Source organism: Microplitis demolitor, chromosome 2 (assembly GCF_026212275.2).
Source record: "Microplitis demolitor isolate Queensland-Clemson2020A chromosome 2, iyMicDemo2.1a, whole genome shotgun sequence".
Classification (NCBI taxonomy): domain Eukaryota; kingdom Metazoa; phylum Arthropoda; class Insecta; order Hymenoptera; family Braconidae; genus Microplitis; species Microplitis demolitor.
Genome location: NC_068546.1, coordinates 8162900 through 8267049, shown reverse-complemented (window position 1 = coordinate 8267049; position 104150 = coordinate 8162900). Strand labels below are relative to the sequence as shown.

The 104150-nt window shown below is 30.4% G+C and overlaps 2 protein-coding genes across 4 annotated transcripts in view; both read right to left on the bottom strand.

The window, feature by feature from the left end:
• The window catches only part of LOC103572272 (myophilin), a 15612-nt gene extending 7619 nt beyond the window's left edge, over positions 1-7993 (bottom strand). Inside the window, exons 1-2 of the mRNA XM_008550796.3 lie at positions 7746-7993; positions 2702-2838 (exon numbers count right to left, since the gene is read on the bottom strand). Of these exons, the coding sequence (XP_008549018.1) occupies positions 2702-2838; positions 7746-7799 (191 nt within the window). The 5' untranslated portion in view covers positions 7800-7993. The remainder of the gene's footprint in view (positions 1-2701; positions 2839-7745) is intronic.
• Positions 7994-39526: 31533 nt separating this feature from the next.
• On the bottom strand, positions 39527-103893 carry LOC103572273 (pleckstrin homology-like domain family B member 2). 3 transcript variants are annotated; one of them, XM_008550798.3, is made up of 12 exons: positions 103480-103842; positions 78624-78755; positions 77617-77790; positions 75233-76463; positions 70320-71118; positions 68155-68525; positions 67927-68077; positions 65020-65411; positions 49077-49206; positions 42737-42901; positions 40937-41194; positions 39527-39776 (listed from the first exon to the last, which is right to left on the bottom strand). In XM_008550798.3, exons 2-12 carry the CDS (start codon positions 78751-78753, stop codon positions 39588-39590), a joined length of 3990 nt encoding a protein of 1329 aa, XP_008549020.1. In that variant the 5' UTR covers positions 78754-78755; positions 103480-103842; the 3' UTR covers positions 39527-39587. The 3 variants fall into 3 exon arrangements, 1 of the variants encoding a protein (XP_008549020.1); XR_549082.2 differs by lacking the exons at positions 39527-39776; positions 40937-41194 and adding an exon at positions 48793-48937 and having other exon boundaries at positions 42812-42901; positions 103480-103893; XR_008403353.1 differs by lacking the exons at positions 39527-39776; positions 40937-41194; positions 42737-42901 and adding exons at positions 48489-48697; positions 48793-48937 and having other exon boundaries at positions 103480-103893.
• Positions 103894-104150: the final 257 nt, after the last annotated feature.

The following is a 104150-nucleotide window of genomic DNA, read 5'->3' as shown; positions in this document are numbered from 1 at the left end:
GACAAAAAAATTTCTTATTTTATTTTTTTTCGTGCGCTATAAAATCCGTATGTAAGTTATTGTGATATGTGTAATTGTGGTTATACAGTTATGTATAAAATAGTTTAAAAAGTATATAGGCTCTACATTAGGGTGATTCATTTCCGCAAAAAAAAATTTTTTTTTAAGTGCTCAAGCAAACTCTCAATCTTCATAAAAAAAAAAATTCTCACCAAATATGAGCTGTTAATTCCAACGCTAAATACTTTCCATTTGATTTCAAAGATTTCCCATTTAAAATACACGTAAATTAAATTCATTTTTTTTTTTTCAACTTTCTAATACTCAGCTGCGTTTCATGATATCAACGCGGTTTTGGTCGCAAATTGTAGGGCATTTGGTTTTCTTCAAAAGTGCCCATAGTTACTTAGCTGTTATTCCAGCTGTTTCACTTGTGTCCGTTGCGGAACTCATTTTTCCTATGAAATTGACCTTTATTGGCTTGCAGTACGTAAACCAATGAATGTACACTAAAAATGCTAGTGGGAATTTTGTAGGAAATTTTATTCCCTTCAAAAAAAGTCCTATGAGTCAAGTCGCTAAAGTCCATTGTTTCCGAGTTATAATTATTTTAATAATTTGAAAAATAAACTATAAATAAAAAATAAATAAATAAATTATATATAAAAAATAAAATATAAAAAAAAAAAATTTCAATTGATATTTTATTTTTCAAATTATTAAAATGACTATAACTCAGAAACTATAGACTTCAGCGACTTGACTCATAGGACTTTTTTTGAAGGGAATAAAATTTCCTACAAAATTCCCACTAGCATTTTTAGTGTACTTTCATTGGTTTCCGTCCTGCAAGCCAATAAAGGTCAATTTCATAGGAGAAATGAGTTCCGCAACGGACACAAGTGAAACAGCTGGAATAACAGCTAAATAATTATGGGCACTTTTGAAGAAAACTAAATGCCCTACAATTTGCGACCAAAACCGCGTTGATATCATGAAACGCAGCTGAGTATTAGAAAGTTAAAAAAAAATGAATTTAATTTACGTGTATTTTAAATGGGAAATCTTTGAAATCAAATGGAAAGTATTTAGCATTGGAATTAACAGCTCATATTTGATGAGCATTTTTTTTTTATGTAGATTGAAAGTTTGCTTGAGCACTTGAAAAAAAAATTTTTTTGCGGAAATAAATCACCCTACTCTATATATGGCCATGTATGGTCATATATAACTCATTTTTTCTATATGATTAACTACCCTGCTTAAAAAATCCGATATATTCTTATAGCTGTATGTATAAGGCCCTATACTTAATTATAGCATTTCTCATAGAACTCATTCATTCTCATAAAATTTCTAGGGAGATTTATGAGAATCTATTGGATTCTATGAGATTTTCTAAATAGGGGTACTATGCTTACACTGTAAAAAATTTGCGGGTAAACACGGAATGAATACGGAGTGAACGTGGAGTGAATGATTTTCTATTTCTTTAATCCCCCGGAGTGAATTTCATAGTGAAGTTAGGTTTTTTATGTTTAGATATTTATATTGACTACGGAATAATTACGAGCTTCCTTTACATATATTCATAAGAAATGACTGTTTAAAACTGTAATCTGTTAATAATGAAAAATTTTGCTTGTATAAAGTTAAAGAAATTGATTTTTCATTTTTGCTCATCATTATATTTTCACTCAGCCACGAACTGTCATATAACTTACATCAATGATACCACGAAAGAAAATTTTTTATTGTACCAAAATATAAACTATTCCCATAAAAATTATGTCACTCTAACGACTAAATAATTGAATGTTTGCACTATGTCTTATAAAAAATTATAACTTAGTGAGTTACTAAAACATTTTATAAATTGAAAACATAATTTTTCTCAAAATTTTGAAATATATTTTTAAGTTCTACAACTTAAAAATTTTTTGTGTCCTATTTCGAGTTGAATGAAATTTTTTTTAAGTACCATAATTTTATTTAATAAAAAATACTATGGCCGAAAACAAGCCGATTCAACTGTCAGCCAAATTTCGGCCTGTTTTCGGCCAAAGATTATTATTTGCGATAATTTTATCGAAAAAAAAAATATGATCTGGCCGAAAACAGGCCAACTCATTTGTCGGCCAAATATCGGCCAGTTTTCGGCCAAAGATTATTATTTGCGATAATTTTATCGAAAAAAAAATATGATCTGGCCGAAAACAGGCCAATTCATTTGTCGGCCTTAATTTAATAAAATTAAAAATTTTTTGGCGTGTTTTCGGCCAACTTTCGGCCTCTTTCAATAAAATTTTACAGTTTCAGCGTGATTTCGGCCAAATTAAGTTGTTTCGGTCTATTTTTGGCTCAATATTTTCACCTGGGTTTCTTATAAATTTTTAGTAAAAACTTAAAAATAAGCTAATCGGTTTATTTAAGTAAAAAATTAATACCGTTGTTATTATAATTTTTAAGAAACTTTATTTTCATGAATGTTAACTAATAAGCAATTGGAAGGAATTTAACAAGTATTAATATTCTATATCTGTTGTGATTATTTTTTTCTGAAAGTTGAACAAAAATATGAATCGCAAGTCAATTTTCTATACTAAGTCAATCACGTTACATTAAATTAATTTAAAATCGTTTTTAAAATCATGAGTTCTGAAGTAAAATTTATAGATATACCTAGATCTATTATTTATACCTGCATAAAACTGTTCCATCCTTGAGGATTTCATAGAAATTATCCATGTCACCGTTTGTGTTAATGTCTTCACCCGTAATGGTTTTTATCCATTCGAGACATTCTTGAGCTAATTCTTCACTGTATTTGCTGTTAATCTAATAAAAAAAAATCCTTAATTAGTTATTAATATTCTATAATAATTTTGATAATTTTTTTTCTATTAAAAATTTTATACGTAATGGTATAAATATGTGAATATGTGAAATACTCAAGATATAAATAGTAAAATTTCGTTCATACACATATTTGCACATCTTAAGCGAAAGTGTAAATTTACTCGCTAAATAATTTGTAAACTTTTTTTGAGAATTCTAAAATAGGATAAATTGTATACTATGCCACCAGTACAATCCAGGGCAAAAAATTAAAAAATTGAAACTCTTGGTTTGAGTAGTAGTTTCTCAGACCAATCACACGAAAAATCTAAAACCAAGATTTCTAGACTCTCAAGCCAATAAACTTTTTTTTTCTGAAAATAATTTTTGATACTTGTAGATCTACGTCAGGGCGGCTACAAACTGGGAATGTCCGGAATTATAAGGGAATTCTATGCAACCAGGAAATATCATGAAAATATCAGGAAATTTGAAAAAGTATCCGTGAATTAAATTGCGGCAGTTAAAAATTCTAAATTTTCTAAATAATACAATAGTCACAAAAATCAAGAGGTATTGAAAAAATTTCAAATTTTTAAGTGATTTTCAATAGGATGTAACTCGAAGGAAAATGGTTGCGCAACAAAAACAAAGAAGGAAAATTGTAACTTCAAGTGTCTAGTTTTCTGATCTGGTCTTGAAATTTTTTTATTATGTACGGTCCCGGTGTAATCCTAAGAAAACCACCAGAAAAAATTTCCCAAATTTTTGCTTATCTTAAAATCGGTCTACAGGCTTTAATAAATTTTTTTCAATAATTATGATTGATCTTTTTAGTTTTTTAATATTCCTTAATTTTTGTGGCTATCGTATTTTGAAATTATTGTAATCATAAAATTTCTTATTATAAATATTTTAACTTACATATTTTTAACATCGAATAATCAAAAGTAGGCCATGTTGATTTATTTTATTGACTTTTTTTCGCTTTCTTGCATGATTTAATCATCAAATTTAATTATTGACATTGAAAGTATAATTAAAACTTTGAATATTTTAATGATACGAATAAAATTTCTGAATCAGGAAAAAATGTGAAAAACTTTACTAGAATACCGTAGAATATCAGGGAATTTTGAAATCATTTCTTTGTGGCTACACTGTACGTTGATCTACGTCGATTAACATTGATCTTCATAAGTCTATGTGGATTTGTATAGATCTACGTAGTTTCAAAATTTGGATCGATGTAGATCTAATCCATTTTTTCAAGGGCAAGGAGAATAATGTCTTGACGTTTTAGCTCACTCGGCTACTTACAATATTTAATATTTAAGAAAATAAGTTAAAATTCCAATTATCAACACTTGATTGGCATTGTTTTAAAAATAAACAATTATTATCATTGTTATCTGAATTGATTTTACTATCAGTATTTTCAATATCTTTAAATGGACTCTGACTAGTAGAATTAATCTTAAAATAAATATTTTGATAAAAAAAAATAATTAAGTACTTGAAATTTAACATTGGTACTTGGCTGTATATTTTTACAGTTAAAAACAATTAATATATAATATTAATAACATAATTAATTACTGCCTAGTTTGTTATTTACTCATAAAACTAGTGACCTGTTTCGTAAAATGGTATGTTTGTTGAGAATTTTACAAGTCAAGGACACACCATGGCAAGTCATGAGTCTCACTATAGTTCGAGAACGATTGGCAGCGAAGACGGCCTTCATTTTTTTCTCCTCATAAGGCTAGTTTACGAATATATGAGGTGTATTTATTTTGAATTGCGAACTGGTATTGCCGTATCTTTAAATGAATTTTCACCACTCCCAAAAGTTGACTATACTCAATTTAGTTCAATTAAGAATTTTTTAAACAATGCACTTTATATAATTGAAGCTTTTTCATAAATACGAAAGAAATATCAAGCGCTATATACGATCTTGAATAAAGACAACCTTTCAAGGTCACCATTTTATGAATCGACTATATGGTATAATATGTTTTTATTTAATAATTCAATATTTTTGAATATTTATTGAGTTATACAAAAATTAATAATTAAAATAAGATTATTGTTTTTAATTTATTCTGACATAAAAAAAAACAACTCTTTTGCAATAAAAATTATATATATTTATAAGAACATTCATATATATACATATATATATATAAGAATGTTATTAATAATACAGAAGTCTAATTTTTATTGAAAAGTCAGTTAAATTTAATTAACTTAGTATAAAAATCTTATGAAACATGCTGAAGAAATTATGTGTGACTCACAAAAAAACTTTTCATAGTGTCTGTACTTTACAGTAAATTTCCATCACTCCTTATTCGTGTTTCTTCCTCTGTTAAATATTTATATACATAAGAATGTTTTTATATATATTATATATAATATAATTACATGCTTATTTAAGTCTATTTGTTCTAACTTTAAAAATTATTGTGTTAGAAATATAATCAATAAAAAATTTAATGAAAATGATTAACTAAATCAAAAAAATTTAGACTTATGACAATGTTTTCTATAAAAATATTTGAGGTAAATATCCAAAAATAAGAGTTATTGCTGTTATTTTTAAAATTACATAATCAATTTGTTTATTGTCATATTTTTGACTCTTTTTATCGAATATTATTAACATTATTCGTATAACTGAGCATTTATTAAAAGAATTAGTCTAATGTTTGTTAAAAGTAGAACTAAGTTAATGTAGGAAGATTATCTCTATTTGTATGACAAGATGATACTATATATAATAATATCACGTATTGATATATTTTTCGAGCTATTATCACGCCTGCTTTAGATATCAGGCATCAATTATGCTTACAGTTTTAATTCGTCCAATAAAAATAAATGAGTACATTATATATACGTACTTTTATGTACACAGCTACTAAAATGGTTCAAATAAATGAAATAAAATTTGCATGATTTCAGGTGACTCATCAAAAACAAAAAAAAAAAGAAACTGTTTATTATTAATAAATTTTATATGTATACATTATGTATTTAATTGCAATAAATTGTTTTTACAGCAAATATTTTACATCAGTTTATAAATATAAGTTTCGATAAACATATCCGTATATAGCATATCAAGAAATGTTGCGGTGTCTGCTACCAATGGTTTCTTGAGTTCTTCAGTTATCAACTGAAATTCCAGTGAAACCTGCATAAGTGAGACTCGAAGGGACCAAAATTTTTTTCTCAGTTATAGGGGGACAGTCAGACAGGCAAAATCAGCATGATAAATAAAAGTGAAATACATATAATTAATGTACATAGAATTAAATAATAATACTTTATTTACTGACATCAAAATTAGCTTAAAAATTCCGTTATGTTAGTTTGTTTGAAATAACTTTTTGTCAATAGTTTTTCTACAGCGAATAATTTGTCAAATATTGCTTGATCACCGATAGGTGAATGTTTAAAATATTAATGTAAAGCTTATAAACACGTAACGAGTACCTAATACACATTGATGTACGCATACGAAAGAAATTTTGTCTTTATATTAAAATAAATAGCTTTAACTATAAAAGTAAATAATGAATAGGTTCAAAAAAAAATTATTAGTTAGAGAGGTTCCGCAGTATCACTTAACAAAGTTTTTCGTTGTGAAGGTGCCGGGACCTGACAAAAAGTCTCAATTATAGAGGTTTCTCACTTATCCGGGCCCCACTTATGCAGGTTTCACTGAACTTGAATTCTAGTAACTACTTTTGTCAGGACATAATCACATTGAAACTTAAGTGAAGGATTCTCAAGTTATGAATTTGTTGACACAATAAGACAGTATACAATTTAATGTATTTAAACAGCATTTTACGCTACTAATCTATTTGATGTTATATTAATTCCAGTTTTAAAAAAATTAAAGAAATTGTCTCTTATTATTTTAAACGAAAAAAACATTTCACGTTTCTTAATGATAAGCAGCCCAGAAAGGTGATAAAGTAATATTGTTTTTCTTAGAATCAGTGAGACATTCCTGCGGCATGTAGTAAATCTGACCCAGATTAATACATATTGCTGATAAAATTATAGTATTAAATTAAGAATTTTTTGTTACTTTGGAATTGATTTGAAGTAATTACTCAGATGATATTCCGTTAAAGTTAATTGTACATATAATAGTTTTCAAAATTTCGTAACATCCAATATAATGTCTTAAAAACTTTCACAGAAAGTTGAGTTATATGAAACCATTGTTCTTTAGTAATTTATACTAAACTATTCATTATAATAACTTTTGAATAACAGTTTCATGCATGATAATTCAAAAACAATGTCATTTCTTTTTTTTTTTACACAAATAGTATTATATTATATTCACGATCATTATACTAAGCATTAAAAATCTAAAAAAATTTATATTCGTTTTAATTTCTTAAGAAAGTTTGAAAAATCTGTGACGAAACATATTACATTTATTCATCACCAAAAACGCTTTCTTCTTAGAGGCAGACTAGCAATTTTTTAATTAATTCTGATAGAAATATTTCACATATAGCCGTAGTTATTTTTTTTTTCTATAATTAATCAAATTTTATGTAATTAAAGACTACAAATTTCGAACATTAAAAAAAAAAAAAAAAAAATAAAGAAATAAAACAAAGTAGAAATGCTTTAGTTGTTGTATTCATGATTATGAATAAAAGAGTAAGATAAAACTTCCTGGAGATTTCAGGTCAGGGTAAAAATAAGTGATAAGACAATATATGCTCATTTATATAAGTCCGAAAATAATTATCCTATTAATTAAAAGAATTATTCGAAATAGAATAAATTTCTTAACAGAGTATTAAGTCATTCGATGATTCAAAATTTCTTGAGATCCCCGAGAAAAAAACATATTTAAATTATCTCACCTTTTTTTGCGCTTCTGCTGCAAATCCAGATTTAGTTGCTCTATTGCACGCCATATCTTCTATTTTTTTCTAATAATTTATTTTTATAAGTTGAAATTTATTATAATATTTTAATAAATCTGTTTACAAACACCAAGATTCCACAAGCACATTGAATGTTCTCCACTCTCTGATAGTCGCAGTTAAACTGAATAGCAGCTAAGAGAGCCACTGTCAAGCGGGTGAATTCTCCGCCCAACAACATCGATGTTGAAGCTGGGGTATTGAATTTTCGTGAGTAAGACACGTGGCCTCGGATATCCAGCCAAACTTGGAGATGATGTCATTCATCAGAAATTACCGTCTTCTTTCTTAAGAGGGGGCTCTCGTAGTCCTTCAACGCTTAGTCAGGGATGCGACTATTAAAAGTGTTCTTTTTAGTTTTATATTTTTTCGTTAGTGTCCTCTCACTTTACAATTAGGTCATACATATTGGAATAAAATACCAGTGATAAGTGATTCATAGTCAATGCCTTACCATGTTTTTTTAATGATCACCATTAATAGACAGCAACTATAATCTTTGCTCTGTTTCTAAAAGAATTAATTTTTTCAGCAATCCGTTAAAAACTTAATTTTTGAAACTGATTTTCAAGATAAATATCGTGAAACTATGCAATTTTAACTCATTTTTAATGTTGATCCTATAGTTTGACAATTCCATATTTCATGTCTGTGTATATAAAAGTTCATCGAAAGAAATCTTTTTAATTAATTGGTTTTAGAAATATTTACAGGTCACTTGGGCTTATCAAGACGTATATATCTGAATTTTAAAACTCGATGGGTTTGAATATCAGCATATCGTTTTAATGTCATTTATAAAATAAAATTATCAAATATATTCAATTAAGGGGGACCACTAATGTGAAATTTTTAAAAAATGATTTTTTTTGCATATTTCGATAGTCCATACCTTCAAAAATAACATACTAAAATTTCAAGAGCATGTCTCAAATAGTTTTTCTTGAGTCACAGTCATCTGAAGAGCACTTGTCGGTTCTCAAGAATACATTTTTCAAAATTGCTGTAGTTATAACTCGAAGACGGCTGCTTGCGGCTGCTTTTGAATTGCGGCTGCTTTTATATATGTTTCTATGTATCATGAATTTCAAGTTTTTCGATCGAATCGAAAATGTAATTTTGGCAGGCCAAAAATCATCTAATTTTCGTGAAAAATTTGAAATTTTTTTAAAAAACTCCGCCGTTTTGATAAATTTCAATTTTTTTTTTAGCCTGAAGGTCGTGGTATGGAAAATACCTTCTAGTTTAATAAAGCTTTTGTTTTTTTTTTATTTTGTGCACTGTGAAGGTCGCTATCACTGCAGCAGTGTAGGGACTTTTTTTTGGAGCGTTGGGAGATTGTGAATAACTCGCCGAATTTTGAATTTTCCGGTCCAAAAATTTTATCTTGTATTCATTATGTATCCTTAAAACATTAAAATATCCCATACAGTAGTTTTCTTTAAAAAAATTCCCAAAAAAATTTTTTTTTAGGCGGTCACCCTGGTGGTCCCCCTTAAACATAAATTTTTATTTATCCTTCCGAATGTCACCAAACTTATTCAAATCGGTTATTTCGATCGGAATGAATAAAAAGTACTACAAACAAATTGTGATTGTAATAAAATATCCTAACTAAAAGATATTTTTAAATTACAGTCTATTATAAAAAACTGTTTGATCTTTACCATAGAGAATTAATAACTTAATAATATACTGTAATGCGAACTGTTTAAAAATATTTTATAAACATCCTACATACTTTCAGAAATATAATAGGTTTGTTGTATAACAAGGAGTCATAAAAAAAGCAAATACTAGTAAAAAGAATTAAGTAAGACATAGATACTTAAACATAACGATTAATGGCATATATAATAAACGTATGAAAACAATAACAGCAATTTCAGAGCAGTAGACATAAAATTGTAATTTAAATCTAATTACATTAATCTATCACTGTATTTAATACAGTATGATAAAATATATGGTCAATTGTCTATAATACAGTATAATTTAAAATTTATATGTCTATCCAGTCTCTTCCAATCTAATTCCGTTTCCAAACTCTGAAGATAATGTCGACCGTAGAAAATGTACTGTAAATGACAAAGTCAATTTCTAACAAAATTCTTGTAATGATTATTAGATGATAAAATGAATAATAATATTCCAACCCGACTAGAATTTATCCTGATTCAAAAAAAAGTTATTTGCCATCGGGTCAACCTGACGAGTTCTTTATAAAGACCTCATCAGGATATCCTTATCTAAAAAAAAAGTTATCCGATCCCTTTATATATTTTATTTAAAGGCTAAAAATTAAACAAAGTACAAATGAATATTATATAAAAACCACGTCAATCATTGCAGTATAGATTTTTTACTTCTTTATCAGTTATTCTTTGACATTATAATGAATATAATATTTACACTTACAAGATCACATATGTATGTCAGCGCAATGGATACTCTCTTAAAATGAACCAGTGAAGTCCAATGATTCCACCAGTGGACTAAGATGATCGCTTGGCTCACTGGTTGAACCGGTGGGTTTTACTGGCTCAACCAGTGATATACCGGTGTACTATATAAATATAAAGAAAATAGGTTAGGTTAATTTTCTTTTTTTATAAACGTTTATTTAAAAATGAAGTGAACTAAAAGAGTCTTAATAACAATTATATTGATTTATAAATTATTTAGTAACAAAATAAATAATATTTATTAGGAATTATAAAAATTTAATTTGTTTCCATTTTCAATGGGCTTTTTATACTCTTTAATTTTATGTTTAAAAAAGAGACAGCACTACGGACTGTGGCTATTTCATATATAAATGTGGTGATCAATAAAATTATAAAAATTATCTAAGCTGATTGGATAATTTAAATTAAGTATATAAAATAACTTATTTTGTAAAATGAGCGAATAAATCAGTTGGACCTGGTTTAGGAAAGGTGAATTAAACAATTAAAAATTACTCAGATTTTATCAAAAAATAAATTATAGATTTATTTACACTTAAAAATTATGAGAACTTATATTTAAGCGAATGCGACTAGAAATTAATACGCGATAGCGAATGCAAACTCAGATATTTAATTCACGTATAAATTGACACGTTGTCAGTAGCGGTTAAGTCAACGGAAAATTAATTCACAATTAATTACTAGCGAAAGAACAATTTATATATTCTCAATAAATAGCAGCCTTGATATACTGACTAAATATTGAGGATAATTCAGCGTAGCGGTTTAGTTTAATATCACAAAAGTTATTAATTACTTAAGCGGTTCAAGCACGAGGTTGCAAGCAGCAAAGACACGTTGTAGAATAATAAATAGATGGTAGCGTCGTTGAGTCTTCGAGGAGCTTGGTGTCGACGTGGCAGCCTTGCTGCATATAACAAATTTTTCCATTGGCTTAAAAGCGCACTAACGGGAAGTAATTGATAGCGAAGCCTCTCATTGGCTGGCCAATATATAACGAATTACGTGATTGGCCAGCTTGTAGCGGGTTCTCAGGACGTCTTGACACGGTCCTGAATTAGAAATCGTATGTGCCGGGCCCAAATAGCGAGTGACCCGGGATTATTCTGACCTTCAGTCAGTAGCGAGCTCGGCAACTCCCGAACCGAGCGGAAATGCACGAAGCTTGATTCAAACTAGTCAAGCTCATGACTGAACATTCTCCTCAGCGCTGGGGACGGTGTCGACTGGATTGTCCTCTGGAGAGTGAACTGGTAGTACACACAGCTTAGCGATTGGTCGTACAAGTTCCGTGGTAGCGGTCTTCAGCGTGACTACTCGAGTCAGGCCATCTCTGCCTGGATGTAATGCGAGTACTCGAGCAAGCGGCCATTTCGATGGTGGAAATCTTTCATCAGTCAACAAGTCTAAGGAACCCACTTTGATGTTGTTTTGCGGATTATGCCACTTCGAAATAGATTGATGACGTTGCAGGTACTCTGATGACCATCTACTCCAAAATCTCTGGAACATTTGTTGTAGTTGTTGCCAGCGTGACAACGTAGCTGAATTATTTTCTAGTAGCGAGGGCCCAGGTACAGCGATTAGCGGTTCACCGATGAGAAAATGTCCAGGAGTTAGAGCGGTTAAATCTGCAGGATCTTCAGATAGCGGAGCGATCGGTCTTGAATTTAACACAGCCTCAATCTGTGTTAAGACTGTAGCGAGTTGGTCGTAAGTCAATAGCGATTCACCAATAGATCGTATGAGATGGAACTTGATTGACTTTACGGCTGCTTCCCACTTGCCACCAAAGTGAGGAGCGCTTGGTGGGTTGAACTTCCAGTCTGTGCCATCTGTAGCGAGTAAATACTGAAGTTCTTTTAGCTGTCTCGATCCTGCTGCGAATTCTTTCTTTAGCGTGGCGTCTGCTCCTACAAAATTTGTACCACAGTCCGAGTATAGGATACTGCAGGCGCCTCTTCGACTAATGAATCTTCTAAATGCTGCGACGAAAGCGTCAGTAGAGTAATCGGTGACAATTTCAATATGTATAGCGGACGTAGCGAGACATATGAACACAGCGATCCATCCTTTATAGGTTTTGGCACCTCGACCTTGGAAAGTCTTCAGTGTTACTGGCCCAGCGTAGTCTATTCCAGTGTGTAAGAATGCTTTAGATGGTCTTACACGAGATGATGGCAATTGTCCCATTAATTGTTGTGCACGAACACCTCTATGTCTCGTGCACACGACGCAGCGAAGAATGTGTGATCTGACTGGAACTCGACCACCTTCTATCCAGACAGATCTCCGTAGATCAGCGAGAGTCAATTGAGCTCCCCCATGGAATGTTCTTCGATGCGAATGATCTATCAATAGCGTACTTAAGCGTGATGACCTTGGTAAAATGGCTGGATTTTTCTGTTCATCATCCAGCAGCGAATTCTTCAAGCGACCGCCGACTCTGAGTACTCCGTTGTAGTCGACGTAGAGAATCAATTTAGCGAGGTGATGATTTCGATGTAGAGAATCACCATCTTTCAATAGCTTTAGCTCTTGCGAATAGTACTGACTTTGAGTATACTTGATCAGCAAAGTCTTAGCGAGTTCCAGGTCAACTGTAGAGAGTGGTGTGGCCAGTGTGGACTATGGCACTTTTTTAAATTTAGCGATGGCACGAAGACAGATTCCAAGAGTGCGAAGTAAAGGTGACAACTTAGAGAATTTTTCTAGTAGCATGCATAGAGAGTGTGAATCTGCCTTAAAGATGGTAAAAACCAGACCTGGACGTTCTTCAAGATGTGATACCGTCTGCGTAGGGATATCAAAGGATGGCCAGTTATCTTTTGATTGACTGAGCCACTTTGGTTCCGTCCACCATAGCGAATGCTGTTCTAGTTTGGCTGCTGTTAAACCTCTTGAAGCGCAGTCAGCTGGGTTAAGTTTCCCAGGAACAAAATCCCAGTTGACACTTGGTAGCGATTCTTGAATCTTGGTAACTCTGTTGCGAATATAAACTTTCCATCTAGATGGGTTGTTTCGTATCCACGTTAAGGATACAGCGGAGTCTGTCCACATGAAAACTGGAACGTTTTCAAGTTTCAAAACCTTCTTTACGTAGAGTACCAGTTGAGCGAGTAAGACAGCGGCATTGAGCTCCATTCTTGGTATAGTTATGAGCTTCAGCGGTGCAACTTGCGTTTTGGCACACACTAGCAAAATATTGGAGCTTCCAGTAGCGTCAGTAATTTTTAGATAAACGACAGCAGCCATAGCGAGTTGTGAAGCGTCAGAGAATCCATGTAATTCGATTGATACACCATTTTTTACATGATTCCAGCGAGGTATCTGAATCTTCGAGATCTGATGTAGTTCATCTCGAAACAAATTCCATTCTTGAAGAAGCGACGGTGATAGCGTGGCATCCCAGTCAAAGTTCTGCAGCCAGAGTTTCTGCATGAACATCTTGGCTCTCACGATGATCGGTGCCAAAAACCCCAGTGGGTCAAACAAGCGAGCAATTTCAGATAAAATTGTGCGTTTAGTAGATGGTGATGCTTCTGGAAGCGAATAGCCGAACTGGAATTTATCCTGTGTTGAATTCCAGGTTAGCCCGAGCACTTTTACTGTAGTATCCCCAAGCTCTCTTGGTGTATCTTCTTGGGCTTCAACTGGAGCGACTTGAGAGAGTAATTCAGTTGAATTACTTGCCCACTTGGCCAGCGGAAAACATCCTGTGGCACACATATTTTTTGTGTCGAGAGCAACTTGGATTGCCTCAGCGAGTTCATCTGCACCTCCATAGATGTCATCAACGTAGCGTGTGTTAGTTAGCGGTTCGACAGCCTTCGGAAATTTATTTCCTTCGTCTTCAGCGAGTTGTAAAAGTGCTCTTCCAGCGAGATATGGAGCCGATGTTGTTCCATAAGTAACAGTAGCGAGTGCAAATACTATTGGGATGTCATCTTCGTCAAACCAGAGTATGCACTGTAGATAATGCTCTTCCTTGTCAACTGCGATCTGACGAAACACTTTTGTTACGTCAGTAGCGAATAGATAGCGATGGCAGCGGATGCGAATAAGTACATCACTGATGTCAACTTGAATCTTTGGGCCCACATGAAGTATCTCGTTGACAGATACGCTAGATGTTGTTTTCCAGGACCCATTGAATACCACCCTGAGCTTGGTGGTAGTGCTCTGCTCTTTCAGAACCCCATGATGAGGTAACAGGTAGCTGTTCGGTGGTAGATCCTTAATTTCATACGTTTCATGTGTCCCAAGTCTTCATACTCCTTCAGGAAGTCGAAGTACAACTTCTTGTAGACTGGATCAGCTTCCAATCGTTTGCGAAGACGTAGTAAAGCGTATTGTGCAGCTCTGAGCGAATCACCCAGTTGACTTGGCGAAGATTTAAGCGGCAAGCGAACGACATATCGACCATCAGACTGTCTGCAGTGTGTATTGACAAAGTGTTGTTCACACTCTTCTTCTTCTTCAGTATAGCATGTAGCGAATTCTGTCTGTGGCTCTTCTTGGTACCAAAACTTGCTTAACAAGTCTTGTAGTTGATCATCAACAGCGACATGATGACCATAAGCAGTCAATTTTGATGTAGCGGTGTCCACAGATCCATATATGATCCAGCCAAGCGATGTTGACTGAGCGATTGGGTCATTGTCACTCCCCTTTCGTATTTTAGCGTTGATTATATGTGCAGCTGGTGCTGCACCCAGAATGATGTCAATAGGTCGTGATGTCAAGAAGTCTGGATCAGCGAGTTGTAGCCCAGTTATATGCGGCCATTTCTTCTTCTTGGTTAGCGTAAATGACGGTAAGCTTACCGTCAATAGAGCAAGCACATGAGCTTGGACAGTAATAGAAGTGTTGTTGTGTAGCGAATGCAGCGTCATCTTGCATGACCCAAGCGAATGCCCAGCTGACACATTTCCAATCCCACGTAATGGTACAGCTGCTTTACTGAGTTGAATATCCAACTTCTTGATTAGCGAATGCGTCACAAAGGATAACTCCGATCCTTGATCAATAAGTACATGGGCCGTACATGTACTTCCTGTTAGCGAATTCAACTTAACAATAGCGGTAGCGAGTAAAACATTGAGCGAATGAGCTGAAAGCAGACTAAGTTAGCGAATTCAAAAAGGTATCAAAATTGGAACTATTCGGTACCTTGGTCAGCTACAGGAGCGTCCTGTACTGGTTTAGCGGCAGCACCTTGGATAGTCTTGCTGCATATAACGAATTTTCCCATTGGCTTAAAAGCGCGCTAATGGGAAGTAATTGATAGCGAAGCCTCTCATTGGCTGGCCAATATATAACGAATTACGTGATTGGCCAGCTTGTAGCGGGTTCTCAGGACGTCTTGGCACGGTCCTGAATTAGAAATTGTATGTGCCGGGTCCAAATAGCGAGTGACCCAGGACTATTCTGACCTTCAGTCAGTAGCGAGCTCGGCAACTCCCGAACCGAGCGGAAATGCACGAAGCTTGATTCAAACTAGTCAAGCTCGTGACTGAACATATGTAAAATTGAGAAGACATTGACGGGATCCAAAGTTATGTATTTTTATACTCTGTAAAAATTGTGTCTTATAATTATTATCGTTATAAAAAAGTTAGTTGAAATATTACATAAAGATAATAAATAAATATTACTTATTTATTGACACAATAAAACAGTTAAATATGCTCATGTACAGAATGCTTCTATACCCACACGCTTGCATATTTTTAGTTTACTGGTTGAAACCAGTGAGCGTGACATTCACTGATTCAACCAGTGAAATTCACTGGTTCATTTTAAAAGAGTAGCATCAAGGACTTTGAATCGGAAGGACGCAGGTTCGAGCCCAGCAGTCATCGGGATTTTTTCATCAATAAAAACATGTTTACTTTCTCTGAGTAACCCTCCTAACACAATAGATTACATTCCCGATCTAATTAAAATTTTCTTATTTTTTAACTTCCCGCTAAGAAAATTGTAAATTTTCAAAAATTCGAAAAGTTATTGTTTTCACCCAGAGTTTCGAAAATCAAGTTTTCATCAGATGTCAACGTTTTGAGGTCTTAGAAAGCTATTCTGACTATTTTCAGAAGGATGTCTGAATGTATGTATGTATGTATATGTGTATGTGCGTGCACGCGTGCGTGTGTGTATGTATGTATATATGTATTGTGACGTTACATTGCCGAAGAAATGGAGTTGAAGGTAGAGTAGGTGTGAGTCTGTGTGTTAGAAAGACATAGAGTTGGTATGTGATTCGAGTTGAGTGTGATAGATAGTGAGTTGAGAGTATGAAGCATGTGTGCGGTGAGTTAAGTGTGTTAAGAGTACGACAACGTGTACGATACGTTGTCTGTTTTGGAGTGTCTGTGTGTTTGACTGTGGATTTAACGGCGGATGTCTAGCTATGTCGCGAATAGCGGCCAAGATAACGTGTCTCCCGACCAGTGATGACGACTAGCCCTAGAGTTAGCCCTGGGGGTTCACGTGGTGATCGCGGAGGAGCGTTTGAGATGTCGCCGCCCCATCACGTTGGTACCCGGAGTTACTAGGGGTGTGTTTACGTTTATTTGGGGATGGCAGGCCTCGTTTGTGATGCTCGAGGAAGCCAAGGTTTGTTAACTTCAGATATCACGGGGAGCGACATTGCGGAAAGGCCTGTGAGTCCACGGCTTGTATGTTTGTTTGATGGACCGTGGGTACTCGACTGCGGGCCGTTCGGGCCCTCCGCGTCACTCTCGCCATTGTTACGGTGTTTTATTTACAGTATAACCTTATTATAAGTTACTCGGTTATAAGTTACTTCCCCTCTATTTGTTTTCGCTCGTCTTGAAATACTATCCCCAGTCCAGTTCTACTAACGCAGTTTTTCGGTTGTCGTGAAGCGATTGCTTCTGCAGTCCTTTTATAGGCTAATAAAGTATATGCGTAGATAAATGACAAACGTCAACTAATTTATAAAAGGACTGCAGGCACAAACACGAACACGACGCATACATATGCAGAAACTGAGCGATCACCGAGTAAATGATAAGAGTAGGGGAAAATCATTTCCAAGAAATTTTTCTCCTACAGCCCCTAACATTAACTTATAACCAGGTTGTTCTGTAGTTTTTTTTCTCTATTTTGTTTTAATTTTAATGTAATTAATCGGCTTCTTCCGCGTCGTAAGAACCGCAAACCTCTTTCCACAATCTAGCATACTGAGCGCACCAGGACATGCCGCTACCACCGTTCGTTGCTCTCATCTCCGAAGGATTTAGATATTAGGTTTTAACTAGCGTACATGTTTCGCGCGCAAGCACGAGCGTATCGTTTTTCATATATTTATTTAAATTGTATATTTTCGTGTCGTTTGCATATATTTGTTTGCTTTCGACCAATCACGTTACAAATAGTTTGGCTTCACATATATTTCATTTAAATTTTATTATAGGATTTACGTGTATGTTTAGACTGGTTGCCGATACCGGGGAAATAAAAGTCAGCTGGCGCCCGTCAGGATGAGGAGGGAATGAGAAAAGTGACCGGTGGGTGAAGTGTAACGTAGCCTGAATTTGTGCAATTTGAGTTTGAGTAATTGAGTAATTTTTATTGAGTAAAAATTTACGTGTAATTTTGTTAAGTTTATCAAGTATTAAGAAATACTTACGTTACAGTGTGTAAACTTCTTGTAACTTTTTAACTAATAAATCGATTTTGATGGTTAAGGCAGCAATCGAAAGAGCTTGTTGACCATCAAATTCCCAGAAAATTTCAGATTATTTGATCATGTAGACTCGAAAATATTGGTGAATTACGAAAAAAAGAAATTTTTTTTTTGAGTTTTTTAGTGGTTTCTCAGAAATGACTTAAACGATTGACTTACAATATAATCAGCTCTAGAATTCAATAAAACGCGTCGATTGCCTCCTTAGCCATCTCAATCGGCTAGTTTGTTCGAGAGATATCGCGGAAGAAAGAAATAGTAAAAAACAGTTATTTGCGAATATCTTTGAGACAACTCAACCAAATAATTCTAAAATCTAAACAGCTCTAGAACTTTATAAAATGCGTCAATCGTCGTCTCAACTATCAAAATCGGTTAATTCGTTAACGAGATATCGTGGCAGAAATAAATACTAAAAAACAAGTTTTTCCCAATATCTTCAAAACGGCTGAATCGATCGATTTCAAATTTTATTCAGCTCTAGAATTCAGTGAAACGCGCCAATTGCTACCTCAAACGTCAAAATCGGTGAATTATTTCAAAAGATATCGGCATTGAAAAGTGAAAAAATACCATTTCATGGTATTTTTTCTGGATAAATCATAATCTAATGTACTAAAATGTCTCTGAAATCATACCAACTTTTCCTCTTTATGGTTTTTTTCGATCACCGTATAATGCCATTTAACTTGATCTTCAGTTTAAATCATATTATCAACAGACAAATTGAAAAAATACAGTTTTCAATATTTCTCTCGGATATTTACATATTATTACTCTGACATGAGTCAAAACTTATTCAAATCTTGATTTTGATCACTGACATTGATTTTTGCCTCAATACACATATTTTATTGAACATAATCGGGAATTAAATTTTAAAAATCACTTCTTCATTAATGATTTTCGATTCTTTAATTTATGAAGTTTAGCATAAAACGTGACTTGTTAGAGCTTGAAAAGATCATAAAAAAACATTTGCATGTAATAGCATTTTCGAGCTCGAAAAGCTCAAATATTTATCCGCACTAATATTTTCGAGCTCAAAGAGTTCGAAAACAGCGGGAAGTTTTGGGGCTGGCCCGCTGGGCCAACTGACGCCCATATTTTTTTTTCGCAATTTTATATTTTTTTTTTAATAATTACTATAGTAGACTCGCGATTTTCTTCTGGTCCTCGGGTATGTTTGGAAGAAAATCGAGAAAAGGTTAAAAGGTTTGGTAAATGGTGGTGGGGATACGTCTGTGTGAATGTTCCGTGTATTTGTACAAGAATAAAAGGTCTTCAAGGAACATAGTGTAATATTTTAATGTTTAATATTGTTAACATGTACAATAATGTTGATTTTAGTACATGTACAATTATTTATTTTATTATAAGGGGCATTCCACGCCAAATCAGACGGTTTCAAGAATTGATTTTTCTGAGTTTTTTAATTTTTTGGTATTTATTAGTACCCCTCAAAAGAGGCTTCCAGGTAAATTTTGAGACTTTTTTGATCAATGGTTCAAAAAATATGGAATTTCAGAAAAAACCGCCCTTTTTATGGTTTTTCGATCGTAACTTTCGTAATAATGATCGAAATTCAATTTTTTTTTTTTTTTTCAAAATTTTTGTTTTTAGATGGCCTTTACAGCAAAAAATACAAAACAAATATACGGAATGTTTTTAATCGAGATTTTTGAATTTTAAGTTTTCAACTGTGTTTTTAAAAAAAGATGTATTCCTCGATTTTCTTGGAAATTTTTTATCTTAAACTTATATCCATTCTGCAACTTTTAAGCCCGGTCCGGTAGTAAGCCTTCCATAATTACTATTTCTTTTTCGATTTTTGAAAATTGAAATAATGTTTTTTTCGCTATAAATGATTATCAGTTCCGATTTTTGACACTGCTCTCTTAAACTAAATTAGTAAAAATGTTACTGATTCTTCCAGTAGTTACAAAATTTACTGAAAGATCAGTAGCTTTGAATCAATTTACTGACTAATCAGTGAATTTAGCTTCACGGCAGTAAAGAGTGCAATCTATATTTGGGAGCTTTTTCGTTAGACAGAGGTTGTTTTCAAGTTACAATCAAAGATATTATTTATATTACACTATTATTACGGTAAGTTTAAAATATTTTAACAAACAAAAGTTAATTTATAATTTATATACTATAATGAAACTTATTTATTTGTCTCGATTGAATATGAGTAGAATAATTCTAAAATGTTGTTGTGTATGCAGTTGATTTACATGTTAGGTAATTCATAACCTGAAATTGTCTTATTAATTATTTTATGTTTATAAATAAATAACATTATTGTTTTCAGATAAATGTTAGTAATCATTTTTAATGGAAAATTACTATAATTTAACAGATAATTACTTGATGACATTGAAATGAAAGACTTATTAAACAAATGTGACTCTCAAAACCCATTTGATGGATCAAAGAATTTAAATCAACAAATCGATGTATCAAAAGAATTCAGTGAATATGTAGAGCCTGAAGAAATACCACTTGGTTACGGAATGGAAAACGTATTTAATCAAAAAACTTGTATTTGTTGATTCTATTTTCATCAACGGCTTAATATATGATCATGATATGAATTTTTGTATTTTTTAATGTGCATTAATCAATAAAAACTGATTTTTCTCCGCATCAAAAACTGACTCGGTAGTTACGAATAAAGTTATGAATACATCTGTTACGATCACTATTTTATTCAGTAACAATTGTATTGATTAGAATAGTCAAGCGATTTCCACTGATTGAATCAGTAACATTTTACTGATTCTAATAGTAAATCAATTTTTACTAATTGAATCAGTAACATTTGACTGATTTGCAATGATCTACTTGAGACTATTTACATCAGTGAATATTCATTGATAATCAGTGAATATTCACTGATTCAGATTAAGAGAGTGTATACTTGTTTTTCTTGTATATTATAAATTGATTTCAATATTTGTTTGTTCTGAGTAGGGATTTAAAAGCAGTAAGTAAAAGTTGACGCTATTTATGAGCAGTTATGATAAATGTTTTTATTTATTAAGAAGCAACTATTTCGAAGCAAAAGAAACATTAGATTTGCTATACAATACAGCTAAGTCCATTACAGGAGCTCAAAAATTCCATATAATTATTCGAAAAAGCGACGAAATTGTATTACAAACGTTTTTAATTATTTCCGTGTGTTCTTTCGAAAGTTTTATCTAAACGATTGTTTCATGCTTTGTGCTTCAAAAAACCATAAAAAGAGCGGTTTTTTCAAAAATTCGATATTTTTTGAACCATTGATCAAAAATATCTCAAAATTTACCAGAAATCCTCTTTTGAGGAGTACTAACCCGAGTCAAAAAACAAATTCTAGTTTGGACCTCAGAAATATCAATTTTTTTGATCTTTTATTTACCGCACGATAAATAATACGATATTAGCACTAAATCCTCGATGAGAATTATGAGGACTAGATTCAAACTCTTTCTCGGTGTTTAGATTCTTAGGAAGCTCTAAAAACCCTCACAAAATAAATTACCGTTTTCTGGACTTTCGAAGTTGAAAAAAAAAGAAAATACTTACCAAAATCTAAGTGTAAAACAAAATAGAATCATTCATTTATAATTATAATTATAATTATAATTATAATAATAATAATAATAATAATAATAATAATAATAATAATAATAATAACAATAACAAGAACAATAACAATAAAAATAACAATAACAATAACAATAACAATAACAATAATAATAATAATAATAATAACAATAACAATAACAATAATAATAATAATAATAATAATAATAATAATAACAATAACAAGAACAATAACAATAACAATAATAATAACAATAACAACAATAATAACAATAATAATAATAACAATAATAACAATAATAATAATAACAATAATAACAATAATAATAACAATGACAATAACAATAACAATAATAACAATAACAATAATAACAATATTAATAACAATAATAATAATAATAATAATAATAATAATAATAATAATAATAATAATAATAATAATAATAATAACAATAATAATAACAATAATAATAATAATAATAATAATAATAATAATAATAATAATAATAATAATAATAATAATAATAATAATAATAATAATAATAACAATAATAATAATAATAATACCAATAATAATAATAATAATAATAATAATAATAATAATAATAATATCGAATAGTAATTTTATTACAATTAAATTTCCTTATTGTTGTGTACGGTTATAATTAACAATATTTTAAAACAAAATTCACGAGCTACTTTAGAAACAAGCTTGATGAAAGAAACAGCAAGTGTGTTTGTATCAACCCGGGAAAAAATGATCAGACTTGACCATGCCTGTTCGTGTATGATCAAGACTGAAATTAGCCCTGATCATGCATGTTCATACCTGTCCATGCCTGTTCATTCTGAAGCGTTAAATACGCTCAGGCCTGATCATACCTGTCTATGCCTGTTCATGTCTGTCCATGCCTGCTCATGTCTGAATCGTTAAATACGCTTAGGCCTGATCATACCTATCCATGCCTGTTCATGTCTGATCAGGCTTGATGTATGGGATTAAATTTAAAATCTTAGTTATAATTAAATATAACTACCTTAGTTATAATTACATAGAGCTAACGTAGTTATAATTACATATAGCTTATATAGAATTTCATATAACTATTAATCAATAATTAATAAATTTGATATGAAATTTTGTTGACTAAAAATCTATTATGTATAAGATATGGAATTTTGTTGATCAAGAATCTATCACGTATGAGGTTTTTATTATTTGAAGTTCATCCCTGATTAAAAACTCCGATTGAATCTGATTGAAACTCAATCAGAATTCTATCAGTTTCAATCGGAAACGAATTTTCAATCAGAAATGTTCGGGAGTGTTTGAGGCCTCCGATTGAATTTCAATCAGAATCAATCGGAAAATAATAATTTTTATTTTCTGATTGAATCTGATTGAAATATTTCAATCAGTTTCAATCAGAAAATAATAATTTTTATTTTCGATTATTTTCCGATTGAATCTGATTAAATCCGATTGAAATATCTCAATCAGTTTCAATCAGGTTCAATCGGAAAATAAGAATTTTTTTAAAATTACTTTCCGATTGAAACCGATTAAAACTGATTGAGAAAAATTCAATCAGTTTCAATCAGATTTAACCGGAAAATAATAATTTCTTTAAAATTATTTTCCGATTGAAACCGATTAAAACTGATTCCGAAAAATTCAATCAGATTCAATCGGAAAATAATAATTTTTTAAAAATTACTGTCCGATTGACACCGATTAAAACTGATTGAGAAAAATTCAATCAGTTTCAATCAGAAAATAATATTTTTAATTTTCGATTATTTTCCGATTGAATCTGATTAAGTCCGATTGAAATATCTCAATCAGTTTCAATCAGATTCAATCGGAAAATAATAATTTATTTATCGATTTTATCTCGTGTTGAATGTTTTAATTGGTTTTAAACTTTCTTCCTGATGAGATAGATATATAGCTAAAGTCCTTAGTAAAAATGAAACGAGGCACTGGCTAGCGTCTCGCTAGCGTCGCTAGAATCAATGCTAACGGTAGATGACAAACGAGGCAGCCCTCGTTTATTTTTAATAGGGGTGTGCGTATTATCTATGAGATACGAGTAATTTAACATTAGACAGTATAAAAATTGTAAGCTTAATACAGTATAAATCTTTTTTACTGTAGAATGTTCTACTGATTGTATCTTATAAACAGTGCACTTTAGCAATATCACCCTGTTTAGAAAATCTCATAGATTCTCATACATTCCCATAGAGATTTTGTGAGAATGAATGAGTTCAATGAGAAGTGCGATATGTTTAAGTATAGGGCCTTATACATGCAATTATAAAAATCTCTCGGATTTTTTTAGCCGGGAAGTATAATAAACAATTCCGTAGAGGACGAAATTTTCGAAAAGATGGGTGCTATGCATCTTTTTCGTACGATGAGCCGTTTTTTTTTTTTTTCACTATTAACAAAATTATATGAAACAAGTGAAAAATAGACTTTCGGAGCAGATAGAATCGACATAGATCGAGTTAGAGCAATTTGTTTTATAGACTTTCAAATTCAACAAATTCTTTGCAAATTAAAACTGGTTTCAAAAAGATAGCTTAAAATCTGGCTAAGTTATAACAATTTAAAAAAAATGTTATTCAATTAACATACTCTTTAAATCGAAAAATTTGATACTCGAGAGAAAGTACTTTAAATTGAATTTAAGAGCTGAAATTTTCAGGGAATTTTTTTCTCAATATAAACAATAAAATTTTCTTGTGTCGGCTAGAAAAAAAAATTTCGTTTCGAACGAAGCGGATTCAATTAGAAAATAATAATTCATTTATCGATTATTTTCCGATTAAATCCGACAGAAATTTTTCAATCAGTTTTAATCAGATTCAATCAGAAAATAATAATTCATTTATCGAATATTTTCTGATTAAATTCGACAGACAATTTTCAATCAGTTTCAATCGGATTCAATCGAAAAATAACAATTCAGATAGTATTGATAATTATTAAAATTTGGGCAGATATGAATTTCATTTATCATTAATTCAGCAATTTTTAAAATATCCGAGTATAGAATTTGATCTGTCTTTCCAATTTAATCAATTTTATAAAAAGTTAAAACAAGCATTTTTCAGGATTATATAAAAACTTTTTTTAAAATACTGTATTGATTGAATTTGAAACTATCACTAAAATAAAAGGAAACATCAATAAAAAATTATATATATATTAAGTTGGTTAAAAAAAAAAAATTTTTTTTTTTTGCTATCCAAAAATTGAAAGTATACCTAAAATTAAAAATTTCGGTACCAATCCAAGCTCTTAGTAATAATACTACGGTTTGCATCGATCAATTTTTCTATTTTCTATTTAAATAACACGGGAAAAAAATTTTTTATTTTTTAGAATTTTCTAACTTACAAGCCAATCAACGAATTATTATGCGCGATAGATATTTTTGTAGGATATTGAATGCTCTACAACAAAAGTCTCATCTTTTTTTGATAAATCTAACTGTTCAAAAGTTATTTGAGCTTAAAGTCAAATTTATAGAAAATTTTGAGTCCTTACTTTTCCGGCGAAACCATCAGTTTTATCAGAAAATCTTATAGAAACTTTTTTGTAGGTAATTTCATTTCTCAAAAATTATTATAAATAAAGTTTTTCAAAATTTCGCTTTTTTTTTCTAGTTATTTTCATTTCAATGTCAAGCTCTTAAAAAAATAGTTTTCTGATTGATTTTTTATAAATTCTAAAATATATTTTTTGTATTTTAACTTATATTTTTTTAATAAATTTTTTTCGTGGGGGGTTTTTAACGCAAGGATTTTCGTATGCTCCAACTAATAGAAAAAAAAGTTGCTTGAACCAAGAGAAAAATTTCTTAGGAGAAAAGATATATGTAGAGGAGAGGAAATTCACCAGTCCTAGGCAATAGCAGTGGGAGTAGTTCGGTGCTCGCCACTAGATAGCGCCTACCACTTGTGAAGTGTCCCTGGTAAGAAACATAGTTGAGACGTATTATATTCCAAACTTGGAAGCAACTCTGACACGAGCACTCCTCTGTTCTTTGACAGAGTGACAAGTGCCATTTTTGGTGGTAATATAGTATATCCTATATTACTTCATGACATGAAATCTAATTGTTAATATAGATTCAACGTAGCTTTTAATATATTTGATTTTTTAATTTTTTACCATTTAATAATATATAAAATTATTTTTTCCCGGGAATCGGTAATTTTTGATTAATTTACAATCGAAACCTTCCGGAAATATCTGATTAAATCCGATTGAAAGTCAATCAGAAATTTCCGATTAAATCTGATAGGACGTTTTCAATTAGTTTCAATCGGAGTTTTTAATCAGGGATACGAAACTAACCTTTCAAGTCAATCTCTTAGGTCAACCGGTAGCGGGTTAAACTTCCGAGCGCAAGGTCTACGGTTCAAATCCTGCACACGTCCGAATTTTTTTTTTTAATTTTTATTGAAATAATTGTATATAATTGTATACTATAGTTATCCATAATTATATATAATTATCTAGGGCCATTTTTTAACTATAATTTTTTTACCGGGATGGACCTGAACAGATAGGAACATACATGATCAGACCTGAACATGCCTGGCCAGGCCTGGTCGGGCATGGTCATTTTTCATGTCTGATCAAGCCTGAAGACTCATGCCTGTTTATGTCTGATCAGGTCTGATCATTTTTTCCCGGAGAGACTTTATCGATGGCGTTGCTGTTGTTTATATTCTCACTCATTCAAAAGCTGATGAACATAGAACTCATGTTCAGTCACGAGCATGATCATTTTTTGAAAAGCTTCGTGTACTTTCGCTACGTCCGGGAATTGCCGAACTCGCTACTGACTGCAAGTCAGAATAGTGCCGGGTCACTCGCTATCTCGGCCCGGTACATACAATTTCTAACTCATGGCCGTATCAAGACGCCATGAAAACCCGCTACAAGCCGGCCAATCATATAATTCGTTTTATATTGGCCAGCCAATGAGAGACTTCGCTATCAACTACTTCCTGTTGGCGCGCTTTTAATCCAATGGGAAAATTCGTCTCATACAGCAAGGCTGCCACGTCACCATCGAGCGGCACCGAAGAAGAAGACGCCTGCTCAAGCCATTAACATCATCGTGGATTGATCAGTACAAATACAGTTATCCGTCTAACCGCTTCGTCAAGATAAATTATTCTTGTGTGACATAAATCTAAACCGCTTTGCTAATTATTTTCAATATTTAGTCAGTAAATTAAGGCTGCTATTTATTGAAAATAAATAAATAGTTATTCGCGTGGAATTATTATTTAAAGTAATTTCCGTGAATCTAACCGTTATCGACCACGTGTCGAGTTTTTATACGTGAACTTATATCCGTTGCATTCGCTATCGTGTATATATTGCGTCGCATTCGCTATTAAGTATCTTTTTCACAGGTTTTCAGTGTACATATTGTTAATAAAACATCTAATTGATAAACTGTAATTTTTGTGTTAATTGTTAGTTATTGAATCAATCACACCTACACCAGAATCCTTTTGTGCATTCTCTCAATTTTACAACTAATAATTGAATTAGTGAAATCTTCACAATTTCGCTTCAGCAAAAAGTAGAAATATCACAATGTAATATGTTAAAACATTTAATTAAATAGTGGATAGTGTAACCATTTAAGTAGTAAGGGAAGTTTGACTAGTGAAATAGTAAAATTCACTGAATACATAGTGCATAAAAGTTTTACTAATTCCATGTTTGACACTTTCCCTGCTTCGTTAGTAAAAATCATTAATTTACTAAGGGAAATCGTAAAATCAATATTAATAGTGGAATTTGACTAGTGGAATTGTGAAATTCACAAATTATGAAGCGCATAACAGCTTCACTTGTGGAAATTATGAAAATATCGCAAGATCATTAGTGAAAATCATTACAATTTGTTAATGAAAATTATAGATCTAAATTTATTAGTGAAGATTTACTAGTTTGTTGTTGAAATACACTGATTATAAAGTGAATACTGCTTCACTAACGTAATTCATGAGATTTTCACTAATTCATGTTTAGAGAGGCAATAATGTATCCATTATATAATTATTAACATTATTTGAAATCACGTTACAAATATTAATTGACAAGGTCCTAATATTATTGCTTTTATCCAAAGTACTATCAAAATTTGTAACAGGGAATTTTGAATTTTCCGCGCTCAGTTGCTATGAATTTCTATCATGCGCACGGTCGATATAATCTATTACTGCTCCAGTGTTATCCGGGGTAGAGTGCGACTGTCGTCCCGAGCGGAAATCGTAGGGGCTTGTTTGTCAGTCTCACTTAGTGATAAGTAGGCGTGTCAAAGTTTCCGGAAGTTGCCGAATTTGGTCGAGTGGGTGCACAATGATAAGAGAAGAGAGAACCCAGGCCGGGAGACACAACCGGACGAGACGCCCGAAGTTTAAGACGCTCAGCCAATACAGGTAATTAATAATTTATAGACTTGGATTCTTTTGTGGAACCAAGCGATACTTCTATTAATTAGTATTGATACCAGGCCAATTGCCGGTATCCTTGATAACATTAGATTAATCATTTGGAAAAGTAGGTGAAGGAGCCAGCACAAAAAGGAAAACAACGAGAGGGACGAGAACAGGAGGACGTGACGAACGTGACGAAAACGGAGGACCTGACGAGAGACGGTGAAAAAAACTCAAAGGAGCCGAACCGAGAAAAGAAATCAAGTATTAATTAAATTAATTATTTTAGGCCGAAGCCAGAATATTAATTTAATGAAAAAAATACTTAGTCGTTCGTCGGGGCAATCCGCGTCTTGGCCCGTAGTTAATAATTAGTTATAAAGTCTATTAACAAAAATTTAAGCCAGACGGTTGTCTAACCGGATCCAAGCCCAATTGCCGGGTCCAGGGCGTCGTCTTATAAGTCCAGGCCATTGCCGGAATCATATACGTCGTAGAAATTTCTAGGCCGATTGTGAATGACACAAGCCAGAAATTTTCAAGTTCTAGTCAGCGTTGTGATAAATTAAGATTAATTGAAATAATTAAACTAACAAAATTGATCATTTATAATTAAAATTAGTTAAAGAAATTTCGAGAACAAAACAAAATTATACTCAGTAAAAATTAAGATTGTAAAGTAAGAAGAGACGGCGGAACTCGAGTGAGGCGAGTATCGGGTAAAGAAAACGGAGATGAGATTTTTACTGACTAAAACTTAAAATATTATGTCACGTGAATTCGGATATATATCCATATAGAATTATATATGATTATATATGATCATATATAATACAATATTTAAACGGAGAGTGTCATATGTAGATCCATATATAATTATATGTGATTGTATATAATACTATTCCGAGAAATTTTTTTCATATAGCATCATAAATAATTATATGTAATCTTATATATATATATCCATATATAATAGTATACAATCATTAGGGTGTTTAAAAAAAAAAGAATTTTGTTTTTCATAGTATTCAAAAATTGAAAGTGCCCAGTTTTTCAATCGATTGAATTTCATATAATTTTGTGAAATTATTTAATGTTTCCCAAAAATTTATATAAATTTTTTTAAATTTCACATCACAACAGAAAATTAAAAAATTTGAAGAAATTTAATAAAATTTTATATAATTATCATCGAAGCCGACAAATATTGTTTTTATAAAATTTCATATAAGTTCATGGAGTTTTTTTAAATTCAGTAAAAATCCATCACGAAAACTTATGAACTCTGTCTTTACCAGCATTTCACTCTAAATACATCAATTAAGCATATGGTTGAACTCTCGTGATGTGGACCAGTGATCAACGTGCAGGACTACCAGCCAAAAGGAGCCGTGTTCGAACCCAGCAGACGTCCAGGATTTGTTCATCATTTACTGCTATCAATTCTTGTTTCTGAATTTGTAATGCGTTCGCGCGGTAATAACCAAATCAAAAATTCGGTATTTAATTTTTTTTTTTTTCAAAAATATTTTTTAATTATATATAACTTGATTATATATAATCATATATGAAAAATGGCCAAATATAATTATATATAGTTATATATAATTATATACAGTTATATATAATTATATATGATTATATTTGGCCATTTTTCATATATGATTATATAATCGAGTTATATATAATTATATATAATTTTATATGATTATATATAAAAATTTTTTCTCGGGTCGCATAGGTAATTGGTGAATTTTATAAGGTCAAAAGGTATATGAAGTTATAAGGGCTAATAGTTATAAGGTATAAAGGTCAAAGGTTATAAGGTTTATGGAAAAATTATAAGGTTTAATTTACAAGGTTTATGAAATAAATAAAAGTGAATATTGTTATAATAAATAAATCTAAGTTATTTATAAAATTATCCTTCCTTTTCCTTCTCTTACAATTAAAATTTACACCGACCCTGAGTATTAAGAACCGGTTCTGGAGGACCGTTTAATCCTTCCAGTGGCGCCCTCAAAAAGGTAATTTAAGGACGACCAGAGTAACAGCATAGCCCTGTTATAAATTGTTATTAATCATTTTCTCACCACAAATTTCTGAAAAACTTTCCTTTACAATGTTAATAACTATTTTATTTGATCATTATGTGTACTAATTAATGCGAAAATCGCAAGAGCACAAGAGATACTTTTTAATTTGTCTTTAAATATATCTTCAAATTACTGGAATACGGAAAAATATGAAATGAAAAAATTTTACTTTGTAAAATAAGTAACATTCTTAATTGCAAAAATTAGTCTGTGAAGATCATAATTTGTCAATCTATATAAATAAAAATCAATCGCTGTTCGTTAGTCTCGCTAAAACTCGAGAACGGCTGAACCGATTTGGCTAATTTTGGTCTTGAATTATTTGTGGAAGTCCAAAGAAGGTTTGAAAGGTGAATAAATATGAGTTTAGTATATTGCCGGATAGCTCAACTAGTAGAGCACTTGGCGTGATGCCGACATGGTCTGGGTTCGACTCCCAGTTCAGGCTATCTATATTTTTCTCAATTTATCTATAAATTGTCTTATTGAGAAGGTTTGCATGTTTAGGTTTCCACTATATTAAATTGATTTTTTATATAGTGGAAACCAATTTAATATAGTGAAAAGCTAAACATACAAATCTTCTCAATAAGACAATTTATAGATAAATTGAGAAAAATCTAGGGGGCGTTCCACGCCAAATCGAACACCATTTAGTTTTTGCACCTCAGATTTTTTTGTAACTTTTTTTCCTTTTAGTATAGGTTAAAAGAGGCCTTTATGGTTTTTTTTTAATTTTTTCCTCCAACCGATTTCGAAATATCGAATTCCAAAAATGTAGATTTTTTTTTTCAAATGCCTGTAACTTCACGAAAAGTGATTTAAAAAAAATTTTCAAAGAGACAAAAAATGTTCATTTTTAGACATCTTATCCGTAGAGAATATCAAAAAATTTATTTGAACCACGCTTCTATTGAAATTTAAACTTTTTCGTATAAACGGTCGATTTACAAAAAAACACGTACTGATCGATTTTCCTCATAATTTTTCTCGGCAAACTGTCACCTATTCTACAACTTTTCCCGATATGCTCATAATTGGACAACGATGGGATCTATTTTTTTTTAATTTTTTAAATTTCATATTCCAGTTTTTTTTAAAGAAAAATGTCTTAAAATAATAGCATGCTCAGGGTTTACTGTTAATAATTATCTGACACACAACTATCATCAAAATTTTCTAATTTTATTTCCTCAGAAAAATTATTACTAATTAATTTATTATTATTATTATTAATAAAATTATTATTTGATGAAAGTTGTGTGTCAGATGATTATTAACAGTAAATTCTGAGCATGCAATTATTTTAAGTCATTTTTCTTAAAAATAAAGTGGAATATGAACTTTAAAAAATCTAAAAACAATAGATCCCATCGTTGTCCCATTATGAGCATAGCTGGACAAGTTGTAGAATAGGTGACAGTTTGCTATGAAAAAATTAGGAGAGAAATCGATCAGTACGTGTTTTATGAAAATCGACAATTTATACTTAAAAGTTAAAATTTCAATAGAAGCGTGGTTCAAAAATTTTTTTTGATAGTTTTTATCGAAAAGATATTTAAAACAAACATTTTTTGACTCTTTAAAAATTTTGTTTAAACCACTTTTCGCGAAGTTACAAGCATTTGAAAGAAAAATCTCTTCATTTTTCAAAATTTGATATTTCGAAAACGTTCGGAGGAAAAAATTTGAAAAACATCATGAAGACCTATTTCAACCTATGCTAAAAGATAAAAAAAGTTTCAAAAAAATCCGAGGTTCAAAAGCTAAATGGTGTCTGATTTGGCGTGGAACGCCTCATAGATAGCCCGGACTGGGAATCGAACCCAGACCACGTCGGTATCGCGCCGAGTAATCTACCAGTTGAGCTATCTGGCACTATACTTTATTCCGTTCAATTTGATCTATAAGTTATTGAGCCACACCGTCCATCGTACGGTAATACGCCAATTTAATATAGTAGAAACCTAAACATGCAAACCGTCTCAATAAGAATGTTTATAGATAAATTGAAAAAATTTAGATAGCTCGAACTGGGAATCGAGCCCAGACCATGTCGGTATCGCGCCGAGTGCTCTACCAGCTGAACTATCCGGCACTGTACTATATACCGTTCAATTTGATCTATAACATATTGAGCCACACCATCCATCGTACGGTAATACACCAATTTTATATAGTGAAAACCTACACAGAGTTGATTTTTTTATTTTGCTCTACAATCGATTGAGGCAGTATGAAGTCTGCCGGGTCAGCTAGTTATTCATATTTTTATGAAAATTAATTTTGGAGTACATTGCTTACTATACACTAACACTACGTACTGTTGTTAGGTAAACCAGTATGGAAAAGATTCTACAGGCGGAGCTATAAGGCAGTTAGAGTTAGAAATTACATAAAAAAAGGGTCGAACGGAAGAAAATCAAAGCGGAAGAAAATTGTGAGTCTACTGTAATAAGGCAACCCTGATAAGTATTTGACGAGGATATCCTTGTAGATCATTGGCGTTACATCGATACCCGAGTCCAAAAATTAGATCGGTTTTAAGATAGATGATAAATTCAAATATTTTTTCTTTAATTCAAGTTTATAAATCGTATTCATTTTATATATAGTCAAGAGCCAGTGTGCGGATACCTGGATGTATTTGACCAGACCTGGGTTTTTGCACATTGAGGCCCCTATACCTACCGTATATGAGGTGAGGACTCACTAAGCCCAAAGTGGTGGATGCGGCGAGTGTGTAGATAAGACAGGTATCGATTTTTGGCGAATTTTAAATGCATTTGACCACGTCTGCCGTTTTGAAATTTCAAAATATATTATTATTATTAAAGGAAAATAACAATGGCAGACCATTATCGCGCGATTAACATTGTGTCAGACAGATTTGAAAATGTTAAAAAAAAAAGTGTGTGTGTCAACTCCGACGCACGATTGGAGTTTACTCCTTCAGATCGACTGTCTAAATAGGCACGAGAAAGGCTTGCTAGTCTAAGAAAAAGATTAATACCATATCAAATGGTAAATAAACGAATCAATGAAGATACCTAAATAATGTATTTTGATTCTATTTTAGTCTAGTCAAGAAGTTGATTTTCTGCGAAAAATAGTTGCAGGTTTCCTAAAAATATGGTTGATGGCTTAAACGATCCGGGATGGCGTCCAGAAAAAGACATTTTTTGGATTTTTTCTGGAAAAATAAAATTACAATTGTTATTAACAAAAAACCGTTAGAAAAATTAGCCGCCCAGCTTTTTGGCGAAATCTTAAAAAGTATAAGTGATAGCTCAAATATTTAAAAAGCTTCTGAAAGAGCAGAAAATTTTAGTATAAAAAATCTCGACTCCTCGAATTGTAGCTTCTATATTTATAATTTTAATTTAACATTAAAAATCGGCTTTTGCGCGGCAGTTTCGGCATGCGCGCGCCGCCACTCTACTGAGCGTAGTTTTCCAATAATTTTTTTATGCAATTAAATATTAGTTAAAAACATTGAAAACATTCTGTGTCATCTAGACACTTCAAAGAATTTGATTCCGCAGTAATGAAAGTTGTATCACCATTTTTCAAAAAGTTATTCACTTGTTGATCAATATTTTTTTTACGGGTTTGTGTTGTCATAAAGGCGGTATAAAAGTTTAAATAATTAATCTATAAATTTTTTGTTTCTTGTAACTCTTTTTATAAACATACTCAACAAGATGACGGTATGAAAGTTTAGAAAATATTTTTATTTCATTAATTATTAATTTTTGAACTAACAAAAAGATTAAAAATTTAAATAATGTATGTTAAATAATTTTTTTTTTTTATTATAAGCTATTACTGATTTTATATTCTTGTAAGACATTATATTATTACTTTTGAAATTTTTTCTTGCCATTTGTTTATAAATTTTTTACAAACAAATGGATTAATTAAATATTCTTGAAAATTTTTTTTTCACCATATTGTTAGCGTAAGGAAATGATGATTTCAAAAGAAAAATTTTTTCTTAAAAACAATATCTTATTGTTTTTAATCGTTTTTTTCATATTTTGATTATTTAAATAAATAATGAAGAAATCGTTTTTTTTTTTTTAAATCATAATTTGCATTTTTAAATATAATGGCAAATAAACAATTTTTTTTGTCAACCATTTATTCATTTATTTCTTTGACAATTTGTTATAAACAACTTTTTTTAATTTTAATTTTGTTCTAGACCATAAAAGATTACAAAAACAGCAACCTGCAACAATATGGCAAAAACAATTTTTTTCAATTTTTTAAGTCGTTCTTTGAGTCGTTGTTATACAGTATGAGTTAAGCGTTCTTATAAATTTTGAACCTAACGTTTATCTGTTATTGTCCTCTAACAAAACGCATTTAATTATAAAAATTATAAATTTAAGAAAAAAATTTTTCAAAAATATTGAATTAATCCATTTGTTTATAAATAGATTATAAAGTTTATAAAATGGCATGAAAAAATTTGAAAAGTAACCATATAATGCCTAACAAAAATATAAAATCAGTAATAGCTTAAAATTAAAAAAAAAAACACTTGAAAATACAAAATAATAATGCTCTCTGTACGTATCATTAGAGTACGACTGATATATATATATATATATATATATATATATATATATATATATATATATATATATAAATATATAGATAAATATATATCAGTATATATATATATATATATATCCTAATATATATATATATATATATATATTAGGGTGCTTCGTTTCCGGTGAAAGTATTGTTTTCGTTGCTCATCAAGCAAAATATTGTTTTTCATGCTAAAACAAAAATTTCTACCAAGTTTGAGCTCTTAATTCCAATCCTAAGTACTTTCCATTTGATTTCAAAGATTTCCCATTTAAAATACACGTAAATTAAATTACTTTTTTTTTCAACTTTCTAATACGCAGCTGCGTTTTATAATATTGACGCGGATTTGGTTGCGAATTGTAGGGCACTTTTTGTTCTTCAAAAGTGCCCATAATAACTTAGCTGTAATTCCAGCTGTTTCACTTGCGTCCGTTGCGGAAGTCATTTTTCCTATGAAATTGACCTTTATTGGCTTGCAGAGCGTAAACCAATGAATGCCCACCAAAAATGTTAGTGGAAATTTTATAGGAAATTTTATTCCCTTCAAAAAAAGTCCTATGAGTCACGTCGCTAAAGTTCATAGTTTCCGAGTTATAAAAATTTTAATAATTAAAGTAATATAATATTTAAAAAAAATGACAATTGCTATTTTATTTTTTAAATTATTAAAATTTCTATAACTTGGAAACTATGGACTTTAGCGACTTGACTCATAGGACTTTTTTTGAAGGGAATAAAATTTCCTACAAAATTCCCACTAGCATTTTTAGTGTATTTTCATTAGTTTACGTTCTGCTAGTCAATAAAGGTCAATTTCATAGGAAAAATTAGTTCCGCAACGGACACAAGTGAAACAGCTGGAATAACAGCTAAGTAACTATGGGCACTTTTGAAGAAAACCAAATGCCCTACAATTTGCGACCAAAACCGCGTTGATATCATGAAACGCAGCTGAGTATTAGAAAGTTAAAAAAAAATGAATTTAATTTCTGTGTATTTTAAATGGGACATCTTTGAAATCAAATGGAAAGTACTTAGCATTGGAATTAAGAGCTCAAACTTGGTAGGAATTTTTGTTTTAGCATGAAAAACAATATTTTGCTTGATGAGCAACGAAAAAAATACTTCGCCGGAAAGGAAGCACCCTAATATATATATATATATATATATATATATATATATATTATCATTTGAAGACACCGTAGTGTATATATTATATACCTATATATAGATTAGGGTGTTTAAAAAAAAAACAACAATTTTTTTTTTCTTATGGTGTCCAAAAATTGAAAGTATAACTAAAAATAAAAATTGTGGTACCAATTCGGACTCTTAACAGTGATATTAAGGTTTGCCTCATGTTCTAATGACATTTTTTAATAAGACTGATACATTCACCGAAAAAGTAAAAAAATCTCAAAATTTATTATAAATTTGACTTGAAGCTTAAATAACTTTTGAACAGTGGGATTTATCAAAAAATGATAAGAGACTTTTTTTTGTAGAGCGTTCAATTTCTTACAAAAATATTCATTGGGCATAAAAATCCGTCGATTGGTTTGTGAACTAGGAAATTCTAAAAAAAAAAAATTTTTTTTCCCGTGTTATTTAAATGGAAAATAGAAAATGGATTGAGGCAAACCTTAATATCACTATTAAGAGCCCGAATTGGTACCAAAATTTTTATTTTTAGTCATACTTTAAATTTTTGGATACCATAAAAAAAAAAAAAAAATTTGTTGTTTTTTCTTAAAACACCTTAATATATATATATATATATATATATAAGTATGTTGTATACACACAATTCATTCGTACGCTGCCCCGTATGATACCCTATACACTCACGCCTGAAAAGTGAAAGGTGTGCAGAATAGGATGCGTACAAAAACGTAACGAGGTCATTCGTTGAGTAGATTTTACACCTTATATTTTTTCCATACCGGGCTCCTGATATGAAAATCGATTCTTAAGGGGTAAACTCCAAAAACTATTAAAAGAAAAACAAATAAACGCAAAAAAATATAATGCGTGTAAAAAAAAAATAAGAGAGAGAGAGAAAAAATAAAGCGAATGAAAATAACAAAGTGCGGAGACGCAGAGTGCAAAAGAAAAAATTAGTACTAGGAGTCACCACTAGGCGCAGAAGACCGCTGCAACATTTTCCTAATTGGACAGTTAGAATAGAAGTAATAAGTTCCGTTCAAAGGAATAGAAAAGTCACCCTGGTAACTACACGCTTTAGGAGTTTATCATAGTAGAAGAGTATAAGTACCCCTGGGGATAATACTCGTAAGTAGATTTTTAGAATGATTTTCAGGCATATCCAACAGCGCAGAGGAATCCGTAAAAGGATCCACGGATTATATTTAAATACTTAATATAAATGTTTAATTATTGAACTTGAATATTTTATGAAGCAAATGAGAATGTTTAGTTATTATATTTAAGGATTTTATTACTAAATATAAATTTTTAGTTACTGAACTTAAGTTGTTCAAATCCTAAATGAAAATTTTTAATTATTATATTTCAGTGTTTTAAGTAAGAAATGAAAACTTATAATTATTAAATTTAAGTATTTTAAATGCTAAATTAAAATATTCAAATATTGATCACGAGTATTTTAAATAATAATCTTTAATTTTGAATTATTGAACTTAAGTATTTCAACTACTAGATGTGAATTTTTATTATTCGATTGGAGTATTTCAATAACTAAATTGAATTTTTTAAATCATTTATTTTACGTATTTTAAATAAAAAATTTTAATTATCTATTATTTAACATTAGTATTTTTTTTACTAAACTTAAGATTTTAGTATTAATAGATTTCACAACTATTTTCACTAGAATTAAGAAATTATTTACTTGGCACTATTTAAGTATCTAAAATACTTGAATCAAGAATTTTTACTTGAAAATATGCACTTTTTTCTCTCAGTGTATACAATGCCTAAATAATATTTATATAATGTTTTGTCAAATCAACTATCTGAAGTTCTCTATCGAAAATAATCGTTGTCATTTTTTATCCTCACTCTTAGAAAATGAGCCTAATTTTATATCATGACTATACCCTAACATGTAACACAAGATATGTATGTATGAAATTTTTTATATAGATTAATTGGGAAATCTACCTTCCATTTCGGCTGCCGAATGGACTTCTTTTCTGCCTATTTTCAGCTAAATATTTTCACCTGGGCAAAGATTTTTGTTTTTCTTTAATCTTGATAAAAATATGACGCATTAAATTGTGATAACTACTCTTAAAACGAATTATTGAAAATCACTATTTGGCAGAGAATAGTCACTTCTTGCCAGTGAAAAATATACTTCTGTTTGAATTAGTGACATACTTTTCACTAGTAAACAGTGAATAGCCACTATTTTCACTATTTAAAATTTAAGAGAGGCACTAGCAGAATATATCTGTCTCCAGAGTCCCGTTGTATAACATTCCTTTACTTATAAAATGTGACGTGTGAAATGCCTGGAAATGGATCTGGACAGAAAACTGACCTGAACTAAGCATATCAAAACCAAAAGAAAAGAGATACAACTCAAAGTTACAAGATTGTATTAGGTCATTGACGAAAAATCCAAACTATCACTCGTCAATAAGATAAATATATACATATAAATACATATAAGTAATTATGAAACTGATCTGGACTTATGCTATACAGTTATAGAGAACTGCCAGTAATTCAACATTGACATACTCTAAAGAAAAATTTAAAAAAAACGACAGATTCTTATAGCTATGCTTTATAAAGCTTATAAAATTTCTCGTAGCATCCATTCATTTTCATAAAATCTCTCTGAAAATTTATGATAATCTACTGAGCTTTATAAGATTTTTTTAAGCAATGACCCCATTGTTTTTTTTTTTTTTTTTTTCTTAAAAAAAAACAAAAGTGTGTTAATATTCGAGTTGTTCCATAAAATCAATAATAGATCCTTATTTTGAATTTAATTATTCTTTTCAGTACTTTATAACCAATATGCATGCGCACAATGGTCGCTAATCATTAATTACCAAAATTATAAAATAATACCCATTCAAAAATTCTAATTTGCGTTGCAAAGAAAACAATAATTTCTTGTGCTAAAAAATTTTTAACAATATTTATTGATCATTGAATAGTCTTTAATCATAATAATAATCAAATACAAGTAACTTAATTGATAAATTTGTCCAAAAATACATGCTTACATAAAATATTTATTCTAGATTTAAAAATTCGTACTATCAAATAGATTCGAAACATGCAAAATTATTAAATTCATTAAAATATTTATTTCAGGCCTGAAAAATATGCTGTTCAGTCCAGAATCATATAACTTGCAATATCTTTAAAATATATTATTCGTGAAATATAATAACTTACATGCTGTACTTCACTTAAAAATTGGAAGACTAGATTAAACATTATTATTCAAATAGAATCTAAATAGTGGGTGTTCAAAAAAATTAATGGCTATAGTAATAAATTGTATATAAATTTACAATTTTCGATTAAAATCTTTGAATATAGAAGATTTTTAAGAAATTAGCAACATGAATTACCTAGTCTTTTGTTTTTTCATTGATATAATGAATATGTCTCTAAAGTTAAATAACACCTATGATTGAAAGATAATCACGTACAATTAATAAGTCACTTCTATTGAAGTTGATAATTTAACATATACAAATATAATTTAATTTCATCAAATTATGGCAAAAAAATTTTTAGGCACAATTAGGCTTTGTATTTTTATTATATGAAATCCTGTTAAAAGTATTATAACATTAATATTTAGTCAAACTTGATGATCAAATTCATGATATCCTTCAGCTCCAGTGAATACAACATCAACCCATACCCTCATCGCTTCTGAACTTGGCGCCATCAAATGATAAGATCTTGTTGAAGTTTTAATAATAAAAGTAAGCGATGGTTGAGGTGATCGAACAGTATTCATGTGATCAACGTAAACTTCTTCAATTGACTAAACAATCAAAATTTTTTGTTATAGTTATTTTACTTATAGTAAACTGAGAATTTGAATTTTAAAGAATGAATCTTATTCAAAGTTCTTTTTAATTCTTAAGAGAAACATTTAAAAAAGTTACGTAAGATAAATAAATAAATACACGGAGAAATTATTATTGCTTGAAATGCTATGGTTTCATAGTAAACCCCGATTATGTTGGCCACCTGACGGAAATTGAAGTAAACACATACAAAAATTTATCTATGACCCTAGTAAAATTTACAGTAGTTTCAGTAAATCGTGATATAACCATTGGAAATTTTACTATGGTCATAGTAATTTTTTCATGCGTTTATTTCAATTTCCGTCAGGTGGCCAATATGGTCCAGCATTACTATGGCACCATAACATTTCAAACGAGAATAATTTCTCCGTGTGATTTTTGTGATTGAACCGAATAAATTGCATTAATTTATTTTTCAATCAATAAGGAGTTTTTTCTAGAATATGCATTCATAAGTTTCGCACATTGAAAAGAAAAAACAGGTGATTTAAACCCAGTATGTCTCTAAGGACTAATTTTAATGCTTCTACAGGCTTCAACGGAAATAAATGGAAAATAAAAATACTTATTAAGTTACTAGATATTAATTAAAGAGAAGAACCTATCATTCTTCCTGAGAATACATTGCATGGGCATATAGTTTAATAAAAATAAACTCTTCATCGATTTTGAAGTTAAAAGAAAAAGTTAATCAATCATAAACTTAATTTGTTGAATAATGAAAGAACATTTTAGACACTGTCCATTTATTTCTGAAAAATCCAATGAACTTGAAATGTCATAACAGAAGTTAAATTATGATAACAGATTAAAAAAAAAGTTATATTGTGTTCAAGTGTTTAATAAAAATTTAATTGTGATCTCATTTCTGAGCTATGCATTTACTTTAAACAAGTAAATATTGAAAAAGATTGTGGATGACAATCACTATCATTTTAAACTATCAGTTGAAGTAGTGTTAAAAAAGCTTATAATTTTCTTTAAAAAAATAAGTTTATAGTTTTTAGAAATAATGGTAATCAATTTAAATATATTCCTCTAAGATCAAAATAGTAAAAATTTATTATTAGTATTAATTTTTATTGAATAAATAACATATTATTCAACATACCTGAAAATATATCAGTCCACGAGTTTTTTTTGATGAGTTATCACTGTAGTAAGACAGTGTCTTTCGTTTACGATCAAAAATGAACCAACGTTTGTTCCAATGATGAAATTTTTTGCTCATTTTTAAGAGGTAACCACTGCAAGTTGTTGTGTCGATAGTTACATCGTTTATAAGAGATAATTGATGACCTGCTGTTTCTATATGATGTCTCAAGTCCAATGATTCAGACTTTATAGGGAGATATCTCGTCAATGGACGCTAGAAAAATATTTTAATGGTTTTATTAATTAAATTTTTCACTATTTTAAAAATAATTCATTAGTCTTTGACTCTCAACATGTACTAAAAGTATACCAATGTACACAAAACTTTACATGTGAGAGAAGATTTTAAAAATGATGTAGTATTGGAGAATAGCTTAAAATTATTACTTTAAATGACTTGAATGACTCAAAATTTTACTTATGGTCGAGAACATTGAATTATAGAGAGTACATGAAATATCGGTATGAATGTTTTGAAGAAATGCAAGTTACTTATGATACGAATCGTTGTTTGACGCGTCAAAAATTTGACAAGTATATACTTTTATCAAAAGCTGAAGAACTTGCTATTGTATACTTGTATTTAATCACAAAATCTTGTGGCCATTAGATCTGGTCCGTATTTGAAATCAATCGGTTTTGTAAGTTCTGAATTATTTGAAAAATTAAAAAACAAAATTTTTAAACTTTAAATGCAAAGCGTTAAGCTTCATAATTCACAAATTTTTAATTTTTTTAGAAATTTTGAGAACGAGTAGATCCATAAATTCCAGAATCTCATCAATTTGAAACAGGTTTATTTAAGAGTGTGTATATTTTTGATAATTTACGAAACATCGTTAATAAGTATAAAAAGTATTTACATCCTTGTCAAGCACTATTTAATAACTACAAAATTAAAAAGTAAAATTCCGATTTTTTTAGCTTATAAGCTTCTATACAAACATATATCTTACATCAAAGGTACCATGATACTGTGAAGATAATAAAACTAATTCGTTTTAAATTTTTTTTTTGATTTGACTTTAATTTGTACATTTTTACACTAATCATTATTAAATGATTTTTTGTTTACAAATATTGTTTGATGCATAAAAATTTTAAAGAAAGAAAAAAATGTAAATTTTAATACTAATTACAATTATGATTAAATGATTTGAAATAGCTGTGATATCATAATCTAATAAAAAATTTCTATTATCTGAAATTTCATTTTTTAAGATTGTTGTGATAAAATTAATTGGTCAATTTATAATTAAGGGAAACGTGGAGTCATTCTATTATCTCCACATTACATTATGCTCTTGAAGGTGGACCATATCTTAATGACAAATAAACAAAATTCCATTGTTTTTTGTCATTTTAATAAATAGATCTTTATTACAACAATGTGTAAAATTTTTTTTCAATATCTACTTTTAATGCTATGAAAGAACAGGTTTTATGAGACAATTAAGATCTAAAATAAGGTCGACAATTGCAAAATAACTATTTAATTCCCAAAAATTAAAATCACAATTTTACTTATAAACAATCGAGAATAATAATGTTTTGTATGGGATCATTTTACGGAGATAATCAAAATTTTTTAGATTGCATACATATAAAAAAAAGTTAATAATCTATGGCAACTCTTAGTCACTACGAAGTTGTAACAAAAATAAACAACGGCTAAGTTATAATTATTTAACAATTTTCATATTATTAAACAAATTTTGTTTATTTTTGTGATTGTTACTTTATTCAAATTTAATACCTGAAGTTTCGTTTTGTCACGATGTTTTACAATTTGCAATGATCCGATACTTTCTACTTCGCTAGAGGTTTGTGAAAGTGGACGACTTCTGTCACCATCAGTAATTCCTATGCTACCGCTACTGACCCGCTCGCCTTCTATTGAGGAAGTTCTACCATCTTTCACCTGAAATGCACATTTCAGTTAAAATCTAAAAATAATTGAGGTAACTATTCGATTATAAATTTATTATTCAAAATTTTTTTATCAACCCACTAAGCCTGGTAATTAAAGATAAAAACAAAAAGATACAATTTTTTAAATTTTCACACAGACGATTAAAATTCTCAATTTTGACAATTTGGTGAAGTAATATGAAGAAAAACTATAAATGAATATTTTTGGTTAATCGAAATATTAGAAATTAAATGTACACAGAAAAAACGGATTACTTAAATTAAGGAATTTAAGTTCTTCCCAACTTTTTTCTTGAATCAAGCTTACATTTTGTTTTTGATTAAAACAAAAAGAAAATATAGATTTAGAAGCTAATTTCTTTATTGAATAAATAACTGTCTCGATTCAAGAATAAAATTATTCAGCTTGAGGAACTTTTGTATTTATTCAGAAACATTTCAGACGTATCACAAGTATTTTTTTTCTTGGTTTAAACTATGTAGATTTTTGATTTCAGTATTTTTTTCTTGGCTTGAAATAATTTAATTATTGACTTGAGTATTTTTTAGCTTCCCGCTAAGAAAATCGATAATTTTCAAAAATTTCGGGAAGTTATTAGTTTCACCCCGATTTTCAAAAATCGAGTTTTCATCAGATGTCGGCGTTTTGAGGTCCTAGGAAGCTATTCTGACTATTTTCAGAATGATGTCCGAGTATCTATATGTGTGTGTGTGCGTGCGTGTGTGTGCGCGTGTGTGAATGGTCTATAACTTTTTAACTAATTAACCGATTTGGATGATTAAGGTGGTAATCGAAAGAGCTTGTTGGCTCTCAACTTTCCTGAAAATTTGAGATCATTTGATCAGGTAGACTCGAAAATATTTGCGAATGACGGAAAAATAAATTTTTTTTTTAGTTTTTTAATGATTTCTCAGAAACGAGTTAAACGATCGACTTCAAAATCTAATCAGCTCTAGAACTTTATAAGCCGCTTCGAATGCGACCTCAACTGTTTCAATCGGTTAATGCGTTCGAGAGGTATCTTTGGAAAAAGAAATGGTGAAAAACGGGTTTTTTCAAATATCTTCGAAACGGCTGATCCGATCAATTTCAAATTTTAATCAGCTCTAGAATTTAAAAAAATGCGCCGATTGCCACCTCAAACGTAAAAATCGGTTAATTAGTTCAAAAGATATCGGCGCTTAAAAGTTAAAAAAATAACAAAATGTTATTTTTTCCGGATAAATCAAAATATAATGTGCTAAAATATATCTGAAATCATACCACTTCTGTCTCTTTATAGAGTCTTTCGATCATCATATAATTTCATCTAACTTGTTCTTTAGATTTAAACATATTGTCAGCAAGAAATTGAAAAAACTCAGTTTTTAATATTTTTCTCGGATATTTCATATATTATGGCTCTGACCTAAATCAATACTCATTTAAATCTTGATTTTTATCACTGGCATTGACGTCTGCCTTGGTACATTTATTTCATAGAACACAAGCGGGAATAAATATTCACAGTGATGTTTTCAAGCTCTTTGAGTTCGAAAACAGCGGAAAGTTTTGGGGTTGGCCCGCAGGCCCAGATTTTTTTTTGGTTTAAAATAATTTTATTTTTTTTCTGGGTATAAAGTGATTTAATTTTCAGTCCAAGTATTTCTTTTCTTGGTTTTTTAAGAAATAATTTTTTTTGTTAAAAAAAATTATTCAACTCTTTGTACGACTTATTTAACCCTTTGGAGCGTTGAATGTTACTTTTTCACTTTCGTTAAAGAAGGAATTTTTATTTTTTTGACGTAAGATGGGACTCGAACTGCCGACCCTTCGATTGAGAGCAATTTGAGTCATGTGCTTTAGCCCGCTCGACCACCACATGCATTTAAAAACAGAAACCCGTGAAAAATGAATCATACATGGCCATGCATGGCCGTATATGGCTCATATATGAAGCATGTAAGGTCATACATGGGCAATCTTTTTTAATACAGTCATGCATGGCCATACATGGCCTTGTATGGTTCATGTATGCCCATGCATGACTGTATTAAAAAAGTTGGTATGCCCATGTATGGCCATATATACTTCATTTATTAGTTATATACGGCCATGCATAGCCATGTACGATTCATTTTTCACGGATTTAATTAATCACGGGCATACATAGTCATACATGGCTATGTATGACTATTTATGCCCATACATGGGCCATATATATATGTTTAATAAATTACGGACATGCATGGTCATGTATTTCCATACATAGCCTTGTGTGAGCATGTATGCCATGTATGTACGAAACCATGTATGGCCATACACGGACTTGAATGATTCATATATGGCCATGCACAATTGTATTAAAAAAAGTTTGTATACCCATGTATGGCTACATATGTTTCATTTATAAACCATATACGGCAATGCATGGCCATGTATGATTCACTTTTCACGGGTATATATATATATACATGAATAAATTTTTCAATGAATGGTATTTTTGAACTCTACTTAACCAATTATGATAGGTTATGACAAAATTCCTTGAAAAATCGACCATTAGGACAAATACAATACCTAGATTTTTAACAAAATCTACCTAAAAAATATCTTTAGGCCAAGAAAATAAATTGAATGCCAAAGAATCTTCTTTCTCTCAAGCCCTCAAACTTCCCGCTGTTTTTAAGCTCCTTGAGCTCGAAAACTTTGTCGTAAATACATTTTCGAGCTCTTCGAGCTCGAAAATACATTTGTGTGCCATTGTTTTTGAAAAAAACGGTTTTTTAGCATTTTTTTCTCCCACGATATCTCGTGAACAAATTGACCGATTTTGATGGTTGAGGCAGTAATCAACGTATTTTATTGAGTTCCAGAGCTGATTAAATTTTGAAAACGTTTAATTTAATCGTTCAAAGATATTCGTGAAAAACTGATTTTTAAAATTTCCCCGACTAGAAATTATCCCCAAGCATACATTAGGACCCCATTGGGTATTGATGAGGCAAGCCCAATAGGGTTATCCTATTGGGATTTGATTGGGAACATATTGGGTAAGCCCAACATTAAAATAAATAATTGTGATTGGGTTCACCCCATTGGGATAAGATTGAGAACATGTTGGGTTAACCTAATGCTAAAATTAATGACTCGACAATGGGTTTGCTCGATTGGGATATTTTTGAGAACTTGTTGAGGCGACCCAACGTCAAAATTAATAATTTGCTGATGGGCTTACCCGATGGGGAAATAATTGGGAACCTGTTGGAAAAACCCAATGCTAAAATTAATGATTCAACAATGGGTTTGCTCGATTGAGATATTTTTGGAAACTTATTGGGATGACCCAACGTCAAAATTATTAACTAGCTGTTGGTCTTACCCAAGTGGGGAATAATTGGAAACACGTTGGGAAAACTAAACATGAAATTTATAAAAAAAGAAAATTTTTACTTTTAAAAATTAAAAACGATTTTTAAATGCAAACTGTTTACGTTTTATTCTGTATTTTAACATAAAAACGTAAAAAAAAACTGATTAAACTTTAATAATAAAGAAAAAAAACTTAACGATAGCAAAACGTATTTTTAATCTCTTGCAGATTATAATTATAAACTTGAAAAAAAAAAATAAAACTTTAAGGGAAAAATAATCTTCATGAAATATCTACTAACTTTCATATGCTTATATATTATTATATGTAAAAACAAAAATCGAATAGTTGTGTATCTTAACATGAGTGATACACGTGGCGACAAAATCTTGTGGCTATAATACAAGCGTAGACAAGTTCAGACGGGTCCGCGCATAAAACACATAACTAGTGGACGAAAACCCATATACACGTAACTAATAATAATAAAATGTAATAATAATAATAATAAAATGTAATAGTAAGAAATAATAATAAAAAAGTGCTAGTGCAGTACAATATAGTTAATCAAAATAGTAATAAAGTGCTAGTATAGTGAATATACGTTATAAAAATTGTATCTGGTGCAAAGTGAGAATTTGTGGAATAATTAATTTTTTTTGTTAGCTAACACTATTATCAATCAACAGTAATAACGAAAATTGAATAAATAGAAAAAAAAAATTGTACTGGAATGAGAGGATTTAAATAAACAATTTATTTAAGCAAATTTTTTTTATGTTGGGATTTTAGTGGAACTTTATTGATTTGGCCTAAAGTTTCTGTAGGGTGTACCCAATTGAAACCCTATAGAGTGAGCCTAATTGGGAAACAGTTGAGTCTACCTAATTGGGACCTAATAGGAATGACCCGATTCGGATCATCTTGGGCTATGCGTTACAACCCAACGTTGGGTTCCGAATTGGATTCCAATAGGTCTTACAACTTTTTTTCTAGTCGGGTCTTTCACCCATGGTATTTCGCGAACGAATTAACCGATGGTGATGTTCGAGGTGGCGATCGGCGCGTCTCATTGTGTTCTGGAGCTGATTAGATTTTGAAGTTGATCGATCAAGTTGTTTTTGAGAAATTGAAAAAAAAACTAAAAAAAAAAAAAATTTTTTTTTTTCGTAATCCTCAATTATCTTCGGGTCTACTAGATCAAATAATCTGAAATTTTCAGGAAAGTTGACGGCCAACAACCTCTTTCGATTGCCGCAAGAACGATTTGAGTCGATTAATTAGTTTAAAAGTTATGAAAAGTTTACACACACACACACACACACACACACACACACACACACACACACACACACACACACACACACACACACACATCATTCTGAAAAGAGTCAGAATAGCTTCCAGGACCTCAAAACAGTGACATCCGATGAAAACTCGATTTTCGAAAATCGGGGTGAAAACAATAACCCCGAATTTTTGAAAATTTACAATTTTCTTCGCGGGAAGTTAAAAATAATTACAATAAATAAAAAAATAAACAAAAAATCCAACAAGAATGAATAGAGACAAAAATTCCCGAAATAAACTGTATGTTCTTTTTCAACATATGGAAAAAAAGTGAATTTGATGCAAAAAAAAAAATAACTTCTGGGGATAAAAAATCTAACCGACCTTTGAAACTTATATAAATTGTATTAATTAAATTCATTACTCAGTGGATTTAAGCACAAAATATTTCAAAATGATAATAAATTCATTCAAAATGTACTACTCAGCTTTTAATTTGTTCTGAACTTACATTTTTTTTTCTTATATGTTTTTTCCTGTACGACGATTTTAGAAAATTCATCCACATTAAAGACATAATGCCGTAACAATAATATTTTTCAATATATGTAATTACAAAGACCGTTTCATTTTTTTTTTTTAGTAATTATTTGTATGAAAATACTAGAAATTTATAACGCAATCACAAACTTGACGGCCTTCTGTCTGACGAACATCGTAAAACATATAACAATAATATATGATAATCACTTTTTTGTATATGATAACAAAATACGACGCGCTGAACTAGAGTGTAGCAGTAACTGTATTTTACTGCCACCAGTTTACGATTATTATTTAGTATCCAAGCACATACTTCCCTCTCTTAGTGTTAGCTTACAAAACATACCTTCACTTGTGACACAGCGACTTTCATTCACAAAAGATATAGTACATACACATCAAATTCGAAATAAACTTATTTTTGAAGTCTGCGTGCTTATTAGCTGGTTCATACTTTATTTTTCAAATTAAAGTCAATTGATATGAATCACGCAAAGATTATGATAATTATTTACTGACCATTTTGGTTAGTTTTCCGATTATTATAGCATTAGTTTTTACACAGAATCGATATATTTATATATAGATATTGACTGAAACTTGAGTTATTATTTATTGAAATTTCAAACTAATGTTTAAAAATTAAACAGAAAATGATATGTAACCACTGATAGAATAGAATTGTATAGCTTACTTCATTTATATTTGTCCATTCCCCCTCCCTGAGTCAACCATTGTAACATTCCCCACCATTTTCAAAGATCTCTTTGTTAAATAACTCCCTAACGGAGGGTCAAAATGATAAAACAGCATGTATGAAGCATTGATCAATACTTATTCTGTATGAAAGTTTATACAGATTTAAAAAAAATAATATAACTTATCAACATCATTTATTTTTTTACTTGAAAACTGATGTCATCGTTTGATAAATACTGAATTACATACATCTACCAAAACTTTTAAAATTATACTCACATTCTCATTTTTTAAAAGTGGAAAAGAATTATTTGACGTTCCGAGGCTTGGTGAAGTAAATTCCGAAAGTTTACATGGCGACATTTTTTCATTTATACCGATGTCTGCACCATCACTACTTCTACTTCCGCTAAAACATAAAAAAAAACTTATTTCACTAAAAATAATCACACTATGATAGAAAATAATATGAATATTATATATTAATTAATATTAGATTTAGACATTAATATTTTGTTCGGTCTGTAAAACTATACTAAAGTAACTTACAACCATTGACTATGATATTGAAATATGTAATTTTGAGTCGGCTGATAACAATTTTCAACAAACCAATCTTTACTGACCATATAAAATTTATTACTAGTAATAAGCGTAATTAAATTACATCCTTGCACACGCGTTTCATTAGCAATAGCCGCACCCATTTCCCGCGCATTCATCTTCACATATTTTCTCCTCGCTCTGATTCACTGAATGTAAATATCCCAATAGTATTTAATAATTATGAGTAAATGATAGAATAATTTTTTAAATATTAACTATTCATTTTATAGCAGTAGTCATTTTAATTTCTCAAAGTAATATTCGAGGTCTTATCTTGATTTTTAGTATTTGACACAACTGTTGTCATATTATAGCGAGTAAAAATGTTATCATATCAGACGTGATAACGCCCCACTTTAGGAATGACATGGATAGTTACTCGTACATCAATGCTATGATATTTTCCAATAATAGATTGTATAGAAAATTTAGAAATTACTTTTACCGAATATTATAGATAATTTTTACAATACTGACGTTTGAATGATGTTTATTTAATTTGTAGAATATAAAATTGAAATTTCTTATACATTGTGTGTACATTGGCATTACTCTTTTCGTTTTTAGAAGATTCGATTTAAATTTTCATATAATTTTTTCATTTTTTATCTTAATTATTTATTTATTTGTGATCATGAAACTAATGCTCCCCATGACCGGATAAGTTTATACGTAAAGTATATAAAAGTAGATAATTACAAAACTCTATCAATTACACAGAGAGAAATGTCAGGTAAATATTCCTATACAACATAGTAACGGTTACATTAATCTATAGTTTGCGTCACGTCGCTCTTATGTGACTGCTTATGTGCTTATACAAACTATAAAGTAATGTAACCATTGCTATGCTGCATAATCATATTTACTTGGCATTTCTTTCCGTGTACAAATTATTATAGTTTATCTAGTAGATTAGACATTTTTTTTTTCATTTCAGACACTAGGAAGCTATATTGACTATTTTCAGAGTGATGTCCATTCGTCCGTGCGCGTGTATATGTGCCCGACTAGAAATTACTTTGGGGCACCCAGTGTATGTATCTGGACCTCATTGGGTCCCAATAGGGTATTCCCAATAGAGAAATCCTTATGAGGGACCAATCATAACCCGATCGGGAAATACCAAACAAAAATAAAATAATTTATGGTCAGTATTTTCCAACTGGATCCTAAGTGGGGCTCAAGTAGGAAGTCCCAATGTTAAAATAAATAAAAAGGTATCGTCAATATTTCCTAATTAAACAAATTATTGTAATTTTTCCCCATTGGATTCTGTGTGGGATCTAAGTGGGGAAACCCGACGTTAAAATAAAAAAAAAAATGTTTCACCTTTTTTAGGGGCTATCTCATTTTGGCCGCAAAAAATAAACATATTTTTCTTAATGGCAGTTGAAATTTTTTCTATACACTCCAATGATCATTTTTTGTTAATTCATTTGTTATTCTTTAGTATCATAATAAGTATACTATTTACACTCCCGCGATCAGATACGTGGGTCACCGCAGTGGATAGCATCAAAGACTTTGAATTGGAAGGATGCAGGTTTGAGCCCAACAGTCACCGGGATTTTTTCATCAATCTAAATCATGTAAACTTCTTCTAAGTGATGCTCCTAGTACATTAGATTAAATTTCAGATTTAATTAAAATTATCCTATGTTTTTTTCGCATTTTAATATTTTTAACTTCCCGCTAAGAAAATTGAAAATTTTAAAAAATTCGGAAAGTTATTGCTTTCGGCCCGATTTTCGAAAATCAAATTTTTATCAGATCTTAACATTTTGAGGTTCTAGGAAGCTATTCTGTTCGATTTCAAGACAGTGTTGCCAGACTTCCCGTTTTAGCGGTAGATCTCCCGTTTTTCTACTATTTATACCGTTCTACCGTCTTTTCTCCTAATCTACCGTTTTTTAAAATTTTTTGAACTAACAAAAAAATTTATGAAATTTTTCGTTTTAAATTTTCATTTCAATTTTCTGATCTATGTTACCTTCAGCTAATAATTAAGTCTACCGTACATAACAATACTATATAGCATCAAATTACTATAGTGTTAGTGAACAGTAATACACTATACTCAATTGGATTTGTGTTACTCAATTTTTCAAATATGTAATAAATAAATAAATGAATATTTTTTTTCTTCTACAGACAAATAATTATCTTGTGTGTTAAACAGTAAGTCAGTTTTATTCATTTGAAGTCAATAATTTTTACTGATATTCTTATCCGTCTAACCTGTTTTACTTTTTCAGCTACAAGAAAAAAAAAGAAAAGAAAAGAAAAATTGGGTTTACTATAATGAATGCTCAGCAAAGTGATGAGGATTTTGATAGTGAGTCTGAATCAGGACCTGCTATAAAAAAATTAAAACTCACTACAGTCAAAAATATAATAAACTTTGGGGAGCAGACTCTAACTTTAACAGATGGGTTTGTGCAAGCAGTAAAAGTAATTCCTTTGCATATTGTAAATTATGTAAAATAAGTTGACATTGCAATAAAATCCGGCAAATGTCAATTGACTCGTCACATGAACTCTGATAAACATAAAACTAACACTGTATCTATGAGAACTCAACCAACTCTACGTTCATTAGTGTTAATTAATCCTGTTTCAAAATTAGCTGAGCAAACTCAAAATGCTGAAATACACTTAGCTGCTTTTGTAGCAGAACATAATTTATTGTTACTTGTCATGGAACATCTACCTCAATTAATAAAAACAGTTGTACCTGATTCTGAAATTGCAAAAAAAATTACTTCATCGAGAACTAAAACATCAAATGTCATTAAAAATGTATTAGGCAAAGAAGCTGAAGACAATTTAATTAGTGATATGAAAGAACAATTTTTCAGTACAGTTATTGATGAGTCTACTGATAAAGCGTGTAGAAAATATCTATGTGATGTTGTACGAGTAGCTGACTCTAATTTTAATATTATTAAGGACGAATTTTTTAAATTAATACCTGTTACTGAAGCTGACTCAAAAACACTATTTAATAGTATTGTTTCGGTTTTTAACAGAACTGGAATACCTTATAAAACAAATATAATTGGTTTTGCTGCAGATAATGCGTCAAACATGATGGGAAAAAATAAGTCAGTGGCTGCAATGTTTTTAAAGGAAATACCCAATTCATTTGTAATGCGGTGTATTTGTCACAGCTTTAATTTGTGTACGTCTCATGCTTGTGCGAAGCTTCCTCGTGGAATTGAAAACATAGTAAGAGGAATCTATAATTATTTTAGTAATAGTCCAAAGCGTTTGAGTCGATTGGAAGAATTTCAACATTTTGTAACCGTGCGTTTTGATTTTACGACTTGAAAATCGAGCGCGTAAATCTAACTGATTCTAAGGCCATCTATTTTGACAATTGTATGTTAATTAACACTCCTTAGTCACTCGGAGCCATGTCAAAGGCTCCCTAGATCGAATTATATTCGAACTTAGACGACAGTGGGGTAGTTCCACCCCTCCAAAATTAACATATAAAAGGGCCAGCAAACACTTGCTCGAGGACTTAGGCCCTGGCCATCACTTAGAGTGGACTGAGGATGCTTAGCGAGGTCCCTACTCTAGCACCAGGATTCATCACAATTTATATGAGTCGGCATAACGATAAGTTTTGTTATATCTAGTCATTCAGTCGAACAATCAGTTCTATTTCGGTCAATCTGTTACCTAAATAATTTTATCTATTGTAACTTTTCTTATATATTAAACTAAATTATTGATTTTGTTATAAGTGATATTTTTGTTCATTCGAATTAATTAAATAAAGAGATTTTGCGACTCCTTCGTCTAGTTAAAGAAAACCAAATTTGATTGCTAAGTGAGTGTGTTGGTTTGGTGTGCAACGTCTGCCCGAAGAGGATCGACATCGAGTCCAAGGAACCTGTGATAAACCGGAGACTGATTCCACCAGTAATAACCCTGCTTAAAAAATCCGATAGATTCTCATAAAAAAATTTTTATGGGAATGAATCGGTAAAGTGTCCCAGCGAAAAATGATAGTCCATACTAGAACCTGTGAGAATATTCAAACCCGAGCATAATCCGATAGAAACTTACCAAATCCTTCAACTCATGTCTCATTCATTCTTATATAAAATTTGTTCTACATGTTCACATTTTTATCAGAATGATTAGGAATGCGTCGTATTTATACATTTCGTAAAAGAATCAATTGGAAATATAGACGTCTTGTTTCTTCTTGTTGTAAAAGAATGAATGGGAAAATAGTTTTATTTTTTCATGTGAATTCGTAACCCGATGAAAAAAGTTTTTGTCTAATTATATATAATTATATATGTTCATATATATAATCATATATGATTATATATAATCATATATGAAGTTATATATACTCATGCATGATTATATATAATTATATATGACCCCATACATAATTAGATCTGATCATACCTGGCTGTTATTAGCCCATATATAAGTCTATATATGATCAGATCTAATTATATATAAGTCTACATATAATTAGATCTGATCAGATCTGATTATATATGAGTCTATATATAATTAGATATGTTCATACTTGGCTGGTATAACTCCATATATAACCATATATAAGTCTATATAAGATCAGATCTAATTATATATGACTCTATATATAATTAGACATGATAATACTTGGCTGTCAACTCCATTTACTACCATATATAAGTCTATATATGATCAGATCTAAGTATATATAAGTCTATACATAATTAGATCTGTTTAGACATGACTGATACAAATCCATATACAATTAGATCTGATCAGACATGGCTACTATAAATTCATGTATGCTCGTGCATAAGTTTATATATAATTGGATCTGATCAGACATGACTGATATAAAGTTATGTGTAGTTATATATATATATTACATAATATGAAAATTTTTTAATATAAATGTTATTAAATTTTTATTTTGTCAACTATCAAATAAACTTAAATTCCCAATACTTAAAAAATGTTCAAAGGTTTCGGCAGCAATTTAAAGGTATTAATCGATATCGATTTATATAAAAATATTTATAAGTTTATAGATAAATAGATTTGATTATATGTATCTATTGAATTCTATTGTAATTTATGTACAAAATTAAATTCATTATTAGGTGCATTATTTACGTATGATGTATCGACTTGATTATTTGAGTTAAGTAATGCCATAAACTTTTCTTTATTGTAAGTTCATAACAGACTAGAGGATCAGAGTACAATCCAGCGATCACTGAAGTTAAGCAGCATCGGCGTAGGTCATTGATTGGATGGGTGACCTCGTAGTAAAGTGGTGGTCAACGAATAGTAATTTTTTTTTTTTTATTTAAATTTAATTGATATTTATATTGATGAAATCAATAAATCCTATTTAAATTACTTAATTAATAATTTAAAGGTATTCTAAATGAGATTCTAAAAATGACTATATTCATTTATGCATGATCATCTATAAACAGATCTGATTATATATAATTAGACCTGGCCAATTTTTGGATTCAATCATATATAGACGGTTATGCATAATTATATATGATTAGACAAAAACTTTTTTCATCGGGAAGTGACATTCTTATGGGAATCTATGAGATAATAATTTGCAATGCGTCAATTTCTTATAAGATTCTATGGGTACAAGTTTATACCAGTCTTACCGCTATATAAGAATGAATGAGAAAATAGTTTTATTTTTTTCACGTTAATTCGTAGGCGACATACTTATGGGTTTCTATGAGATAATAATAAAAAAAATCGGTCTGTCGGTTGACCCTGCGGGCCAGCACCAAAACTTCCCGCTGTTTTCGACCTCAAAGAGCTCGAAAACATTAGTGTAGATATATTTTCGAGCTCTTCGAGCTCGAAAATGCTATCACATGCAATAGTTTTTTTATGATCTTTTCAAGCTCTAACAAGTTACCTGTTATGCTGAAGTTTGAAAATTTAAGAATCGAAAATCATCAATGAAGCGGTTTTTAAAATTTAGTTCCTGATTTTGTTCAGTAAAATAAGTGTATTGAGGCAGAAATCAATGTCGGGGATCAAAATCAAGATTTAAATAAATTTTGACTCATGTCAGAAACAATAAAATATGAAATATCCGATAAAAATATTAAAAACTACGTTTTATCGATTTTTTTGTTGATAATATAATTTAAACTAAAAACCAAGTTCGATGACATTATATGATCGAAAGAAACCATAAAAAAGATGAGTTGGTATGATAGGCACATTTTAGTACGTTATATTCTGATTTATCCGGAAAAAATAACATAAAATGTTATTTTTTTAACATTTCAACGCCGATATCTTTTGAACTAATCAATCGATTTTGATAGTTGACGTGGCAATCGGCGCGTTTTATTGAGTTCTAGAGCTGATTAAAATTTGAGATCGATCGCGTCAGTCGTTTCGAAAATATTTAGAAAAAACCGTTTTTCCCCATTTCTTTCTCCCGCGATAACTCTCGAACGAATTATCCGATTTTGATGTTTGAGGTGGCAATCGACGCGTTTTATTGAGTTCTAGAGCTGATTAGATTTTGAAGTCGATCGTATAAGTCGTTTTTGAGAAATCAATAAAAAACTAAAAAAAAATTTTTTTTTTTTTTCGTAATTCGCCAATATTTTCGAGTCTATTCTATTAAATAATCTGAAATTTTCAGGAAAGTTGAAGGCCAACAAGCTCTTTCGATTGCCACCTCAACCATCCAAATCGATTTATTAGTTCAAAAGTTACAAAGAGTTTACACACACACACACACACACACACACTCACACATACATACACACACTCGGACATCATTCTGAAAATAGTCAGAATAGCTTCCTAGGACCTCAAAACGTCGACATCTGATGAAAACTTGATTTTCGAAAATCGGGGTGAAAACAATAACTTCCCGAAATTTTTGAAAATCGTCGATTTTCTTAGCGAGAAGTTAAAAATGAGAGAATTATCGTATATTTCTGTTTCCTAAGATAATTAAAAATTATTTGGAGTAATTTAAATTTTGAAATTATTTTCAGTTGAATTGAATAAGAAAACAAAATCATTTATTTCTTTGTTTAAAAAAATAATTTAATTACTAGTTGACAACTCATTTTAACCCACTGAGAGTTATACAGTAGACTCTGGTTATAAGTTACATCGGACGCTCTACTCACTCTCACGTCAATTTCATTCTTTCCTGTAAGTAAGAGTATTGACAGAAATATAACTTATAACTAGAGTCTACTGTACATTATTTTTTAACTTCGGTAAAAAAGAAATCTTTACTTATTTTCCAATATGTGATGGGACTCGAACTGACGACCCTTCGATTGAAGCTCTGAAAACAGTTCAAGTCAAGTGCTTTAGCCCGCTCGGCCACCACATGCATTTGGAAATCGAAATTTATTCTTTTACTTAAAGCTATCCAGTACTATATATGTCCAAGACTAAGCTTAAAAAAAATTATTTTCATTTATTATTGAAATTTTGATAATATGATGTTCTCTTTATTTTTTCTAATAGTTTTAAATTCATTGAATGCATTTTTTTAAAGAAAGTTACTCAATTGTTTTTTTTCTTTTTTCATAATCTTGAAAAATGTCAGTTTTAACCTTTATTAAATTGATTAAATTACAAGAAAAAACAGATAAAATTCGACTCAAATATTCCTAAAATGTTTTCCGATAAAAAAAAAAACACATGGTTGTTTTTAGTATTTTTTTTAGTATTTAAAAAAAAATATGACGTAAAAATTCATTTGTTTACAACAAATTGTTTGTTTAGTAAACAAATGAAAAATTATTTTTTTATAAAACAAGAGAACATGAAAGAATTTTTTTAAGGGACGATTTTTTTCTTAAAAATCATTATTTTCATCAAGCATCTTATTCCCAAAAAAAAATTTTTAAAAATCTTATTAACAATGCATTTGTTTATAATAATAATTTGAACGATGTAAGTAAAATTTTTCTTAAAATTATTCTTAAGTAGCTTTTAACAATAAGAAAACAAAATAATCAAAAAAATAAAAGTCCTTGATTGCTTTATTTACATTTTTAATTTTTCAATTCCTTAGATCGTAAATAAAAAAGTGAAAAATCGAAATTTTTTTAATTTTTCCAACGGCGATTTTTTCTAAACCCTTTCAAGAACAGCTCTACGAAGTGAAAAAAATCCTGGATTCTTAGATTAGAAATAATCAGGGTTTTTATATAAACTTTGAACGAGTAATAATTAACTAAATAACAAAAGCATAGTTAATTGAAAAATTGAGGTAAAATTTTTTTTTTCGGTGAACTATTATTAATCCATGTGTTTAGAAAGAACCAAATTTTTTTTATTTCTTAATATTTATATTTAATCGGTTAAAATAATTTTTTTCGATTATGCTATTGATTCTATTAACGCGCGTGCATGCGCTGCTACTCGTTTTTAGTCCCATTTTCACCGCTAAATTAAAATTATAAATATTGTTGGTACAGTTCGGGGAGACAGGACTTTTTTTTGGAAATTTCCTGCTCTTTGAGGATCTTTTTACAGATTTTGGATATCTCAAATAGTTGTTGAACTATTTGTAAAAAACCAAACCATTTTTTTTTCTCACTAAATTGTCAATAACTTACAATTTTTGCCAGGCCCAAATTTCCACTTTAATTTTTTTTTATAGATGCCATTTCGAATCAAATCAGACCTTAATCATAATTTTCTGTGGTCTTGGACAGATTTTCGTCAAAAAGGCACTTGTTGACTAGACTAATATGTTTATTTGCGTAAATACCGTAACTTACATGAGACAACAAGTCATTGAACATACAAACGGGAATATGATGAATTTTATTATTTTCTCATAAAATTCAATTATTAATGATAGGATCATTTTCTCATGCGTTCTTATTAAAACAGAAATTTTTGTAAATTTTATTATTTTCTTTTAGAATCCAATTGTGACTGGTAAAAATATTTTCGGATACGTTCTCATACAAACGGGAAGTTTATAAATTTTATTATATTCTCATAGGATCTAATTATTAGTGACAGGATCATTTCCTCATACATTCTCATCCAAATAGAAATTTTGTCAATTTTATTATTTTCTTATAGAGGCCCATCATTACTGACGGAATGATTTCCTCATAAGTTCTCATTGAAACGAAAATTTTGCTAGTTTTATTATTTTCTCATAGATTCCAGTTGTTAGTGACTAAATCATTTCCTCATACGTTCTCAACTGAATAGAAATTTTGTAAATTTTATTATTTTTTTATAGATCCCTATAAATCCCGTGAGTGTTTTTATCCCATCCAACCTTATAAAAACTCATTTTTTATAAACATTTGTATTTTTCGATAGATTCTTATAAAGAATCCCTTATCAGAATCTATGAGAAAATAATTTTTTTAAATACCTCCTATACAATCTCATAAAATTCAGTAAGTTCTATGAGAAGAGGACTCCCGCTTCTCATAGAACTCATTGATTCTCATAAAATTCCTATGAGAATTTATAAGAAGCTATCGGATCTTATGAGGTTTTTTAAGCAGGGAAATCCACTTACAACCAGATAAGTCTCGATAAATTATTCGCAAACTTTTTCTCTCTTTTCAACGTAGCGTAAATTTTATTACTTATAAATTTTACTTCCCCCGTCCAAATTTTCACGCTTTAAAATAATCAATTCATTTTATACTGGCCGTTAAATTTTAATTAATAAAGTATAAATCAAATTAATAAAAAGGGGAAATTATTGTGTAAATAAAATTTGGGGATTTGGTTAAATAAAATTTATTATATATAAGTTAATTGAGTCTCTGATAAGAAATTTCTTTCATCTCCAGCGTCATCTAGAATATTTTGTTTCAGCCGCGTCTCCGGTCAGAACGAGTTTACCTACATCCTGAGATCTATTTCCCGTCTTTCCGAACCAACAATAAAATAATCTTTAATTTATATCTATATTTGATAATTTAAAATTAATTAATTAAAATTATTCGGGAAATTTTATTAACTGTAGTTCTTGGTTATTGGACATGCAATAACCAGGGCCCACCGTTATAATTTTGTCGAAGTCGGGCCGAATAAAATTTTACAAACACGATGGTTATCATAACAACAAGTTGTAGATCGATTGATGCAACACCCGAGAAAAAATTTTTATATATAATCATATAAAATTATATATAATTCGGTGTATATATGTTAAGCGGCTGAGGCAGCCGTTCGGCACGCGAGTGGCTCGGGCGATCGTCAAAGTTAAGTAGAATCGATCAGGATTACTACTTGGCTGGGTGACCGTTTAGCCGTGCGTCGGGTTCGAACGAAGGTCTCTGATCGCTAGGCGCGGGATGAAGATCCAGTGATCGGTAAAATGGAAATTTTATCGATCACTGGAGTTTCACCCAAACCGAACTGTACTGGCTAGGTTTTCTCTGTGGGTTCCCTAGCCACTGCACCTCCATTGCACAAGGGAGGTAGTAGAACATCACCGTAATGATGCAGTACAGTATAAACACAAGTCGGGCCACAGCCGCAAAAATAAAGAGAATAAGAGCTTAGAGTGTATGAAAAGGGTAAAAAAGAACTTAAGGCGTTAGAAGGTAAACATTGTAAAAGACTGCAGAAGTTGTACAATTAAAGCACTCTAATGATAATATAATCATATATGAAAAATGGCCAAATATAATCATATATAATTATGTATAACTATATATAACTACATATAACTATATATAATTATATTTGGCTATTTTTCATATATGATTATATATAATCGAGTTATATATAATTTTATATGATTATATATAAAAAATTTTTCTCGGGATATGGGAAATGTCAAAATCATCAATCCGGAAAAAATATTTTTGAAAAAAAAAAAATCGGTCTGTCGGTTGACCCTGCGGGCCAGCCTCAAAATTTCCCGCTGTCTCGAGCTCCTTGAGCTCGAAATCATTGTTGAGAATACATTTTCGAGCTCTTCGAAAAGTAACGTTTTTTACCATTTTTACTACAACGATATCTCTCGAACGAAGTCACCGATTGAGACGGTTGAGGTGGCAATCGACGCGTTATATTGAGTTCTAGAGCTGATCAAATTTTAAGATTGATTTATCAAGACGTTTTTGAGAAATTTCAAAAAAACTAAAAAAAAGTTTTTTTTTTAATTCTTTTGTTAACGGATTCTCTTGAACGAATGAACCGATTTTCATGGTTGAGATGGCATTTGACGCGGCTTACAAAGTTTTAGAGCTGATTAGATTTTGGATTCAATCCATCAAGCAAATTGAAACTTATTAAAAAAAAAAAACATTTTTGAAAAAATTTCATTTGTGAAATATCTCCGAACTACCCCACCAATTAAGTTCAAATTTTCAGTGCTTATAGTATTTAACAAGCTGCGTCGAATGACACCTTGACAATCGAAATCGGTTCATCCGTTCAAAAGTTACAGAATATTTACATACATACATACATACATACACTCGAACATCATCTTGAATTAAGTCAGAATAGCTTCCTATAACCTAAAAACGTCGACATCTGTTAGAATTTCGATTTTCGCAAAACGGGGTGAAAACAATAACTTCCCGAAATATTTGAAAGTCATCGATTTTCATAGCGGAAAGTTAAAAATTGAATACCGAATTTTTGATTTGATTATTACCGCGCGAACGCATTACAAATTCAGAACCAAGAATTGATAGCAGTAAATGATGAAAAAATCCTGGGCGTCTTCTGGATTCGAGCACGGCTCCTCTTGGCTGGTAGTCCTGAACGTTGATCAATGGTCCACATCAAATCCAATTCAAGTCTTGTGCTTAATTAATGTATTTAGAGTGAAATGCTGGTAAAGACAGAGTTCATAAGTTTTCGTGATGGATTTTCACAAAATTTAAAAAAACTCCATGAATTTATATGAAATTTAATAAAAACAATATTTGTTGGCCTCGATGATAATTATCAAAAAATTTTATTAAGTTTCTTCAAACTTTTTAATTTTCTGTTGTGATGTGAAAATTAAAAAATCTTATATAAAATTTTGCGAAACATTAAATAATTCCACAAAATTGTATGAAATTCTATCGATTGAAAAATTGCAATGCTACACTTTAGAATCTTAATGTCAAAAGAGATCAAACTGTCGCTACATTTTATTTTTCATCCTCAATGATATTTTCGGTGTATCATCTAAAAAAATAAAGTCAATTTTTTTATGCTCAGGCTAATGTTTTAATCTAGAACGTCTGAAATCTATTATCGAGTTTATCGATTACTTTGGCCCCAAAAACATTCGACATTTAGTTGTTATTTGTTCACACTTACACATTTTTGAAAATTAATTCTATGATTGTTTTATTGTAATAAATAGATGATGAAAACACTATGACTCAGAAATTACCTCAGCATTGCGTAAAATACTGATTTTTCACTGATGTCAAGATATGATTGAAGAGTGATATTCATATTACGTACAACTAGTGATGTAAAGCTAAGCATGTGCTCGTCAAATGCTCGTCAATTGCTCGTCAATTAACGTCAATTGACCAGCTACAAAGAATGACCGCCGGTCATTTTTTGAATTTAATGTCGATTCCCGCGAAATGAGAATAAAAAATTATTAAAAATTTGACCCAAAAATGACCGAGAAATTTTTGACGGTCATTTTCCATCTAGGTAGTTGAGCAAGCCAAATTTGCTTACTACCATCAGAATTTTTAGTTAAATTTTGTGTTCGTATTGATAGATATAGTAATGGTTTTAATAAATAATCTGTAAAATCAATTTCAACAAACAAATTTCGCCGGATTCTGAAGTCTAAAAAACTGACCAAAAAATGACCGAAAAATTTTTGACGGTCATTTTCCATCTAAGTAGTTGAGCAAGCCAAATTTGTTTATTATCGTCAGAATTTTTGGATAAATTTTATTTTGAATATTTAAAATATTTAGGTTGCATATAAAATAGGTTGCTTTTTTTTTTTTTTTTTTTTTTTTAGAGGAATTTTCGTAAAAAGAAAAAAAAATGCTCATGAATTTTTGTGACTGACCAAACAAAAAATGACGTCAATTGACGAACATTTGCTAGTCAATTGCTCGTGATTTGACAAAGTTAAAAATGACCGTCATTTCGCATCACTACGTACAACCGTGACTTTGCTACTGACATAAATGTATGATTTTAAAATTACGTCATTATGATATACAATAATGACTTTTTTACTACGTAGCAATGTAATGTAAATTTTATGTCAAGCGTACGTAACACATAAGTCATAACTGTGACGTCAAACAAGAGTCATGCTTACATCCATATGATGTCCAGTTTTACATCATATTAGTCATATAGAACGTCAGATTGACATCAAATTTACACAAGATTCCGTGACACTTCTATGACCTACGTATGACGTCAAAACAAGGTCATATGTATTCAATTTTTGAATACCATGAAAAAAAAAATTATTTTTTTTTTAAACACCCTAATGATTATACACAATTATATAAGATTATCTATAATTATATATGATTATATATAAGAAAATATTCTCGGAATAGTAATATATATAATTATATATGGAGCTACATATGACACTCTCCGTTTTAATATTGCATTATATATAATTGTTTACAATTATATATAAGATTATATATAATCATATCAGACTATATATAATTACATATGATTATATATAAACATTTTTTCTCAAGCAGTGCGACTTTTTTTTATTGATGCTGTAATTACTGATCGTTTACTAATTGCAGATCAAATTCTAGCTCAATTAAATGATCTAACAACCAAATTATTTTTACATTTCTTGTCATTTGTGCTACCGATATTCAATAATTTAAACAAAATGATGCAATCTGAAGAACCACAAATTTACAACCTACTAAGTTCTGTGAAGCTTGCTGTTAAAACTATTGTTGACTGTTATTTGGATCCTAATTATTTAAGATCTCGTGATGTTAAAGATATTGATTATAAGAATCCTCGGAATTTTTCACCTATTGACAAAATGTATTTTGGTGCGTATGTTGAAACACTTATGTTAAATGAAGAACAGTCTGTACCTGCTGATGCAATAAAATTTTTGACTTCGTTGCATGGATTTCTACATTGAGGCTGTGAAAGAAATTATCACTCGGATATCATTGGCTGATCCGATTTTAGAAAATTTGCATTTTATAAACCCATTAAAAATCCGATCAATGTCTACCATCGCTCCAATAATGATTCGATTCCCGAACATAATATCGAGTGACAATTTACGAAATTTGGAAACTGAGTGGAGAATGCTTAAAAATATTGAGTCTCTCGACTTTCAAAAGTCATCGGTAACGGAATTTTGGAAACAAGTTGGAAATCTTAAACACCCTGATGGTCAGCGAATATTTCCATTACTAACTAAATTTGTTTTTAGTGTACTTAGTCTGCCTCATTCTTCTGTTAATGTTGAGCGAAAATTTTCAGCAATTAATGACATAAAATCTAATAAAAGGTCTAAATTAGGAGATGATTTACTCATCGGTTCGTCATGTACTAAACAGCTGCTACGCAATAGTTTTTGTTTTGATATTAACATAACGAAGTCAATGCGAAGTCGGTTCACTTCAGATATTTATAAAAATACTGAAAATGAACAATTTAAAATGGCAATTTCATCGCTTCAAGCGACAAATATAGAAAGTGCAACAAATGCATCTAAGTACAAATACTTAATAATATTGTTATTTAAAAAAACCTTTTATAAAAAATTGATATATATTTATTATTTGTAATATGTTTCTTGTACTAAGTAAAAGTATTTATTTAAACTATGTTATTAAAATTAATTCATTAAAACTATTTAAATCAGTATTTTTGAATCTACCGCTTTTTTCCTTAACCTACCGCTTTGTTTAGGTGGCGCTACCTCTTTTCAAGAGACAGGGTCTGGTAACACTGTTCATAAATTTCGATAGAGATTTGATAAGAATGAATGAGTTCTATGAGAAGTGCTATAGTTAAGTATAGAACCTTATGCATACAGCTATAGGAATCTATCGGATTTTTAAGCAGGGATAATTCCCTCGCCCGACTTGAGCGAAGAATCCTAATTCCCTTCATCATTTGACTATAACTTTCTGACTCCTACTATTTTCCTGCTTCACATATAATTTCCTATAGACTACTAACTATTAGTGTCAACTTCAAGTAGCAAGGGAAGATTTCCAGTAGAAGTTTTTCCACCACGTTTGCCGTAACTTAACACCTCTAGTGGATCTAATTTACAGTAGCTGTACGGTAATTAATCGCGAATGACCACAATTTACGGCGGGTTCGTCTATTTTACGTTACATTTTCGGACACTGCGGTAAATTTACTGTACTTAGTGATAAGCATTAAGCGTATTTTATGATAAGCATCTACCTATCGTATAGTAGGCATTTACTACACAATTATGGTAAATATACCTTAAAATACGACATATTCTCGTAGTTCATAGTAAAACACTGTATTTTACCATTGATTTGCCGTAATTTTATAGTAAATATGTATCGTCCGGTAATTAATGGAAATTTATCATAAATTGGATCCAACACGGATATTAATACTTCTATAAAAATTGAAAATTTATTTTTACCTTTCAGTAGGACCATTTGAATAATTAGACGATTCTTCACCTGATTCGACACTATTGAATGAAGCGCAATTCATTTTTCTTTCTTCCCATTGTGATCGCACTTCATCTTGAACTCTTCTTTTCAATTCTTCAACTCTTCTTCGTTCTTCTGATATAACTTGACTTCCTTGTTTAGCGAGATGTAATTGACGGTTCCTTTCGATTTCTTTAAGTGATTCAATTGTCTTTCTTCCTAAACTTCCTTGGCTATTAACAATTGGTGAGTTATGGGTAACTTTTGAAATCCTATCAAAATCTTCTCTACTCGGAGATCGTTTTTCTTCAGAATTTTCTCTAGTATTTTTTGTTAAGTTTTGTAATTCATCGTCTATGGCACGTAATCTGTTGCGACCCTAAGTAAATAATATAAATAATAAATTATAATTTACAAAATTCATATTTTATTTATACGGAAATATAATCTTATTAGAGGATTGAGCCGCAGCGGGGTACTTGAGACATTGAGAATTGTTGGATACATATTTTCATATATCAAAATAATAATAAGAGGCCCTAAAAATTTCAGACTCCTTCATTAATTATCTCTTGAACTACTGGACCGATTTGAGGCGGTATTCGGAATTTTCCGAGCTCAAAAAACTGTTGGACCACGAAAATATACATTTCGCTAAAAAAAAAAGTAATTTTTATCCAATGATATCTTTGGAATACCCCGACGGATTTGCACGTGCTCTGTGATAATCGAAACTTTGTTGAGACTTAAGTCTTTGATTAGATTTGATCAAACTTAGAAACAAATCAGCCGAACGATTTACGAGTATGCAACAAAAATTAGAAAATGTTTTTTTCTAATTTTTTTTTTTTGAATAACTTGGAAACTACTTGATCGTATGACTTTAAAATCTAATTAGCTATATGCCTTAACGAGCTCTATCGATTGCCGCAAAGTCCATTTGAATCAGGTGATCCGTTTCAAAGTTATCGTAGAACAAAAAAAGTTTACTCACACATACACACACATACGTCTGCCCGGAAATGATTAGAATAGCTTCTTAGGATCTCAAAAAATCGAAATATGTTGAAAATTCGATATTTGAAAATCGGACCGAAATCAATAACTTCCCTTTTTTTTGGAAAATTTTCAATTTTCATAGTGGGAAGTTAAAAATTGAATCATCGGCGTTTTTTCGTATAAGATGCTATGTCGATGTTGTTGCTCGATAAAATATAGCTACAACAATCAATAAAAAATGGCCTCAGTATGTGTTTGATTACAGAAAGGAATCGTCAGTTTTAACAACAATGATTTATTATAAAAAAAAAAAAAAAAAAGCGGCTGAGGCAGCCGTTCGGCACGCGAGTGGCTCGGGCGATCGTCAAAGTTAAGTAGTATCGAGCAGGATTACTACTTGGCTGGGTGACCGTTTAGCCGTGCGTCGGGTTCGAACGAAGGTCTCTGATCGCTAGGCGCGGGATGAAGATCCAGTGATCGGTAAAATGGGAATTTTATCGATCACTGGAGTTTCGCCCAAACCGAACTGTACTGGCTAGGTTTTCTCTGTGGTTTCCCTAGCCACTGCACCTCCATTGCACAAGGGAGGTTGCAGGGCATCACCGTAATGATGCAGTACAGTATAAGCACAAGTCGGGCCACAGCCGCACAACGGAAGGCAGAGGAGGAGAAGTAAAGCAGTTTGCGATATAAAGGCAAAAAGTGTAAAAGGCCGTAATTGCGGCTATACACTAGAAAACAATTAAAATTAAAAAAAATATGTAAAAAAAAAAAAAAAAAAAAAAACATTCGACAGCCAAAGTAAAAGTATGCTTCTCATCATTTATTTATTTATTTCCAAGTTTTCGAATAAAATTTAACCAAAAAACAAATTTCATTTTAACATTCTTTATGGATTTCAAGACCATCAAAGTATGTTAAGAAATAGCCCGAATCTCAAGTTAATTAGATGAGCTTTTAAATATCTTCAATAATAATGCACTGAGTTTTGTTTCCAAAGTTATTTATAAGTAAGTCAGCAAAAGATATTTTTTCCCCGAAATGTAAAAAATTCCGTCCACCTTCAACTTTCAAAGTGATTGACTGATTTAGCTCATTTCTCACCTTTATCAAGCTATGATATCAAAAAATATGTGTACCAAGTTTCAATTAGGTCCGTTCAGAATTGTGGTTGCTATTGTGATCTAAGGCTTAATTGGTTTATAATTAATTATATAGTTGCTTTCAAAAATAAACGAAGTCTATATTTTCAGATCGAGTCATAGCAGTGTAATTTAAAAGTCATTTTATTAGTTACAAACACGCTATAAATGAAATTGAATTGTAACATATCATTCAGAAAGTATTGAGAGCTAAAGCCGAAAATTTTTTTTTTAATATTTTTTGAAATTTCGAAAGTCATTAATAATAAGTATGTAAAATTTTATTCAAAACCGTTTAGAATTGTACACTCTGTCGGGTCCACAAGACGCGATATATCCCACATATACATGCATACACTTTTGAATCAATGATGATTTGGGAACCTACTCGACTAATCGTGATAGATTATGACAAAATTCTTTGAAAAATCCACCATGAAGAGTATGAAAACACATTCAATAGTTAGATTTTTATGAAATTTACTAAATATGAAACCGACAACGAGTGATTTTCGAAACGAACCAGCTCTGCATGACTCTGAACGCTTAGCATTCAAAGTGGGCAATGAAAAAAAAATTAATTACTTAGGACATTATTACCCATGATTCCTTTCATATTGAATTATGGAAATATATTTTGCAAATATTGTATAACCCTTGAAAAGTATTTTGGATTTTCAATTGATTTTTTTTAATAGGTACCCCATTACGTCTAGTCTCCCCGATCACGACAAAAAATAAAAAATAATTTACTTCTTCTAGTCTTCTCATAAGTCCCAATTTTTGACGTTCAAGAGTTTTAGAGTCTTTCATTGCTGACGTTTTTGCTTCATTCCGTTGGGATTCCAAATGATTGAGTTGCAATTTTCGTTCTTCTATTTTATGAGAAAGTTCACTCAAGTACCTATTAACCATTTATTTTAAATACAAATATTATAGTTATAAGTGATTAATAAAAAATAGTTAATAAAAAAAACTTACCTCTGCAATTCTTCTCTAGTCGCTAACTTACTAGCTTCTTCTTCAAGATGATGAAATTCAAGGTCCTCAAATGTTTTTTTTTCTGTTTCCAGTGCATCCTGTTGTACATGCAACTTGTCAGTGAGTAATTTCTGTTTATTGTCATCGCAATTTTTTAATTCATTTCCTAATTGAATACATAATTGATGTACTTTCTCAACTCGACATTTGGCTTCAGCTTGAAGATTTGCTTGTATCGATGTATCTTCTGCCATTTCACGTTCAAGTTTATTAATTCTTATTTGAATATTTATTTTTTCAGTCTCATCAGCTGTTAACTTTAATGATTCTGACTCATACTCAGCCGATAGCAACGCTTTTTCTAGTTCAAGCTGAAACAGATTATGGTATTATTGTAATTATATCTGCCTCCTTTTTTGAGTAATTTATAAGAAATGTTTTTCTACAGAAAGAATCTATAACATTTGAAAATAAATTAATTCCGAAACTACTTCTTTTATCAGGGTCATTCCATGTCAATTGACAAATGGTTGGAACCGACTCCCTCGGATTCGGATAAATTTTGGTGGAGAGTTTTGTCTCATCATAAAACAAAGTTCTACCAGAGGAAATAATTTTAAAAAATTTTTCTTAAGAGTTATGCAAAATTGGAAATTTCACTATTTTTCTGGTTTTTTAAGTTTATTTATTTACTATTTCATAACCTCCTGTATATTAAAGAAAAAACAGATGAGAAAAAATGTATGAGAAAAAATTTTTTTGGAAAAAAAATTTTTTAGATTACCAAAATTGAAAAATTTTGAACTCTTCAAAATCGTAACAAGTAAAGTTCGCAGTAAAATTTTGGGCTCAAAATTTTTTATGTTATACCTCTAACATTTCTTACGAAATTTTGAAATTTTCAGGAGAGTGTTTTTTTTTGCAGAAGTATGAATTTTTGAATTTTGGCAAAATAATTTTTTTCAATTTTTTCAACTTTTTTGTTGAATATAATTATTCTACCATATAATTATTGAAGTTTGAGCACTAAAATATTTTTCTTATGTTAATGAGATATTAAAACCGAAATATCTCAAAAATTGAACATTATTAATTTAGCTTCAAATTCAAATTTAAATAATGAAAGAAGTGTCACACTCTGCCATTTATGTACCTATTAATAAAATCACTATTATCGATAGGGCCCAAAACAGAACTTTCTAGAGAGCTCTATTTTTTGTGATTATTATTATTATCTTATTGATATACATTGATAATATATTTTGATCGAAAATATATTTACGAACAGACTCAGCGATTTTATGTTCTTGACGACTAAATAACAACTCTCTGATTCTTATAATAGTAATAATCACAAAAAATAGAGCCCTCCAGGAAGTTCTGTCATGGGCCCTATAGATAATAGTGATTTTATTAAAAGGTACATAGATGGCAGAGTGTGACACTTCTTTCATTATTTAAGTTTTAATTTAAAGCTTAATTAATAATGTTCAATTTTTGAGATATTTCGGTTTTAATATCCTATTAACATAAGAAAAATATTTTAGAGCTCAAACTTCAATAATTATATGGTAGAATAATTATTTTCAACAAAAAAGTTGAAAAAATTGAAAAAAATTATTTTGCCAAAATTCAAAAATTCATACTTCCGAAAAAAGCACCCTCCTGAAAATTTCAAAATTTCTTAAGAAATGTTAGAGGTATAACATAAAAAATTTTGAACCAAAAATTTTACTGCGAACTTTATTTTTTACGATTTTGAAGAGTTCAAAATTTTTCAATTTTGGTAATTTAAAAAATTTTTTTCCAAAAGAATTTTTTCCCATACCTCTAAAAGTCCTCTTTGAACGCATCGGCGTTTTTTTTTAATATACAGTAGGTTATGAAATATTAAATAAATAAACTTAAAAAACCAGAAAAACAGTGAAATTTTCAATTTTGCATAACTTTTAAGAAAAATTTTTTTAAATTATTTCCTTTGGCAGAACTTTGTTATATGATGAGACAAAACTTTCCATTAAAATTTATCCGAATCCGAGGGGGTCGATTTCAACCGTCAATTTGACATGGAATGACCCATCAGTAAGATAATGCTTAATAGATATTCCACATCAGCACCAATGTCGAATGAGTGATATTTCAATTTTAAAGAAAAAAAAAAATACCTCACGACTAATTTCTTCTTCTTGTGTTTCGATATCAGTAATGCCACGTTTGAGGGCATCCATATTTCCAAGAATATGGAGTTTTTCATTTTGTAAAAATGCAATATATTTTCTTTTGTCTTCATCTTCAAGTTCTTTTTTTTCTTTATCAGCTTTCACCTCATTTGATTTCGTATTCTTTTTTTCAATTTTATTGTTCTTTGGTTTACTATAAATTTCTTTGGATTTTGATAACATAGACAGTTGTTCAATAGCTTCTAGAAGGTCATCATTCGATATTGCGAGTTTATTGTCAATAATTTCACATGAATTAGTTAAATTTCCATTTTTTTTTACTGTCGCATAAATTGGATTGTTATTTCGTTGCGATAAATTAATCACATTTTCATAATGATTAATATTTTCTTTAATAGAAATGTTTTCAAAACTAAATGGTGAGCTATTGCTTGTTCCGGTATCAATATAGTTATCAGTTTTATAATTTTGAAACTCATTAATTTCTTGAAGAATTTGTGATTGCGATGTTTTAGTTGTTAAGTTGGACTCCGATTGTGTCAAACTATTTTGCCATGTTATTTGTCGATTATTATTTGGTGAAATTAATTTATCTGGTAAAGGCGATCCATTTTGTGTATTGTAAGAAGTCGATCCATTTTGTTGAAAGCTTTTGAGCAATGAATTTTGGTTCGAAGAATCAAAGGAAAAATAAGATTGGCTGATTGGAGAGTTTTGAGAGCTATTAAATGGTGAATTTTGACCTGGTCTCCTATCTCGAGGTAGTGATCCATTAGTTTTAATCCTAAAAAAAAAAAAAAAAAGAAAAAAGAAAAATATATGTTCCGAAAATGTAAGGAGTTCTTTGTTTTTACTGTTAAAAATTAAAAATAAAAATACATGACTGTTTGTAATCACACTCATTTTGAAAAAAATTAATGAAATTTAAAAACTTTCACTTCAATTGAAACAAATAACTTTTATCTGGAGCTAAATTACTTTTTTTAACTGATACCCAAATGACGAAAGTAGGCATTTAATTTGCCAACTTTATGTTAATAATTTATTATTTTCTTACCAAAACCAATTTAAATTCAATATAAAGTTAACTAATGTCTCCCTTGGCCACGACAGAATTTTGAAACAACAATTTCTTATTCTATTGCTCATAATACTTTTGATATTTCGGAGTTCTTATATCTCAAAAAGTTTTATTTTATCATGAAATAAAAAAATTTTTAAAATTCAGAGTAAGGTAATAAATGAACAACATTCGAAGATTTTTTTCAATATGTTCTCAAACAAATAAACTGATTTAGTGGGAATGTATCACGATTTATCAAATTTGGTTGAAAAAATATTCCATGAGGATATTTACTGTTTCTTAACTACTAATGAAAATTGCTCGCGACAATTACAGAATAGCCCATTTAGTAGAGCTATTTTGTAAATAAATATTCCACCTTTATCGCATTAATGTCTCTTAATTCCTTATGCTCGAAATCATCGGAAGTTTTAGCGCTGTTAGAAGACTAACCATAACCCAGATTTAGAATTTGGTTTTTAATGAACGCGCTTCTTCGGGTTATATTGGATTTAAAAACAAATTTTCGATATCAAAAACAAATAAAGAAATAGACGAGTACGAGAAAATTTAAGACTAGTCCCCATATTTTACTAATTGTCATATCCTTGATTAAAAAAAAAAAAAAAAACTATTTAAAACGATTAGAAACTATTTAAAACGATTCAAATCTAATATATTATAGATATGGGGCATTCCACATCAAATCGACCACTTTTGACCCCGAACCCTTTCAATTAGGCTGAAATGGTTTATTTCTTTTCCACCCCATTGAAATTATTTTTCAGAAAATTTTCAAATTTTGTTACCCAACCCAAAAAAAGTTATGAGTTTTTTCAAAAATAAGGCTCTTATTTTTTCAAATAGCTATAACTTCTTCAAAAATTGACTAATTGCGACGTTTTTTTTTTTTTTTTCAAAATTTTTGTCTTTAAATGTACTTTTCAGAAAAAAAAAAATTTTAAGATGATAAACTCTATGAAATTTCCGGCTTTTTTTAAAAAAACCGTTATTTTCTTAAAGTTCGCTATTTTCTTGAAGTTCGCTATTTTATTTTTTTTTTTTTTATTTCTTCAAAAAAAAACTTAAATTAATTCTGTGATTTTTCCCGACAATCCCGGAGTGGGCGGACTTTTTCTTCTACTTTTTTTGATCAACTGAAAAAAAAAATTTTTGCCCAATTGGGCTTATTTTACAAAACATTACTCTGGAAATTTTTGAGGATTTATATAGACGACTTCAGGGTTTAAAAAATTGAGACAAAAAAAAATCAATTGAAAGTGTTAATCCTTGAAGAAATTTGGATTTTTTTCAAAAAAGTGAAAAAAAAAAATCGAAGATACCAATAAATAATTTTATTGTAATTTAAAAAAAAAACTACACCTGAAAACAAAGAAAATGGAAAAAAAAAATCATCGGTACATCAGTTGACCCTGCGGGTCAGCCCTAAAACTTCCTGCTGTTTTCGAGCTCGTTGAGCTCGAAAAAATTGGTGTGAATACATATTCCAGCTCTTCGAGGTCGAAAACACTTATATACCTTTGTTTTCGAAAAAAAAAAAAAACGTTTTTTATTTTCTACGATATCTTTTGAACAAATTAACCAATTGAGACGGTTGAGGTAGCAATCGATGCTTTTTATCAAGTTCTAAAGCTGATCCAATTTTGAAATTGATTTATCCAGTCGTTTTTGAGAAATTTCAAAAAAACTAAAAAAAATTTTTTTTTTAGTTCTTTCGTTCACGGTTTCTCTTGAATGAATGAACCGAATTTGATGATTGAGCTGGCGTTCGACGCGGCTTGTAAAGTTACAGAGCTGATTAGATTTTGAAATCAATCCAACGGGCACATAAGAAGTTATTTAAAATTACACATTTTTGAAAAAATTTTATTTTTTGAATATCTTCGAACGCAAACTACTGATCAAGTTCAATTTTCTACAGCTCTTAAATATTGACAAGCCACGTCGAATGACACCTTGACGATTAAAATCGGTTCATCCGTTCAAAAGTTACAGATATTACATACGTACGTACACTCGGACATCATCTTGAAATAAGTCAGAATAGCTTCTTAGAACCTCAAAATGTCACGCTCGATAACAACAGGAAGTTTTAGGGCTGGCCCGCAGAGTCAACTGATTGACCGATTTTTTTTTTTTTCATTTTCTTTCTTTTAAGGTTTAGTTTTTTAAAAAAAATACAAAAAAATTATTTATAGGTATCTATAATTACGAGAAATTATTCGTTTTACCCCGATTTTCGAAAATCGAGTTTTCATCAAATGTCAACGTTTTGAGGTCCTTGGAAGCTATTCTGACTATTTATAGAAGGACGCCCGAGTGTGTGTGTGTGTGTGTATGTGCGTGTGTGTGTATGTGTGTGTGTGTGTGTGGATTTAAACTCTTCATATCTTTTTAATAAATTGACCGATTGAGATGGTTAAGGTGGCAATCGAAAGAGTTTGTTGGCCGTTAACTTTTCTGAAAATTTCAAGTCGATCAATCAAATAGACTCTAAGATGTAGAAGGAATACAAAAAAAATAAATTTTTTTTTTCATTTTTCAGAAATGGCTCGATCGATCGATTTTAAAATTTGATCAGATCTAGCATTCAATAAAACGCGTCAAATGCCGCCTTAACTATCTCAGAGGCTTATTCGTTCAAGAGATCGATCGAGAAAGAAATGGTGAAAAACGGTTTTCATCGATTATCTTTGAAGCGACTCATCCAATCAATTCCCGAAATTGATCAGCTCTAGAACTCACTAGAATGCGTCAATTGCTGCCTCAACCATCAAATTCAGTTCATTGATTCAAGAGAAACCATTGACGAAAGAATTAAAAAAAAAATTTTTTTTTAGTGTTTTTGAAATTACTCAAAAACGACTAGATAAATCAATTTCAAAATCTGATCAGCTCCAGAACTTAATAAAACGCGTCGATTGCCACCTCAACCGTCTCAATCGGTCAATTCTTTTGAGAGATATCCTTAAAAATAAAATGGTAAATAACGTTTTTTTTAGAAAACAAAGGCATACAAAAGTGTTTTCGACTTCGAAGAGCTCCAGAATGTACTCACAAAAATGCTTTTGAGCTCCTCGGAAACAGTGGGAAGTTTTGGGGCTAGCCCGCAGGGTCAATCGATAGACCAATTTTTTTACTTTTTTGAAAAAAATCCAAATTTTTTCGAGGATTACCACTTTCAATTAATTTTTTCGTCTCAATTTGTCAAACTCTGAAGTCGTCTATAAATCCCAAAAATTTCCAGAGTAATGTTTTGTAAAATAAGCCCAATTGGGTAAAAAATTTCTTTTCAGTTGATCAAATAAATTAGAAGGAAAAGTCCGCCCACTCTGAGATTGTCGGGAGAAATCACAGAATTAAGTGAAGTTTTATTTGAAAAAATTAAAAAAAAAAAAAAATAAAAAATGGTGAACTCTAATAAAATAACGGTTTTACTCAAAAAAGCCGAAAATTTCATAGTTTATCATCTTAAAGCTTTTTTTCTGAAAAGTACATTCAAAGACAAAAATTTGAAAAAAAAAACATCTTAATTAGTCAATTTCTGAAGAAGTTGTAGCTAATTGAAAAAATAAAAACCTTATTTTTGAAAAACTCATAACTTTTTTTGGTCTGAGTAAAAAAATTTGAAAATTTTCTGAAAAATGATTTTAATGGGTTAGCAAAAGAAAAAAATATTTTAGCCTAATCGAAAGGGATCAGGGTCAAAAGTGATCGATTTGGCGTGTAATGCCCCGTATACATTCATAATTGAGTAAATAGTTTTGTTTAATCAGGGATTTTTCTTTTAATTACGTAATATTAAATTTTATACCTATTTGGTTGTTTTGGCTTCTCTAATGTATTTTGCTTTTCATACTCTGCACACAACGTTAATATTTCTTCAAGTCGTATTTTCTCTTGCTTTTCAATTTCTTGCTCACGTAATCTTTCTTTTTGTACTATTTTTATTTTTTTCTGTGCTTCCTCTGTTTTTATTTCGGCATCTATTTCCCTTTCTTGAAGTTCTTGAAATGAACAGTTATTACTTGTACTAAGTTTTGGAGTTATCATATTTTCATGAAGTTTTTTATGGTCGCTATACTTTGGGTTACGATTAAATGATGGACTGGGTGCTTGGATCCTTTTTATATTGGGACTAGAGCCAAAATTTATGTTACTTTTTATATTATTAACAGATGAATGAGATCCGTGAGTAGTCGGACGATTACATAGATTAGGGTTGGATTCAAACTTATCTACTTGAAAATATTCTGTCATGGTAGTCTTAGCTACGATAAGGCTTTGGCTCATATCGAATTTTCGGCTAAATTTATCTATCTCAGAAGATACTTGACAAGTTAAACTTCTTGACATTAAATCGTAATTATTTTCATGCTTAAACGATTTTGAACGTGGCGGCAAATTTTGAGTTCCATTATTATTCTCATTATATTGTGGTTTGTAATGCTTAAGAAATGCTTCAGTTGTAGTATACAATTGAATTTGATTATGATTCGATATTGGGATACAGTACTCAGAGTTAGAAATATTTGAGCGACTTGAAGATTTGCTGTCTATCCTTTGCTGTTGTTCGTCAATGTAATTAATATGGTTGTTAGAGTTACTATGATTCGGGGTACTTGATCGACTTTTATCAAAATTGGTAAGATTTCGAAGAGGAGAATTTTCATTTTTACCAAGTGAAATTAAATTTGTTGTTCTTGAATGCCCAAGAATTTGCACTGCAGGAACATTAGTAGTTAATGAACCTGCTGGAAAGACCTTAGGTGATACACAGTTTCTATTTTGCCTTGCGAGCATTTCAAATTTAGTTAGTTTGCTTTGAAAACCAATTTCATCATCAAGACATGAATCACGAAGTGATTTTCTTGGTCCTGTCGGTGGTTTACGTTCTAGATGCTCGTATAAGTTTTCGGATAATAAGCAGAAATTAATGGGCGTCATCGATATTCTTGAATTTGGCAGAACAGATTTTAATTGTTTTGCTTCAGCAGGATTATTAAACCGCATATAATTCGATCTTCCTATTGACAGTATACACCCTAAAAAGAAAAACATTATATTAGGTACAAATACATTATGAATCAAAGTAGTAATCCACCATTGCTTACAAGTTATTAAAAAAAAAAAAAAATACCGGAAATGATTTGAGTTTAGGATGTTTTTTTCATTTTTTTGGACATTGTTTAAATACTGAAACATTCTGAGCGTGCTGATTTTTATATGTGACTTCTATCATTATTTTCTTACGATATCGCTGGAATGGATCGACCGATTCAAATATGCATTACGACAATTAAAAGTACTTATTATGACTTAGATCTGATTATGTTTTAAAATTGATCGGCCGAATAGATTTAAATATATTCCGATAATATATATAGAAAAATTAAAAAAAAACTTTTTAACTCGATAAATTTTTTTCCTTAACTGGTGAAATTTATTCCTTGTTTGAAAAACTTTTTTTTTGGTTCTAAAAAAAAAATTCTTGGTTCAAAAAATTAGTTTTCTGGGTTTAAAAACTTTTTTGTTTTAGCTCAAGACATTTTTTTAGACTCAATGAGTGAGGTTACAATCTGTTATAGTTAATTACATTGTGGTCCCCGTCAGAGAATAGATCTCGGAAATTTCCCCCACCATCGAACATTTATGAACTGCGCGTGCGCACAGAAGAGTGGGAGAACATTTAGTACATACAATGTCCAGAGTGGGAGTAAAAACCGATGGCACCCGAAGTCCAATCTCTTGTTGGGATGACAATAGGCCTTATAAATACAGCTATAAGAAACTATCGAATTTTTCGAGCAGGGCTGATAGTGGTTATAATTGACGTTTTTTTCTCTAAATTTGTTTATCGTTTGTTTATAGAAAAAAAACTTTTTCGTGCACTTCTCACATAATAATATAATGATAATTAATAAATAAAACAAGCAAACAGGAATTCTCTAAATATTGTTTATTATTTAGCTATGATATTTTAGCGAATGTTAGAAAATTCAAAAGCGCACACCCCAATTACTCATAATAATTATTAATAACAAATATATAACTTATTAAATCAGAAAAAAACATGAACTCCCTTCAAACTATAAACGAGTAACTATAGAATATAAATTAATAATTATTTCCCATCCAATCTATGATTTCTATAATAGGCAATATAACTTACAATAATGACATTAATAATTGGTTTACCTTGAGTAAGTTTAATAGGTGAGTTCATGATGACTCCGTCAACTAATGTATCCCCACTTACAGGATGAAGAGTAACGATACCGTTATGGTTTTCAATTGTGCAATGAATAAGCTCAACACCTGTTCCTGTTATAGAAATGTCAGCACTTTGATCAGATCCTATTATTATTTGCCCTAAAAGAAAAAAGCAGAAAAAAAGTTTTAATAAATATTTTTACAATTACTAGCAAATTTTTTTTTTATATCAATAGGTTCAAAATTACTAATGGAAAGTAATTAAGATGATTACCTAACAATATCATCATAAATTTATAAGCGAATATATTCGTAATCTTCGTATATACTAAGAGAATATTTCATTAAGCTTTCTACAAAGCCCGGAAGAATTATATTTAGTTTTGGCCAAACGACTAAAACATCTTAAGTCTTTTTGGAAATACATTTAGAACTGAGAATGCGAAGTTAAAAGTACATATATTGAATTTAAGACTGCATTAACTTCTTACAACTTCGGTATGAAAGTTTTTAGAAGATTTTGTCAACCAAGATTGAATAAGTCATGCATATTTATACAGTCATAATATTCATAATCAATAAAAAAATTTATCATGATGTGACCCAGCAACCTCTGTAATGAAAAATTACTTTTTTACCTTTGAAAAGTTAGAGTATGGTAAAAAAAAACTCTAACCAAGTTCGAGTTAAAAATTTAAGTTCAAGAGGTTGCTCAAGATTTTTGATAGTTTTTTAAAATATCAGAAAAATCCAGTGTTTTTTCAAGAGTTTTTTTTCGTGGTACGGCTAATGTTACTACATGGAGGGTACCCCGAACCCACTTTAAAATAAATGATCTCAAAAATTTCACCTCAAAATATAAATTGTTAAAGGCCGAACAATAGTATCGAAAAATTCGGATAGATAAGGTAAAATTTTAATAAGATCATCTACATTCTATGTAGTAATATTATCAACTATAAAATTTTGTTATTATTTTCAAAATATATTACCTTCAGGTAATGGATGAAGAGTAATTGCTGTTGACAATCTTCCACTTCCCATTGAAACGAGATGGGGTGCCTCTGCTTGAACCCGAAGAGCTCTGCCTGCTTCTTTTACCTCCAAACCTGCCGTTGCCATTTCTATATAGAAATTAAAAAAAAACAATCAATCAATCTATAATATTTATTTAATTTAAAGAAAATAAAAGTAAAATATGCACATGTAGTGTTCAATTTTACAAATATAAATCTTAAAATAGGTATTGATTTAATAAAGTTCTTTTTTATCATTTATCACTATCACTAATACTAAATAGATAAATTATTTCAAATAATTAAGTATGACTGTTATTACTACATGATAAAATAATTTTACCATTCATGATATTAGAATATTGTTAAAAAAGTGCTAATAATATCTGAAATATTAAAAGTTGAATGAATATTAGTTATTGAACTTATTGTAAATTGTGTATGCTAAAACAAACAATTTATTTGTCTATTACTTTTTACACTGATGGGTTTGTCAATCATTAAATTGATTCATGCTCCATTCTGTTATTCGTACAAGAACATATACATGTATAAATGTACATACATATAAGTAAAAGTGTGCGTGTGTATGCACATATATGTTAGAATAATATAGACGATTTACTTGAAAGTCAAAGTGTACTGAATTTATTTCACTGGGGTATTAAAAACAAACAATTTGCTTAATATAACATTTCACTATTCTTAATTTGTTCTCACTCTTTGTGAGTCTGGCACATATGACATACTCACTGCCATCGTTAGGCCGTGACAAGTTTAAATACGCTATATTATACCAATATAATAACTTCATTGAAATCTTGCACAAGCTGCTTTACGAGTGTTCTAGTTTTTACGTTTTTATATTGCTGCAAACACGTAAAAACTTTTGAATGGCAGGTTTTATGCAGGACGCCAAAAATTTTTGTGATATGCTGTATCCTAAGATTTGTGTAAGCTAACATATAGCTTGTTGATAAAATTACTTGGGAATTTCTTGAGGAAAACTTGAGCCAGAAATGACTCACGCATGACTTGTGCTAGATTTATTTAAGATCTATATATATTTGGGTGATTCAAAAATTAACGAATTTTTTTTTTCTTCTCGAAAACAGGTTCAAACGTTTCATTTGGATATAAAATGACGCCTGTGAAAATTAGAGCTCTTAATATTAACATTAAGAAGTTCCACATTGTACTTTTCTATTTTCTATAAGAATAACATGGAAAAAATTTTTTTTACGTCTTCTGATTTTTATAACTAGCTACATGCTATACATGCATCATAGAAAAAATCAACAGGCATTATTTTATAGGGAATTGAATGCTCTACAAAAAAAGTCTCTTATCATTTTTTGATAATTCCATTTGTTCAAAACTTATTTGAGGTTGAAGTCGAATTTATATTAAATTTGGAGACCGTTTTACTTTTCCGGCAAAACTATCAGACTTATCATAAAATATTATGGAACTTTTTTTGTAGACATTTTTATTTTCTACAAATTATTATCTATAAAGTTTTTTCGAATTCCGCATTATTTTCTATTCATTTTCATATCAATGTCAAGCTCATAAAAAAAATAGTCTTCTGATCGATTTTAAGTGCTTGACATTAAAATAAAAAGAACTAGAAAACAATGAGGAATTCGAAATAACTTCGTCCATAATAACTTGAAGGAAATAAAATGTTCTACAAAAAAGGTCCCATGATATTTTTTGATAAGTCTGATAGTTTCGCCGGAAAAGTAAAATGGTCTCGAAATTTAATATAAATTCGACTTCAACCTCAAATAAGTTTTGAATAAATGGAATTATCAAAAAATGATAAGAGGTTTTTTTTTGTAGAGCATTCAATTCCCTACAGAGAGAAGTGAATGGTATGTTCTCCAATGTAATATGGTAATTATTACTATGTGGCATCGTAACGCAAGTTTTTTAGCCGTATTATTTATTTGACATACACGGAAAAAAGAAAACTTGAATAGTTACAGAATAAAATGTATTGAATTGAATTGAATTGAATTTAACCGGGCACTCAGCTTGTGTTAGCCATTGTACTCGGGCCCATTGAGGACAATTTTTTATAGTTGTCAAAGAGGATCGCGGTTCTGGTGACCATCGTTATTAGGCCTTGCATTCTTGCCAGTCCACCTAACAATGAACTTAGCAAGCCCACTGTCCTTCCGACAACTATATATACTTTAACTATTGTAGATACTATTGTTTGTGAGTTGATAGGTGGAGGAGACATAGTTTTTATTTTGGTGATACCCCGCCCCGAGTCTAAGGAAACACGTCGCGGGACACAGCCGCTGTCAGTAGTCCACACTAGTTCTGGGACCTGGCATTAGCTAAGCCCATCGTCGTACTCCCGTCGCTATGAGTCCTAGCCGCCAGCTGGCGTGGCCATCTTACGTCGTGTCCTTGTCGTCGGGGGGTCTTGTCGACCGAAATTATGTCTCCTGGGAAGTTAATGTGGGTGTATTATGGTCCATCCTACAGAGCCCACTGTGTAAGATAAGGCACTTATACAATGGAGGATTGCCTGTTATCCAAGGGCAACGTTGGTGGTGGAGGACTCCCTCTACCATAGCTTTGACACGTTGGCTTACACCAAAGCTAGAGGTTCTACGAATGTTTATGGGCCTCCGCCGCCATCAATGCTCGGCCGATACGGGTGTTCTTCTTTGATAAGAAGCACCACCCGCTAGCCTAGTCATAGAGGCAGCAGAGGCCTGCAGATTCGATCGAGTTTTTGTGTTCCGCCATCATTTTGTAATGAAGTCGTGGCCATTTCCACTCGCTCGAAAAATCGTCGGTATTCCACCACCAGGGGGCTGCCAATGTAATGCACATAAACAGTATTGTGAAAATAAAATTCATTGGTGCATGTCGGAATCGAACCTGGTCCTACGCTGTGGTAAGCAAGTACCTTGTTCGATAGGTTATTTCCAGCCCTAGAATAAAATGTAAAAACAAGCCCGTCATATTAAAAATCACAAAAGTTAAAATGTGTACCGTAATTTTCAAATTTTATCCTGTAAAAAATTAGTTGCAACTTAAGCAGTAATATTTAAAGTTTGAAAATGTAAATCGAATACAACAAAATGTAAAATAATTACTACCTTTTGCTTACAGAAAGTTCTTTTCTTTAAAAATCATTTATTCCTTTTTAAAACTGTAAAAATTACAGTTTAGCCGTTGTGTAAAAATTAAAGTATCAAATAAGAAAATTTGTTGAGTGGTTCAAGAAGATTTACAGTGCGGACATTTAATTATCAATCTTTATGTAGAAAATGGAACTATTACATCTCACACTCTAATTTTTAAAATTTCTATATCAAGTATCATCAATGCCTTAGCAATCACGAACTTTTACTATTTAAAATGTAAAACTACATTTTCAAATATCGTTAATAAGTTTCATAAAATTAAAAATTTACTTTTTTAACTTTTGCAGTTTGACAACCATTCATTAAAGGTTGAAAATTGAAAATTTGTGTTTTAATTCCATGAAATCACACGGTAAGAAATGGTTGGCGTTCAACACCATGCTGGTATGGTCTCCAAACAGATACTAAAACAGTATGTGAAATATTCCAATACAGTATTGTAGCGAGTCCCAAAAGTATGGCGTTATCTACTATACTGTATAGTACTGAAGCTATTGCTCGCACGTATGCATAGCAAGCACGGCGAAACAGCATGGCCTTGAGGCCCATACTACAATACCGAGAGCACAATGCTACTAGTTTTTTCCGCCATAATTTTTGGCGTGCCAATCAATGTATACTATCGTATTACCGCCAAAACTGTATAGATATCGCCATACTGACATTGCCGCGACTGCGAGAACTATCATCAATGTCACTATTCCCGCAATAGTTGAATCATCTATGCATACAATTTTATAACGTATAAAAATCTCCGATACCATACAGTATGGCGTTTACGCCTATACTGGCATAGTGATTTCCGCAAAATATTTCTTACCGTGCACTTGCATTTGAATTTGTAAGTTTTACATTTTAGATATTGAAATTTTGGACCGTATCACGGTAATTAGCTGGATGTACGAAAATACTAATTCTATTCAATTGTCAGTAAATATTTTTGAAATAGTATATGTGAGTGCACGTTGCACTAAGCCAAGACCCATGCTCCAATATTAGAGATTATCGACAGAAAAAACAGTTAACTTGAATCAAGGAAAATATTCTTGATTCAAGAATTTTTTTTATCGATTCGGAAAATAGAAATATACTTGCACCAAGTAAACAATTATCTTCAAATTTTTATCTTGAATCAAAATTTTTCTTCTCATGTCAACATATTTTTACGTTTAAATCAAAAAATTTCCACTTGCTTGAAGCGCTTATATTACTTAAAGCAAGAGATATTTTTTTTTAAGCAAGATACTTATTTTTTTTGCAGCAATATTGTATTTTCTTGTTTAAAGAAAACAAAATTTCTCGGAACAAGTACTATACTTTTCATGCAAGTATTTTTATATGCTCCGACCAAGAAAACAAAAGTTGCTTAAGCCAAGAAAAAAAATTTCTTGAGAGAAAAGATAGATATGCAGAAGGGGAAAGTCACGAGTGCTTGGCAGCAGCAGCAGGAGTTGTTCGGTGCTGACAGAGTAACAAGTACCTTTTTGGAATGTACTATAGTATATCCTATAATACATCATGCCTTTAATATATAATATTAATTTTTGCTTGAATAATTTTCTCGAAATAAAAAAACGAAAAACTACGTTTAAATAAAAAAGATAAAAAACATTTTACATTTCGCAGTGAGTTCTATCACTATTTAAACTAGATTATTGAAAGGAATAAACACAAATATTACTAATTGAAAATAGAAAACTTAGAGTTTATAGAGACATTATCGTTATTTTAAGAAACAAGTTTTAATAATTTTTACGTAAAACTTGCTGAGAAAAACTGTAAATTTTAAAGCTTATCGAATGATACTTTGATAATTTTCATCAAATATTACAGTGTGAAAAAGTAAACTTGATACATTTTCAAACTGTAATATTTCATAGTTAAAATGTAAAACTTACTGCGCGGCGCCAAACTGTAAGTTTTAAAGTTTCGTTTATAAAGCGCTGCGTTACTATTTGAAAATGTAATAAATGCTCGTTCGAACAGCAATTATTCCTGTTTTCTTTTTTCCATGTAGTAATTTGTCCGATGTTGAATGGTAACGCTAACCATTGGTATTATTATAATTTCGATGAAGCTCCTTCCAATCGAAGATAGTAAGGTTTATATTAAAATAAGGCTTTATAGTTAATAAATTAGGTTATTTAATTGATATTGATAAAATTTTTAACTGATTAAAAAAATTTTTAAATAAAATAATAAATATTAACATTAATATATTTTTATATGGGTTATTTTTATTAGAAAAGTATCATAATAATTTAATTATTTATTGAAAATGCATTTAATTAATATTTTATTGTGAGTAAAATTATTAACTATGAATTATTAGGTGTACAAAAAAGTTCTACCCGTTTTTTGTCAAAAAAAAATATATTTAAAAATTTTAAATAAAATACAAATTTTAATCAAAATAACCACCATCAGCATCTACTACCCTTTGCCAACGCTCAGGCAACTGATGGATCCCACGGCGATAAAAGGCTTGATCTTTTGTCGAAATGAAATCATCTATTGTTTTTTGCATTTCGTTTTCATTTTGTAAGTGTTTGTCAGCCAAGTAATTTTGCAATGAACGGAATAGGTGAAAATCACACGGTGCAAGGTCTGGTGAATACGCCGGGTGCGGTAAAACTTCCCACTGTAAATCATTTATAGTGTAGTGGACGATTGAACTTCTATGAGGCCTGGCGTTATCATGCTGCAGTATCACTGGTCGAGGTTTTTGTCCCGCAAATCGTCTTTTACTGTTGATTTCATCTGCTAATTTTTTTAATTGACAACTGTAGCGTTCTCCAGTAACGGTTTCTCCTGGTTTGAGTAACTCATAATATAGCACGCCCCACTCATCCCACCAAATACAAAGCAATATTTTTTTCCCAAAAACATTACGTTTTGGTGTTGATGTCGTTGGTTGTCCTGGGTCTACCCAATGTTTTCGACGTTTAGGATTCTCATAGTAAACCCACTTTTCGTCCCCTGTTACAAGTTTCCACAAAAAACTTTTTTTTTATGTCGTGAAAGCAACGACAGGCAGGTGTCAACTCGTCTCTCTCGTTGTTCTGGAGTTAATTCATGAGGTACCCATTTTCCTTCTTTTTGAATCTTACCTAAAGCATGTAATCTTTCAGAAATAGCTTGTTGAGTAACGTTTAACTTTTTCGCAAGTTCTTGTTGTGTTTGTGCAGAATCTTGATTCAGTAATTCTTCCAATTTCTCGTCACTGATTGTTGAAGGTCTTCCAGAGCGTGGTTTATCATTTAAATTAAAATCTCCGTTTGTGAATTTCCGAAACCATCTTCGACAAGTACTGTCATCAATAACACTGTCACCATAAGTTGCACAGATTATTCTTTGAGCTTCAGCAGCACTTTTTCCTTGATGAAATTCATATAAAAGACAATGGCGGATATGCTCATTACTTACTTCCATTTTTAACTTAATAAAAAAATATATATATCGAAGATTAATATATTAAAAGTTTGATGAATTTAAAGAGTACAAACAGCTGTGCATGTACATATACGTATTCATAGCTAACCTATAAATAGCTGTTAGATAACTCCATCTTTGAAAAACGGGTAGAACTTTTTTGTACACCTAATATTAATGTAGAGGAAGTTAACAATTATCTAAATTAAAAATATAATATTAAATCCAGCGCTTTGGAATATACATTTTTCCGTCTGATGCAGTGACGATACGTGTGGTGGAATAACATTTTAAGTCAGAGTACAATAGACAATGATACTTTGTCAAATAATACTTGAGTTTCGTATGATTGATAATTTTTATTAAAATAATATTCATTGATATACGTAGTAATTAAGATTAATACATGTGCAGGTTATATTGGACGTGTATACTATATAGCAGCGCTTAATATTGAAACTGCTTTCACACTATTCAGCATGGGACTCAGTTCCATTCTAGCATGGCTTTGATTACTATGCTACAAAGTAATATTTACCAGTAGCATGATTACTGTGTAGTATAGTAAATATTACTAGAAGAGTGGTGATCATTCCCATACTACATAGTAATGATTCCGATGCTTTAAGAATAGGACTTGCTACCATGTAGTTTGGTAATTATTACCATTCTCTTCTCTCCGTATATAATGAAGAAAAAAAAATCGGTCTGTCGGTTGACCCTGTGGGCCAGCCCTAAAACTTCCCGCCCATTTCGAGCTCCTTGAGCTCGAAAAATTGTTATGGATACATTTTCTTGCTCTTCGAGCTCGAAAATACTTTTGGATGCCTTTGTTTTCGAAAACTAACGTTTTTTACCATTTTTTCTACAACGACATCTTTCGAACAAATAAACCGATTGAGACATTTAAGGTGGCAATAGACGCGTTTTATTGAGTTCTGCAACTGATCAGATTTTGAAATTGATTTATCGAGTCGATTTTGAGAAATTTCAAAAATACTAAAAAATTTTTTTTTTTTTTAATTCTTTCGTTAACGGTTTCTCTTGAACGAATGAACCGATTTTGAATGTTGAGGTGGCATTCGACGCGGCTTACAAGGTTTTAGAGCTGATTAGATTTTGGAATCAAGCCATCGAGCGAATTAAAAGTTATTAAAAAAAAACATTTTTGAAAAAATTTTATTTTTGAAATATCTCCGAACCTAGTTTACCGATTAAGCTCAAATTTTCGGTGTTTATAGTAAATAACAAGCCGCGTCGAATGACACTTCGAAGATCAAAATCGGTTCATCCGTTCAAAAGTTACAGAATATTTACATACGTACACTCGGACATCATTCTGAAAGTAGTTAGAATAGTTTCCTAGAATCTCAAAACGTCGACATCTGTTGGAATTTCGATTTTCACAAATCGGGGTGAAACCAATAACTTCCTGAATTTTTGAAAATTAGCAATTTTCTTAGCGGGAAGTTAAAAATAGTTATTTTTTTATACAGTCTAATAATTATATATGATTATGCATAGTTGTATATAATTATTTATGTATAATTATTTCTATAAAAATAAAAAAAAATAAAAATTCGGGCGTGTGCAGGATTTAAACCTTGGACTTCGCGCTTGAAAGCTTAACTCTCTACCTGTTGACCTAAGAGATTGACTTGAAAAGTAAGTTTCGTATGAACTTCAAGTAATGAAAATCTAATACGTGATAAATTCTTAGTCAACAAAATTTTATATGTAATTTATTAATTATTGATGTATAGTTATATAAAATTATTTATAATTATAACTATGTTAGCTATATATAATTATAACTAAGTTATTTATACATAAATATAACTAAGTTTTTTAAATTTAGCCCCATATATCAGGCTGGATCAGGCACGGTCAGGCATGATCAGGTATGAGCGTATTTAACGCTTCAGGCATAAACAGGCATGAGCAGGTATGATCAGGTCTTATTTCAGGCCTGATCATACATGAACAGGCATGGCCAGGTCCGATCATTTTTTCCCGGGATGATTTATAGGCACTAAATATAGTAAATTTCAAATATCTGTCACAAATACAAATGTATATATCTAGTACAATCGAGTCTAAGATGCTCGTTTGTTGGTACCCTCACCTTCGGCTCGGGCACCAATTTTCACACCTCGCGTCTTAAACACGATCGCAATCGATAGATGAACTACTACTGTGTGTCTAAGTAGTATTTATTAGAGTTAATATAGTAATATTTTGTTTTAATATTTTTTGGGTTTGCTGGCACTGTAAGATAATTTAGTTGTCAATTAAATAAATATTTTCTTAACTTTACCAAATGATTTTATTATCTTAGAGAGAGAATTATTAATGTCAACCAAATAGAATCATTTAAACCATTTATTAAAAATAACAAAATAGATTATGCTGACGTAATAAAATTTAGTTGTCCCAAATAAATTTTAGTTTAATAGAATTTAACAAAACCTATTTAATTGTCCGAAGAGAAATTTTTTTTCAGTGTTCATTCATATATTAGATATCTTATATTATGAAATTTAATGTCTCTACGTAAGATTCAAGTTTCTTAAACCAACTAGTGGCTATTGCTTGAACCAAAAATTAAAAAAAAAAATTCAAGTCAAGAAAATCAAGCCCTTGGTTTCCGTCCATAGCAGCATTCGCGTGACAGTGGAACTCGAGTTTATGCTGCTTCTCTACTTCGAATACCACTTTGTGTACACACATAGACGCCCGAAGAGTCCAAAAAAATCGAACGAGTCTGCTTACGGCTGGCTCCGTCAATGTGTATTTATATACTTGATACCGATATTTGAATAATATTAGTTTATTAACCCTTCAGCACTCTCGCTATGAAGTTTTCTCGCACGCTCATGAATAACTACAATTTTCTTTTAAATTTCAAACGGAATGATGACGTGATTTTTTTTTATCTGTCAAATAATTGATATTACTTCAGATTTCAATACTATTCTTTCAATCGTTTCAAATCATAGAAAAATAAAATAAAATTTATTAACTTTATGAGATATTTTCTCATTGTTATAGTAAAATAAGGGGTCAGAATTTAAGGAATCGAGTCTAATCGGTGCAGTTCGAAGGTTTCCGTAGAGGGTGTACTTGTGTTTGTTGATGTACATGTGGATTGTATACAAACAGATGTTATGGAGTTAACCTCAATCTAATCGTTTTTAGCTTACATAAGTAAATATAAAAATAAGTGAATTGAGTATTAATTTATACTGAATCATATTAATTATTGAAAGACATGAGCTGGCAGTTGATAATTTGAAAATTTTATGAAAGAATAGTCCTTCATTATTTTAATATTAAAACGGGAATATGAATCAAAGACTGCTCTTTGTATTTTATCTCAACTACTTGTATTGTAATCCAAAATTAGAATTTTATTAATTTTAAAAGGATACTAACACTACAATACTATTCAAAAGTTAATATAAGATTACATTTTACAGTTGTCTGACCCAAAGAACTACCGGCCTATCACCTGTTTGAATGCGGTTTATAAGATTTATACTGAAATCTTAAACAATCGCATTCTGGAAGTGATAGGTCCTGTATGGTAGCAGATATACGAACAACGTGGCAGTAAAAGAGGCCTTTCAGGTTGCAAAGAGAATCTGTTAGTGGATCGTTGTGTTATTCAAGGAGCGATCTACTATCAGCGCAACCTGTCAATGGCCTGGATTGACTACCGCAAGGCATTTGACTCAATATCTCATGAGCTTATTCTCTTTTTGCTGAAAAGCCTTGGGGTCAATCGCAATACAGTGGGATGCATTCAGCGTAGGGTGCAGCTTTGGCGAACACGGTTCCACATTTCATGTGGCAACGACAAACATGTGATCGAAGTTGTGCAGTACAAGAAAAGAGTCTTTCAGGGAGATTCCCTGAGCCCTCTCCCGTTTTAAATCTCACTGCTACCAATATCTGTTGCCCTACGCCGTACCCGAGGATACTCAGTGGGCCCACTAAGGCTTCAGACAGCCTTGAACATTGTAGGAGAGTATAACCGGGATGTCGGCATGGCTTTTGGGATGGACAAGTTCGCGGACATCAATCTGGTAAAAGGTAAGTGCTCTGATTTGCACGAAGATATCGAGTTAGTAGATGGGAGCGTCATCGATCATCTAGACGCCGGAGAGTCATACATATACCTAGGGATTGCCTCCGCAACAAACATGCTTGCTGTCCAGTTACTTTTCTACTCTTTCGGTGTCCTTAAATAGGCCCGAAAAGAGCTCAGAGACCTCGATATCAAGACAGGCAAAGTCATGAATATGAATCGGAGCATGCACCCTGTCCTCAGTCACCATATTATTATACCTTTCCCGACACATCGGAGGGAGAGATCTACAAAGCTTGGAGTGTCTACACGATCGTTTGGTTTTGGGTTTAACATACGAAGTTGTCAATTTCTCAGCAGATGAAGACGACTTTCTTATGCAAATTAATCATAGTCATGAGAATAGGCATAAGGGAGCGTTCTTATATAAGGCAGTAATGTACGCGGCGAAATCCCTCGGTCTCGGAAGAGTAAACCCTCTTATTGCACTCCCTAAGAAAGAATTTAAGACGGTCGTCAGGAATGCTGAGCAGCAAAAACTGCTCAGTACACACAGATCTTGCCCACTCAGCTGACGTTTTCCTTCCTTAAGCCAGCTGGCCTAATGTCCGAGACCGAAGGGTATATTTTTGCCTGCCAAGGTGGTGTAATCAACACTCTCGAATACCATGCAAAATTGCTCCAGATGCAGCTACCCGATACTTTGTGTAGGGTTTGTAAACAACATCCAGAGACGCTTATGCATCTTTTGTCAGCATGTCCTGTGCTAGCAAGAAATGCATACATCCAGCGTTATAATGTTGCTCTGCGAGTACTTTATTACCACCTCAGACATACGCACGGTATCGATAAAACACCAGTGCTGCCTTATCTGCCAGGAGATATTCCGCAAGTTGTTGAGAATGACCGTTGCCGTATTTATTAGAACGTGCTATTCGTAACAACGCGGAAAATAGACCATAATAAACCTGATGTTGTGCTCTTCGATACAACCGCTCATGACATTTATGTCATCGAAATCTCAGCACCTGCTGAGTATAACATCACGGTTAAAGAGGAGCACAAACACGAGATATGTCAGGATCTCCTATTTGAAATTGGCAAACTTTACACAGGTTACCGTGTCAAGCTTGTCGTACTCATTGTTGGCGTCTTAGGAGGGATGAAACAGACTTTTGTGTCTGCATTGGCTAAAATCCCAACTTGTTTATCGCAAGTTGAGTTTTTGGCATCGCGGATGCAAAAGGCTGTAATTCTCGGATCCCTTCGTCTACTTAGGTGACGACACTTGGCCTGCTGCGCATGCTGATCATCTTGTTGATGAAGCATCGAAGCAGTAACGACTTGGCGCCCAGGTGAGGCCCTCGGTGGAGTCAGACTACCGGGGATAACCCCTTGAGCATTTAACAAAAAAAAAAAAATCTGGGCGTCGGTTGACCCTGCGGGCCAGCCCCAAAACTTCCCGCTGTTTTCGACCTCAAAGAGCTCGAAAACATTAGTGTGGATATATTTTCGAGCTCTTCGAGTTCGAAAATGCTATCACATGCAATTGTTTTTTTATGATCTTTTCAAGCTCTAACAAGTTACCTGTTATGCTGAAGTTTGAAAATTTAAGAATCGAAAATTCATAATGAAGCTGTTTTTAAAATTTAGTTCCTGATTATGTTCAGTAAAATAAGTGTATTGAGGCAGAAATCAATGTCAGGGATCAAAATCAAGATTTAAATAAGTTTTGACTCATGTAAGAAACAATAAAATATGAAATATCCGATAAAAATATTAAAAACAACGTTTTATCGATTTTTTTGTTGATAATATGATTTAAACTAAAAACCAAGTTCGATGACATTATATCATCAAAAGAAACCATAAAAAAGATGAGCTGGTATGATATCAGGCACATTTTAGTACGTTATATTATGATTTATCCGGAAAAAATAACATAAAATGTTATTTTTTTAACATTTCAACGCGGATATCAACCATCCAAATCGATTTATTAGTTAAAAAGTTACAAAGAGTTTACATACATACACACACACACACACACACACACACACACACACACACACACACACACACACACACACACACACACACACACACACACACACACACACACACACACACACACACACACACACACACACACACACACACACACAACACACACACACACACGCGAACACACACACACACGCACACACACTCGGACATCATTCTGAAAATAGTCAGAATAGCTTCCTAGGACCTCAAAACGTCGACATCTGATGAAAACTCGATTTTCAAAAATCGGGGTGAAAACAATAACTTCCCGAAATTTTTGAAAATCGTCGATTTTCTTAGCGGGAAATTAAAAAAATAATAATAATAATAGTAAAAATCCTCGTCTCTTATGTCAGCTATTTTTAAGCTTCATTGTCGGCCTTTTTTCGGCCTAGTGAGTTTCGGCCTCATGTTCACTACCTGGGCCTTTTTTCGGCCAATTTTCGGCCGAGAATAAAAAATTTTTTTTCAACTTGAAATGTTTTCACCCGGGTAACTTGTTTTCTTATTCAAAGAAACTAAAAACATTTAAAGCAAAAATTTATATTTTTAAATCGAGATTGAATTTCTTTATTGAAGAGCTTTATATACTTTACTTAAAAAAAAAAAAAATTTTTTATCAAGAGAAAAAATTTTCAAATGAGAAAACAAGATATTTTGATTTAAAAATTAAATTTTGGAAACGACTTTCTTTTTCACCCAAGAATTAATTTTTTTCTGTGTACTTGATAACTATCGTTATTTTACTGTAGTTGACTCAAAACTAGAGAACCAAAACAGCAATTAAACTAATCTGTGAAATCTTGTGTACTTTTTACTCAGATCAGTGGGCTAAATCATAATTAGCACATTATTAGCAACTATAACTTGTAATTACATGAATATTTTACCGCGAATTCCCTACTTCCCAAAAAAATTTTAAATAATGATATTATTTTGTTTTCATGTGAAATAATAACCAAATCTATAACTGCACTAAGTATAAAAGTAATTTTTATTCACCGTAACAGTAAAATATTCACAAATTATAAGTTTGTGAAGATAAAACTCCTTGAAATGATAATAAATGATATTAATGATGACAACAGATAAAGAAAAGAAAAATAGGCAGTGTCAATGACCGAGTTGAAATCATTTACTTTACTTAACAAGCAATAAAAGGCATAATGATATAACCAGACGAACGCGTAGGTTGCTTTCTCAGTTTATACATATGACTTCATTAAATATTGTTATAATTTTATTAAATACACTTATGGATAGTTGATATAATCGAGAGAATTTTTTATAGTCAATTAATTATAAAACTAACAAGATATACGAAAATTTTAAATGAATTATTATTTTGAAAAGTAAATCAAAAGAATCTAATCGAGAGCAATTGTACACGGAAAGAAAATTCCATTAAAACCATATATGACCATATATAATCTTATATGATTTGTGTATGAGTTAGAGGAAATGTTTTTTCCTTCATATATGTTCATATATAATCATGTGTGACTCATATATGATTTTATATGGTCATATCTAATTATATATAGCCAGATATATAGCTAGATATATATAGCCCGGGTACATTTAGAATAAATGTGTATTTTGGTTCGAGGTTAATAAATATATATATATAAACCTAATAATTATTGATTTCAACAATGAGAAATTCATTTAATTTAAATAAATAACAGAGTGCTGTCGTCATTAATTAATAATTAGTCATGAATAATGTAAATTATATAAATTTTTAGTTGTAAATAGATATCAATTAAAAATAAAAATGATTTGAATCATTCTAAATTAAATTGAATGAGAAAATAATATATATGGGGCATTCCACACTAAATCGGACGGTTTAAAAAGTTTTAATTTTTAATTTCCATCATTTTTTGATGTTTTTTAGTACTCTTCAAAAAACTCATCCTCCTAAATTTTCGGATTTTTTTGACCATTTGTTCAAAAGATATGGATTCAAAAAAATCGCTTTTTTCGTGGTTTTTTTGCTTACAACTTTTAGAAAAATGGTTTAAATAAAAAACTCAAAAAATAAAAAAGTTTTGTTTTTCCATGTACTTTTAGAAAAAAAAAATACGAATTAGTTTTTGGAAAAATTTTTCCTCGTTATCTTCGAGTTTTAAAACTTTAATGTCGTTTTCTAAAAATCATGCATATTTGGATTTTCTTGAAAATTTGTGACAACAAAGTACTATCTATTCCAGAACTTTTCAGGTGGTTCCGGTCATGGGACCTCTACTATTTATTTTTTTTTTTGAAAATTAAAAAAAATTTTTTTTTCTAATTAAAAATCATTAATTGCTACTTTTGTCATTATATATTATTTTCTACATCATTTCTCGGTATTTTCTCACAATTCTACGGAATCTAAAGATTTTTTAAATAGCTCGTTAAATTTGTTCACTTTTTTCCACTAAATTTTTTTTGCTATAAAATGCGTTTTTGAAAGTCAACAAATTCAACGAGCTATTTGAAAAATCTTTTGATTTCGTAGAATTGTGTGAAAATACCGAAAAATGATGTGAAAAATAATATATAATGACAAAAATAGCAATTAATGATTTTTCATTAGGAAAAAAAATTTTTTTTATTTTTCAAAAATAAAAAATAAATGGTAGCCACGGAAATCCCATGACCGGAACCACTGGAAAAGTTGTGGAATAGATAGTACTCTGTTGTCACAAATTTTCAAGAAGATCGAAATATGCATGATTTTCAGAAAACGACATAAAAGTTTTAAAACTCGAAGATAACGCGGAAAAATTTTTCCAAAAACTAATTCGTATTTTTTTTTTCTAAAAGTACATGGAAAAACGAAACTTTTTTATTCTTCGAGTTTTTTACCTAAACCATTTTTCAAAAAGTTATAAGCAAAAACCTATGAAAAGAGCGATTTTTTTAAAATTTCCATATCTTTTGAACCAACGGTAAAAAAAAATCTCAAAATTTTGAAGGATGAGTTTTTTGATGAGTACTAAAAAATATCAAAAAATGATGGAAATTAAAAATTAAAACTTTTAAAACCGTTCGATTTGGCGTAAAATGTTCCATATGTAAGTATGAAGTAAAAAAAAAAATTCTTTAATTTTTACCTAAAATGAACTTTTTATTTTTGTACATATCGAGAATAAGTATTCAAGAAAACATTAATATCTTATCGTTATACAAGATATATTACCATAAAAAAAGGCTGTAGTCACTCTGTTGAATAACAGAGGTGTACTCGTCCCATAAATGCTTCAAATTGGGAATATAAAAACTCTGCAATTAGTTTCTTACTAAGGACACTACAAGCTGTGGGCGCGATCTAGTCGCACGCATCGAACTACTCCCGCTGCTGCTGCCTAGCACCATAACTTCCTCTCCACCATATTTATATTTTCTCTCAAAAATTTCTCTCTTAGTTTAAGTCTTGATGCAAGCCAACAGCAGCGAGAGTAGTTCGGTGCTCACCACTAGATCGCGCCCACAGCTTGTAGTGTCCCGGGTAAGAAACTTATTTCAGAGTATTTGTATTCCCAACTTGAAGCATTTATGGGAAGGGTTACCCGCTATAAATTAGCAGAGTGACGCTAACCCTTTTTGATAGTAACAAAGGGTCCTCCTGTATTACACTATGATGACATTAATATTTAATATTATTGTTACCCTGAACAATTTTTGTCATAGTGCAAAAAAAAAGTTCGTGTCGAGAAAATAAATTATTTTTCTGAATATGCATTTATTTAATTGTTAAATAAATATTCTGTTATTTTAAAATAATATTTAATTATTATTAACATTTTAGGTAAATTTGATGTCAATCTGACGTCCTACATGACTTTAAGGGGGTATTCTAGTGTAGAAATTTGAAAAAATCGATTTTTTTTTATATTTTCAAAGCTTAACCTTTCAAGAATATGTTCTTCAAAGGATTAGTCAAAATTTTAATTATTTCCAGAGATATAGCTATTTTAATGACACACTTCAATACTGGCTCGGCCGAAACGAATCGAACAAAAGGCTTTAGGGATCATCTGTCTACCTGCGGTCCTCTTCGATCGTACACATAATAGAAATTGCAACTTTCATTGCAGTTTCCATATTTAATGAAGACTTCATTCCTATTTTAAAAATGATGTCTCTTATGGGGATGGACATCGGTCCAGAAGCTCACGCGTTCGCCACCAAACGAGATGATGCCCGAATTAATCGTTCAGAAATCCGAACTTCTAACGCCTCAAAGGAAGCCTGAACTGCTCCTTTAAAAGAAAGATATGCGAAAAATGTTTTTTTTGGAGAAGAGGGAGGCTCCATATATGGAGCAGGAATCACGGATTGAAGAAATGTAAGAATAAAATGTCATATTATAGTTGACACCGAGCGTAATTTTACCCGAAACTTTAAACGCGTTTTTCTCGAAACTACATTTTTCAAAACGTTTGGCATGATTTCTCAAGTTCTACTAAACCGATTTACTTGAAATTTGGTGTGAGTCTTCTCAATACATGTCTCTATCGCACTAACTATTATTATAACAAAATAAAAATTTTTAATATTTTTAAAAAATTCCGAAAAGTCCAAAAAAATTGAAAAAAATGTATCATTTTTTTCAGACAGCCGTAATTATGCGAAAAAAAATTTTTTTTCCACTTTTTCTTAGTTAGTACGATAGCAGCATTTATCGAAATTAATAATCTTTTTTTTTTGTTTCAGATCATTAGAAAGCTTGAAATCGTGACATGATTGGCGCGCCATTTTTTTCGTACCCCCCACTTCAACACCATATAACTTTTTCAGTTTTATGTTTTTTGACTTTTTTTTTCTTTGAATTCTTCAAACATTAATGAATGCCTGTTAAAAAAATGAATCATAAAAATATTTTTTGTATTTTATTTATAGCACCCGAAAAAACACCTCAAATTCATGCGTCTACACTAGAATACTCCCTGAATAAGATGTAAAAACTTGACATCATATTGATGTAAACTAGACTCTTGTATGACGACACAGTTATGACTTATCAATTACGTACGCTTAACATAAAATCTACATTACATTGCTACGTAGTATTAAAGTAATTATTGTATATCATAATGACGTAATTTTAAAATCATACATTTATGTCAGTAGCAAAGTCACGGTTATACATAATATGAATGTCAATCTTAAATCATATCTTTACATCAGTGACAAGTCAGTATTTTACGTAATGCTGAAGTAATTTCTGAGTCATAGTGTTTTCATCATCTATTTATTACAATAAAAAAATCATAGAATTAATTTTCAAAAATGTGTAAATGTGTACAAATAACAACTAAATGTCGAACGTTTTTCGTGCCAAAGTAATCGATGAACTCAATAATAGATTTCAGACGTTCTAGATTAAAACATTAGCGTGAGCATAAAAAAATTAACTTTATTTTTTTAGTTGATATACCGAAAATATTATTGAGGATGAAAAATAAAATGTAGCGACAGTTTGATCTCTTTTGATATTAAGATTCTAAAGTGTAGTATTTCAATTTTTCAATCGATTGAATTTCATACAATTTTGTGGAATTATTTAATGTTTCGCAAAATTTTATATAAGATTTTTTAATTTTCACATCACAACAGAAAATTAAAAAGTTTGAAGAAACTTAATAAAATTTTACATAATTTTTTATAATTATCATCGAGGCCGACAAATATTGTGTTTATAAAATTTTATAAAAGTTTATGAAGTTTTTTTAAATTTTGTAAAAATCTATCACGAAAACTTATGAACTCTGTTTTTACCGGCATTTTACTCTAGATACATCAATTAAGCATATAATATGAATTCTCGTGATGTGACTAGTGAGTAACGTTCAGGACTATCAGCCAAGAGGAACCGTGTTCGAATCCAACAGACGCCCAGGATTTTTTCATCATTTACTGCTATCAAATGTTGCTTCTAAATTCGTAATGCGTTCACCCGGTAATAATCAAATCAAAAATTCGGTATTTAATTTTTTTTTTCTTTTTTTTTTTTTCAAAAATATTTTTTCCGGATTAATGATTTTGACATCACCCATATGTCATACTGACGTCATGGAATGTCACACAGACATCACATTTACGTCATGTATACGTCATTAGTTTTACATCATAATCTCACGTAAAAAAAGTGCGAAATAATGAGTCACACCTGTCTCATTCATGACTTATGTCTTACATAAATAATGACGTAGCGTAACGTCACTCTGATGTTAAATTTACGTCAATGTGTTTACTGGGTATACAGTTCATTTAGATAAAATTATTATTTAAAATTATAAAAAAGACAAAGTAAGTGCTGAAAGAATTAAACTTTAAAGATTAACAGCCAAAGCTTAAATATCTGTTGTTTGTAAAATAAAAAATTAAAGTCTCAAAAAATAAAATATAAAAGATAGAAAATAATAAATTTAGTTAGGACTAGTGATGTGAAGCAAAGCATGTGCTCGTCAACTGCTCGTCATTTGACGTCAATTGACCAACTAAAAAGAATGACCACCGGTCATTCTTTAAATTTAATGGCGATTCTCGCGAAATGAGAATAAAAAATTATTAAAAAATTGACCAAAAAATAACCGAAAAATTTTTGACGGTCATTTTCCATCTAAGTAGTTGAGCAAGCCAAATTTGTTTATTATCGTCAGAATTTTTGGATAAATTTTATTTTGAATATTTAAAATATTTAGGTAGCATATAAAATAGGTTGGTTTTTTTTTGTTTTAAAGGAATTTTCGTAGAAAGAAAAAAAATGCTCATAAATTTTTGTGACTGACCGAAAAAAAATGACGTCAATTGATGAGCATTTGCTCATCAATTGCTCCTGATTAGACCAAAGCTAAAAATGACCGTCATTTCGCATCACTAGTTAGGACGTTATTTTGCAAAGTCCGTTAAATAAGAAATTTTACCAGGAGTTGTTTTTAAATTTTAATATTAGTCATCAGTCAAATTTAATGACATAAATGGGAATAAATAAATTTTCACGGATATTTATTATTAAAAGAAATAATAAATATTCCCGCTGAAATCAATAAAGATTGACTATGTGAAACTGTATATTATACTTCATCAATTTGTAAAAAGTATGTATCAGCCTCAGCAAATTTTATTGTTTGATGCAGTAAAATTACATGCGCTACCATCATCCATTTAAGTTCGAAAATAACTTTCGATTTTCATACGCATGCGGTGGCCGAGCGCTTTAAGTGCCAGGGACAGGACTCTGTTCACAAAAGGTTCAACGATTCGAGCCCGTGAATCGGCTGAAATTATTCTGATGATTTTTCATATAAAAATTTGAACAACTATATACTGTATCGACTAAATCAGTTATTCATAATACAGACAAAGATGTACGACGATAAGAAAACAGACAATGGGAGAAGGCGGAGGGAGGGGGTGAAATCAGAAGCTCGAATGTAACCTTGTACTACGAGAGCAACAGTAAAAGCCAGAAATAAATAATTCAAAATAAACAAATATAGAATAGAACGAAAAAAATATATATATATATATTTTTATTATTTTAAATAATAAAAATGAGGGGTTAGAATAAAAATTAGTATGGTTGCACAAGATAAAATAACGTTCAACTATGAAATTATATATATTAGACTGTTTCAAATTAGGAGACTACTTTTATTTTTTGGATGAACATTGAAAAATTGAAAGGGTATCTTAAAATATGGTGACAGTTAAAATTTGAGCTCTTATTATTGATATTTAAAGGTGGCTATTGATAATTTTCGATTTTTCATTCAGTAACATGGTAAAAAATACATAATTTCCGAAAAAATAAAGATACAAAAAAACCTCTTCTCAAACATTTTGTAGCAACTTTACTGATCTACAAAAAAGGTCTTTTATGATTTTTGCAAAAATTCAACCATTCACAAGATATCCGACGTCAAAGTTTAATAAAATTCAAAGAACTTATTTTTGCTCGTTCTGAATTTTATACCATATCAACTAATGAGAATTCAGAAATTTTCGATATAGTTTTTTTATAGAAAATTAAATGCTCTACAAAAAAAGTCTCTTATCATTTTTTGATAAATTCATCTGTTCGAAAGTTATTAGAGCTCGAAGTAAAGTTAGAGACCTTTTTACTTTTCCGGTGCAACTATCGGACTAGTCATAAATTGTCATAGAATCTTTTTTGTAGGCAATTTTATTTCTTACAAATTACCTCTGATAATTTTTTCTTAAATTCTACATTCTCTTCAAGGTATTTCCATTTTAATGCCAAGCTCCTAAAAAAAGTGTTCTGATCGATTTTAAGAGCACGACATTAAAATCGAAATAACTAGAAGAGAATGCCGAATCAAAAAAAAATTTATCAGAGATAATTTGTAGGAAATAAAATTGCCTACAAAAAAGATTCAATGATATTTTATGATTAGTCCGATAATTTCGCCGGAAGAATAAAAAGATCTCGAAATTTACTCTAACTTGACTTCAAGCTCCAATAACTTTCGAACAGATGGATTTATCAAAAAATGATAAGAGACTTTTTTTGTAGAGCATACAATTTCCTATAAAAAAAAACAAGATTGAGAATTTCTGAATTCTCATTAGTTGACATGATATAAAATTCAGAACGAGCAAAAACAAGTACTTTGAATTCTATCAAACTTTGACGTCGGATATCTTGTGAATGGTTGAATTTATGAAAAAATCATAAAAGACCTTTTTTGTAGATCAGTAAATTTGCTACAAAATGTTTCAAAAGAGGTTTTTTGTATCTTTATTTTTTCGGAAGTTATGTATTTTTTACCATGTTACTAAATGAAAAATCGAAAATTATCAATAGCCATCTCTAAATATCAATATTAAGAGCTCAAATTTTAACTGTCACTATATTTTAAGATACCCTTTCGATTTTTCAATGTTCATCAAAAAAATAAAAATAGACCCCTATTTTGAAATAGTCTAATATATATATATATATATATATATATCGACTTGGAGATTTTTATTGTTTGAAACCTTAAAATTTACAGTCTAAGTTGTAATTTTTATCATAGTCAGTCTGAAAAATATCATCCCGCCAATGAAACGATTATGATTTTTAATTGTATAGTTATACAATTAAAAATCGTAATTTTTATTATAGGAAATTTTAAAAACTATATGTTTATCTTGTACTTTTTTTCTTTAACTATAAGTATATTTTAACAGATCACTCATATATTTTAACCTTGTACCTTATAATATACAACAAAATCACACCCGGGCGCCGCAGTAATATTTGAAACAATAAAAAGTATTGAGAATTCGAGTAAATTTTAACATTTTTTTTTTTTCATGTACCAACTCTTCCTCTCTACAGTCTTTTTCGATCATTATATAATGTCATATAACTTGTTCTTTAGTTTAAATCATCCCGGGAAAAAATGATTAGACCTGACCATGCCTGTTCATGTATGATAAGGCCTGAAATTAGACCTGATCATGCCTGTTCGTGTCTGTCCAAGTTTGTTCATGTCTGAAGTGTTAAATACGCTCAGGCCTGATCATACCTGCCCATGCTTGGCCACGTTTGATCCAGCCTGATATATGGGACTAAATTTAAAGTCTTAGTTATAATTAAATATAACTTACTTAGTTATAATTATATATAACTTACATAGAATTTCATATAACTATTAATCAATAATTAATAAATTAGATATAAAATTTTGTTGACCAAGAATCTATCACGCATAAGATTTTTATTACTCGAAGTTCATACGAAACTAACTTTTGACGACAATCTCTTAGGTCAACAGGGAGCCGGTTAAACTTTCGATCGCAAGGTCCACAGTTCAAATCCTACACACGCCCGAATTTTTTTTTATTTTTATTGAAATAATTGTATATAATTGTATATAGTTATGCATAATTATATATAATTATATAGGGCCATTTTTTATCTATAATTTTTTTACCCGGATGGGCATGAATAGACATGAGCAGACCTGAATATGTCTCGTCAGACATGGTCATTTTTCATGTCTGGTCAGGCCTGAAGACTCATACCTGTTCATGTCTAACTATTTTTTCCTGGGATATTACCAACAAAAAATTGAAAAAACACAGTTTCTAATATTTATCTCGGATAATTCATATATTATTACCCTGATCTAAGTCAAAACTCATTCAAATCGTGATTTTGATTACTGACATTGATTTCTGCCTCAATACATTTATTTTATTGAATATAATCGGGAATATAAATTTAAAAACCGCTTCTTCATTAATGATTTTCGATTCTTAAATTTTCAAACTTTAGCATAAGACGTAACTTGTTAGAGCTTGAAAAGCTCATAAAAAACAATTGCATGTAAAAATAAAACAATAGCATTTTCAAGCTCGAAAATATATTCACACTAATGTTTTTGAGTTCCTTGAGCTCGAAAACAGCGGGCAGTTTTGGGGCTAGACTGTAGAGCCAACCGGCGCCCAGATTATTTTTATAGCGATTATGTTTGTGTTAACTATCTATATTGTTATTACAATCTAATCAAATAAATAATAAATTAATGATAACCGTATATCTATCAAACATAAACAGAAATATTTTCTTCAGAATTGAAATTTTACTTTTTTAATAAAAAAAAAAAAAAATAACAGAATAAGTAAATAATTAAATCGAAAGGCAATGTATCATAAAAATAATTATTTGAACTATTTGTTACTAAAAAGCATTACAATGCCAAATGCTTAAATAAAATAGCATTTTTAAAATTTTGTATGTATTCAATAAATTTATTTACTTCAAACTTCAAAGAAATATATCTCCTTTTTCACAGATAGCCTTAAATAGAAAAATTAAGTCCTCATCCTATCCGATTTCAGTATAATTTGAGCATAAATCGAGCTGTAAATGGATATTTTCTCGGTATCATTTGAGTATGGAAATTTTAAAAACATACCCAAAACATGAGAAGATTTGAGTATAATGTGGATATGAATTGGGTATGATTCTTGAAACATACCGAAATGTTATTCATTTTCTACTATACGGAAATAAATCCAAAAGTAACTTAAATTTTCGACATGAACAAATTCGTTAGGCATACTACAATAAAAATGTTTAATAACTATTAAAAGTAAAACAAAAATACTATCATTATCGTTTCTCTCAATATTTTAGAGAAACACTACTAAAAACATCATAAAAAGACCGTTTATCTGTTTTATTTTAACTCAGTGACAATTAATTATGCAAAAAATTATTGTTAAAAAAAAATATTACCAGACCACATCCAAACTAATGATGAATATTTGACTGGCGCGATTGTTTTACAGAGAATTTATCGTTTTCTCGCATCGCTTTATTTCATATTAGATTTTCGAATTGAGAGATTTAAGATTTACAAACAAAAATTTATATTTCATTTTATAAAAAACGAAATTGAATTTAAACCAATATACATAAAATCGTTTGACAGCTTAGGTGCATTTAAGTCCCTATAGCACTTACTGTCAGTGAATCTACTTTAAAATTACAACGTCATATTGTTTATCTTACTTTAATAAGTGATTCAATGATATAACATAATCATAAATTTTTTTTTTTTTTATTAAGCGTTTTTTCGTTTTTTAATCAAGTACTTACAAACTCAAAATCAATCAAATAAACTTTCTCAACACAATATTTGAAAATGTGATAATATTTTTGATCTTGCATAATTATTTGTAATAATAAAACAATTGCGTAGAGAATTATTTCACTGATTTCCATTGTAATTGATTATATTTAAAAAGTCCATGCAATAAAATTGTCAATTCTTACAATTTACCATATCTGAATCATGACATAATCAGTATGGTCAATAAATTTATAAAATATATAGATATGACCTGAATTTAAATACATAGAATAGACAAAAAAACAGTTGTTATTCTTTGTTTTTAAACCTAATTATTATAAAATTAATAAATCATTACTAAGTTATGGTCATTTTTCTAATTCAGTGATCTACGTTGATAGAAATAAATTAAATTTGAATTTTAAATCTTAGAAATTTGGCTTTTATTCAAATATTGACATATTGTAAATATTCCATAAATCAAGAAATAAAAAAAGACTTACTAGTGAGATCGAGCTAGTGTGTCGATCGAAGATCTTAACCACACAACTCAAGCGGCGTCCGATACAACGGATAAAAGTTTTGTCTAAGCCTTTAAAATTTCATTGCAGAGCTTACGCGACACTTAGTTTAAATAATTATATATTTTTAAACGCGCTATTTGCATAGTTTAAGATTAATATTAATTTCAAGTATATCACATCTATTGCATTTAGCTATTGTATCGCACTGATGTAAAAACACAGAATCGACAATTTAACTCAATCGTGGCAACGATCTCCATGATACTATGAAGTTTTACATGTATCCACCAGTATTCACAACTTGATCCAATGACGTGCAATGACGGCAAGATATGAGCATGGAGGTGAAGTGAAAGGAGAATGTAGCCGAGGCAGATGGCATTACGAAAATCATCGAATGATGGCGGAAATTACCGAACATTTCCAAGAATGCGTTGCTTACATCTAAAAAATATTAATTTTCCATTTCAGTTTGAGATAAAAAAAATTGTTAATATATTAAAACATTTTTGAAAATACAAAAAAAATAATAAGTGATATCAAGTCTTTAATTCAAAATATATCGTTTTTTTATTGATCTGAACTTTCTTAAGTTTTTTTAAGGTACAAAAAAAGTCCATCATCTATACTCAGTTTATGATGTCTCATCA

Bases quoted from the DNA above. Each gene is read 5' to 3' on its own strand.
- LOC103572273 (XM_008550798.3), bottom strand. From the start codon at position 78,753: ATGGCAACGGCAGGTTTGGAGGTAAAAGAAGCAGGCAGAGCTCTTCGG. The intron at 77,791-78,623 runs GTAATATATTTT...TTTTTCTTTTAG, and splicing joins TCTTCATCCATTACCTGAAG to GGCAAATAATAATAGGATCT. The intron at 71,119-75,232 runs GTATAAAATTTA...TTTTTTTTTTAG, and splicing joins AAGCCAAAACAACCAAATAG to GATTAAAACTAATGGATCAC.